The 142,328-nt window shown below is 41.6% G+C and overlaps 7 protein-coding genes across 9 annotated transcripts; 3 read left to right on the top strand and 4 right to left on the bottom strand.

Moving 5' to 3' along the window:
* Positions 1–6,577: 6,577 nt before the first annotated feature.
* On the top strand, positions 6,578–23,379 carry DIS3L (DIS3 like exosome 3'-5' exoribonuclease). 3 transcript variants are annotated; one of them, XM_080626411.1, is made up of 17 exons: positions 6,578–6,743; positions 9,536–9,689; positions 10,494–10,622; positions 11,236–11,371; positions 12,356–12,532; positions 12,862–12,940; positions 13,857–14,036; positions 14,984–15,153; positions 15,949–16,110; positions 16,790–17,037; positions 17,875–17,967; positions 18,996–19,529; positions 19,788–19,942; positions 20,053–20,231; positions 20,556–20,701; positions 22,122–22,296; positions 22,871–23,379. In XM_080626411.1, exons 1-17 carry the CDS (start codon positions 6,614–6,616, stop codon positions 23,180–23,182), a joined length of 3,159 nt encoding a protein of 1,052 aa, XP_080482537.1. In that variant the 5' UTR covers positions 6,578–6,613; the 3' UTR covers positions 23,183–23,379. The 3 variants fall into 3 exon arrangements, with proteins under 3 accessions (XP_080482537.1, XP_080482538.1, XP_080482539.1); XM_080626412.1 differs by lacking the exon at positions 6,578–6,743 and adding an exon at positions 6,799–6,827; XM_080626413.1 differs by lacking the exons at positions 6,578–6,743; positions 9,536–9,689; positions 10,494–10,622; positions 11,236–11,371 and adding an exon at positions 11,444–11,810.
* Positions 23,380–24,329: 950 nt separating this feature from the next.
* TIPIN (TIMELESS interacting protein) lies at positions 24,330–30,643 on the bottom strand (the record flags this gene model as incomplete). The annotated part of the gene is made up of 7 exons (XM_080626761.1): positions 30,496–30,643; positions 29,620–29,713; positions 28,593–28,668; positions 27,401–27,523; positions 26,797–26,860; positions 24,873–25,070; positions 24,330–24,496 (listed from the first exon to the last, which is right to left on the bottom strand). The coding sequence occupies exons 1-7, from the start codon at positions 30,626–30,628 to the stop codon at positions 24,330–24,332; spliced, it is 855 nt and encodes a 284-aa protein (XP_080482887.1). The 5' UTR covers positions 30,629–30,643.
* A 5,710-nt stretch (positions 30,644–36,353) lies between these two features.
* On the top strand, positions 36,354–69,844 carry MAP2K1 (mitogen-activated protein kinase kinase 1). The gene is made up of 11 exons (XM_080626462.1): positions 36,354–36,694; positions 51,876–52,086; positions 54,112–54,258; positions 57,077–57,154; positions 57,666–57,717; positions 63,722–63,846; positions 65,780–65,987; positions 66,121–66,185; positions 66,321–66,382; positions 67,903–67,948; positions 68,941–69,844. Exons 1-11 carry the CDS (start codon positions 36,615–36,617, stop codon positions 69,052–69,054), a joined length of 1,188 nt encoding a protein of 395 aa, XP_080482588.1. The 5' UTR covers positions 36,354–36,614; the 3' UTR covers positions 69,055–69,844.
* Positions 69,845–71,422: 1,578 nt separating this feature from the next.
* On the bottom strand, positions 71,423–72,785 carry SNAPC5 (small nuclear RNA activating complex polypeptide 5; the record flags this gene model as incomplete). Its single annotated transcript, XM_080626529.1, has 3 exons — positions 71,423–72,010; positions 72,188–72,277; positions 72,696–72,785. The coding sequence occupies 3 exons, from the start codon at positions 72,783–72,785 to the stop codon at positions 71,906–71,908; spliced, it is 285 nt and encodes a 94-aa protein (XP_080482655.1). The 3' UTR covers positions 71,423–71,905.
* A 252-nt stretch (positions 72,786–73,037) lies between these two features.
* RPL4 (ribosomal protein L4) lies at positions 73,038–77,847 on the bottom strand. The gene is made up of 10 exons (XM_080626567.1): positions 77,690–77,847; positions 76,650–76,821; positions 75,936–76,042; positions 75,402–75,540; positions 74,744–74,868; positions 74,402–74,531; positions 74,014–74,170; positions 73,644–73,727; positions 73,332–73,452; positions 73,038–73,250 (listed from the first exon to the last, which is right to left on the bottom strand). The coding sequence occupies exons 1-10, from the start codon at positions 77,690–77,692 to the stop codon at positions 73,110–73,112; spliced, it is 1,179 nt and encodes a 392-aa protein (XP_080482693.1). The 5' UTR covers positions 77,693–77,847; the 3' UTR covers positions 73,038–73,109.
* Positions 77,848–78,051: 204 nt separating this feature from the next.
* Positions 78,052–88,074, top strand: ZWILCH (zwilch kinetochore protein). The gene is made up of 18 exons (XM_080626103.1): positions 78,052–78,111; positions 78,339–78,390; positions 79,666–79,761; positions 79,863–79,969; positions 80,365–80,561; positions 80,774–80,853; positions 81,140–81,295; positions 81,529–81,600; positions 81,915–82,008; positions 82,690–82,745; positions 83,617–83,719; positions 84,502–84,581; positions 84,822–84,978; positions 85,748–85,776; positions 86,161–86,297; positions 86,575–86,670; positions 86,759–86,877; positions 87,360–88,074. Exons 1-18 carry the CDS (start codon positions 78,056–78,058, stop codon positions 87,449–87,451), a joined length of 1,779 nt encoding a protein of 592 aa, XP_080482229.1. The 5' UTR covers positions 78,052–78,055; the 3' UTR covers positions 87,452–88,074.
* Positions 88,075–88,442: 368 nt separating this feature from the next.
* LCTL (lactase like) lies at positions 88,443–97,700 on the bottom strand (the record flags this gene model as incomplete). Its single annotated transcript, XM_080626762.1, has 14 exons — positions 88,443–88,558; positions 89,865–89,900; positions 90,531–90,594; positions 91,114–91,313; positions 91,725–91,851; positions 92,193–92,467; positions 93,173–93,334; positions 93,428–93,482; positions 94,501–94,596; positions 94,999–95,127; positions 95,381–95,490; positions 95,731–95,818; positions 96,353–96,513; positions 97,577–97,700. The coding sequence occupies 14 exons, from the start codon at positions 97,698–97,700 to the stop codon at positions 88,443–88,445; spliced, it is 1,743 nt and encodes a 580-aa protein (XP_080482888.1).
* Between the last annotated feature and the right edge of the window lie 44,628 nt (positions 97,701–142,328).

Genomic DNA, 142,328 nt, shown 5'->3' on the forward strand with positions numbered 1-142,328 from the left:
CCCTTGGAAATATTCAAAACCCAACTCAACATGGTCCTAGTCAACCTGCTTAATGAGGAGGGTTGAGACACCTCCTGAGGTCCCTCCTAGCCTGAACTAGTCCATGATTCAACACATGGAGTGCCAAGTAACATTGTGAAGGCAACACCGGTACACATTACCCTGCAGAGTCTGACACCTTAGCTACAACTATTACCCCATCACACTGCTAAGATTCAAATGTGATTAGAGAAGATGTTGTAGTGTTTTCTGAAGTATTAACAAGAAGCAGTTTGGCAACTATATGAAATGTGTGGCACTCAAAGGACAGTTACTGGTTTATTTTACTTTGATAAGACCTTGTGGATGAAAGCAGTGGAGAAAAGAACCTTAAATATATATCCTGCTCCCATGAAAGCAAGCAAAGAAAAAAGTTCAACTTAGCACGCAGAAGCTCAGTCTAAGTGCTAATAAACAGCAGCTACAGAGTTTTGCTCTCATGGTTGATAATCCAGATTCTTCCTATCATTAGGTAAGCATTTTTTCCTACATAGGCAGTTACAGAAGGCTAACCAGGGTCTCTGACACTAGCATAAGCAAGGCCATTGGAAGTAATGTCTCAGCTTTTAGCATGGGGTGATGTCCTGAATTTCTTCAACTCTACCACACTCAAACTCAGTAGTTAGTATCACAACAACAAAGTTTTTAACTCATTTGAAAAAGGAGCAGACAGATGGTGAGCACACTCTCACCTAGATCACTCTAACAGAAGCATTTGAGCAATATCAAGAAGAAATTTTGCATAATGACTGCAATATGAAGTCGTAACAAAACTATTTAGCATTTGTGATGAAAGCCTTAAGGACAATGACAAAGGCACCGATTAATAAGACATTCAGCAGCAGAGGATCCCCAGTAGAGCTGGGCAAACACTGCAATCCGTGTCCCTTGAATATTCATTTGAATTTTTAAATGGATTTCTTTTGACTGTTCACATCCCTTTTGTGCTCAGTTTCCAAGAAGAGCAAATGAGCTTTAATAAGAGCAATAATCATGAAAAACACATTTTAAGCTGGAATATTTGCCAACTGAAAACCTCAAATAGTATGATCAGTGGTTAGCAGCACATATGCCATTTTATGACTTTCAAACTAAAATCAAAATGTCCATTGTTGGTCAGTTTTCACACACAGTAAGAACTGGGCAGCATAAGTTAAAGTATTACAATATACGATTAGGGGTATATTTCACTATTTGCTGGCTAGCACTTGGTACTTGACAATAGTTATGACAATTATTTTTACTTTATTTTTTTCCTTTGTAAAGAATTAAAACCAAATAGAGTAAACTGTTATTTACATAGCCCAGCCAAGGAGTGTGATTTGCTGGAGGACAGAGCAATTATGGGCATAAAATCTTTACTCATAGCTTTTAGTGAGGAAAAAGATAAAGCCCCTAAGGTACACAGCTGCAGGCCAAAAATATTCTGCAATATATTTTCCTTTAGGTTCAATATACATCTCTGAGCTCTCAAGGAAAACCTTTTGTACCTCATTTGTAGAGCAAATCACAACATCAGAGCTCCCCACAAGTCAACCCCATTTAATTTCTTATGGAAGGAGGCAAAGAGGAAATTAATCAGTTTCACACAGAAACTTCTTGTTATTTTGAAAGCAAGGGTAAAAAAAGTCACCCGTGCAATTCTGTTTCCTATTTACTGTGGCATATAAATAAATAAACCTTAGAGCATTATATCGTACAGCACTGACCCCAGACTTGAGCTAGATATACTACAGGGAGCAACACCAATTTGGTAGTGGCTGGAAAAGGTGACCTGTTAGGTCTTTCCATCTCTAACAGCCATTATCCTTTGAATCATGCAAGAGCTACTCCAGTGGCCGAGGCACCACATAGCATCATTTCAAGGGGAAGGCTCCAACCAAACCAAACGCATTTTGATGACAAGAAAAGTGACATGGTGAATTCCTCCTCTGATCTATCTAAATTGCTTTCATAATTTCTAACATAACAAATATATTTCTATTTTATGAAAGCAGAAATACTGGAATCCACCAAAATACTATCATCTACAAATAATCTAAATGTCCTTAATCAGCTAAACTTAATATAATAATGTTGCTGTAAAAGCTCTTTTCCTTTAAATAATATCTGAAATATTTCATCAGTAAACACAGTAAAACCCCATGAATAAGCGAAGTAAAGGTACAGGAGCAAGTGAAACAAAATAGTACATGACTTTGCAATTCAGTGATGTAGTAGCTTTTGAACTGCAGCCAAGGAGGAAAGGATAGTGGGAAGAAAATCAAATGCATTCTACAGTAAAATATCAGGTATTGTGATGAATTGCTTTTATGCCTCCAATAATTGTAAGCATCATGCAGCTTCATATTCCTGATATGCTTGAAGAGATCTGCAAGACTTTTTCTTGTATTACAGAACAGCATCAATTTCTAGTCTATTTTGAGAAGAGATTCGTCTAGTTGTGTTACAAGCAACTTAAAGCAGTTTGTTCACAGGAGCTGAAAGGCTTTTAGCCTCTTAGACACGGTAATAGAAGCAAATGTAAGCGTTTCATCCCAACCTTAATTAAATAGTGTCTCCCAGTGGTAGCAACCAGTATTGCAAACTTAAAAGTAAGTTTAGGACTAACTGAAATCCAAGGAGGAAAAAAAAGCCGAACAGTTTAGCTACCAAATGCAGGGAGTTTTTCGTGCTTTCTCGCAAATTAAGGCAACAAATTGTACTTCAGAAACGAAGCTACATAAAACAAAGCAGTGAATACTGACCTTGATTTTATGTTCTTTCGCTCAGAAAATAGAGGCAGCTCCTCTTCTCAGCTGCTTATTCCTACTGCGTAATAGGAAAGAGGCTAAATCCCTAACGGACACCAAGTATCAGCATCCAGAGTGCAACTGGGCATTATATTTTTCCTTATGACTGCAAGTAATGGCGTATTAAGCTCAAGACCATTCTAGATGTAGGTGCCATTTTTACAATATTTGACTTTTAGTGAGGCAGCAACCCAGGAGAAACAATCTCCAAGAGAAAAGACAACATTTATTCAGTTTTATATGAGTTAGAAGCAGATGCTGAATTGCCAGTTGCTTCAAAATTGCTTTAAGAATGGAAGAACCAACTTCGAAGATATGCTGTAAGATAATCAAATCTTGCCATCTTCTGCCTCAGCAATGGAGTTCTTGGAGAAATAAAGAAAAGAAAAAGGCCTTTTTCAAATGGAAACATATGATTTCTATTGATTCCACAACTGTATGGATCCCAGACTTTAATAATCTGTCTCTTGTTTGTGCTACTCCATCTTTTTTTCTTTAAACAGCCTGTATTAGACCTCACAACTTACATAACCTCATCTTCAGGCTGTCAACTGCAGAGGTTTTTTATAAGCACAGTAGCCAGCCAGAATATAATTTGCTATATACATTCCTATTTATTCTTCTGTCACCATCTTAAACTTGGCTGATAAAGCCCAATTTAGCCATCCAGCCCATCTCACAACAGGAGAGGGGGGAAGGAGGAAAGAAAGTATAGCAACAGGTTTACAAATCTGTGGCAGAAGTCCCTTCGCAAGAAGAAAACCCAATAGTTGCTTTGCCAGGGCAGAAGTGGGGTGTATCAGAGAGTGACAGCGGGCAAATACTGGCAAGCAGGTGAACATTGAATGGTCAACAATATGTCATGCCTGTACTAGAATACCTGCTCTTGCCTTGTGCACGTGTCATTTCCACATGTAGAAGACTAATAACCTACATAATAAACTTCTACTTCTGCATTTGAAATGAGTCTTCAGCCATATTGGTTTTAGGTATTTGTCAGATGAGTCAGTCTTCAAGATAGGAAACTGGAGTCAAAAGCTGATATTCTCCAGTGCCCTGAAATGGTTCTTTGTCAAAATATTGAGCAACTTCCCTCAAAAGGTACTACATTGGAATTCTGTACTGCATCAGCCAATGTGCTTTTCCAAGCAGGGAGACCTCCTTGGGGGCTCACACTTCCCAACACGGGCAAGAACATGCCACTGAACTTTAAAGACACTTCTCCCATTCACTTAAAAGCTTCTCTAGCACTCACCAGTGTTATCCAAGCAGCACTGTACAAAGCAAGGAATACTCTATGAAAATAATATGTGTACTGCTTGCTTTCTGTTCTACCATGCTTTGTTTCTCAAGCACTTAATTAAGGAAAATTTCACGAAGAAACACATAGCACATTATTGCACAGCTGCGCTGCCCTCCACCTTCATTCCTCAGCATTTAATGATTGTCCAAAAGCATTACTCACTTTTGCAGCTTTTATTTAAAAGAAAATTAAAGATGCTATTGTTATCCTCTCGGTTTTTGCTGTCGCTGCACAAACTTCTCACCATGTATGAAGACAATTGCTACACAAGCATTAGTTTGTCTCTGATATCAATGGACAAACTCAGTTATTAGATAAAGCATAAACAGTTCTCTTGACTTTCATGTCTCAACCTTTGCCTTTTACTCACATGAGATTGCTCTCCAAAAGAGGAAGAAAAAAGAATTTTAAACATTTTCTGACTAGAATACTAGCAATAAGCACACGGCTACTCAACATCAGCAGTGCATGACCTTAGCCCAAATGTCTTCTATTTTCCTCTGTGAAAGAGGAAACAAATGAGAGCAGTGATCTCAATTTTATTTAATTAACCTTTTATTTAATTAACCTTCATTTTACTGCAGCCACTGAATGACACGGAGCAAGCACACTGATCTGTGTTCTTTGCTGTATCAGCAATCAGCATCAGTCACATTTCAAACTGAATTAAATGGCTTTCCTCCCAAACGTCATGTTTTTTTTCCCCTTTCTCTCACCACTGGTTATTTCATCTTTGTTCGTACTGAACAACAGCTCCAGTATTTTGGTCTCCATTTCCCCTCTCCTCTCACATCCTGCTTACATAATAAGCCTAAAATCATCCTGACTGCCAAAACCAGGTCTACACTTTGGTCATCTCTCACTAAGTTCTAACACCTCCTCCTCCTCATATGCTTGAGAACTTGGCTTCTGAAAATGAGTTTCTTACAGATGGTACTTCCATTTACTGGCACCAATTGGTTACTTGGAAGTATTAGTCATTGGAGATACACATTTGATAAAACATGTGAAAAAATAAGAAGAATAAACAGGAACATACAGTGACACTCTGCCTTGGCTCTTTCCCAGGCTTCTTTTCCTCATAAGGACAAATGCTAGATAGTTTGCACTATGTATTTATGTTCAAGTGAATCTATGATGTAGGCAACTTTTATTAGTAAAGTGTGAATGCTTTTCTAGTAGTCAAAATAACAATCCCCAAAATGCCATACTTACAGAGCACTGACTCAGACACAGAGACAGCGCATCATGCTTGTGACCCTCCACTACTTTTATTCCATCTTGAGATAGACTTAATCTTTCAGTGCTTTTATCTTTGTCTCCATAAATGCAAAGAACAGATGAGGTAAGGAACAGACCTGGGACTTCTCTTTCAGAACGCAGAGATCCACACAAGTGCATTTATGTGGGACTACAGCTTCGGCACAATGAGACACCCTTGTTCTATGCTTGTTCTTCCTAGACTCTTTTCAATCCTCCAGCACGAAAAAACCCACATCGCTGCCCTTGTAATAAGCAAACTAGGATCAAACAGAAAACCCCTGCATGTATCTTCACCACAGCCACCCCTCCCTCACACCTCTGCAGCCTAACAGAGCTTAACACCCTGTTTTCACTTGCCTTCTGTAGACACTTCAGCATCCTCTCCACTGTCCCCCAGATCTCTCGGGTTTTCCCTCACTGAAAGGGAATCTGTGGGTTCTGCTCACACAACCACAGAAACTAGAGGTATCCTAGGACTCAGCACCTGCTAATAGCCGGTCTCATACTCAACCCAGCACAGCCCCTCAGAGTTTCCTCTCAGCTGCCACCCTGCCCCTTCCCCTCACTTCTGCTTTTCAGCTGTGGTCCCGCTTTCCTCAGGTGCTGCCCCTCACCTCACGCCTACGCTCATTACTGCACCTGAAACTATTGCCTCAGTTTCCTCAGGCACTATCTCTCAGCTGCTGCCCCTTAGCTCGCGTCCGCCTTCATGTACCGCTCCTGAGGTACCGCTCCTGAGGTGCCGCCCCTCAGGTACCGCCCCTCAGGTGCCGCCCCTCAGGTGCCGCCCCTCAGGTGCCGCCCCTCAGGTGCCGCCCCTCAGCTCGCCCCCGCCTTCTGGTACTGCCCCTCGCACTACCCCTGAGGCACCGCCCCTCAGGTTGCGTCCCTCACGTACCGCCCCTCAAGCACCGCCCCTTAGGTCACGTCCCTCACGTACCGCCCCTCAGGCACCGCCCCTTAGGTCACGTCCCTCACGTACCGCCCCTCAGGCACCGCCCCTCAGGTCACGTCCCTCACGTACCGCCCCTTAGGTCCCGCCAATCAGATGCCGCTCCGCCTCCCTCGTCCCGCCCCTCCTCTCTCTTGCCTCGCCCACTCTTTCCCGCCCCTCCACCGACGCCCCGCCTCCTATGGTTGCACCGCCTCCTCACCTTGCGCATGCGCCCCGTGAGCGGCAGGCCTGGTTGAGGGCGTCGCGCTGTTCTTTGCGGCGATGCTGCGCACGGAGAAGGTGTTGCAGCTGCGGGGCCAGCAGGGCCGCTCGGTGCGCGTTGTGCGGGAGCACTACCTTCGCCCCGACGTGCCGTGCCGCAGCGCCCTGTGCCGCGCCGGCTGCCCGCGCGGTGAGGGGGCTGGCGGTGGGAGGCTGCGGGTGCTGGTTGGGGTTGGAGGGGAGGCAGCGGGGTACGGACTGGAGAACATGCAGGGTGAGCAGCGGACAGTTTGTCGCAGGGCTGTTGTGCCTCAGCTCATGCAGGCCGGAGCTGGGGCGGTGGGGTCCGTGCGGCCTTGCCAAGCCAGGTGTCGGGCGCGGAGGCCTGATGAGAACCAGCGGGACTGGGCGCAGGGGGGTAGCGAGCGGTGCGGCGGTGGAGAAAAGAGAAATAAGGCCGGGTGGGAGCGGGGAGCCGGCACCGTGGCCGCTGGTGGCTGGTCCTGAGCTGGGTCCGGACGGAAGCGAATAACGTATGAAGTAGTGGAAAAGCCGAACGGTGTCACATGGAGGGTACAGCAACAGACACTCCTGCAGAGCAGCGTCTGTCAGAGATAAGCGGCGTGTTTAGAAAAGGGAATTGAGAAGTTGTTTGCTGTAGGATTTAGCTGTGCACTGATTTACAGACAGTGATAAGGGGCTGGAGGGTTGTTCGAGGTTTTTTTTTTAAAGCTCCTTTAGAAGTTTATTTAAAAGGTAGCTTCAAAGTGCATTAATTTGCACAGGGTGGTGGGTTATAGGGGTTCACAGTCATAAAAGGCTACAGGATTATTCACATTTCACAGTTTGCTTTCTATAAAACACCTTTTAAAAGTCTTTTTTTAAAAGGGTCTTTTAAAAGTGCATTGATTTCTGCAAGGTTGGTGGTTTATAGCATGAATTAAGTTCTACACGTATGTGTTAAGTAATTACGATGGGGTCAAGCCATTAACTGGGGGTGATTGTAATTCCAGCAGTTATTTCTGTTAAGTAATTAACTAATTGCCTGTGTTGTATCTGCTCATCTCAGACAGGGAAATACTGGCAGCCCCGATGGTGTCTAGATTTGTTGTTGTTGTTACACACTGTGGGGTATTAAGTGCACCGTAGATCATCATATGACCTTTGGTTGATGTTTCAGGGTGTTTTGCTGTAGTTCAATAGCACAATTTAGGGAAATAACTAACACAGTATCCAACCTATTTAAATAAAGGACATTATTTCCTTACCTGAAAGAAAAGGTTGACAATTTTAACTCTCCTTTTTTCTGAGCTGTAATTGGCATAGATGTTGTTACTTTTGGTTTAGGTGCCTTTTGCAGTTGAGGGTGGAAGGCAGTGTAGTATATCACTGCTGTCTAGGATGTCAGAATTAGTGATAGTTACTGCTCCCTAATGTACTGCATTTGGTTATGAATTCCTTAAGGATAAGTAACAGGCAAATACCAGGAAAAAAAGTCTTCTCTCCCTTGCCATGCCTAACTTCCCCTCTTCTGGACTTCAGTGTAAATTGTGCTGTGAATGAGTGTCGGAATATGTCTCTTTGTAATAATTCCAGGTAATTTAATTCTAGGTAACTCTGAGGTGAGGTAAACATTTGTTTTCATTGGAAGTGTTCAAGGACAGGTTGGACAGGGCTTGGAATGACCTGGTCTAGTGGAAGGTCCCCCTGCTCCTGGCAAGGAGTTGGAACTGGATGAGCTTTAAGGTCCGTTCCAACCCAGACTATCCCATGACTCTGATTCATTCCTGGCTCTACACAGTGAGCTGAGCAAACTTATTTCATGCACTGGGAGAGACTGCCTACATAAATCACATCTACAGACACCTGTAATGGTATGCTGTGCCTACTTAGAAGTTATTCTGATCTAGATATATAGGTTAGGCAAGGATAGCTTAATGTGGGTAGATTACATAAATCTTTAAGAGACATTTCACTTTTAATGCTTTTCTGAATTATTAATAAATATTAGCTTTCTTCTGTGCATTCTGCTGTCATCCATTGTATGCCCTCAGGGTGAGATGGGGCCATGTTACTGTGTGCAGAATTGTGCCTGCTGCATTCACACTTCTAGTGATCACAGTTAATAGATTATCCTGTGTCAGCTTCTAAGACATACATGAAAGTAACCTGACTCATCAAGATCTATATATTGTTGTTATATATATAACTTGCCTGCACTAGGGTAGTTCAGTATTTATAATACCATAAGGGATAAATAGACACTGAGAGAAAATTCGGTGGAGGTCCTCCCCTGCCCTGGAGTTTATTTGGTAATCTTTGAAGTATCTAAAGCAATTAAATTCATTAATTTCGAAGTGTATTTCAAGATGACACCTGTGATGGCTTGATTGTGGTATTTTGATGGTGTATTCCTAAGGGATGGAGTCTCTTTAGAGAAAATTAGCATTGATGGTTAATCATTTAGGTTCAAGAACATCATCATCTTGTAGTAGCATTGCTTTTCTCCATGTGTAGCCTTATCTGTATTCTTTTATGTAAAGATGTAGAAAAGCAGCCTGCTCTAAATGAATTGTGTTGAGTAGAGAGGGCTATGGAAGCAGCGTAACAGGTTAATTCTACACCCTTTGAAAATTCTATGCAAAGATTTTCTGTGGCAGATGCTTAGTTTCTTTTTCCATATGAAAGTAGAAAAAAAAAAGGGGGACTGTTACATGCGTTCTTTAAGTGGATATTTTTCACTCATTTGGATAAACTTGCATGAAATTTTTGCATCACTGGATGCAAAAGGGTTCTGTCACAAATTCCAGAGATTGCACTACAGAATTATGCTGTAGTAGTCATAATTTTGTTCATCAGAAACAGATGTGTGTATACCCTTGAGGATGTGTAACTCCTAATTTCCAGACATCTGAAAGTATTTTTAAGAACCCCACATTGCAACTGAAAGTTTAAACCTTTAAACTCCAAATTCTGTTTTAGATGGCAAGTTGTTATCAGATGATGTTACACATTATGTCGTCCCTGACTGCAAGGTGGTTCAGGATTACCTTGAGATTCTTGAGTTTCCGGAACTGAAGGGTATCATCTTCATGCAGACAGCATGTCAAGCTTTGCAACATCAAAAAGGACGCAGGTACTTACCCTATAATAACTTATTTTTAAGTTAGATTGAAGAAACTAATATAGTAAAGTGTGTATGTAAGCACAGTAACCCGAAGTCAGCAAATATACAGCAAATATACTTAGAACCAGATTAATTTGGTTTTAAGTCTTTCAAAGGTCTTCATATAATTTCACAGAAGGGAAAGAGCTCTAATCCTGTGTGATCCATGGACATAAATGCCTGTTGCAGTTTTTACCTGATAGGAGCAATATTAAACCTGTAGCTTTATTAACTGATCAGTTGGCTTGTGACAAGTATTAAGGAGACTTTGCATTAATGATCAAATATCATGTGCCACAACTAGATTAAGGACATGGTTTTGATTTGCTGTATTAAAGACTGAGCACTTGTCTTTGAGGAGCAATTAATATCATTATGTGGTACTTACCTTACCAGACATTAACCTATGTGTTGCTGCAGCATGTAAGAGTACAATTTGCCATCAAGGCTTTCCTGTATTCTAAAGCACAAACACATCTGAAGGAAGAGCTTTTGTCCCAGAAGTGGCAAAATAAGTTCCTGAATACTTGTGATGTTTTGTGGGGCTCACTGGAAAACAAGTATGTTTAAAAATAACTATAATAGAAGTAGGAAAAGCTTGCTTACAAATTATGCTTTAGGTTTTGTCAGCAATGATGTAATCTAATGAATGCATTTCTTGGTGCATGAGAGTACTTTTCCTTGAGCTTTTCAGCTGTATTTTCCTCTGGAGTTAAAGTAGCATTATCAAAAGGAAGCGCAATATTGTATTTATTCATCTTTTTCTTATTCCAGACAGTACAACAAGCTACGAAATCTAGCAAAGGATGCTCGTCATGACTGTGCTGTGTTTGCTAATGAATTCCATCAGCATTGTTATTTGCCAAGGGAGAAGGGGGAATCCATGGAGAAATGGCAGACCAGGTTTGGTTTATGCGGTGCTATACTGAACAACATCCTGGCGTTGTGTTTAGGAATGCTAGCATGCATTTGGTGTATAAGAGTTCATACTCTTCCTCTGCTTGGCTCTGGAACAGTGGAAGTCTAGATAGTGATTAAGGAAGTGTCAATATTATTTTATAAGGAAAACAGACACAAGTGTACTTAATTAAATGGAGTAGTGCTAAAAAAGCTGAATCATTTTCAAGTTCCACAGCCGTTTTAAAGAATGCTTTAACACAATGAGTAGGACACATATCTTGTTGGGCTGCTAGATGTATTATTGTTTGAGAGCCTGCGAGCATCATAACAGTCTTGACAGCTACAACTTGCTTTTTCCAAACTTCTACTCAGAGGAACAATATGTCACGTTGCAGCAAGGGCAGAAGTGAATTTATTTGGGAGGAAATATTCCTCTGTTCTCTTAGTGCTTTATGTATGGCACATAGTTTTTGCGAATAGAAAATTCATATAGCTTGGTGTGTCTCTAAGAAGTGTGCATCTTAACCCAAAATCTCCTTTATACAAAGCTGACAAATGTCTTGCAAGTAACAAATGGGATATGGCAGAAATCTTATTTCAAACTTTGCTTTTCTAGGAGTATTTACAATGCAGCGGTCTGGTACTATAATCACTGCTTGGGTCAGATGCCAATTGTTATGGTAACAGAAGATGAAGATGCTATGAGGCAGTATGGAAATGAAACAGAAGGAGTGTTTGTGATTTCCTTCAAGGTAACATGCTAGAAATAAAGAGGAAGGTTTCTTTTATGTTGCATCAAAATGATGAATCGAGTACATTAAAGCCCAACATATAGTGCAAATCGCTTCAGAGTTTACATTTAAGAAAACTATGATGCTAACCCATGTCTTCGTTTATCAAAAAAGGCTAAGATGTCGGTCATGGGAGCATCATTGCAGTGAGCAAACTAGGGAACTGAAGAACAAAACAGCAGCTCCAAAGACAGAGGCGGTCTTTCTTAGTAACTCTGCTTGTGGTTTTCTTTATTTTTAAAGAATTTGACATAGATGAACAATGATCAGTGACATCAGCCAGCTGCCTAAACCTGAAGGGCAAGCAGTACATGTACAGTCATAGCCTTAATATCCATCAGCATTATTCTGCCAGTTTCCTTTAGCCTTGACTACTGAGGATACAGTGATGCATGAGAAGGTAATTCATTTTCCAGTTAGTTGTTGATCTCTGATACTGCATTATTCAGTGGGATACGTGGATGAAATGTTCATGTGTAGCTGTGAAAGTATGTTGAGTAAAACCAGGACCAAACAGGTTTACCTTAAAGCTATGTAAAAATGATGATGCTGAGATTTTAATTGCTACAAGGCAATAGGAAGTGGCCCAAATGTAGCATTGTACAAGAAGTGTAAAAATAATGAGTTGCCAGTTTAATTCTTCTGCTGTGGCACTTGATGAGAAGCACATAGCTTGGATGGGGTATGTTGGTAGTAAAATTTTGTGAATCTCTGGTCTAGGTTGCCAACTTAACAGTCGCACCTCCTTTCTTGTATTTAATAAATGAGTTAAGCTGAATCTGGAGTAAATCTGGGGTGTTTAGAGCAGACATTTCGTTACCACTTGGAAGTGGTATTTCAGTGTAGCATGAGACAGCTCTTATCTATTATGGGCTTTCCAGATGTGTGATTAAAAGAGCAGAGACTTCTAAATACTTTGATGTTTGTTCATATATGTGCATACAGAATTACTTGGATAACTTTTGGCCTGACTTAAAGGCTGCCCGTGAACTCTTTGACTCTATACTTCAAGCTCGGCGTGAACGGGAGATTGAAAGCCAAGAAAACAATGGAAAAGAATATCCTGAGCACTTACCTCTGGAAGTATTGGAGGCTGGGATCAAATCTGGAAGATATATACAGGTAATTTGCTATCTAGAGAGCATACACAGCAGTCTTGTGCTTGGTCCCTTTAGTTGCCTAAATTAGACTGATTAGATAAAGAAATGTTGCTATAGTGGGAAGGGGGAGAGAAAACAAGAAGAACTTCCCACTCTTTTCCAGAAGTGAGGACTTAGTTCTGTGTCATTTATTCTCCCCTATAGAGAGAACAGTTGTGTTCAGAATAGCCTACATACCAATAAAGCCTACCAGTTTATGTAAAAACAATTGTAACACTAAAGATTTTATACTTTAAAGTTGGCTATTTACAGGTGTGACTGTTTCACTCTTTATCTGTTATTTTCTTTCAGGGTGCACTGAATGTCAATAAGCACAGAGCTCAGCTGGAAGCTTTTGTTCGACTTCAGGGATTTAGCAGCAAAGAAACAGGTGAAAAGACAACAAGGGGGTTTACTCAGTGCCTTTTTGACACTGTGCTGCTTGCATGATGCCATGGAGCCATCTGTATGTAGCTGATCACTTACTGAGCAAGATGAAAGCTAAGATACTGCAATGCTTGGGTTATTCATGGGCCAGAAAGGGGGGGGGGGAAGATGAACACAGAGGGTGGACCTCAGGGGAAAACAATACCCTTTATGTCCTCTTTCCTCCATGTTTTGGACTCTTGTCCTACTGACAGGTTTCCTAGACTTCTTCTGAAATTGAATACTGCTGCAAATTGTTAATCTGTGTGCTTTGCTCCTGCTTCAGATGACCACTCGTTTGACTGAAATAAGTGTTTGTATAGATGGTGGCACGATTAGAAGCTGGTTATTGTGAGCATAATAGGAACAATACCTTTTGGATTGGATTGGAACACCAGTAGTGTCTTTCTGGTATGAGCTAGTAATAAATACTTTGGAGGAACAGCCCATTATCCTTGCACAAATCTCTTGTCCCACTTTCAAATGTTCCTGTGACAGACCCTGCAGGCAAACAAGTGTTCAATATACTAATCACTTTTTTAAATCCTGTTTTATTCTGGACCCTGCCCAGAATCCTGTGGCAGGGATTTCCACAGGGTAACTGTGGGGTGTTTCTAAACTGTTGTCTAAGAACAGTGAACTCATCCCAACCGATGCATCTTTTTAGCCAAAAGTGCACTTACAGAATTGCTTAATATTGCCTTATTAAAGAGGAAAATGTTTTAGTTTTAATTGCAATATTAACTGCTTGCCAGTAGTCCTTTATGGAAGAAATCATATTGCAAATGTCATTTTCTCTTCTTTCAGCAGAATTCTGCCAAGAGTGAAGGGATTTGATTTTTTTTTTTAGAAATTTATAGTTCTTTTTATTTTAAATTTAGAAATTCAGAGTGACATCCTTATTTATGGGGCCAAAGCTCGAAATCGTGCAATCCATGGTGACGTGGTGGCTGTTGAGTTGCTGCCTTTGCATGAGTGGAAAGGAAGGACTGTTGCCCTCTGTGAAAATGAGACTGAGGATAAAGCACTGTTAGACACCACTGGTGACCCTATGCCCACAGGTAAAGGTTTTGTTAAGATTACCTCACTTCTTTGCTCCAAGCTGTGCTGTGCTCTTCATTAGAGTCCCTTCCCTCCATTTCTGTCACTGTCACATTTTTTGAACCATAGTAAATATGAAGTGATTATCCTAAATTAAAGCATTCTAATGTATCCCAACAAGAAGGCCATGAGATTGTTTCCATGTGTGAACCCCTTTCATTTCATTCTCAGAAATAGCTCAGTTACTGCAGTTACCTTCCTAAAATACTGAGTTAGGAGCACTTTGCTACCCAAGCCCACGCAGTCACTCTTCACAGCTCTGAGATGAACTGCAATTCTAATAGAGACCAATTCACCAGACTGTGCAGTCAAATTCTCCACTATCATTGTTGATTAGACACAAAGATAAGTGCATCCTTTTAATTCCTTGATGATAAATAACATTTAAGATTTTTGTAAGGTAAGAAATATCCAGCTCCCATTGCAATGTGACCTGCCTGTGTACCATGGAAACTCAGAGTCTTACTTGAAAATAGTACTCTGCATGTATAGCTACAGCTTAAAAGTTTGCTAAGGTCAGAGTTAAGAGTTTTAAGAGGTTAAATCTCTTCCTGCAAGAGCATGCTTGATTTTGATCCTTTCAATTTCCTTTTTTACTGGAATTTGCCACATCTCAGTAGGAGTGGGAATCTCTCTGAATAATTGATGTGCTGTGTCAATTGCAATCTATACAGTGAGTTAGTCTCTACATAAACAAAAAAGCTCATTAAAATCTGGCTGCGCCAGTGATAATTTATAACAAGCTTGTATTATCTGCATGCCAAATGTTGTTAGCAATTGTAATACAGATTTGTGGACACATTAGTTTGTACTGCAAAGCATTGACTCTTCTATACCTCCCACATATTTGCTCTCATGTTCCTCTCTAAATCATTAATGTACAGCCAAAAATGTTCCTTCTTAAAAGGTAAAGTTGTTGGAATCATCCAAAAGAACTGGAGGGATTATGTGGTCACTTTCCCCTCTAGAGAAGAGAGCCAGCCCCAGGGCAGAAATGCTCAGAAGGTCCTTGTTACACCTTGGGACTACAGAATTCCCAAAATCCGGATCAGTACCCAGCAAGCTGAAGCACTACAGGTAATTTGACAGAAGTGTTTTGTTATTCCATGTTCCTACAGAATTGTGTGGGTGTTACACGCTGTAATGATGTTTCCCTTGGCAAAAACATGGGTACAAATATGAATAAAATGAAGCCTGGGAGAGCGGTTCAACTCCTGCCTCAAAGCAATGTGTTCAATTCCTGTCAAAACCACATCAGCTTCAGGTAACAAAGCTTATTTGAGCTCTGAATTTGAGCCATAGCTGAGCTACCTGAGCATTTATATACTATTTGCTTTGAGGTTTTTCTGATAAATGAAAGGTGGTATAAATTGCAGTAGCCCTTGTGGCCTTATTGCATCTATGACATGTATATAACTTTGGTGAAAGCAAGAAGAGCTTTTCAGCAAATTGATAATGGATTAGGAGCACTCGCCTGCCATTGCTGTAGAGAGGAGAAATGTGGGCTTATTAATTCCTGGCTGCTTTTACCCTGTAACATTAAGTACTTCTTCACAGGCAAGAAGTAATTTCGCCCAGAATCACAGAATGTGTCTCTTCTGGTATAAGAGTATTTGTTAATTTTTATAATTCAAGATAGAGATTCTCCATGTAATGACCCCAGGTGTGGGTCTTTATACTCTTCAAAGTGGGATCAGGAAAGAAATGTAATTCTCAGTATACGTTTGCCTCTCACTGTGGGTTTCTTTTTCCTTCCTATCAAGCTGTCAGAGTTGCTGGTCTTGGATAGCTTCGTGTGCCCCTGGAGGGGTGTTCATATTGGTTGCTTGTCAGGAGCAGGTTGCTGCTCTAACAGTAATTGTCTTGTGGCAGGACTATAGAGTCGTCGTGCGTATTGATTCTTGGGAGTCAACATCTGTGTATCCAAATGGACACTTTGTGAGAGTTCTAGGAAGAATTGGAGATCTGGAGGGGGAAATTGCAGCTATTCTGGTGGAGAACAGCATCTGTGTTGCTCCTTTCTCAGAAATCCAGGTTGGTTTTGGGATTAGATACGTTCTTTTTCTGTTGATTCTCGAGGACCCTCTTACAGCTGGGTGTCTTGGTTTGCCAAAAGGTTTCTGAAAGCTGAAAAGCAATTGGAGATGTTTTTTCTGGAATTACTTTTGGCTCAGTGGTTCTATAGATACTACAAATTTTCAAGTCAGCAAACAGATTATCTTAAAATCCCTCTCTTATGAGAAGATTACAAACTCTTAATTCAATTTTGAAGAAGACTTTTGGGTTATTACTGTCTTTAGTATGTGTTCATGGTATTGATCCTAAAGACTTGGTCCTACTAAAATCATTGTTTTAAATCCTTTTGTCTTCAACCAGGAGAGGAAGCAGCTCTCATAGGTAACTGCTTTGATACCTACAATTATTTGAAAGAAAGAGAATGTAAAAACCAATATGCAGTGGTTATGTTTGCCAGAGCTGCAATATCACCACAGTAATATGGGTTGTTAATAAAACGTGTACATTCTTTTCAATTCTGTTTCATACTTTCCATGTAATAGGCTTACCTGGAAAATGCAAAAGAAGAAGAATTTGTTTAGGGTGAAGTAGTACACAAAACAACTCCTGGTGTAGAAAAGGGAAGGCTAATTAAATCTTGGCTTCCTTTTGTAGGAAAGGATATAAATGTATGTTCATCAATAATGTTTTTGTACAGATGAGTGAAATGCCCGTGAGTTCCTCAAAGAATCCATGGAAAGTGAGTCCAGAGGAGGAAGAACAACGTCTTGACTTGAGAGCTACACACTTGATATTCAGCATTGACCCAAAAGGCTGTGAGGATGTGGATGATGCTCTCTCCGTTAGAACTCTGCCTAATGGGAATCTGGAATTAGGTGTCCACATTGCAGATGTGACCCACTTCGTGGCAGCAAACTCTTACACTGATGTTGAGGCCAGAGCAAGGTAACTTACTTTCTAAAACTGAGACAATTTATGGAGCTTAGAACATTGTAACACAGCCTGAAGTGAACACTGAGAAACAGTGGGAGGAAGGAAACATTCTTTCTTCTTTGTGTCAGGGAAACAGCTTATGAAAACTACTGTGTAACTAATGGTGTTCTGCTTTTATTTGGATGAAATAGGCCTGCTGGGGAAAAAGCTGCTTCTGACCTACTGCTTCACCCTTTTAGGATGAAATTGCTCTTTTCCACAAAGCTAGGATTTATCTTTCCCTACTCACTGCTGTTTCCTTTACAGTGTCCTTTAATATTTGTGATTTGAAGGATTTACAAACCACTTGTTTGCATTCCAAAAGGGGACAAATCTTCACATAGAACACCCACAAAATGGAACTATTACATGAATTTAATTCCAGAGTTATTTGGCAGGTTTATATTTTAATATCCAAACTTGTGCTTTAAAATGCCAAATATTCCATTCTTTCTGGTTTCTTTTATTGCCACTGTTTGGAACTTAAGCTGCTGAATTACTTCATGAAATATACATACTCTTTGTAGCTGCAAAGTGATGTAAACTAACATCTTCTTAGTTAGCCTATTTTGTCCAGCCCTACTTCTGCCCTTAATGGCAGCTGAAAATACTGAGGAAGGCAAAATGGGGCTTATACTATAGAAATAGTTATTTAAATACTTTGATAGTGCATGTCTGTGTGTTCAGTAATACCTTTTAAAATCATGCTGTGTGTCTTGTTTTGCTGAAGCTATGCTTGTACCAAAAAGTGCTTGAGAGATACACACCATTGAGTCCTTGTGAGAACAGTAAATGTGTTTTATTCCTCAGGGCAACAACTTACTATTTAGCAGATCGTCGTTATGACATGCTGCCCTCTGTCTTGAGTGCTGACATCTGCTCTCTGCTCAGTGGAGTTGACAGGTAAGATTTTGTAATGTTTCTGAGGAAGGAGGTCTTTACAAGTAATTTAATTGCTGCTGCCAGTCTGTTCATCAGCTGGTTGGATGTTTTTGCATTGCTATTAAATCGTCAACTGAAAGAACAATGTACATTTCAAACTACCTTTCAATTCTACCACAGTTAAGTAGGGTCAGTGCTTTGTAATACTTTGCCCCGCCAAAAGGCACACTGACAGAATTTTGAAGCAAAAGCAAGGTTTCCTACCTCTGTCAGCCCTGTGGAGGCTTCCAGAGAGCACCAGGAATGTATGCTTTTTTTCATGTATACTTTTGTTTTCAGTGGGAGTTAACACTAAATGTTAGATGTCCAACTCTGTAATTCCAGGATCACTTTTATAGGGCCTAACTCAGTACTGCTGATAACACAGGGAGAGTGAGGACGGTTCTTCCCCAGGTACAGAAGCCCATGCCTTTAGCAATTTGCTTTGTATTTAATGAGCAACGTAGAAGTGAAGGCATCTCTGTTCTTGTTATTTTCACATGCGTTTCAGCCTGGTGTGTGCACCTATGTGTATGATCATGTTTGTTACTCTTGTCCTGCACCTCAAACATCCCATTTTCCCCTTTTATTACAATTTAGAGAGTTAGCTGGCATGAGGATATGTAGAGTGCAGATATATTCATTGTGGGTGCATCTGATTAATAAAATACAAATTAATAAAAATAACTAGTGTAGCGTAGCTGTGCTTTAGAACAGATGTGTCCTCTTATCTTAGGGATACTCTGCCTCAACAATGGGATGAAAATACTGCTACAGTCTATAGTTGGTCCTCACTTACTGTGATACATGAGACTGACAGGCAAGTGCATTAATTGGCGGCATTGCTGAGCACTGCTTTATTTTGTGAAGAGACAGATGTTTCCAGTAAAAAAACAATCAAACGAAACCCAACCAGAATGAAATTTGTAAATGTGTAACAGTTGGATGTGCTTGAAATGCCGGTTTAAGTGAACAAGCACTACTTACAGCATTGTGGTCTCTTTTCTAAGGTACGCTGTGAGCGTCTTGTGGGAACTAGAGAAAGAATCATACGAAATGCTGAGTGTCTGCTACAACAAAACCATCATCCGATCTGCATACAAGCTCACTTATGAAACAGCACAGGGGTTATTGGGTGGAGACACAAGTGTGGTTGGTGATATCCTGGAACTAAAAGACTTGGATGAAAGAACGAGGCAGAAGAAGCTGGCTGAGCTGGTTTGGGCAGTATCAAAACTCACGGACATAGCACGGCATGTTAGAGCCAAGCGGGACAGCTGCGGTGCTCTGGAGCTGGAAGGGGTGGAAATCCGAGTGCAGCTGGATGATAAACACAACATCCACGATCTGATCCCGAAGCAGCCCCTGGAGGTGCACGAGACTGTAGCTGAATGTATGATTCTTGCCAACCACTGGGTGGCAAAAAAGATTTCTGAGCATTTTCCTCACCAAGCTTTGCTGCGGCAGCACCCTCCACCACGGCAGGAATTCTTCACTGAGCTCCGAGAATGTGCCAGTGCCAAAGGCTTCACAATGGACACACGGTATCTTTTATTACTTAAGTGCTTTAATTAAAGTTAGGCAATTGAGTATTTGGCTGTTATTGTCACAAACCACTGCAGTTCTGAGTACCAATGTTATAGACTCTGTGTAGCAATTCTTAACCCAGTTTTCCCAATACCGTTCTGTGAGTGGGAGATGATGTTCTAAACAAGGGCTGATTTTTAACAGCTGTTTTTAATTTTAAGCCATTATGAGCAGGGACAGCATAATTTTCTCCAGAATCAACACTTTTTTGACAGGTCTAACAAAGCTTTGGCCGAGTCTCTAGATAAAGCAAATGACCCATTGGATCCCATTGTAAATCAACTGCTGCGCTCTATGGCCACTCATGCCATGTCCAATGCATTGTACTTCTCAACTGGCTCATGCTCTGAGGAGGAATTTCATCATTATGGTATCTTGTCACCTTATATTTGACGCTACTCCTGTTCTGATTTCTGAACTGTTGCGGGGAGGCAGAGGATTGCTTTGCTTGCTTATCACTGCTCCCTCTTTTATTCATAGGACTTGCCCTAGAGAAGTACACTCATTTTACTTCTCCAATTAGAAGATATGCTGATATTATTGTCCACAGACTCCTGATGGCAGCGACTTTGAAGGAAAAGAAAGGTGATGTTAAGGATAACTTACTCAGTAATAAGGATCTCGAGGAATTGTGCAAACACATTAACAACAGAAACAGGGTAAGGTGGTCACTGTATGTGTCTCCGTGTGTGTTCCCACACTACCCAAAGGAATGGGATACCGATCCTGACCACAACGTTTGGGTACCACAACAGAGTATCACTTCATTGCTGTGGGGCTTTCTTACTTAAATACTGGGTTTCTCGTGAGAGTGGTTGTAAAAATGACTTCACCTGTACTACATGTAGGATTGTCTTTTAGATGTAATTTTTGTAAGGGTGGGTAAGGGAGAAAGTAATGGGAAAAAGAAACTACGGAAATGAAAGCCAGTTGAAACACTTAAGTAGGTTGTTTTGTCTTCTCTCTTTGGGGGGTGCTTGCAGGCAGCCCAGCGTGCTCAGAAGCAGTCTACTGAACTCTTCCAGTGCATGTACTTCAAAGACAAAACCCCAGAAACAGATGAGCGCTGCTTAGCAGATGGTGTTATTTACTCCATACGAACAAATGGAGTGCTTGTTTTTGTGCCAAGGTGAGTTTAAAAACAAGACATAAGTGTTACTGGAATGCTGAGAGGACACCTCTGGCCCTTGAGAAAGGAGGTGTTCATAGCCTGGCTTGGTGGTGACTGATGTCTGTGTTTTAGATTTCTGTTTTAAAGCATTAGCAGTGCTTTGCTGTGCTTTGACTCTGGGAAGGAGTTCCTATGAGGAAACGATAAGACTATGCTTTGTGAGGCTGAAACCATGAGAAGGGCATTTTTTGCCCGAGCACAATGACTGGAGCATTTCCCCCCCCCCTTTTTTTTTTTAACAATAGGAAGTGATTTCCTAAACCACAAAGCTGTGCATTCCTCTGTGCTCTTTCCCTTCACAACAGACTATATTCTGTGCAGGCTGAGGGCACCTTTCAAGCAGCTACTCATAGGAGGCAGCACAAAGCATAGAAGTGTTTAAAAGAAGCTGTTTATGGTAGTTAGGCTTTATAAGCGCCTGTATCATGCTGCTGATTTATGCTGGTAGAATACAGCTCTTTGCAGGAAGCTAACATTACAGTTCATTTTCTGAGCTTTTAAATCTGTATTTTAAAGTACAGTAAATGTGTTCTGCATATGTTACAAATTGACTAGTGAATGGTGTAAGAAGGCAAGTCACAACAGAACTAGAGAGTGCTGCCTTCTATAGGACACAGATCTCCAAGCTGTGGGGGAAGAGAAAGCCCCTTCCTTTCCCTTACTGGCTCTGGACATTTTGGGTTACTTAATGATCTTTGTGCGGTTCTGGTAGCAACACTGTCTGCCTGGCTAGCTCACAAGTATGTCAAATGTAGGCATAAGAATGCTACTTAATAAGAAACAAAACCCAAACAGCATTCTACAGGGATGATAAAGCAAACTGCTACAGGAATACCTTGAACTTGCATAAATACAGCTAGGGGCTGGCTTGATCATGGCCACAGACTGAGCTTGGATATAAACCAGCTCAATGTAGGCATCTGGTCTCCAGATGGCTTGATGTGGATGCAAGGCTGGAGAGCCAGAACCTACCCAAGTAAGGCAGGCTTCCTTACAGAGAACCCACTGCAAGTATCTGCTGTTTTTCAAGTAACTTGTTTGAAATAGAGAACTGTTACCTCACTGTGTTGTCTGGAATAACCTGTAATGCTGCTGCCCTTCCATCATTTGGTCTCCACTCAACACATAAGATACAGGGTGATACATTCTCTTACTTTTTGTTTCTTTCAGATCACATCAGTCACCACCTTTGGGCTGTTCTCATATACTCTAGAGGTTTATTTGACAATGCACAGCAGTGTCTCTGAAGCAGGGTTATCAGACTACAGTGACTGCCCCTTTATGTGGCTTCTACATAATCTTTGCTAGCTTCAAAATTAAGAGAACTGATGTGAAAATGGTTAGCACAGCCTCTGTCTGCTCATCTGCTCTTTTATAGATACGGAATCAAAGCTGCAGCATATATGAAAAACAAAGAAGGTTTAGTCATCTCTTGTCAAGGTGAGGGGAACTGTGAGTGGAAGCCTGGATCACTGCAGCGCTTTCAGAACAAAATTACTTCCACCACAACTACTGGAGAATCAGTTACATTAAGCCTTTTTGATCATATTACGGTGAGTATTTAGAATCACAGAACAGTTTGTGCTGGAAAGGACCTTAAAACTCACCCAGTTCCAACCCCTGCCATAGGCAGGGACACCTTTCACTAGAGCAGGTTGCTGCAAGCCCGTGTCCAACCTGGTCGTGAACACTGCCAGGGATGGGGCAGCCACAGCTTTTCTGGGCACCCTGTGCCAACTCCTCAGCACCCTCACAGGGAAGAGCTTCTGCCTAAGAGCTCATCTCAGTCTCCCCTCTGGCAGGTTAAAGCCATTCCCCTTGGCCTGTCCCTACAGGCCCTTGTCCAAAGCCCCTCTCCAGGTTTCCTGGAGCCCCTTTAGGCACTGGAGCTGCTCTAAGGTCTCCCCTTCAGGAGCCTTCTCTTCCCCAGGCTGCCCCAGCCCAGCTCTCTCAGCCTGGCTCCAGAACAAAGCTGTTCCAGCCCCCACAGCATCTCCGTGGCCTCCTCTGGCCTCACTCCAACAGCTCCATGTCCCTCTTGTTTTTGGGGGCCAACACAATTTAATCAGAAGGAAGCAAAAAGAAAGAGCACTAGCAGAAACAAAGTATTTTTCTCTTGTTTTTAAGGTGAAGATGCTGGTGCAGACCTCCCGCTGCCACGCCGACACCATCAAGCTTGAAATAATCAAGAATGCACCGCACGAGACTGCGGACATGGAGGTTTCCCAGAGGAATTGTCAGAGGGTGAAATGTGACTTGGTGAAAGCAGTCAGTCAGTCAGCAGAAGCTGCCCAGCGTGCCCAGGAGAAAACAAGAGTTGAAGTAATTGATGAAGACTTTGAGAAGTACTGCCAGACCAAGGGAGCCAGCTTATACCAACTGCTGGAGGAGATAAGGGATTTGGCACTACTGGATGTCTCAGCTGATGTCAGAACTTGAACTATAACCCAGCATGGTGATGTTCTGCTCCTGTCCACTCTGTATCGCTGCTGGGATTTTTAAAAGCACTCTATTTAAGTATTAAAGAATCCTTTAATAAGAAACTAAATATCTATTTTAAAGAAGAATTATTTTTGTGTTTATGACCATGTATGAGTTTGTAAAAGATTTTATATATGATAAAACTCATCTTCCAGCCTAAAGTTAGTGTGGTGAGTTCTTTTAGCTATCATCCTAAAAGTTACTTTCCCATATTCTTCCTCCTATTGGCTCTATTCCAGCGAGTTTAACTCATAGCTACAAGAATATAAAGGCAAGCTCCTTCACATTAACCTAGAATTATTGAAATCCCCCATATGCACATCTGGCATAAAGTAACACCTGATGACATGAACTTATTTCATCTATTCTTGTCCTAAGTCAGCTTCCATAAACTCTACTCCTTATGAACAACAGTCTCTCCTGTCCTGCTGGTGAGGGAAGGATCAGGGATTTACCTGCTCCTCTCATTTCACAGAAGGGAGAGGCTGTTGTGCAGGGAAAGAAACAAGACTGTAAGAGGGGGGATGAAACAGCCTCAAGGCAGAGAACATAATCAGCTGAACATAAATAACTAATAAGGTCAAAATCAAAGCATGTTCCCCTGAGGGATGGACCTGTCTGTAAAGAGACATCATGAGCACAAAGGATGGGGAAATGTGGAGGGCCTGTACTTGTGACAGCCTCATACAACAACAACTGAAATGTAATAGCTTCCATTTTATAAGATAAAGATGCACATACTTGAAGAGTAAGTTAAAGAAATCCAGGACCCCTGGCCAACACCGCACTACCTCCTACTGTGGCCACACTGTGTTAAAATAACCACAACTTTAATATAAACGTCACCTCTCAATATTCCCAGTTAATTCAGTTTGACATCAAGTGTTAACAAAATGCAAAATAGGTCAAAGCCCCTCATTAATGTTCCCTAAACACTCCTGCAGGAGGTGGGAAAGATGTCCCAAAGGCAAATGAATCTGTTGTTTTCTGTGCTCATTTCCAGCTACAAAAGTCCAACTTCACAAAAGTCATAGTAAAAAGAGCCAGCAACTATAATGACAGTACTTAAAATACTGGGGTTTTTCCATCAAGTGAAGGAGACTGGTTACTGCTTTTCACTGGCATATTCCAAATCTGTGTCTCCGTCTTCAGCTTCTGTATCTACATCCACAGCAACCTTGAGTGCAGTGACTGGGGTGTCTTCAATATGGTCAGCAGGATCCTGAGCAACAGGGGTGTTAAACTCCTCTTCCGAGTAACTAGCGGAGAGCTCTGTCGGGAAAAATAAAAGTCAACGAACCAAAACCAATTCCCTACCATGGAAGCCACCACTGCTCTGTTTAACTGCAGCTTTTAGCACCAAAATCTGTCTGCAGGAAAGCCAACTCCAAGGATGACCAGCAAGTTGAGTTTCACTTCATCAAAGACAAGCCATCACAACTGGGCATGGCAACTACAGAAAATAGTTCTGAACTAGCTTTGGAGGAGCATAACTGCAGGAACACAGTTCAAATTTGAGAGTTCCACATTTCACTATTGACTAGAAAAGCAACCCACACCCTCTCCTTTAAACTCACTCAGCAATCAGCTACATGAGCTTCTAAGGCTATAGACCTTAGCATTAACACTTGAGTTCCAAGCTGTTTACCATTGTGTTGTGACTGGCTGTGGCACTGCATCTTGGCCTGCCTGCGCTCCAAGGCCAGCTGCCTGTTCTTCTTGATTCGCTCCTGCTGCTCCTCTGTGAGAGTCGTAGCAGACACAGAATTGAGCTGTTCTGCACTTCCAGCGCTGGAAACTACATCTGCTGCTGCTGTATCTGGTCCATTGCTTTCCCCTTCACCATCTGGTTAAAAATGAGGGTAAAGTAGCAGAATTAAAACTTTGACCCTAGAGAGCTCTACTGCTCTATATCTGTCAAGAGAACTTATTTAAAGCATTTTTATGCTCTACACTTAAGGTTGCATTGGCAACTGAAGATCATTTTGTAATTTACTTTTAATGGACAATTTTCTGCCCAGGTCCACATACCTGATATTCAAACTACAGGACAAATGCTTATCAGATATCCTGAATACACAACAATAAATGTCTGAGTTTAGAGAGGCAGAGCTCTGAGTCAGCAGTCATGAGTTGTGTCTGAAGGTTAAAGAGACAGTAAATGCAAGCAATCCCTATGGAAAGGCCACATGATTTTCCTCCTATCCCTGCTACTAATAGGACACTATCCTTTAGGAAGTTGCAGGACCAGTTATGGGAATCACACAGAGGTTCAAACACAGACATGGAACAATCAGTTTTGAATTTAGTGTGCCATTATTATGGAATATTTACTCATTTGCCAACATTAAAACATGCAAAATGGAGGCAGTCCAACTCCTTCAGACAAACTTCACCAACAACATGAAGCAGAGCATTCTCAAGAGCACCTAAGGCCCAGAATGCCTGTGCCTCTGCACCACTTTAACCTGTGAATAGATAAGTTAGCCAACAACAAGCTGTTGGTTATTAATACTGTAGCTTGAATTTTTATTTCAAAACTGGAAGATACCTACTCAAGCTTTTCAACTGGACTGAGCAGTTGTAGCAGTACGCTCACTGACACAGTTAAGAACAGATCAGCACCATATTTAAGTACAAATGTATGGAACCATCGCACAGAAAATCTGATGACTCTACAGACTCTGTCGGCAGGAACCATTGGCTTTACTGTCTGTGGCTGCTCACGGCTGCATTCATTCCTAGTGAATGCAGCCAGCAGTGAAACGAGCCACAGGTCCCCAGCTCCCCAGAGGTTGTCCCTGCAGGTGAGAACACCTTTCCCAAGGATTGGCTGGTCTGGGAGCTGAGGTTCACCTGAAGTTATACTGGACAATGGCAGGTAATTGTTTCAGCATCAAAGTGTGAACTCCTCCAAAGGACCTTAGGAACAACTACTGAACTCTCTCATTTCTGCCAATTAAGTTACTTTCAAGCTACCAGATTAACTCTGCTCCCTCTACTCATTAAAAAAAAAAATAAATAATTGTTTATTTCTACTCTTAAACCATCATTTGATTGGAAGAGACTGTGGCATTATCTACTTGCTAAGTGGGCTTCGATACTGGAAGAAGACAGACATCACACTGCCCACAACTGTAAGTACTTTCCCTATAGAGGACACTACACTCACTGCAACAGTGTGTAGTATAAACAGTATAATAGCTTTGATTTCTGCATTAATAAGACACAAGAGCTCTTCAGACTGCACACTCCTAAGAGTACAATACAAGCCAGTGTGTTTACTTAGTAATTTCAGTTTGAGGATTTTTTTGGAAGAGTATTTCTAACAACGCTGGTAATAATACCCATTTTCCATTTCCTTTCAGTAGATCACGCTATTTATTGTCATATATATATACACGTAGCTTTTAGTCCAAGCACCAGTTCAGGTTTGCAATTTTAAGTCTCACAGAAGCTTGGTTACAAAATAGGGAACTCCTCAATCATTTCTTCTACATTAAAAACTTAATCATGATCATTAATTTCTTGTCAATAGGAGGGGAAGTAAATTTTAAGCACAATAGGCATACCTTTGTTATCTGCAAAGTCTTCATGTACAATAGGAAGATCAAGTCTAATCCGCTTTAGGCAGGTCTGCAAATGAGAGATTAAAATAGTGATATTTCACCTGTAACAAGATCTTTTATGCAATATGGCTTTGGTTTTAACACTGCTCCAAATTTCTTATAAACTCTGCAAAAAAAATTCTCCTTTCATTACATCTCTGTTTGACCCACAACTTTTAATGCTGTGGTTCATTCTCTTAGTCCTTCATTTCCCACCAGCCAGATGAAGCAGCCTTCAGAAACCTTCTTTTGCAGGTTCAAACATTAACAAACAAAATCCCCAAACCAATCAGTTCCAGCACTCTTAAGCAAATTATTTGGCTAAAGGTGTCCTGAAAAAGTCAAAGCCAATTCTCCAGAATTCAACTAAAGAACATTTATCTCTAAATGTAAATTTAAACACTGGGAAGAGCTATTTTTACAAAGAGAGACATTAATTTCAATAACATTATACTCCTTAGCACTATGTACAACTTAAGTTTTCCTGTATTGCCTAACTGCTCTCCTAAACCTGCTTCTTAGACTATGCAGTACTGCATGAAGAGAAAATAACAGGAGCAACACATACCTGAACTTCCTTTTTGTTTCCCAAAGACTCAACTCTGTCAATAAAATCCTCAAACTGCAGTTTTGGATATAGCCTATGAGCCCAGTGCTCCATGTGTCGCATGAGAGTCTTCAGGTCCTCTGCCTAGAGCATAGGAGATGACATCCAGCTAGTAAAAGCTAATTCAGGAGACTGCAGAGGGAGATGGGACAGTAATGTTTCTGAAAGTATTAAGCATCTGCAGCTTGAAAGTCTCTTGAAAACTGAAGTGATACGAACGCGGGGGTAACCCTTTCTCCCACAGCCAAGTCTGAAAGTGCAATTTCAAGCTATGAGAAGAACAGCAGCAATCCAACTTCAGGAAGAGCATTTACATATCGCAAAACATCTGATAGCTTCTAAGAAGCTGGCCTTAAGACAACCTAGATCTGAACCCAGACAAAAAAGAATCCACACAGACACAGCTGGTATTTATTCTGATGCTCAAAACACACAGGAAATGTACATCTAAATCACTTCATCTGGTAAAGATTTCTGCTCAGAACACTGGTATCACCTTGTTTCTTTCTGTCTTTCATTGATACCATGAATATTGCCTGTAAAGCAGAGCTGCACAGGCAATATTCATATTATATTCAATATGCAAGTCTGCTGATCATCTAATAATACTTAGAAGAAAAATCAGCTTTTAAGTTTAAGTGTATCCAAGCCAATGAGACAGTCTGTAGAGAAGGTAATGCTTTCTCTTTGCTTAAGTGGTATGTCACAATTTTTCAATATTAAAACCTTTGTGATAGAGGTGTCACAGCAGCACCAGAATATTTTCACTAACAAAGGAAACTGGTCATGAAATGTGTCCTGGTTTTGCCTGAGATAGAGTTAATTTTCTTCCTAGTTGTAAAGGCATTCCAGACATAGTAGGCAGTCTTGTTAGCCTGCTGCAATTTCAAAACCCTTCTGTGGACAACAGAGTCACAGACATGATATTCTGGTTTTGCAGTAGAGGAAAACAGTTTTATGATCAAAATATGGATTTTATTAAAATATTAATGTATGTTTGTGTTTCATTAAATTTGCAATTACAAACCCCGTCAGGGTACATTTAAATACTGCTAAAAGCTGGCTAACCAGAGTGTAATATCAATTTTCTCCTGTCAGTTGGGCAGCAATCTATCAAATCCCAGGAACAAAACAAAAGCTCCCTATGTCTTACCTCGTGCCCTTTACCCTTGAACTTTACATTGTCAAACATGTGTCTTAGGGCTGGAAGTCCTCTTTCTGAGATTAGCCTGGTGATAGCAAATGGGTGAAGTTATTTGAAACCCATACTACTTCTAATTAACAAAAACAATAACAAAGAAACAAACAAAAAAACCCTTCAAGGAAACAAAACCCCCTCAAATTCCTTTAAATAGCCTGAAGCTGCAGAGCTCTATTTGAAAGATACACAGAATATTTAATAGATAAATAGATAATGGAATTAGAAGTCATGAAGAAAACACATAGAATAGGATAAAGACTACTGCAAGACCCAAGACTATAATTATTATTATTTAATTCACCATACATACTTCGACTTCACAGTCCAAGCAGCTTTTTGCTTTTGATGACATGGAAACAAAATTGAATGGTCAGGTCTAACAACTACACTGGCCAAGTGAAACTTCTTAGATGAGTGACCATCACCTTGCGGTATCACTGACTTCATCAGTGTATTTAAAATAGAAGAAATGGGAAGTTCAGATTCTTTCCATTGCTTATGAAGAACTTAAACCAGTTTTAGTGGTAATAGCAAAGAAAATATTAAAATCCTTTATACAGAGTTTATCCAGCCTCTATGTAAGTCAGGTGTAAGTGTACTTTAGGTACTGTCTTACAGTCATCATTATATTGAGGCTTATTTTGATGCAGACTTTAGTTAAATAAAGAAATCTATAATACTATGTCTGAAAGAAAATAAAGAAGATCCAGCTGGAAGAGTCTTATGTATAAATAATAAATTATCTTTTAGAGTATTAGTCACGTACTAAGTCCCAAGAAAACTTCAAGAAAGACTATTAACAGCATTACACAGGTAGGCAAGAAATACAAAGGTTGAGATACAGTGTACAAGAGGCATTTCCATCTCTATAACTCTTTTTTTGGCTATAACCAAGCAGGGAACACAGTAACCTTAATCATTTCCCCACAGCCATATACCAAATTCATCCCAGAAAGGAGTATTCTGTAAAAACTATTACCTCTGGGCATCTAGTTTAGGCATTGGCCTTTTAACTGCTTTCCGTACAGCTGCAGCAGACTCCTTTGCTTGTGATTGCTGGTTCTCATCTGGTTCTAACAAAGAAAACAACAAACTTTAAGTATATAATGCAGTTGGCATCAACTAGAATTCCATCATGTACATTTTAAGTTTCTACCCTATCAAAAAGGCAGGTCACAAGTATTGCACTGCAGGTACAGGACTCGAAAAGGACATCTCCATATTTCACATTGCTTCTCCCACAAAACAGACTGGAAATAAATCAGTCTCTTAAAATATACTGAGGAATCCCCTTTCCTAACAAAGTAAGCTCCTTAAAAGGGAAATTTCCTAATTTTAGAACTTTTAGACTGTATTTCTGACAAGAATGTACTAACAGTAAACGTTGTTTCCAAGTGTTAAGAAACAGTATCAATAAACATAATTTGATAGGTGTTTCTCAAGATTTCCACAGATAATTCTGAAAGCCAGACCTAAACTACCAGCAACACAGACAGAGCAGCGATTAAGGCAAACATGTGTATCACTACTTCTTCTTAAATCCAAGTAATAAAAAAGAGGAGCAACAGGTCACACCTGTAAAATTATCTACAAACATTTTGTCAGAAGAGCTTGAATTTCATAAAGATTCAATTGTGAACATATTTTCATGGAATCTATGGAAACAAACTTTCCCCACAAGTTTGACAGCATAGAGTCAATAACAATATAAAGTTGTGAACTGCTCTCTTATCTGCACAAGACTATTCTTATGCAGTAAACTCAAGACGGTGAAGGACACCATCAGTAATACTGATTTCACAGCATTTCATTACCTATACCACAAAAAAGATCTTTAGGGGTCAGGTGTGTTCACCTCCATTAGCTTGAGCCCATTCAGCATCATCTCTTCCTGGAGAGGCAGGAGGTGGAAGAGGTGGGAACCTTTCATCTTCTGTGTTTTCATAATCAGGAAGATCAAACAAGTTGTTCTCCAAAGGCTCCATCATTGTCACAGGTAAGCTTTTCTAACCTCCTACAGGAAATACCAAAAGCATTTAAACAGAGAAGGTTGCCACAGAAGCAGATAAACATCAGTTACATACAGTTTTTACAGAAAAGAAACGCCAGCTAATAAAAAGTGTCATATAAATTAAGCAGCAGATACCATGCAGATGGGTGATACAATCCAGCCTCACTGGGCTGAATAAAATAAGGATTTATGTATCAAATCCTCAAAGTGACTTGGGAGTGGTAGGTACAGGCCACAGGAATAGAATAAAATGCATGGATTTCCAACCAAAGCACTTCTCAAGACAGCTTTTTACCACTCATATCCCTGATAATCAAAGGTTACCAGAGGTGTGCAAGGGGATAATTCCTCTAATTTACAGTTCACCCACTCAGAAATGCCCTCTAGAGGCAGATTCCCCTTTCAGGGCTCCTCCAGCGAAGCTAATTCCAAAAACTTTTATCACATCAGGCTTAGCATGACCCGGACTCACCACGGCTGCAGGAATGGCCCTGCAGGGCCCTTCCCTGGGGAAGTTGTTTCTGAGGCAGCTTAATAACGAGGGAACACCCCAAGCAGCTCCGACTGCGCTGACCCTTGACTGTGAGCTCCCTCCCTCCGGGCTGCGAGGCTCTCACGGAGGCTGAGAGACCAAAGAGGACAGCAGAGAAGGTTGCAGGGGCCTGCAGGACCAGACTTCCACAGCTATAGCCAACCGGGCGCCAAGGAGGCCACGCTCCCCTCACACCGCTACAGCCATTCTGAGGCGCGCAGGATTTGAGGTGAGGGCTCTCCTGTTCCCACCGGTGGGAAGGGAGATGAAGAGGGAAGACAAGTCCGTACACACCGAGGCGAGCGGTTCTCAAAGGTGCTCCGCGCCTCTCCTACCCCGCTGAACGCCGGCTCCAGCCGGGCAGCGCGCCCGGGACTTGCCGCGATAACCGCGGCTCTCGCGAGTGCCAGAACGGCCCGGCTGAGGGGAGCGGTCACCCGACGGCGGCTGCGTGACAGGGCGCATGCGCGGCAGGGAGGCGATGGCCGTTTTGGCGCCAAAAGCCAACGGGTGGGCAGGGTGAAGGTTCGGCTGAGGCGATCTGTGAGGCGATTTTATGGTGGTGTTTCCTTAGGCGAGAGTTACAGGAGATGGGAGGTTGAGTCCAAGGTTGCGAAGCCCTGCGAGCGATCAGGTCCAGGAATGTTGCTTAAAATAGTGCATGTTGAGCGCTTCCTTGCTTCCGTACCTCTGAGAGAAGGTCTGCCAGGACAAGCAGCAATCCCAAGCTCTTCTCCGTATAGATACTAGCTAAAGCCTTCTGGTGGCCTGAAACTAAGCAGTTTGCAATTGTGTGTAATTAATATACCAAGTCCTTTTCATATTTGGCACCTGTGCGCATAGAATGCCATTTAAAGGAGTTGAACTGCAGAAATGAGAGGGTCCAAGTTCCATCTCCAGTGCTGATGCACCTGGAAAGTTGTGTAGTTTTACAGGTCCGTCCATAGAAGTATATCTGACTTAAGTAATAGGTTCTTCCTTTAAGCAAAGTGAGAGAAAGTAATACCATATTAATACATTGAAGGAATTGGCTTTCCCTTATTTCTCTGTAAATTCATATTTGACATATGTTGTTTCTGGTAATTTAATGTATTCTTTTCAATATGACAAAGAAAATCAATTGTTGTTACCTTCCAGTTAAAAATAACATCTTTTAGTCGGAATTATAGTAACACTTCATATTTAAAATGTGCATTCCCAAATGCAGCAACATGTTTTTTAGCCAAGGATACATTAAATATAGGGAGAGCATGGTAATGGATTTGTTAGTACTGAATCCATTTATCTTTTTAGATATGGCCAATTTCTTCAAATGACTGAGGCACCTGAAGTATTAAAGAAATACAAAGATTAATAATAATAGATGTAATACTGCTGATTTCCATCTTAAAACACTAAAGATTTGTCATGTAAAATTACTGAAAATCAAATGTCTATATGATGAGCTCTTTGCTTTGGAAATAACTTACTTTTTATATGAAATAAACCCCTTACAAATAAATTCATTAGGTGTTTGGTGTAGCCTAAATATCTGATTCATATCTATTAGTGTGATACATCTTTTCATGGCAATGTTTTCCTTAATATTTAATGCGGGGGAGGTTATATGTGAAGTAATTGGATTTTAGATACTTGGCTAATGTCAACTGAACTGATTAGAGGCTCAAGACTTCCAAATTCCCCTAAGTCCCTGCATATTTTCTGCAAAATCAGCTGTTAAATGAACAGAAGTAGCATAGCAGGGATCTGTGAGAGCAAAGGCAGGGAGAAGGGAGTATGACTTTGTATGGCTGGACAGTCCCCGTATACCCAGGTCTGCATAAGTAGACTTCTGTTCTGTTGTGTTTTGCCTTTGCCGGAACCAGGAGATAACAGACAGGAAAAAAGTGCTGGAAAGGTATAAAACCTCCTATACAAGTGTTAAAACAGGCCACTTGCAACCTCTGCAGAGGAGTACGGTGTTATAAAACCTCCCATATTTATGCAGCTTTGATTAATCAATATTTTTGCAGAGTGTTTAATTAGAATCCAGACTTGATGACCTGGGTGGTTCTTTCCAGCCCTCTATTCCTAATTAAATGAAAAGCATAATGCTGGCAGGCATTGATTATTGGTTTTTTCCTCAGGAAATGAATAACCAGCCACATGCTGATAAAATAATAAGTCAGGGGAAAATAAAAACCAAACCTAGCTTGCCTCTATTCTAGAAAATGCTTCTGGCTTCTAGTTGCGATGAAATGGAAATATTACTTGTTTCTCTGTTCAATAGTGTCACTTCATTAGAAAAAAATGCAGAAAATTAGCACCTTATTTTATATTTCAGTCTCGTTTCCTGTCTCGTGTTAAATATATAGCAAAGAAAACCTGTTACGTGAATAATTGGCTACTTCTACATTTGAAGGGTTTTATTCCTATGGGAGAAGCACTTGTCTTCAGAAACTCTCTCAATATTGTGCTGGCAGATCTGTTCTTGCAACGAACCCTCTGCAAAACCAGTACCATGGTAGCTGTGTTAGTGGGAAATCACATCTCATGGCTTAAGCAAACTTCAGCTATTTGTGATTTATACCTTGCTAACCTAATCTAAGTTTTATATTTTTACAGTCATCTTCAACATTAATTTCTAAGCTTTTAGTATATTACTAAACATTTAAGATTGTGTTCTTATCCGCAGTGTTCTTTTCAACCCCAGCTTCTTGAGGAAAACAAGGTGTGCAAGACAGGTTGTGATCTTTGGCTGTTTGAAAGTCAGTTTGTCAGCCGTCTTCTAATAATTTTTGATCCTGTTGGCCAATTTCAATCAAATTCGAATCAGGCTCCTTAAACTCCATTGCTTATGAGACTAATTATTTCCTTCAATTGCTTTGTTAACCACTAAATGGATTATGAAACATTAAATCTCACAACCAAAGCATATGTTTTGGCAGTAAATAAGCAGCTTTATGTGGCAATCAAGTTTTAAAAGTTGGGTTGATTAAGTGGTGCATCAATCTATACAATAATCAGATTGTAATTATGTTTCTTATATATGTATCCTGTTTCTTGCATGGTTTTTTTTTCATGCAAGAAACTAGACAAAATTCAGTTTCCATGAGGGAAAAAAGTGGTAATGACAACAAGCTTCTTTCCTGCATTTCTATTTACAGAGACATTAGTTGTATTTTTCCAAGCAGTGGTGGAATCAATAAGTCAGAAAGTCTCCCTGCTCACAAGTCTTTCACAGGTATTACATTGCCTTCTATTTTTTACCTTCACCTTTTTCTCTGTAATCCACCCTCAGAAACACCCGTTTGTAAAGCAAAACGCAGCTCCTTCCACAGAGAATATCCAAATTCCCAAAACATATTTTATATTTTTGTGGGTTCCAAAAGTCAAGTAATGTTTTAGATCAAAGTAGTCATTAATCAGAATCACAGACTGCTTTGGGTTGGAAGGGACCTTAAAGATCATCCAGTTCCAACCCCCTGCCGTGACCTTATTTCTATATTCAGCCAACTCAAACTATCTTTGATTTCGTGCTGCACAAAAAAGGCACTCTGAAAGCGATGGGTGAATTCAGCAATTGACCAAGATTCTTCAGTAGAGTTTGCAGTGCAAGCATGAAGTGCTCCAGAGGAGGGAGCTCTCTCTTAATCCTGGAAGTGGAAGGAGGGAGCGTGCTTTTGACGGGGAAATCGGGAAAATAGTAATTCAATCTTTTCCGCTTTAGAACTAGGTAAATGTTAGGAACGATACAGCGTTTTCGTGTAAAATAAAGGGGACTTTGTTCATAATTTCAGTTGCTATAAAAGCATTAATTAAATTAAAAAGAGTAGATTTAGATTAGATATTAGGAAGAAGTTGTTACCTGGAAGCATGGTGATAATAACACATCTATTGGAAATACTTTGTATAAAAACCCACTCTGAATTCCATGGTGAGGTTCTTCTGTGGTTTGCAAAAGTGATGTAATATTTTTAATCAAAGTAGTTATTAATCATAGAATCCCAGACTGGTTTGTGTTGGAAGGGACCTTAAAGCTCATGCACTTCCAAACAGCTTGCTCCAAACCTCGTTCAACTTGGCCTTGAACACTGCCAGGGATGGGGCAGTGTTCTCTGGGCACCCTGTGCCAGCACCCCAGCACCCTCACAGGGAAGAACTTCTTCCTCAGATCTCATCTCTTCTCTGTCAGTTAATTAATGCACTATGCAGCAGATTTCCTGTCTGAAAAATGAATACTTTATAGCTGGGTGGGAGCAAGTTGGTGTTTAAGCCTCAGCATGGAAGCTTTTATCAGCAGCAAGAGGTGCCTTTTGTTGTCTGAAAGCTTAACCTCATGTTTATGTCGGTGGTTTTCTCCCCAGAATTGACCTGTTTAAACAAGGCACTGTTCTTCCTGTCGTGTGGGCTCACAGCTTCATTCTCTAATTGTTCAGGTCTTCTATGCCCAACCTTAAAACTGTTAAAGAAGCATGAAGAACAAATCCCCACAGACAGCACGACAGCACTTATTCTTTGTTTTATAAATCATACTTCCTCACTCATACCGTCCTCCTTTAGTATTCCAGGAAAATAAAATCTTCCTGGTTATGTTTTCAGGTTCACTACAATTACAAAAGCCTAGAAAGCTCTCCAAACCGTGGTGACTGAAGACAGAACTTCTCAGAAATGTACCTACAGAAAACCATCATTGCGTTAACGTATTGACGTGACACAAACTGGCCCTTCCCAGTAGTGTTTTATCACCAGCAGCTGCTTTAATTTTCATACTTATTTTTACTGCTTATTCTATAACTGTAATCGTCAGGTTTCCGTTTTTAAATCAGTCATTTACTTCGGGAAGGATTTAGCAGCCGTCAGTCCCCCGGCTGAGGCTGATGTTTTAATTACAACCACAGCACTTCCCACACCGGCTGCATGGATGGTGGCACACGGGGTAGATCAACAAACGCTCCACAAACTCCCGGTGTCACGCCCAAACAACTTTAAGATGAAGCCATGAACCGGAGGGCGCCGTTACCGACCTCCGCCGTTGCGGGCACCACACAACACGGGCACGGTTTCAGCGCGGCTTCCTCCTCCTCAGGGCGCATGCGCCTGCTCCCCACGGCTGCGCGCCGGGCGGGCTGAGTGGTGCGCGCAGGCGCAGTGCCGCAGAAGGGCGCATCTTGAGCCCGGGCAGCGCTCCCGTCGGGAGGTGCTGGAGGGAGCTGGGTGTTGCTCGACTCTGTGGGGAGAGGCCGGCGTTGGGCGGGCGGAGAGCCGGGGGCTGACGGCGGCACCACCACCACCACAGGCACCTGCCTGCTGAGGAGGTTGCCCGTCCGCGGTGGCACCGGCGGCTAGGGGACTCCTCAACTTTGCTCCGCCGCAGGAAGTCCCTCGGACCTGGCCGAAGTGGGGCCAGGGCTGCTCCGTCCGTTACCCTCCGCGCCGTCTGGGGGCGAAAATGCCGAAGAAGAAGCCCGGCCCGATTCAGCTCAATCCCGCTCCGGATGGATCTGCCGTCAACGGGACCAGCTCTGCAGAGTGAGTGAAGAGGGTGGCCGGGGCTCCGGCGGGGCTGAGGTGACGGGCGCGGCCGGGTCGGCGGCTCCCATCCCATTGCCCGTAGTGGAGCAGTTGTCTCCGCAGGAGCGGCACCGGCCCGGTTGGGTCGGCTTTTTCTTCAGCCTCGGTGCTTTAAGTCGGCACGGCCTTGGCTGCTAGGAGAATCAGAGCTATCGATGCCGGGGGGTGCGTGGTCCCTGCCGTGGTAGCTACTGGGGGTCTCCTCACCGTAATCGGTGAGTGGTGTCTTCGGCAATAGACAGGTTTCTGTTAGTTGTGCAAGATAAATAACCTGGATTAAAAATAGGAGAAAACTTGTTTAACTCTCTTCTCGTAGTCCGTAATGGTATCTGCTGATTTCTCAGGTTATATAATTATCTACTAAGTGCCAAATTATACATTTCCAATAGCATGTTTCATAAATGTGTGTGTGGGAGAAGTTCTGTTGAAAAGCGCAGGTCTGTAGGAAAGGTGTTCTGCTTTTGTTTAGGTTTTTTCTGCTTGTTTGTTTTCTTCCTCTCGTCCCTGGCTTCAAACCAAGCTGCTGCTAGTTTCAGTAAATCTGTTTTTCAGTAATTAGCAATGTTATGGCAGGTACCTCAGTGCGCGTGTTTGCAGAAGATGCTTCTGAGCTTTCCTGCCTGTGGTACAAACATTACACCGTGTACGTGTGTGGAAGGCTAATTGTGGGTGCACTTACGGAAGAAAAAAAAGACTGAACACTGAGTAGTTATGTGTTGTTACGAAGCCTGTGTTGAGCTTGTGGATGTGGGTGAGCATCGTGGCTTCAGTTACACAGATGTAGCGCCAGCACCCTGAAGTAATGAAGTGTTCTAAAAGATTTCTCTTTGAGGTTAACAGGTCTGTGTTCACCACTTAATATTTAGATTAAGGTGATGGGCTAGCTCTTAACTGAGCCCTGAAATAAAGCTGCGTCTTGGAAGAACGGATTCCTGTCCCTGTATGGTCAGTCCAGTCTTCTCTTGAATATGTGAACTGAACTCTGATATGCTTGTGTGCCACCCTGACAGAGTACGTCAAACACTTGCAGGGAGACATGTGAGTTTTGGGCTTTAAAGTGCTCTGCATGGATCATTGTTGCCACGTTTTCAGACAGGCTCAGATCTCATTTAACCACCCCAGCATCTTATAAAAGAAATCAGCATCTAGCAGCTCCAGCTGTGACACTTCTAGCAAAGTCTTTTGATGATTAACTGAGAGATGAGCTGTTTGAAAACTGTTTTTTGGCAGGAGTTACGGATTGTATCTAAGCATTGTGATCTGACTATTATGCAGTTTTTGTTCTGGATTGGAAGGGGGGAAATATTATTTCTGTGTTTGCCTGTGTAGCACTTTTCAGTTAATTGTCTTCATGAGAGCTGGTGATACATTGAGTTACTCCTTGGGGATCCCTATTGCATGTTAGTCTTGTTTTTTAGAATAAATCTGATACTTGCTGGTTTTAGTACCTAAAGTTAATCACCGAACATGTAATATATTAAATATTGCACTACCCCACTCAACAAATGTCATTAATTTTGCATTACTTTTGCATGTCTGGTACTCATTTACTTGTTGGAAACCTTTGAAGGCTCATGGGAGTGTTGAATCTTGGTTACACTGGGGAGCTATCTTGCTTAGTTTTCTGGTTTGTATGTTGATTTATTTGGTATGCGACTTCTGCTCTTTGTCATATATAGAATCATAGAATAGTTAGGGTTGGAAAAGACCTTAAAATCATCTAGTTCCAACCCCCATATATATAGAAGACCTTACAACCAGCTTTTGCCAGGCTTAGAGATGTGCCAAGTATTTTTAAAAGCAGTAGCTTAGTGAAAGTAAATCCAGCAACCTGTTGTCCTATAAACAGCCAGAATTAATTAATCATGGAAATATCCCCTCATCCTGCTAATATTAAATCCTCTTTGTGAAAGATTTCAAACAGCGAAGAATAGTTGCATCAGAATTTGGAAATGTTTTTGGAATTAAATTGAAAACTTTTGGTTTTTTCCTTCATCTGTAAGATGGTTTCTTTTTTTCCCTCTCCTGTTCTGTGCTTCCCCCCTGCCTTTGGTTACTGCTTGAGATCAACAGTAGAGGTGTTTGTCAGCCTGTATGCATTGTCAGGCATTTCAAGTATGCTGTGCATCTGTGAGCTACCATATTTTAGCACTTTCTGAAGCTCTGCTCCCGGTATAATGGAATTTTGGCCATGTGAGTCTCCAGTTACTTATTCGCTTCCACCATATACAAATCTGTCACTTTGCAAATAATCTCAGATGCTTCCCTGTTCTTTTTTAGAGAAGAGAACCTCTTGATAGAGAATGAAAAGAGCTCAGATTACTCAGCTAAAGTGAAATGAAGATTCAGAGCGAGGTGATATGATTGCTGTCTGTAAATGCATGGAGGACCTAAATATCCAGAAGGAAGGAAGCTATTTAGGCCTAAAGGCAACGCTGGCACAAAATCAAACAGATATATATTGGCCATCAGTAATTTGATGTTGGAGTCTAGAAAATGTCAGAGGTGGAAGGTTCTGCAACATATTATGATGGGTATTTGACTCCCAGGATGTCCTGCTGGTTTTAAAATATTGAAGCTTAATACTTCTAGGAATGAGTACATGTGATACTTGGACTTCCTGGCAGAAAGGAAGGGGAAGGAAAGGAAATGAAAGAAGGGGCTGGATGATTCAGGATGTCCTGGTTTCCGTTTTATCTTGTCCTCTGTCTTCATCCTTATTTGGTGATGGGAACTCATTGACTAGAGTAAGAAAAAGCTTATAGCATGAGGTGTAGGGCTTGAAGTATGCAGATGAGGCCTGGTTCTCACTTGCATGACTTTCCTTTTTTTACTTTTGTTTTTTATCTTCCTGCTCTTTTCCTTTCCCCTGGCCAGGTAGTGTGAAGGAGAGTTAGGGTACTTGCAATTTAACTGTATTTATCCTGGCTATTTTAATGACAATTTCACAATATTTTTCTCTGATAGCAGTTTTTATTTGTAGTGATTAATTACTTGCACAGGATGCTGTGGTTCTCTCTAGGGCCTTCCAAATTCCCAGCTACCCTGCTGGACAATAGACACAACTTACTAAAAGATTTTTCCTGAGCTTCACTTCTGCTTTTGACACTTCCTGCTGAGAAGCAGTTGTGCAGGGCGAGTGGAACCTGTGCTGCTGTTCTTGAGCTTTGTGTTGCTTCCGATCACCAGAATGAAACCAAGATGACACTGGCCAGTTGCAGGTTTAATTTTATTATTGCACTTTTGGAGCTGCACAGTTACACTTGTTCAAAGATTTTGCAGAGAAAACAGGGTGAAAAACAAACCTGTAAGAATATGTTAAAGCTATACTTCTCTTCTGACTGACCATGCTGGGGTAGTTACTGTCTTAGGACCTAAAAGAAACAAGAACAAAACTTCCACTTTCTGTTCCTTTCAGACTTTTAACTCCCTATCCCTTTGAATGTCTTATGGTCATTACTCTCTAAATCCAAACTAGACCTAGAACATGAAGTAGAAGCTCTGCAAAGAAGCAGGAGGGTGGGTTTCAAAATAATGCCCCTTTCTGTGTTACAGTAAGGGGTTTGTTCACATGGAAAGAAGGTTGCTTCATATAATTTTCGAATTGCATCTTTACAGAAAAGCAGAGGGAAGGATCATATTTATGAGAAAGTTACTTTGATATAAAATGCTGGTGAAGATAAAGGATAGCTAGTTTTATAGCTTGCTGTACATAGCAATTACATATACTTAGATATTGAATGAGATCACAATGCTTGATTGTTAGTTTAAATTCAAAACAAATACTAAATGTAATTGTTACATAAAGTTCTTTTGAGATGGCACAAAATGCACCTATAGTTGCATATTTCTATATTACAGCCCCATAATATATTTCAAGGAAAAATCAGTATTGCATTCCTCAAAGCCTATTATGTATAGGTGACATTACATAGTGAGCTTTGAAGTGTACTGGTCTCAGGGAAGTGCATTAAAATGTTGTAGTTAAAATGTCCATGTCCAAAAGTATATGCACAGGAAAAATTGATTAAACCTGTGCCTTGAGATCCTACATTATGTTTAATGAAATAGAATGTCTTGGCATATAATGTAGCCTGTATTCACAGCCTATTTTAAAAGTGCTTACTAGAAAAAATGAAATAACTAGTCAATACGTTTTGTCCCAGAGCACAACAATCCAGTGAGCCACCAATGAGCATTACAATTAGTTTTTTAGTTAACTTGTCTCTTGTGGAAGGATTACTGCTGCAGTTACCAATATGTGTTAATGGTTGTCACTGCTTCAAACTTCTGATTGCCTTTTCTGTACATCAGTTACATTTGGGTATGTCTACAAACAAACTTCTCTAAAGGCTTACTCTTTACTTTCACTGAGTAAAGGCAACTTCCCTGTCTCTGATATTGGAACTTGAACTTCCAGAAGAACTTGGGACCTTAATTAAATACAAAAATGGAAACAATGTTTTTAAATTAAGTGCCACTGACTATGTGTTGTGGAAGTGTTGACATTGCCGAGGTGGTTGGGACTCAAATGTCTTACAGTCATCTGTTTAAGGAATTCCAAAATACACAAACTGTGTATGTGTTTTAGCAACAACTAGTATCTCTCAAATCAGGCCTAAACTGTGATCTCTGTACTGGGAAGACAGGGACAAGCACATCTCAGATGTGATATAGCTGTAATACAATGTAAAATGAGTGAAGTAGGATTATATTCTTGGTCGGGAGGACTAAGGACAGTATGACAGATGAGTTCTGGCTTTTGTTAAATTAGATGGAAATGTAAACACAAAAGTAGACAATGGAATTTGCATCTTCCTTTAATATGCTGTAAACAGGCAGGTATTGGAGAGGAATTTAAGGTGGTAAAGACCCATGGCCATGATCTTCTTAGGAAGTGTATTGTTTTCTTAAGGGCATGGTATGAAGGGAAGTCCAGAGATGATGGTGAGTGGAAACAGGTCATCAGGCACGATGCTGCTGCCACTGGTGGTGCTTAGCCCATCCAGAGCAGTTCTGGATTTTTCTTTCTTTAAGCTTTCTTAATTATAGTACATGTGTGCCTTAGAACTGTTCAGACCAGAGAGTAATATTGCAGAAATGAGTGACTGGCAAGTTCCAGTCACAGTTTAAGAGCTGCAGTTGTAATTTGTCAGCTTTTTCTTATTGTTTCTGCTTGGACTGGTTTTTATTCTGTTTAAATTGCATTTAAAGAAGCCCCTGAAGAGCTGGATGACCTCTGAGCACAACTGCCTGTATTTGATAGTCAAAGAAGGACTTGGAAATGATGCAAAACTGGTTTGAACTCCACCTTATGTTACAATTTGGAAAATAAATAGTTGTGTATTTGCTCTGCATCTTGCAATTTTAATGTTTTCAGTATCTTTCTCAAGGAAACTTCACTTCAGGGCTTGTAGGAGTAAAAAGGCAGATTATCTCCCATCATCTGTAGTGTGGGTTGTGTTTTGGGTTTGTTATTTTCTTGTTTTTAAGGTCGTACTGTAAAATGGAGTGGGGGGAACAGCATAACCAGTGGGCTGTTTCCCAGTAGACCTTCCAAGAGGATTTGTCCTTCGTGGAACAATTTCTTTTGGTCAGTTTTCTTGGATGTGAGTTTAGGAGAAATAGAAGGAAGATTTTCAGAGTCACTCACTTTAATGCATGCTGGGTCACTTCTGAATTTGTTCTGGAGGGTTTTTTCCATTGTTTTTAAAACCACAAAGCCTCTGAGGAGGGCCAAGCCCCTCTGTGGAATTCGTTTGACTTCAGGGGAGCTTTGCACCCTTGTGTAGTGTTCTGGAAGATTAGGTCCTGGAATTTTATGACTGACCTGGCCAGGTTGCAGTTGCATTGAATACGAATGTGGAATTACTGCAAGCTTGTAAATAGTTTTAAGAAAAGAGATTCAGAAACAAAATTTTCTAGTTTTGGTTTAAAACATATTCAGAGTATTCTCTTTAAATGTGCATGGGTCTGACATAGTCTTCCATTGAATTACAAATAGCATTTTAATAATTCTTAGAAGCTAATAGAACATGTGATCCATTATAATGGTGGAACATAACTTCTTACTTAGTACTTACATTGTTTCTGGATGTTTGTGTTGAAAAGATTTACAATTAGGTGTACATAAGTAGTACAGAAATTAACACAAGTGGCAAAGTGACCTGTGTGTTTTTTTTCTTGATAGGCAGCTTTTACTTTACAGTTATGAGTGTAGGAGAGATTTTAAGACACTTAATACCAAGATGACAGTAAATACCAAGTCTTGTGATTTTCTTATGCGTGTGTTTAAGTGTAATGACAGCAATGTAGGCATATGTATTGCAAAAAGCCTTAATCAGTTTTGGAGAGTTAAATAAAAACTGGCTGTAAAAAATAAATTGTATTTGTGTCCCAGTGAGATGAAAGCTGAGGGAAGTGCAGGCTGTCATATGGATACAGCCACTTCTCCTTTTCTGTCCTTTACTGCAGGTAGAGTTACAAAGGTGTGTTTTCACAACTGAGCATGTGCAAGATCCTGGTTCTTCTGAAGTCCTCTCCTTTTCTTCCTGTGCCCATGTCTCCCTGATGCTTTTCTTGTATCTATGCTTTCAGAGGGTCAGATGTGTGTGCTGATTGGACTGAGAATTTACCCACCAAAGAAGTCCAGATTCTGTCCTCTTGCACTCACAGCAGCATTGATGAAGCCACATGATGAGCTAAATCAAAGAAATAATCTGGCTGAAAACTTGCAGTATTTAGGTTAATTTTAAATGAATCTGTTACCTGAATTGGTTACTTAGGAATGAATAGGGACAGAATGTGGCAGAGCCACCTGCTTTGGCAGGAACCCAATGACAGCACACTCAGAGTCCAAGAGATACCACTGAGATGTTGAAATTCGGTAATTATTACAATTTGAGCAGCACATCTCTTAATCGAGTGGTCTCAGGTCTCTCTCTCAAGAGGAACGCATTACAGTGTTACCTAGAATACCTTCCAGTGTTACCTAGACCAAATAAGGCTTAAAAAAAAAGACTGAAAGGAACCAGGTAAACCACATATGTAGTGTAATTATTTATTTGGTATAACGATGCTACTGGGTCTTTGCTTTAGCAGTAGCTTAAAAACACCCAACATGAAAGTTGTGGTGAATTTACATGAGACAGCAAATACCTCAGCCCATCATTTGAGTGGATACTGAGGAAATATTTTAATGTATACAGGAAAAATGTTCTGAAATGAACTGAGGAAGGCATTTTGGTTTATGTATGGAACCTAGATGTTCCCTTTAAATGATTCAGTTTGAAATGTTCCAGTAAGAAGGCTTTTCCCGCACATTGCCTGTGTTACTCTTTTTACAGCTGCATTTGTTCTCCCATCATTGCCCTGGGGATTGACTGGGCTTTATGAAGTGTATAGATTCTACTGCCAGAACACACAAATGTCTCTTTGAGGAAGCAACATCAGTTTCCAGCTTGCTGAATTTTTGGGGAGCAGGTTCTTTCTTCCAAAGACTTTTAAACTTATGTTTTTTAAAGGAAGCAATGATTTTTTTTTTTTTTTTATGAAGACTTTGAATGTGATGCTATTAATTAGGAATTGGCTGGTTTCTGGTTTGCTCTATGTTCAATGTTACTTGAGCAAAATCTTGGTTATGCTTTGGAAGGAATGAGCACAGCATAGTGCCAGTTAGTGCCCAGAGGAATTGAATAGCTAGGAAAAGACTAATTTACTACTTGGTGGCTCTTAGCAAACATCTGTTGAGAAGCTGTTGTCATCCTGAGTCTTGTCTGAAGAAGAGGAGAGTGAATTCCAGCGCAACTTCTGCTTACTGACAGCTGGGGATGTGGTTTTCATCAGGGTTCAGTCACCCCAGCAGAAGGAAGTAGTAAGTGGTGTCTGTTCTGGGGTGGCATGGGCTAAAGGAGCAAGAAGAGAAGTTGCCCAGAGAAGCTGTGGCTGCCCCATCCCTGGCAGCTTTCAACGCCAGGTTGGATGGGGCTTGGGGCAACCTGCTGTAGTAGAAGGTGTCCCTGCCCGTGGCAGGGCAGATGAGCTTTAAGGTCCCTTCCAACCCAAACCATTCTGTGATTGTCTGATACAAATTGGAAGCAGATGATTTTATAGCCTGTGAACTAAGACAGAGATACTCCAGTAGTGTGTGTGTGTGTGATTCTTTGGATGAGCAAGTATCTTCTTAAAAACCTACTTACGGGGTTTTAAAGCAAACTGTTGGAACTTCCTGGCAGCTCTTCTTTCTTGGGGTGTTTTGTACAACTCAGCATTGTCCTGTGCTTTTCTAGAACCTTTTATCCGATGTGGTGGGAAGATGAGTCAGCAGTTTTAATGTAGCAAATAGAACAGTCACAGAATGCATGTTTAACATTCAGTCTGGATGTAGATGTATGTAGACGTGTGAATATTTCTATATGTATTGGTACAGCCTATACATATATTAAGTAAAAATTACTAATTTATTCCACTAAGTGGCTCTGCTGACAAGTGCTGTGTTACGCAGTCCATCCATTTAAGATGCAGGCAAGGAGCTAAACCTTCCATCCACTGAATCCCGGTTATGTTTGGTGATTCTGGTAATTTTTGTTATTGGTTTTCGTCTCCACATTCTGGCATTTTTTTGTGCTTCTGTGCTGCTTGCTCAGCTCCTGCACAGAGTTGTTTCAATTCTAATCCTGGCTTTTCCATAAGCCTTGTAAACTGATACTGTAACTTCATCTTTTGTATTATTGTAGTGTCTCACAGTGGCTGTGTTGCTACCACGTAATGGAGTTGTGAGGATAGTGTTACCATTACTACTGCACATCTTTATCTCTTGTTTTTGTCATTGCGTTTAACTCTTAGTTGAGAGACAAAACAATGGAAAAGCAGGACTTGTGTAAATACACGTGTCAGTTCCTGATCAGAATTTTATAACTTCTATCTATCCTCTGGGCTTGTGTTTTAAATATCCACTAAGTTATTTTTTCTGTCCATAAGGAAGTGTTAATTGCCCTATGGTTCATTTGTTCCGGTTGTGTGTAGTGCTGGCTGGGAAAAATCAGTGATAGGTGTGCAGATATGAAAGGGACTTCTAGTTCTGGAGGTTTAGCTCTTGAATTTCTTAATTTGAAACAGCCAAGTTTGTGGAAGACTTTGACTTCAGTGCTGCAGTTGGTCCTGAGGAAGGCTTTTAACTGAGCACAAAAACCCCAAACCACCAGTTGCATTGTTCAGCCACAGAGCTAACCATGCGAAATGGTGGCTGAGCCTTGCTGGCAGCTCCTGCCACCATCCAGGATAAAGGGCTGTGAGGCTGAGTGCTGGCTGGGAACAGCTGCAAAACATCTGGCAGGAAGAGGCATCCAGGGCAGGAATCCAGCATCTGTCCAGTTGTGCTGCTGCTCGCTTCTGTGGTTTTGCTCTCTTCAGTGAACTTGGTCTTCAATTCAGATGATATTGGGCATGCTTTGGGTTATTTAACAAAAAATTTGTCAAGATGATTAGTGGGATTTTGAATGCTTTTTTGCTAAAGCGAGAGGGGGGGAAGCTTTAAGCAGAGATTCCTGCCCAGCAGCTCAGTTGATGAGGAATTGTTCATATTAAGTTGTCCTGTTGGTTGGAGACTCAGCAGGAGACTTGAAGTCCTAGCTCAGATTTTCTTCTTTCAAATGCATGACTCTGAGCTTTAGACAAATGAGAATTCTTACATTGAATAAGTTTAGCAGGCTACTTCCTTTGACAGAACAATACCCTTTTAATAGTTTTGGTTTACCTGCCTTTTACTAAGAAATAGATTTTAATCAAATTGCCTCTTACTGGGTAATTTTTTTCCTTGGCTGTATTAAACCTCACTATACCCTCTGCTATGTCTGTTGTGTTGTGAAAGTGGAACTTTCATTTTCAGATATTAAAATTCATGCTAGAAGTGGGCAAGTGTATTAGGCAATTGTATACCCGCCTAAAGGTAGAGACAGCTTATGAAGGACCTCTGACATGTTGCAGGGATTGAAAATAAGCAGGAACTGGGGGATAGTGTATTTTTCCAAAGCAAGACTCCTTTGCACTTAATAATGAGTTTGGATTTTGTTGCATGGTTGGTTTAACTGCAGGTTTTATGAGTCTACTGGAGTTAGCCCAGACATAGACACCTGTGCAGTGAGCTATGAGCCTACTGTAATCGCTTCTATCTTCCATGTTACTCTGTGAACTCTTTTTTGCTAAAGGAAAAGCTAAATAGAAAATAGCCTTATTGGGTTTGGCACAGTCACATGAAATAGTAGTCTGTCTTTTCAAAACCACAGAATGTCTTCATGTTCCTAATGCTTTATTTCAGCTCCCTGATTGAGGTTGTTCATGGAAATTATGTAGTGAACTGCCTACTTTTTTCTCTAAACTGACAGCTGTGTAGGCTTGGGGAAAGCATTACTGTCACTGTTCTGGAAAACAACCCCCAAGCCTGTATCCTCATGTGACAGGAGATCTGAAACTGAACGTACTTCTTGATGCTTTCACTCATGCTAATTGTTCAGCTTGCAAAACTGATAGTAATAACTTTTATCAACTATTTGACAAATTACTGCTAAAGACTGTCAGACTTTCTTCCTTTACCACCTTTTTTTCTTCCCTTTAAAGTAGACTTCAGGGTTGAGTACAGCTTTAATGTAGCTTTTAGGGTTGAGTATATGATTAACTTATCACTCGTGTGAATTAAATTCTCAAGCATTTGGAGTATTATTAATATGAGTTAAGAATAAGGATTTATTTTTCTGGTTTTGCTTTAACATTAAGTACTAGCAGGCTAACGGAGGCATTTCATTCCTCGTTACTGGTTCAAAGAGAGCAAGTATCCTCTGAGAAGTTAATGTATCTCTTCCAGGAGTGCTTTTTTCAAGTGCTGGGGTGGCTGCCCCCAAAATCATGAGCTGAGAGATCTCTTCTTGCCTTCTGCCCATCTTTGTGTGCAGGGTGAGAGTCCTCTGCAGACTCTGTTACTCTTCCCTGCCCAAACTGTGTGTAGGAAAACCAGGTTTGCTCAGTACCTAACACATGCGTATCTCCCTGTGATTCTCACCTGTGTATAATATGCATGTTTACAGTGGATATAAGTCATGGGGGGGGTTAGTCTTGAAAAGGAAAGTCTGAAAATACCTTCAACCATCCATTAAGGGAACAGTATGACAGGCTCAAAAAGTGATCTGGTAACCTGGTGAAGTGATGGCATTTGTGACACATCTTGGTCTCATCCACAGACTTCTGAATGGACGTGTGCATCTCTGGGAAGCAGAGGACAGAACATTTCATCTAGCAGCAGCTAGAGGTGTTGCTGTGCTTTTTCTTTGGTTGTTATCACCCAGTTTTCTTTTTTTTCTAAGCATCTGCTTTTTGCCATTCTCAAGAGGTGAGATACTGGGGTGGGTGAGCCCTTTCGGAAGGACTTAGGTGAGCTTCGGTACAGGTGAGGTGGCACTGAGTCTGAAAAGCTCCCAGTATCCCATGCTGTGTTTCTCTTCAGAAAACCTTTCTCACCTCTGGGATATAACACAAGGTGGCTGTGGAAGGGGTGGATGTGGGTCCCCTCAGGATGTCAGGTTGCAGTTGTCTTCTGGCCTCTAAAATGGGGGTTTTTGTAAAGCCTAAATTGATATTAATAGAGGTGAAATTTCTTCACACACAGCGGAGGGTGGCTGTTGTGTGGGGAGGTGGGGTGTGCTTGTGTGCGTCTTGTAGGAGGCTGCTCTCTTAATTCTGTTCAGCATTTGTTTTAAACTTCTGAGGTTATGGAAGTGTCACATAACTGGGAGGAGGGCACTGCACTGTCAGCAAAACTTTGAGTACAAAAAGGAAGAAGTAATGTTGGCTCAACGGGAAGGATTGTACCTGATCAAGAGTGGGTGGAGAACCTCTGGAGCACCTGGGGCTGCTCTTGGAATCAAACAACCAACTTCCCCAAAATCTTGCCCTGGGTGTATATTCTAATTTCCAATCTAGTCTAGAAGAGAGAGATCTTGGTATCTGAAGTCCAACACCTAAGACACTACACTTTGTGCAGTGATGTTGTCTTCTGGCTCTAGAGCATATTTACCCATTTCTGCTACCTGAATAAGAACATATTTATAGATAGTGCTCTGTGAAATTACACTGTGTCCTTAATGAATGGAGAAACCAGCACTGGCCTCCTTGTGGCTTCATTCAGATGGTCACATTATGAAAGCTGAATTCTTTCCCTAGTGCCATATGTTTAGTATGTGCTTGGCTTTAAAACAGATCGCAATAAATTAAATGATAACCTATTGCTTTAGAGTAGCGCTTGGAGCAGTGAAGCACTGAGGTGATTTGATGGAACTCTGGCAGAGGCAGAGTGCTCTGACAGTGAGAAAAAACAACTCCAAGACTGCAGCAGGTGATGGTGATGAATTTTAATAGGAATCTTTTTGTCTCTGAATAAAAGTTTTATATAAGATTAAGTCAATACTAGTGCTCCTTCTGGAGGCAGATACTAGCACACCAGCGTGCTGCTACTTTTAGCTAGCAAAGCTTCCTTAATGTTTTCATCGTGTCCTAGTGATCATAAAATCGTAAATGGTTTGGGTTGGAAGAGACCATAAAGATCAGTGATGAACTGACTTGAGCATTCCCTCTTCATTTTGTATGTGTCAGTTTAGTTTCATTTATAATACTTCATATGCAATGATTTTAAATATCCACCTGTTCCTGTGTGTGCTTTGCACTGCACCTGTGATGCTTTTATATGGTGGGGGTCCTCATAGTTACCTGCCAGGGGACAGTATTCTTAGAGTAGTTCAAGTTAAAAACTGAAACTGCTGGAGTCCTGCATTATAAAACATAGAGTGTAGATTGCCACCACGTGTTCTGATGACATACATACTCTTTAATTATTTATCTGTTTTAATTTTAAATTGATTAATATTTAGTGCTTCAAGCAAAGGACCAGAATGAAAAAGACATCAATTCTGTCCTGAAGTGTCATTCAATTATCATAAAACTAACTGGAGATGTTACTTCTAGTTACATTCTGATTAGTAGTTCTTACAATGCATTTGTTGGGTTAATATCTTCAGATTAATTTGCTTTACAGTTAGAGGATTGGTCCTGAAAAATCCAAGTGACATCCTAAAGCTTAATTGCTCTCATTGTCTTACTCATCACTGCATGTAATGAAGGTTTTGCTGTTAGAGCTTGGAATTCTGGTGATTTTGCTTTCTGGTTTGCATTTTAGAAACTGGTTTTGAAAAACTTCTCTTTCTTAATGGTTAATCTTTAAGCAGAGTTTGTAAGTCAGAGTGATTTTAATGTTCCTATAAGCCAGGCTTATCTACGTAGGGAGATCTCTGTTGGTGAATACTCTAGGATATTAGTTGTATGATTATATTCCAGTATGATTATACTGGTGTAAAGCGTGGTATGAGGACAGAAACAAGAGTGTGTTTCTCTTTGTAGTATAGCCTGAAAATGAAGTATCTGCACCAGAATGAAATTATTTTTTACACCAAGATAGAGACAGTTAATCTAGTGTGACTACAGTAGAATAGATACATCCACATTTACTATGTGAGACTGTTTCATGGCCTTGAGCAGCAGTGCCCAGGGTGAGTGTTTTGTGAAACCTGCTTCAAGTGTTGCCTGATAATCTTATGCTTGGACAGTTAGAATGTCAAACAGAATTCCCCTTAACATCAAAGGTCTTTTTCCATTTCCTCTACTTAACTCTTCTAAGCGTTATCACCCTAAGTTAGGTTGACAATTGCATCCTGTCTGACATACTTAAACTGATAAATGGAAGTAGGAGTGCGTCACCACTTAGGCTTTCAGAGTGATTGTGTAGTAAGGAAGAGCTGTGAATATTTGTATCATTTTTATTTGCCTTGATTAAACCTTCCTACAGTCAAACCAAGATTGTTATCCTGCCTGGAAGTGCAGGCTCTCCAATGAATGAGTTGAGGGTTTCATCCTATAATTCCCTTTTTCTGTTGAGTCTCAGGCTTATTTGTCCTTCTTGGAGAATCAGTCTTATCTCCTCAAGTGACCAGCACCTTACTGGGCATGCAGAGAATGTCTCTTTGTACAGCATGATTTGAAAATGGACATTTTATAAAGTGATGAATAGAAATAGTTTTCTTGATTATTAGTGGATTTTGTATCTTTAATGGAGAATAATTTAGGCTCTGAAGAAGTAGATTCTGTTCAAGTCTTTCATCCTAGCAACACTGTTATTTTCTGGGAACCTTGCATAAAGTTTAGCTAAGCAAAACAGATATTTGCTGGTAAATACTTATTCTTGCAGCACATTATTATTGCAATTGGGAGCAGGGAGCTTTTAAGTGAGCTTTGAAGGTGCTGTGTTATTGGAATGAAGGGTGTCCATAAGATCTGAAGTGAAGCTATTAAACAAAGAATCTTCCTGAGAAACCGAACTTGTTTCTGTAGTCCCAAATTTAGCTACTGTTTAAAGTTGTGTTTTACTATTCTGTATTGCCTAATGATGTTAAACCTAGATTTCTAGTAGATGTGCCCCTCAATGAAAGAAAAAGTGAGCTTAAAACCTTTGGGCTATTTCTTTTCCCCAGTTAAGCCAACTTCTGTTTCCAGTGGCTGTGGTTTTAATGCACGTTTGTCTGGTTCTGCTTAATAACTGATACCTAAATAAGAAGCTTCAGAATGGATTATTAGTTACATAGTTGTGTGAAAATCAGTAGATAAAACATGTAGACAAACTGTGTAGGAAATTACAACACAATCCTTGAAAATATGAAACCAAAAATAGTGTGGAGTGATGTGCTGTGATTCATGAGAGCTCAGGTCATCAATGCTGAGTCATGAAGCCACTCCTGTAGGTAGTGAAACTTGAGGTGCATGAATCTGAACAGAACCTCAAAGATGGGGAAACTGGATGTTATCCATTCATGCTTATGTCATTGTTTTATCTGGAATGAAATACTGTTTACTTAAATCAGAGTTCCAATAATGTATGTCTGATGTGGATGACTGTACGAGTCAGGTCTTTTGAGATAATATATATAGGTGCAAAACTGTACTGGATTTAATCTGACCTCAGTGCTCTATTGCTCTTCCTCTTGCAACATTGCTGGGTAAGCTCAAACAGCTTTATAATGGAGCTGCTCTTTTTCTGTTGATACAGGACAAATTTGGAAGCACTTCAGAAGAAGCTGGAAGAACTAGAGTTGGATGAGCAGCAACGAAAGCGCCTTGAAGCTTTCCTTACCCAGAAACAAAAGGTCGGTGAGCTGAAAGATGATGACTTTGAGAAGATCAGTGAACTGGGAGCAGGAAATGGTGGTGTGGTCTTCAAAGTATCTCACAAACCTTCTGGTCTCATAATGGCAAGAAAGGTGAGTGTCTCAAAAATAGGAACTGGGGGATGATTTTTATGAATGAGATTATCTCTGATCAAACATGGTGACTCGACTTAGAGAAATAAGTGGTGTTGATACTTAAAAATAATGTCAACTTCATGAAGTACATCAGCTTCTCTGAAAGTAGGGTAAGTTGCACTTGCTTATCCTAAACTTCCCAGGTTTTCATGAATAGCGTCACATGTGTCCATAACGAGAGGCTAGGTATTCATTCTGTCTCTTTTATTTCCCCATTTTGACAAATACACTCTTTTCAGATGCGTATGTACTTTCAGATAAAATGTGGTAAAAACGGTAATGAGTAGAAGTTACTGAAGTTACTGAAAGGTATGAATGAGGGAAAAGTGACAATATCCTTATATAGATAGATAGATAGATATCTCCTGCCATGAGTTTAGAGGAAGGGCAAGGATATTGCCTGTCTAAGGTGTTCCTTCACAGCTGCAGACCAGAAATGGGCTCTGAATAATACAGGAAGAAATGAACTCAGAAAACAAGAGTGAGGGAATGTGTTGGGTACAGTGATATCTCCTGGTTTATAGTTTCGTCATGGGGTGCAGGTGGCATCTGTGCAGAACGGTACTTGTCCCTTGTCCTTCTGGCAAGAGTATTGTTCCAGGGTTCAGCTTTATGCTTTACAGGCAGTAGCAGTTGCGACCTAGTTTGTGAGAGAACAGATTATTTTTCTAGCTGCAATAGCTTGATGTTTTAATCCTCACTTTGTTTATGTGGGGAGCTTTCACTTTCTCTCAGTATCCCTGGGAACCAAATGCAGTAAGGGAAAAACATCTCAGATAATTGCTTTGGGTACCTTGTGCCTTGTCCTTCCAGGGGTAAAGTTCCTTGCACAGGTAGCACTTGTTGGGAGGCAGCCTGTTGGGACATAGGCTGTTGTACTGCAGTGGGTGAGGTGGCAGGCAGGCTGCTGTGCTTTATCAGAAACATGACCTTGCCTTTGAGAAGGGTAAAACACAGGTCATGCTCGCATCCCAGATCCCATTGTTATATTACTGAAAACTTCAGGGTTTTTTTCTTTTTTAACTGAGAAGTCAAAGACTTGAGGTATTTATTTTTTTAAGAGCAGTACACTGTCACCTTCAGCAAAACTCAAGGAAAATGTGCATGTACTGACTTGAAAAATAAAAATTTTACAGTTTGGAGAGAAGCGAATAAAAATGCCCACTTTTAAGGTGTGAAAATTGCAAAATACACAAATCGTTGAGGTTTTCTTGAACTAAATCCATTGAATTGATTTCCCCCCTCCCACATACTGTGGGTTTAACAGGAAATTCAGTAATATTCAATGCAACTGAGATGTTTGCTGAACTGCGGTCTTTGTTTCATATATTGTCTAAAATTTGACTTCCATGATGTCTCTTAATCTTCCCCTTCACAAAAGAAATACACCTCTCGGACTGAAGGAGAGAAACCATCTAGTGAAACAAAGTATTGTTTGTAATCTTCTCTTCAGATTAGATTCTGTTTGGGGAGCCTTTAATTTGAGGTTCAGCTCATTCCTTTCACTAATGCTTTACAAACACCTGTGCAGATATTTTTCAGCAGCTGCTTCTGAGTCAGTATGTCTTTGACACGTTTCCTTTAGACATTTGTTCATGCCTTTTCCATAGAACAAAACCCAAGTGAAGAAAATGTGCTGGAACAAAAAGTATGTGGTAGAGAAGTCTTTTGTGAAAAGAAGAGATGGAAATCCCACCTTTTCATGGGTGCTGATGTTTCACCTTTCTCATGCTGTATTGTAGTATTTTCTTTTCCCTTTGCCACTAGAAGAATGAGTTATTTTAAAGTTAAGTCATAGATTAGTTCTTGTTGGAAGTTGCCTCAGAAGGTCCGGTCTCCTGCTTAAAGTAGTCACCTGTTGGATCAGAGCAGGCTGCTCAGGCCCTTATCCAGCTAAGTATTGAAAACTGTCTCTGAACAACCTGGTCTTTCTGAATGGCACTGTACCACTAAGAAAATAATACAGAGTGAATTGTTTTACAGCTAATTCATCTAGAGATCAAGCCAGCTATTCGAAACCAGATCATCCGGGAGCTGCAAGTCCTCCACGAGTGCAACTCTCCATACATAGTGGGCTTTTATGGAGCTTTCTACAGTGATGGAGAAATCAGCATTTGCATGGAACACATGGTAAGTACATATGAATCTGTCTTAGTTTAAAGCTGTTAGCAGACCATTAGTGCAAAACCTGCATGTCAAAAGGATTTAAGCTAACAGAGTATATGATCCATCCCTGGTAGTGTTGGATGGGGCTTGGTTGGAGCAACCTGATCTAGTTTAATCTTATTTAGATGAACTGATATTTTGTCTCCTTTTTCTCAAATTTTACAGAAAATACAAACAAAGATTAGTGCCTAGGAAGTGAACAAGCCCAGAAGGATCTTACACAACTGTTTTTAATGCCAAAAATACTTTTGACTGTGTTTAATTTTAATAGAAAAGTACAGCTTCTTCTCAACAGCTGTTTGCCTTTCTCCAACCATATGGAGCCAAACACTAAAAGGGAATTTTCTGTAATTAAAGGTCAGGCAAATTTTGTGCCTCATTTGCTCAGTAGAGGATTGTTTTTAACAATATGAAATACAATAAATCTGAAGGCTTTTTTAAATGTATTTTCCTGGAAAAAAACTCTGCTGCTTTGGAGACAAGCCTTCTTTTTTTCTGGAAAGTGCATGTGGTTGTTTTAATGCTTCTCTGGCCTTCCCTGACTGAAATGTTTAGAAGGAATCGATGGTTGCTTAGGAACAAGTGCTCATAATCCAATTTTTAAGCATGTGCTCACCCAATAGAAGGTGTGCATACCCCAAAATGCAAGTGACTGTTGGGAATTACAAAGAAGTTAATTTCTCAGAATGGAGAAGAATAATGAAAACCAGAAAAATAGATGTTAAAAATGACTGACTGGGCATTGTTTCAGAATGCATGTAATGCATGTCACAAATGCGCGCATCTGCAATAGCTAGAAGAGCGATATGTATGTTAATATGTGCCAAGAGAGATGGTGGTGGTATGTGATTACATGTAGAAATAAAAGGCATAAAAAATCTCAATTAATTTGTCAATGAGAAAATTAACAGGAGCAATGAGGGTTTGCAAGTTCCTAAGCAGGGTATGATGTATCTGACATAAGGCTCTTCAGTTGAGGGGAAGGCAGGATGAGATCTGGTCAAAGTTAGACTGCATACAAGATTTTACACATAGGCCAACAGATCAATAAGCTCTGCAATAGAATGAAAAGGTGCATTATTTAAATTGGAGTCCTAAGCCATTAAACTGATGGCTTAGTGGGGATCATTAGGTGGAAGTTTTTGATCTCCTTTTGGATGAACAATGAGCTGAGAATCTCCATGGCCTTTTTTGTATATACCTTTCAATTACTGCCAGTCAAAATCCTTATTTTTAGCAGTGAGTTACAAAACAGAAGTATGAATATGAACAAGAAGTTGGAGGCGGGAAAGGCATGGAACTTGAAGATTTGAGTGTTTGATATTTTTAGGTACATAAATTCAAAATCAATGCATAACTTTCCTTAGCAGCAGGTATTTAACAGGCTAAAGTGTTGGAGTCTGCTCCTGGAAGACACTGAAGGCTGCAGCCAACACTAGACAATTGAATTGGGTTCAGCCTCTTCCAGGAGCCGAGCTAGTCCTTGGAGAGGGGAAGAAAGAAATGGGGTTTTACCTGTATGAAATACAGCTGTCCAGAAATGCAGGTTGGTTATACAAGAACTGTGTACAGATCTTTTTCCTGTTGACACATTTTTACCAAGTGTAGCATATGTGGGTGTGTTTTTTTTTTTACAAAAATACATGCTCAAGTAAGCTCTCTACGCTCCTTCTCATAAGAGTTTTGGATTTTAGTCCTCAATTAACAAAACTTTGCATTTTAGCTTTTCTCTTTACATGTGTAAATGGATAGGTTAAGGCACAAGGCAATTGCTTTCTCAAGGTGGATTTTTGCCTTGAGTAGTGGGAGATACCAAATGCTGATCTGGACAACAGGATGATGTTTTGCAATTAGAGAAATAGCTTTCTATTTTCTTCTTTGATTACATATTCTCTATTCTAGAGAATCCAAAACTTATGCACAAGCCTATTGTTGGATCAGTTGCTAAAAATAGATAGCTTTTTTCTTTTACATTTTTCTTTCTCCAAAGCTCTTAGCAACAGTGGAATATATTTGACTTTGCTGGGGGTGTGTGTGCATGCAGTCAGTTTATTTAACCTAATATGATTACTGAGACTGTTACTTACCATGAAACTTCAAAATCATCTCTTCCTATTTTGGTTCTTTGAGAGCCAAATCAGCTCCCCATCCTTGGAAGTTGACAGGGTCATCCTGGATATGCAGAACTAAGAGGCCAACCTTCTCTATGTAGGATCTCCTCTGGGAGATGAGGAGAACAGAGATCTGGGCTTAATTATGATCATAGGGTGCCACTAGCACACATTCAGGAAGAGAACAGTCTTTTCCAGTGTGACTCCTTTTTATCCCTGTAATCAGGATCATAAGATCTCCTGTGGTGTTTCAATCCTCATTCAATCCTCCATCTTTGGACGGGGGTAGAGTATCAGGGAGTGACTGTGACAAGAAAAAAATGCATGTTACTGATTTGGACTGAAAGTGGACAGAATCTGTAAGACTCCAAACACTTGGTTGACAGCTGTTTGTGGACTGTACTTCCTTAACAAGATCCAAACCATGGAAATGCTGGTATGGAAGATCATTGTGTGGAGTGTTTATTTGAGTGGATATTGTTACTGGTTGAATGTTTGTTTAAAATAAACATGAGGCCATGGAGTAATTTATGATTTTCAGATATGCACCATAACAATGTTAAGTCAAACATGAAAAGCAACACTTCCTTACTTCCCACACTTAGGTTTCAGTTCGGCTTTAGAGTAATTTGATTAAATTGTGACTATTTGAACATTTATTTATTTATTAGGATGGTGGCTCCTTGGATCAAGTACTGAAAAAGGCTGGAAGAATTCCCGAGCAGATACTGGGAAAAGTTAGCATTGCGGTGAGTGTGTTCATTGCTCTCAAAGGCTGGAAGTAAGTACATGCTTGTCTCAGCAGCTTCCTGGATTTGGCATTCCCACACCACTTCAAGGCTGGGCTATGGGGGAAGGATAAATACTACCAGATTTTCACCTGTTTCTTTTAAAACACAGTTTTTGTACATGTCATCATTTGGTATCTCGGGGTGTCGGAATGAGTAACACATTGTATTTGCTTTGATTTTCTGCTTTTATGTCGGTTGATGCTTCTGGATAAGAACAGAATCAATGCTTGATTAGAAAATTTAGAACTTTACCTTCTCGTATCTATTGTGCAACAAGCTCTGTATGCAGAACTAACAGTGAGGGCTGGTTGACTGTTTCTCTAGTCTGAGCTGGAGGTACAAATTAAATCAGAGTATTGATTTGCAGTGATTACATGTTGGGATTTCTGTTACATTGCATTCAGCTGGAGTTCTTGTACAAAGCATGCACTCTTCTGCTTTGTAAATTAATTTTTTTCTTTGTCTTTAGGTAATAAAAGGACTCACATACCTGAGAGAAAAGCATAAAATAATGCACAGAGGTGAGAATTTTACATTGTAACTTTGCTTGAATATAACTTTTCAGGTTAATATGTGCTTCTTGTATGACTGGTTCTTTATAGTTTAATGTGATTTTGGTTCAGAGGGTTATTCTTGGGAGGCATATCCAGGTATCTTACTATCATGTACTTTCAACTTCTGATGTCTTATTGCAATTTGTCTGCATTTATAAGAGGATTTGTCAGTGTGTGAAACTGCTTGCTGCCAGTGATTTGGCCGGTGGGAGTATGTGCTAGAGCTGGGAATCTTAACTTGAGACCAGAAGTACTCCCTTTGCAGCAAAGATAAGAATGTTTTGAAGGACCTGAGTGATTGTATTTCCCTTAAATACCAGATAAGTCTTCCTTCACCTCCTTGGAATAGACTTTTTCAACACAAAGTACATTGTAAACTTCTAGGTAAGCACAGACAGGTACAGAAGCGAAGAATGCAGTCTTAGTGCTGTGAACTGAGGAAGCTCTCAAACATTTCTTCCTCCAGCAGTGGCACTTGGGCCAAGTTGCCTGTTGCACAGTGTAGTTGCAGTGAAGAAATACTCTGGCTAGTGTAGCTGTGGGCAGTAGCTTTCTTAGCAATGTCAGCACTTGAAATGAGGCAGCATGTATGGAGGTCATTTCTTCATGTAGTTTCCATTCCTGTGCTCAGTTAAAGAGAAGCAGAAGACAGTTAAGATACCTATGAATGGGGTTTCTAATGGCATAACTAACTCTTTATGAAGAAAACTATTATTAAAAAGCATTGTTCCACTGTATCCATTTCCTCATTGCAACTTCTAGTCTTTTGATAGCAACGGATCTATTAACCACCATGACAACATCTGTGGAGAGATTGAGGATGAAAACTCCTGACCTAAATGAATTTGACAGTTCAATACTCATTATTGCCATTCAAAGTTTTAAAGGAAAGTCCCCATTCCCAGCAGATGCCTTATACTCACATGCTGTTTACAGACATCTGTCATGCAGAATTGCGTATCTTTTATACTTAAAAGAGTTTAAAGCTGCAGTGAAGCTATGTAAAGTGCGTGTTGCTTCTACACTCCTGGGGTCCTTAGTTACTTTACTGAAAAATAAACGCACTGCCTTATTTTCACCTTATAGTTGCCCTTTTTAAAATCCAGCTCTTCAAGCTGCTGTGCTTTTCTATTAAACAAAACCAACACTTGAAATGGTAAAGTACCAAGTTCCATTATTCCTAATGTGAGTGTAAAGTGACGACTGGATATGGAGCATTTCATGTTTCTGTTTGATTGGCACTACTCACTGCAGTGATAAGGCAATGTGTCTAAACCATGCCAACTGCTCGGGGAGTCTTGTACCAGATGAGATCAATCTTCAGATTATAAAAATATCTTTATCAGACACTAATATGTGTCTGATTTTACATTTGTTGGCCAGGCAGAGAAGAGTAATTAGCAATCCCATCTTATACAGTCTGTTGTAGGATCACCTTACACATGATTAGATGGTGTTTCTTTTAGCAATCAAGTATAGCTCTTCTGGAGAAAGGAGCTGGAGGTAGACTCTGTAGAGATTTCTGATGACAGTTACAAAGTCATTTGTCTCTGTTTAAAGCATAAGGGAGACTCGTGGAAAAGAGATCATATTTTAGGGAATACTGGAACAACTTTGTAGCTCTCAGTTGAGCCACAACAGTGGTTTCTTATGTTGGTTGGGGTGTGTGCGTGTGTTGCTCTTGCTCACCTGGGTGCTGACACAGCAATTGTTCTAACTTAATTTCCAGTTTTACAATCTGATAAATCCAAAATAACCTCCTCCTGAGCGTGTTTAAGTGCAGTTTAACCTCACAGTACTGGCTACATCAGAATACATTAAATGCACAGACCAGCAAAAGTTCCTCGTCTCCGTTGGTTCCAATGGACTGAATGTGCCCTGCAGTGTAAAATTCCATGTGCAGATTGCAGTTGTTACTTTCTCAGCTCAGTTTCCATGCTGAGTGCTCTGACAGCATCAGGAATATGTGACCTTGTACACTTTGTGCAGGAGCTCTCATTGAAATGTGTGATGTCTGATAAAGTGGGAGCTAAAATGGCTTTTTGGAAGTTGGTTGTGGCTAGTGCTAGCAGAGAAAAGGAAAACCAGCCAGAAGTGTTTCTGTCTCCTGACATGTGGAGCCAGACTTGCTCATCTCTTGACATATGGACCTAAATCTGCTGGTGTTTGTCTTTGATACTGTCCACCAATCGCCCCCCATATGTAAGTTGAGCCTTATGTGTAAGCTGGCACGCTCAACTGAGCTGTTAGAACTTGTCCTCCTTGAGGAGGGCCCTGGTTCAGCTTCCTGCTGTCAGGTTTCTGAGCAAGATGCTGTCCTGCAGCGTGAAGGTATCTTCTGCAGGTTGACTGATGCTCAGCTGTGTACTGGCTGTACTGTTGTGTGGTCCTCTGGGATTAAGGAGTTATAGGAACTGGAGAAAACATAATCCATGCAAAGTGTGTAGAGTGAACTGGTGTCAGTAGGGTTTAATGTTGTCAGAACTTGCTTAAGTAATGCATCTCAATGTTAAATGTGGCTTCAAAATGCAAGAATACCATTGTAAATAAATAAAACCTCAACAACCAAAGCTTCTTACGTTACACTTTTGCATTCTTAGACTTTTAAAGTTTCTTCTGGGTCAAGAACAGGAAATGCTAATTTTGTGGGCCCATTTATCTTTGTGGTTAATTACAAAAGGCACTAAATGACAAGGAAAGGAATGTTCTGTAAAGACAAAGTATATTGCTGCAGGTTAAGACACTAATGTGTTTTTTCTGTGTTTTGTCCCTGTGTGAATAAGAATCCTGTAAGTTAATAAGAGCATCATTTTGGTTTCAGAGCCCAGTTTGGAGTGTGGTTCTCTCTGGAAACCCTCCTCTTGCATAGAAAATGCTTTGTGAGACTTCTGAACTCAGTTGCAGCCAGCAGCTCCAGGGCAGGAGGCAGCACACAGCAGGGATGCTGTCAGTGGTCCCTTCTAGTGTGTTAGCTTTTGAGTGTTCTCCTGAGATCCTGCCTTGGGAAATAAGAATGATTGGAAGATACCAATAATGTGCTGCAAAGCAAATCCATGGTCAGCTGTCTGGCTGCTGGGTAGCTTCTGTGCAAAAGAAATGCTTGCCTGATGGTGTTATGATAATGCCCAGGGCCACCTTTCTTTCAGAGCTAGGTTTGTACCTGAGGGGGAAAGCTGGGCTCAGGCAGAGGAGGCAGACACACCTCTTACAGAGATTACAAGATGTTCTGTGAATCCTGGAAGCTTCTTTGTATTAACTAGCTTCCTTTTCAGTGTCATGTATCCATCCCTCTGGACTGGCTAAGGACGTCTCTAGAATTGCACAGCTGTCTGGGATGCTCTATGAAATGTCTTTTCATTTTCTTCCTTTCTAGATCTATCCACATCTTGCCAGTTGCAGCAGACATTTTTGAAGGATGCTTTGGCATTCCTGTTGCATTTGGCAATACGAATCTCTGGTTTCCAGAGAAACTGCTGAAGTGCTCAGGCACTCTGGAGTTAAAATAGCATAGTGTGCTGCAGTGAGAGGGATGGGAAGACAGCAGCCTTGCAGACACATCACACTGATTGCACTGGGTGCCTTGTGAGGAAAATGAAAAAGGTCAGAGAAAGACAAGCTTTGTGCAAAACTCCAGTGAGGATTCAGGGTTCGCTGTGCTATTGTAAGGAAGGAACAGTGCGGGCTTATCAGCTAGGAGAACACTGAAGGTAAAAGTTAAGTCTTCAAAAGCCCAGGTGGATTCTATGGCATGTAAGATGAATATAAAGAGAGAGTTGTTTGGTTCACTGACAGAGGAATGCTAATGTTATTTTTTGCCATTTAATTATAAACATGAAGTATTCATGAGCTGTAGAAATAAGTGAGGATTTAAGTCTTTATTCGCAAATGAACAAGTAGATGTGCACAGATAAGCAGTACAAATCTAGAGGCCATGTCTCTCACTTTGTTCAGGCTCTGCAGTGCTTCCAGTGTTTCACAAACGTTGGTTTTCCCCTTTGCTTTTACTCAGAGCTCTAGGTGCAGATTCCTGTGAAGCCGGAATCTCTGCTGCCTGCTTCACTCCACCATCTGCTTGGGTTTTGTGGGTTTGTTTGTGTTTTATTCCTGCTGGAATTTCAAACTTATAGGTCAAGCTGCTGGACTGGATTCTTCCTTTTCACTGTGCAATGTGCTGAGGTCTCTGCAAGCAGTCAAAACTTGCAGAAGGTTCAGCTCTTTGCTCAGGTGGCCTGTACCGTTCTGTTTTCTGCCTGGTCAATAGCTCCACAAACTGCCCAGTACCTCTGTTCCTCGGACAGGAGGAAAATCTATTGAGGAGAGCAATGTTTATAAGCCAGTTGCTTTCCTAGGGATAGGGAATTAAAAGTACACATGAAATATGTGCCTATTTTCTTTTCCTCCATAAGGAGGAAGGTGGTACCTGGCAAAAGCAGTTGGGATTTACTTTCTGGTAGGAAGAAGTGCACAGGCATGACTTCGTGTTAAGAGCAGGGAATAGTTTGTGTTAGATCACTCTGGATTTTCTACAGGCTGATGCTTACTCCAAGCAAAGTGGACAAGCTGCAGGCTTACTGTCCTGTAGCTGAGCATAGAAGAATTTGTATACACAGAAATAATCCTAAAACACTTTCCAGCATGCCTGGACAGTTTCAGTGAGCTGGAAGGGTGATGTTATGAACCAGAAGATATGGCACGATTTCCATATGTAGGTAACTTTATTTAAGCTTGGATTTGGTTCTTTGCAAGGGGACTGAGATGGCAAACAGCTAAGACATAGCTTTGTCTTCATCTGCAGTCTCTGTGGGTGTTGTTCAGTGAGGCATAACCTTCTACATGGGGATATTTTTCCAGTGATGAGGAGTAATGTTAGTATCATCTTTCCAGTGCCATCCTGTTATCACCAGCTAAGGTCAGTTCTGCAGTCGCTGAAATAAAACCAACTTGAAATATTTGTGTTCAAAAGGGAAAAGCAAATGAAAATATGCTACAGATTATCTAGACCTCTGGGTCTGCTCTTGAATAGCAGGGTCTAAAGTAAAATTCTAATAGGCTGAGCTGATCTTTCTTCAAACCCCATTTATAGTACCCTTATTTATGTAGCACTGCTTGCAAATGTGAACTGTTGCTTACTTATCTCGATAATGCATTGGTAAGGATCAGCTAAGCAATAAAAAAACCTTACAGCTCCAAAAGAAGCAGTAAATAATTGTTCTCTGTACCTTTGCGTTCAAATAGCTGTTATTAGTTGCTTGGTTACCAGTGACCCTTATTACATTTCTATTTAGAAACATTGATGGAGTCAAAATCCTGCCTGGTTCTGTCACAGGTAAACACAGTCTCAGAGCATTTCAAATGCAGAGTTTCAATAATAGGATAATGATTTTTTCAGAGCTTTTTAAACAACTTCAACACAACAAACAGACAAAACCAACAGCATCCACCCTCAAAGACCCCCCAAACAAACCCCGGAACAGCAAGAGCACACTCCAAGAACTGTTTTGCTAAAGGATGGTTTATGCTATGTAGATACGAATGCTAACTTAAGGATGATGAAGTGGCTGCTGTAGCTCTTTTACCTTTGTAAAATAAATAGAGGGCCTCTTTAGTGATTCTTTCTGGCCAAAAGTGGCTGTGCTGGCGTACACTTTAATGTTTATCTTGCATCTGAGTCATTGCAAGGAGGATGTAGATGTCCAAACTTAGTATTTGAAGGACAAGGAACAGGGTGAAATAAAAAGTGCAAACTAACAGCCTTTCTGCAACTGTCTGTAGATAAATAGCCAGTGAAATGATCCTAGGGAACCAAATCTCTTCCCTGAGTATTCCCAGAGAAGGGGTAGAATTGTGTCATAGTTAGAAGGGAAACAAAAGGAGACACATGGTAACTCTCACCTTTCATGTTACTTTCATTACCTAATTTCCTGTTTTATCTGTTAAATATAATTCATCCATTCATAATGGTTTTTTGCAGATGTTAAACCTTCAAACATCCTGGTGAACTCTAGAGGGGAAATCAAGCTTTGTGATTTTGGTGTCAGTGGACAACTGATAGATTCTATGGCAAACTCGTTTGTTGGCACACGCTCCTACATGTCTGTAAGTACAGATTTTGTAGCTTTGAGTTTATGTTCTGGTAGAGATACCATGATTCCAGTAATCGAACAAGAAACCAACTATTGCTATTACTACTGCTGGTCATAGTTCAGCACTTCCTGCATTCCAGGAACATTCCAGTATCAGATTGTATGTGGAGAGAAGGAACTGTTGCAAGCAAAACCAAGCAACTTGGTATGGTTTGTAACACTGTAACAGATGTAGCTGTGTCCATGTTGCAGAATCCAGTCCGTTAATGCATTTGGGATTTGGATACATGTCTCCAAAAAAGCCCACTATTTGTAGTCTGCTTTCCTGAAGTGTTCTTTTCTTCCCACTCCATCATTTTGCTGTGGTCATTTATGCAGGCAAGTATACACTGCTGCCTCACTAGTGATCCTGTTGTGCGTGCTCTTGGGAGCCCAATGCACTGCAGCAACAAGAGAAAGCATGGGAGTGGCTGCTGTGGACAAGGCCATGGCAGCAATCTGAGGCTGTTTACAGGGTTTTCTTTGTTCCTCTGTATGAGGAATACCTTGAAACTTGCTCTTCCTGTGAACTTTTTGCATTATTGAAAGTCACAGTTAATGGAAATAACAAGTCTCATTCTAATGTACACACCTGGTGCAGCAGACAACCAATTAGCTCCTGCAATAGCATGTTCAGAGGTTCTGCTCTAAGATTGAAACTGTGTGGGCTTAAACTATTTTTTTCTGCTTAAAGCACAATAGCTTTGTATGGGTCCTGCACTTCAACAGCAAAGACAGTGTTCTCTTTTTTTGTCATATAATATTGGTAATATACTTGAAATAAAACTGGCTTATGTTCCCACATACAGTCAGGGACTGCTGCTAATTAACAAAAGAAATTCACAGCCCCACCTCTTCTGGGCCCTTGACATACTGCTGGCTCTCTCTTTTTCTTTCAGTAGGAGTGAGAGCAAAGTGCTGTCTGCTTGTGGTCTTCTTTACTTTGTTGTTTTTACAGACTGAGATTTAGCTTTGCTCTCTTGTCATATGTCACAGACCAAGCCATGATGATGATTCTGTTATTTTTGATAGCGTCTGACGTATCTTTTCTGGCAGCAGCTTCCTTAGCATGTTTATAGCTGAGTCTGTTGTCTTACCTGCATACACCTGTATAATACAAATAATTAAATATAAGCCTATTTCACTTCATTTTCTCAGACCTTAGTGTGCGGGTGGCTCAGCCTGCACAACACATGCCCATTGTCCTATCCTGTATATATTTTTCAAGCATTATACCTCCAGGAAAGGTCTGTGCCCTGTATAATACTGTATCATTCAATTTGTATGTTTTATTTTATTAGCATATTGATGGATTATAAAGCTCACCAGCTTCTTTAGAAGTTATTTGAATATGGATCTGAAACTGCAGCATGCATGTATAGAATAGCTCTCGCATAAATGCATTTCTGCTGTAGGGACCTATCAGATTGACACTTCTCAGCTGATGCCACAAACCACAGGACTATTGCTAGAGCACCAGGTCACTTTTGGACACAATTAATAAAGTTACCTTCCCTCTCCTTCCCAAAGCAGAAGGCCAAGAGCAGCTTCTCAGGGAAACCAGATGAATCTTCAGTTGCCTGTGCTAGTTCTGCTTTCTTGCTCTTTAGTTATCCCATCATTAATATCGGCAACATCTAGATATAAAGCTAAAGAAATAAATCAGTGACATAATAGCATCATTTTAGAGTGTTCTCAGAGCTATTTGCAGTGGTGTATGCAATGTCTGTGAGACTTCTGGAACCCCAGATGAGAGAATGAAAGAAAAAGATCAGTAAGTTGCTCTCTGGAACATGTCATTCTAATAGGTTGAGATTTCATCTTTCGTTTTATTCAGGTTATTGCAGAATGCAGGGGGTTTTTTTCTCTTCTTGTTATACTCTCTCCTCTCTTTTCGTCTGTTGTAGCCGGAAAGACTACAGGGAACTCACTACTCTGTGCAGTCGGATATCTGGAGCATGGGGCTGTCACTGGTGGAAATGGCTATAGGCAGATACCCGATTCCTCCTCCTGACTCTAAGGAGCTTGAATTAATGTTTGGCTGCCCCGTAGAGGGAGATTCACCAGTCACAGAGACCTCACCCAGGCAAAGAACACCTGGTCGACCAGTGAGCTGTAAGTTACAACAGCGTGTACATTCTTTTCTGATACCCTTTTCTGTCAGCTTCAAGGCCTTAGTGTCTTCAAACACCCCTACCACAGGAGGAGAGTAACAATGTGCTTTTCTACTTCTACAATTTCTCCTTAGCCTATGGACCAGACAGCAGACCCCCAATGGCAATCTTTGAGCTTCTTGATTACATTGTCAACGAGGTAATGAACTGTTTGCACTTGTACTAATACAGTTGTAAACTTACCCAGATACAGGGCATGTAATTGGTAGATCTCTAGGTAGGTTGTGCATCACTGTGTATTAGTATGCTGAATGACTGATTTATTTCTTTTTAGCCACCTCCAAAACTGCCCAATGGTGTTTTCGGTTCTGAGTTTCAAGATTTTGTTAACAAATGGTGAGTACTTTCTCTGTGGCTAAGTTGGGAAGGTACACACTTGGGATCAGCCCTGCTGCCTAAATGTATCAATAACTTGACAGAATCCTGTGGTAGTTTAAGCCCAGCTGGTAACCTGGTACCCCTGCAGTGTACCTTGCTAAGTACCTTACAGTGGAAGGGGGAGGAGAATTAGAAAAAGGGTAAAAACCCATGTGTTAAGAACATTTTAATAATGGAAATAAAATATAATAATAACAGGAAATAAAGGAAGGAATAAACACTGTCTGACCAAACAAGTGATGCACAGTACAATTGCTCACTACCCTGCCTGTCCCTGAGCAGTAAGCAGCCCCTTCTGGCCAACTTCTCCCAGTTCATATACTGGGATGATGGTCTGTGGTATGGAATAAGGCTTTAGCTAGTTCAGGGCAGCTTTCCTGGTTTTGCTCCCTCCTGGCTTCTTGTGCCCCTCCTCACTGGCAGAACATGAGACTGAGAAGTCCTTGATCAGGGTAAGTGCTACTTAGCGAAAACTAAAACATGGTGTGTTATCACCATTGTTCTCAGACTAAAGCCAGCACTGCACCAGATACGGGGAAGAAAATTAACTCTATCCCAGCCAAAACCAGTACAGTTCCTACTTGTGGCTATGGTAAATGTAATTTCAGTTAGTGTAATCCTCTTTCTCTGACTGCTGATGTGCCTAAAGCTCATCCTGCAGGCACTAGCTTAACAGCATATGTATCCAAAGAGAACCCCAAAGCTGAGAGATGTTCCCCTCCTTAAGATACGATTTCTGCTGCTGTATGCAGCTTAGATTTCTCAGCATCAAAAACACCATAGCACTTATGACTGATCATATGCCACAGTTCTAAAGGAGGATCTTTACTTTTAAGAGTAACCTCACAGTGTTCTGCAATGACTGTTCCATGTGATGCACAAGTCTTGCAGGCTCCAGATATTTGTCTTTTGCTTTCCCAGTGTTTCACTGAACCAACAACTTTATCACAGCAGCTGTTTACCCACTGATTTACTTGTCCAGTTGCACTTAAGTGATACCAGCACTGAACCAGTATATTCAGTGCTGAGAGAGGCAGTTTGTTACAGTTTGAGAAGTTAATTTATTAAAAGCTACATATACATATTTACTGCTACCAAATGGAAGAAAAGTAATGCAACAGCCATACTTGATACAGAGCTTGAAAAGACTTGGGTAAAAGAAACTTGTGGGATAAAGCAGTTCCTAGTGTTGAGGCTTTGTTTAAATGGGAATTTGATCTCTCCAGCTTGGTTATAGACACTCACTGCTGCCCCCATGGAGAGTTATCAGGCAATTCAGGACTTCATACCTAAAACTGTACTTGTGACAACTACAGAAGGGACTCGTGTACAGACCCTGATTTGTTTGAGGCACTGCATTACCTAATGCTTGTATCTAGAGTGGGATCTTCTTAGACCGAAGCAGCACACCAGCATGATGTAACCTGATCTTTACAAGATAATACATGTAATTTGTGCAACACTTTCTGTTTTCCTAGTTTAATTAAAAATCCTGCTGAGAGAGCTGACTTGAAGCAGCTGATGGTAAGTGAACGCTCTGAACTTGAACTAAGAGCTCTTGTCCATGCAGGTTGGATTCCTCAGTTGGTCAGGATCAGAGCATGAGGCCTAGAGTGTAGTTTGTGTCCCTTGACATAAACAGCTCAAACAATTTTAACAGCGGCTGCTTTTCTGGGGCTTCTTTTCAAGGAGTTACAGGTTTCACAAGCTCTCAGGACAGGGACTGTCAAGGAAACCAAAATGAGTGGGTTTGGGAGTCTGATAATGACAAGAAGTAGATGACCTAATGCTATGAATGAGCAAAAGAATTCTCTTTCTTGGGTTTATCAGTCAATAATGAAGTGTATAGATTATTACTTTCAGGAGGACAAGAGAACAAAATACCACTTGCTTATGGAGTCGCTAAATGCATTTTAATCATCTGTTGAAAGAGAGGCATATTTTATCCTTTGTGTCAGCTTTGCTTAGCAAAAACTATGAACTACTACACATAAACATGCTGCAATTTTTCTGCATTAAGTGACTTTACCAGTTTCATTGGATCTTTTCATGGTCTTTACTGTGACTCTAGCACTTAAGTTCTGCTGCAGAAAATCAAGTTTTCCCTGCTGTGATCCTGTTGTACAATAAGGGTACAAAATGCAGTCAGACTCTTTTGATTACAAAAAGCCTCTCTATGCACAAGCAGACATTTTCCAGAGTATTATCTCAAGTGGCTGAGTCACGTCCTTATTGCATAGTTTGGTATTGTGCTTATGTATTGTGCTTACGTATTGTGCACTAGGCACCATGTAGGCAGCATTCCTCTGGAATACTGTGCCACGTGTACACTTCATATGCTGGCTATTTCCAGAATCCTGCAGAAAAGCTCTCCTGGTTGCTTTGTGTGGCTTGCCAGATCTTATAGCTAGCTTGAAAACTGAAAGTAAATTGGATTTATGCTATTGCAGGCTATTCAAAACTATTACTTAACAGATTTGGGTGCTTGAATACTGATGATGTTCTCCTCTGCTCAGATTCATGCTTTCATTAAGAGATCTGAAGCGGAGGAGGTGGATTTTGCAGGGTGGCTCTGTTCAACCATAGGCCTTAACCAACCAAGCACCCCCACACATGCTGCTGGAGTCTGAGTGCGGAAGAGCTGCTCCTGTACTGTACATCTGTTAACAACGATGCTATTTTGGTCCTCTTTCCTCAGCTTCTACCTGTTCAAACATGTATTTCACCTCTTAAGGAAGAATGTCTTTATAGCATGTGCCAAATGGTTTTAAACTTTGTCATAAACTAATTGGTATTGTATTGGATGACATTCGTTCACTGACCAAACTATAAAGATGTCTAAGTTCCAGTGCTTGCTGATTTTAAGTGATTATGGATATTCTTTCTTAATGAAGATATCACTGAGGGTGTTTCCTCCCAGCCTGTTTGAACTTTATCAAGATCCTTTGTAAATTGTTGGTACTTCAATCATGCTTACCTAATCTCCCACACAGAAAGGGTTAGGGATGCCCTGAACCTGTATCTGTCGAGCATGCTTCTGCTGCTGTCAAACTGTACCTGAAAGTTAGGCCTGATGGTTCCAATATTTGTTCTGAGATCTCTCTTCACAGGTCTAGATGGGAAGAGCTCTGCACTTCTTGGAACGTCCAGGGCACTATTCTAATTGTAGACTTGTTCATATTTCTATATTTATTTTTAAAACATATCATCCTACTTGGGTTTAGTGATGTCTTTCTAACTGAGTTTTAAAAGTTAGTTCTTGGCCGTGTCCTATAGAATCAAGACAAAGATCCAGGCAGTTTTGCTTTCTTTTAACCTGAAGTTTCATGACAACTGTGTTTAGTGTCTGAAGTGTATGAAGATCCTCTATTGTTTTATTCTCTCAGATGTTTAGCAATGGGTTCTCTTAATAAATATATTATCAAATAACTTCTTGAAGCTTTTATAGAGACTTAAGACCTTAACCAAAGCCTTAATCTGAAGGTGTGTGTGCATTACTCGCTCTTTTTCTGTATATACCCTGTTCCCTGTGTTTCTGAGGGCTGTTGGAGAGCAGCCTGACTCCAGAGCTTGTGTTTGTGTCACTCGCACAACTTTGTACAGCCTTCAGTGCTCCGTGCTGTGGCCCCCCTGGGCAGGGTGTGACAGGCTGTGGCATGGGAATATTGTGATCCACCCAGCCAAGGGCAGTCCTACCTGTCTGCATCTGCCACTGCACTCATGGCTCCAGGTACTACACTGTATAATGCTCATTTCTGCAGGTTATTTTCCTTCACAAGCCCAGCTTCCATCAGCTGCTGCTGTTCCTGTACACCAGAACCAGGAGTGTCCCCTCTGCACAGAGATGTAACAGCTGTGGTGAGCAGCACTATCTAGAGTTCAGCTCCTTGACATTTCAGAGAAGGAAATGTCTGAAGTTCTTTCCCAAAAGGAATCCCCATCTGTCTGGATGTAAACTTCCACTTGGCCAACAGTATCGGGTATCAGAGAGGGATAGAATAGCCCTTCAGCCACTGACAGTAGGAAGTGACTCACTGACACATCTGAGGCTTCTTTCAGCTGCTCCTCCCTTGAATGTGATTTTTTTAGTAGTGCCAAGGCTGGGTAGTGTTTAATTAAATATGTCCTGAGCTTTACATGTGAATTACACACACAAACACACAGGAACCCTGCACTAGTACTCTTTACTGTTGGTAATAGAAATGTGCAGTATGTGAACAGCCAGCTTGAGACTCAACTCCCATTTTACATGTTTGCTCCCCAGACAGCAATAAGGAACACTGCAAGCCCAGGTATAGGACACCCCAAGAAGCTACAAACCAATTAAGAGCCAGATACCCCATCTCTCCTCAGGGGCAACAGCTCACTGGAGGGGGAATCCTGGGTTCTGACCACACCTGGGATACTTGACCAATTCCCAAATCCTTTCCTGCGCTTAAAAGCAAACTTCACAAAGGTGTTGATTCTGTGTTCTCTGAGTGATACCAGAGCCAGCAACAGCACCTACTGTTGTGCAGTCACAACCAGGGTGTAAGTGACAATGACAGCTGACAGAGTGGCTGAGTTAGTGTATTACTTTTATTGTTTGTTTTTAACCAGTTTAATGGAGTTTGGATTTCTGTGTTCTAAATGAGAATAGATAACACGAGGAGGAAAAGCATCTTGTTTGACAAAGAGCAGCAGTTACAGTGCTTTTTGTGCCATTCAAGAAATGAGAGGGCATTCACTTTCCATTTTATAACTAAGTTCTTAAACTGCTCCTTGAAGATCACCTGAAAGCAGAAGGTAGAACTGCATTATTTATGAATTAGTAAGGGAATAAGGAAGTGACAGTGCTTGAAAAGCACTAGTTTCTTCTTACAAGTAGCACCTACAATTTGTGGATGAATACAAGGCTCTTGGCTGCTACTTTGAAAGAGCACAAAGTAGGAAACACTTCACTGTGTTGGTCCAACTTGACAAAACGTTAGAGCACCAGGAGGTACAGAAGGAGGAAGGAATAAACCTTGTGCTCAGCATGTGGCTGACAGTGAGAACATGGAAGCCAAGAGCCCAGAGCTAGGCCTGGACATGGCTTTTCCCACCTCCCAATTACCAGTTGAGGCAGATGAGGTCACAACACAATCACGGGGTCAGCACCAGCCTCCATGGCCTGGTTTCATTTCTCAGCATCAGAAAATAAGAACAAACTATTGCTGGTCGCAATATGTGTTAAATTAGTCTGACTTCATGGCTTTTCCAAGCCCCAGCTAGGGATGCAGTAAGCTACATTAGGTTTTAAATATGGAAGGGGTTATGCTACATGTTTGTACAGCAAATGTTCATTCTTTTAAGGTCTAAGACATGACACTCACATGTTCAAGTGTAACTTCCCCAGGCCCCATGTCCTGCAGTTCATACCCATGCACGGGACAAAATGGTGAGTTTGAATGAGGAAGAAACTCCTGAGTCTATATTCAAACCATCTCAGGTTTTCCTCTCTCAAGAATCAGATTCCTCCTCCTCTTCCTCCTCTCTGTGATCTTGAAGACTTAAGTGTAACTTGGTTTGGTTGATGGCAGCCTCGTTGTCCATCTGCCGAAGAGTCTGTCATGGTAAGAGTGTCACAATCAGTTCTATAATTACTAAGCAATGTGAACGAGGTCAACAGGAAGAACTTGAACCGCAACCCCCCCAACTACTCACACAAGCACTGCTATCACCTCGGTGCCACCCCTGGAGCTCCCCCTCCCCCTGTTCTCCCCCTGCGAAGCCTTCCCTCACCTTCTGAACCTCCTCTGCTGCTGTTGAGGAAGGGACGGTTGCATTCTCCTCTCTGGACCTGATCATGGACTGCAGGGCCAGCTCCTCCACCTGCAGCACGGGAACACAGACACCCCTGCAGCAATTACTCAGTAACACCACAGAATGGTTTGAGTTGGAAGGGACCTTAAATCCAGTTCCAGACCAGGCTGCTCCAAGCCCTTGCCCCCCACCAAGGGATGGGGCAGCCACAGCTTCTCTGGGCACCCTGTGCCAGCGCCTCAGCACCCTCACAGGGAAGAGCTTCTGCTTGCCATGCAGCCTCAGCCTCCCCTCTGCCCGCTCTCGGTGTCTGTAATTACACACCATCAGTCACATGATCTCCAGCACCAACAGCCACGTGCCAGGCCGCGGCACCACCGGCAGCTCGGACACGCCTCGGGCCCGGCCCGGCCGCTCTCAGCGCCGGGGCCGCGGGGTCCGCCCCGTCCTCCCCGCGCTCCCGGTCCCGTTCCCTCCGCCCGCGCACCCTGAGCCGCGTGAGCTGCTCGCGCAGCGCCGCCTTCACGCGCAGCAGCGTCTCCTCCTCCCTGCGCAGCTCCTGCAGCCGGCTCAGCATCTTCCGCCGCGCGCCACCCCGCCCCGCCCGCGTCACGCCGCAGCGCCCCCTAGCGCGCCGGAGGAGGCGCAGCCACATACTCCACCGCCCTTGGCACGTGTTCGGGCAGCGGCTGCCACCGTGCGGCCGGCTCCAGTCACAGCCCCATGGTTAAAACGGGAAACGGACAAACCCCGGCTCCAGCGGGGTTGGGGAAAGCGCTCCCCCTGTCTCCCTTCCCCGCCGAACACACAACAAACACGACACCAGCGCTCTGCTCCAAGAGGATTTATTGCCGGTGATCCCGGACACAGCCGGGCACCCTCCCACGGGAAGCCGCCCACCTCACGCTTCAGCCTTGGCCTTCGCGGGGGCCTTGGCTGAGGGGGTCTTGGGGGTCTTGGCTGTGGGGGTCTTGGCTGTGGGTGCTGCCGGGACCTTGGCTGCCAGCTTGGCCTTGGCTTTCTTCTCCTCTTTAAGTTTATGCTGCAAAAAGAAAGACAAAACAAGATGATGAGGGCATCCCCAAGGTACCGACCCCACCATGTCCAGCCCTGGCGCACTCACGTTCTGTGCATGGCGCAGGATGGTGTTGCGCCGCATTGTCTTGGCATACGGGTTCAACTTGATCATGATTCTCAAATTCTTCAATGGGTTCTTCTTCAGGACCCTGCGGCGAATCTTCTTCCTGCGGAGAACAGATCCATGGTGTAGCACCAGCTCAGGCCACAATCCACATTCCACTCAGTTTTCACTGAGGTTTGAGAATTGTAATGCCTTGTATTTGTACCCAAAGTGTAACATAAGCCCAGCCCCACCCTCTGTCCTGAGGGATTCAGGCAACTGGGGAAATTCCCCATTCATAGATAAACCCCTTACTTTGGAGCACGCAGGGCCTTCTGGATTTCCTGGCTTCTCATGATTCTTCCAATGTCCGTGTTGGTCATCTTGTGCATTGGCAGGCTGTGAAACACACATTCATCCTGTCAGTCACAGAATCCCAGACTGGTTTGTGTTGTTTAAAGTTCATCCAGTTCCACCTCCCTGACACAGGCAGGGACACCTTCCACTAGAGCAGGTTCCTCCAAGCCCCTGTGTCCAACCTGGCCTTGAACACTGCCAGGGATGGGGCAGCCACAGCTTCTCTGGGCACCCTGTCCCAGTGCCTCAGCACCCTCACAAGGAAGAGCTTCTGCCTAAGGTCTAATCCAGATCTGGAACTCTCCCATCTCACCCTGTCCACACTCACTTGTAGTCACTCTTGAGCGTGGCAGCTTTGCGCCAGGTGCCATACAGATCATCCAGCTTGCGGAAGGCACTTTCTGTCCAAATGCAGAAACGCCCAACGTGGCCCCCGGGAGCGAGTCTGAGCAGGTTCAGCTTGTTCACATCGAGGAGAGTAATTCCTACAGGAAAATAGGCAAATCGATCCTGTCAGCTTGTGATTAAAATCAAGGAATGGAGGACTACACTCTAAACAGACACACGGAAGTCCACAGAAACAGAGAGAGGCTTCTTCAGCAAGTCAGAACTTCCACAAAATCATGTGTTTCAGAAACACGGACCAGTGAAGTGGAATTTCATCATCCCAGGCAGTCTCCCAACAAAGAGTTGGCACATCTGAAGTTAAAAGTTACCTGGGATATTCCGGAAGGCTCTGATGATCCCATTGTCCTCGTTGTAGATGATGCAGGGTCCCCTGCGCTGGATGCGGCGGCGGTTCCTCATCTTACCCTTCCCGGCCCTCATCCGCTGGGAGGCATAAACCTATGGAAAAGCGACATGGTGAATACTCAAGGAGTCTCAACCCCACCAGTCACGCACAATCAAACGGCTTCAGTCAGAACTTCACAATCATCACTGTGGCTCTGCAACACGGACCAGTGAGGAGTTCATCATTCTTCAGAGATGAGAATGGATTCCTACTGCAGGGTGTAATCACCTAGGTCTCCCTCCAAAACAACACCTGATAAACTCACCTTTTTGATGTCATTCCAAGCTTTAAGCTTTTTAAGAAGGAGAACAGCTTCCTTGGTTTTCTTGTAACTCTCAACTTTATCTTCAACAACCAGAGGAAGTTCTGGAATCTCCTCAATCCGGTGGCCTAGTGAGGGTTTTACAAGACAGGGAGTAGTTACCCACTGACCCCGGCCACAAGCATTTCTCAATGTTATTGTCTTTGTGCGCAGAAATGGTACAGAATGATCACAAGTGGAAATTAAATTCATGATCTGATATTCAGGCAAAGTAACTACAGCAGTGAAGTCTCAGTGGAGTCTCACATGCCTGCCTTGTGCAGTACTTGCTGTACCTGAGAACTGCTAAGCAAATCTTTGGCTTCCATGAGCAGTAATCCAACTGAACTGCCATCTGAGTCCCAATTCAGTTTTTATAAATACAAGATTTGTGTCAGCAACACAAAGAAAAGCACCTCCCCATCCTCTGACTTCCAACACTGCACAACTGCAAAGTGCCTTCCCACGTTGTATATAACTAAACCACTCCGCACGGAAGAGCGAGCCGTCTCTCAACTCTTTAGAAGAGAATTTAGTTACCCAGGAGAAACATTCTGAGTCATCACATAGTAACTGATGTTGCTCAGGCAAGGTAAAGCGTTTCCAGAGACAGTATTCCCACCTTTGGACATGACGAGAGCTGGAAGAGCAGATGCTGCCAGGGCAGAGCAGATGGCATAACGCTTTTGAGTTGTGTTCACTCTCCGGTGCCAGCGCCGCCAAGTCTTGGTGGGGGCAAACATGCGGCCTCCACGACACATCTAGGTATGGACTGTTAAGAACCACCTTGTTGAAGCTTCTCTCTCTAGTGTGGCACTTGAATCCTTGCTCAGCGTTAAGTGCTCGTCACCCATCTGCACCAGGACACCTGACAGCAGGCAACTGTCACCCAGCACAGAGTAGGACGCAAATTACGACATCACGGCAGGATAGGGCATCATGCGATGCATGACATCCCCTTCTGCAGTGGGGATCAATGGGGGTTGCTGCTCATTAAAGCCAGTCTGGATTTGCATACAGAAGGTTCTAATCACATCACAAATTTCCTAAACCTGGTCATCCACTGTAGATTACCACTGCCTCAAGCAGAAGGTTCTGTTTTTAACATTTAGATACTTAATTGTCCTGCTTGATGGATGCAGCTATGAAAGGATACATTTCCAAAGGCACCCTGGCCAGAGCGGTGAGTTCCACCCCCTCGTACTCGAGGAATACGAGCAACAGCTCTCCCAGTGCCCCAAGATTCGGCACTGGTCTGATGACCTGGAACAGAAAGATTTTCACTCAAACAGTGAGAGCAGAGGAATTTTCCCAAACACGGATAGGCTGAATCCAGGAGCAGCCATCAGAACTTCCACTGTTATCATGTGTTTCAGAAACACGGACCAATGAAGTGGAATCTCATCATTTCAGCAAAACAAATCCCAATCAGAGCAGGGTAATTAATTCTTACCATATTAAAGATCTGCTTATTACAATCAAGTACATTAACATCCTAATCTCTAAGCCTGGCCCTCAGTTTGGAGAGCTGAATGGGCACTGCTGCTCCCAGCGGGCTGAAATGTTTATGTGAAATACTGTCATCAATAAGTGCATGTTCCTAGTACAGATTTCTTGGAAAGCAGAGGGTGTCGGCACCTACAAGCTGCTGAAGCAACTCTAACAAATGCCATCTGCACAGGTTTCTTCTTGGCAAATGCCTCAGGCAAATCTCAACACAGAGCAGGGATTATTAAATGTGGGTTTTCATCACACCTTCTATACAGAATCTTACTGAGAGCACTTCTCATTTCCATTCTAGATCTGTTTCAGTTTTAGCCCACCTGCACCACAGGCAAGGCCTACCACCAGTGTTTCCATCCATACATACCTGCAAGCTCACTGACAGCGTAGGGCTGCCGGTTGTTCTTGCGCAGGTTGGTGTGAACGAAGTTCACAACGTCCGGGCGGATGGGAGCCTTGAACACAGCGGGCAGGGTGACATTTTTGCCCAATGCTTCCCCCTTCTCAGAGTACACAGAGATCAGTGGCCGAGCGCAAGCCTGGGAAAGGAAAAGGAGAAACAATTAAGCACAAGTAAAGTAAGTTTCTTGCATTCGCTATTCACATCCACCCACTATTGCTCAGAATGAAGGGGTCTTCAGCTCAGCAGTGCCAGCACACTGACAGCAGGCAACTGTCGCTGAGCACTGGATAAGACGCAAATTACATCATCATAGCAATAACTTTCATGTAACATAGTGCTCCTCAGCACAATCCACGGCCAGAAAACTGTACCTGAGGTTTTAAGCTCAATAGATCTCCAAGTCATTTGGGTGAAATTAATCCAGAATTGAATCTCTGGATAACAATTTAGTAATCTTCGGTAATCCCTGCCTGTGGCAGGGGGTTGGAACTAGATGATCTTTAAGGTATCTTCCAACCCAAACCGTTCTGTTTTGGAATAACCAAAAAGGTAGAAACAAGGGCTATTTATAAAAACCATTCTGTTGACTCCATGTGGGTGCCAAGGCTTCCGTGTGGCTTCGTTCTCCTTTAGAGAGATAAGTGAGGAAACCAGAAAAGCCCTGCTAGGCGGCGATGCAGGCCTCATCTCCCACACGGACCGTGAAAGAGTGACTTTTAGCGGACCAAGCCAAACCCTCGGCCGCGATCCCCTCTGCCGCCCGCCCCGGGCCGCCTTCACCCGGCCGGGCCTCCCCACACGGGCTCCACGCGGCAGGCGGAGCGCTGACGGCTCCAAAATGGCGGCCGGCAGGCCGGCCCACGCCTCCAGCCCTAGGGCTGCCCGCGGCACAGCATGGCCCGGCACAGCTCTGCTAGCCGGGCCTGGCTCCCACCAGCCTGAACCCACCGCCCGCTCCAGCGACAGCCCCGACCACGCTCGACCACCGCGGCCTAGCACCTCACCATGGTGGCGGCGCGGAGCGGACCGTGCTCCCGCCCGTCTCCGCCGCAGCTCCAACCGGAAAAGGAAGTACAGCGGCCCTTCCCCTCAGTATGAGAGATGTTCTTCCGCACCTTACCCCCACTGCCATCCGCCGTTCCGCCAGTCCGTTCCCTACCCTAACCTTGGCCTGAGCCCCTTCGGCTATGTCACGACATGCGATGCCGAGCTCTGTCCCTTCGGAGGCCTCTGTCACTCTCAGCCTCCTCCCAAACAGAGGGACTCTTTTCTGTCGGAAGGATCCGACGTGACGAGTCATCCTGCCTCAAAGAAATGTAGTACCGGGGGGACGGGTGAGGCGCGCAGTTCGGTTGTGGCGGGTGACGGTCATGATAGCAGAGCAGAGGCGACGGGAAGCGGTCGGGCTGTACCACAGCCTTCTCCGGTGAGGCTCTACCAAAAGCAGCGGTTGCTGCCTGCACGGGCCTCTGCGTAGGGAAGGGTGTGGCTGAGGTGGGGGGGTCGAGTGGCTCTTGTGTGAGAGACTGCAGGGGCTCTCTTTGTAAGACCGAATTGGTTTTATGCAGTTAAGTTTATTGTTTAATGAGGAACGCTGAGGAAAAAAGTTGTATGTACGTTAAATGTTAACGTACTTTTAACGTTTTCTTTCAGAATATATGAAGAAGGAAGGGAAAGCGTCCCTGAATATCCATATCTCTTTGAGGTAAACATATATATGAAAATAAAGTCACATAACCTGAGTGTGTCTGTTTAAAATGTGCAGCCATTGATCAGCGGCTGAGGTATGTGTGAGAATATCGCGTAAAAAGGAAAATTTACCTCAGCGATCCCTCTTAAGTCTATCTCTATCTTAAGGCTAAATCCGGCTGTCTCAGGGCGGAGACGCGGGTCTCGGTGCCGCCCTCCTGGGTCACTCTGCCAGCCCTCTCTGCCCTTCTCATTTCTGCGCTCCACCTGCTGCTTGGTACTTGATAGGAGTTAAGTTGTTAAAAATCGCTGTATGGGTCAAGTACACGTGAAAGTGTTACTGGGTGGCGGCCCAGTGGAGCGCAGAAGGTGCACAGTGGAGCTGTGTGGGGAGGAAACAGCTGCTGCTGCAGTGGCTGTCCTCAGGTAGTGTTTTCATGCCTCAGACATGCAGCTTCTGATGGCATGCTTTTTATTTAAGTACTTTTATGAGGAATGGGCTATCTGTACGAAAATGGCAATTGCTTCTAATAGTTTTTGGAACGTAGGAACAGCTGGAGAGCATCAGTGCTATTTAGTTGTATTAATCTTGGAATTTAAATGAGTTTTGGTAATGGTTTGAAAATAAAATCAGGTAATATGATTTAGTAATGTGTAAACCAAACTAGTTGCAAAGAATCAAACAATATTTATCTGTACATGGAAAAGCCCAAAGACAGATTGGTATTCCTTCATTCTTGAATCATAGAATCATAGAACAGTTAGGGTTGGAAAGGACCTTAAGGTCATCTAGTTCCAACCCCCTTGCCATGGGCAGGGACACCCCACAACAGCTTTGAGTTGTTTAATGTTTCCAGACATTGTTTAGAGTTCTCACAAGACATTAAGAGAAGTGATTGGTGTTTAATGTCACTTTAAATGAGTGTTCTCCAACTCAAGGTGTCTGGTGACTGCAGTTGTGACAACAAGGATCCTCATGTCTCAAGGTATCTAAAGTTTTGTTCATCAAATCAAACTTCAGCTTCTCGTAGAATCAACCTGTTAGAGATGAAATTTTCCATGTTGGTGAACAAAAAGTTGTTGCATTTCCACAGCTGATTTGATTCCACCTACAGCAGGCAGTAACTGTGTTTTCTTGAAGTCAGACAGCCTTAGATATGTGAATGGTTGTAATAGGGTTGGGAAACAGTATGTCAAATTAGTTAACTTTGCCATTTCTGGTATGAAAAATGTGCTGGAATGCAGCATTTACATGTAGTGTATTAAAAAGTTTAACTGTTTTCTTTTTCAGAGTGATGTAGAGATCTGTTTGATTGGTGATAGCTGCAAAAGTCCCATTGAAAGATTTTGGAATGGAAACACTATGATTTATATTCTGCAGAAAGCAGTAAGTGTATGTGCTAGTTGTTTAATCCACACTTTTGAATTCCCATCAAATATTTTCACACACCTTCCATTTTTTGACATATCTATGTATTTCTCTTAAAGAGACCCAATGAAGAAAGTGACTCAATGGAAGAATCAAAAGCGAATGCCTCTGAGCTTTTACCAAAGGAGAATCCTGGACTAGTGCCTCTTTCTGTCAGAAGAGCAAAGTAAGTGTCATTGGATGTCACTTTTTTTTGTCTCTCTTCCCAATATTCAGAACCTGTATTATTTTGAATCCCCCCGAGTTAAATTACGCATTAGTTGAGTGAGGAGATATGACCATTTTTCATCTTGTGAAATGGCATCTCCTGGCTAATAGTATTCTCACAAAGTAAGCTGAAGTCCAGGTATTGGGAAAGCACTTGCGAGCTGTCCTGTGAGGTTAGTGGGACTGACTGGGGGTAGGAGAGCAAAGAAAGCTGTAGCAAGAGGATTATGAGACTGCATTGTTTTTGCAGAATGTCTGTTAACAAAGCATGATAGACATGAGTTTGATTTTACATAGGGCTGCATTTAGCTGTATTTGCTGGCATGTTATTTTTTTCCCCATTTTTCTTTTCAGACAGTTGATTTCCTTGTTTACCATGGTTCAAAATCCAAACGTGGCCCACTTGAAGCTAGGAGAAGTAGTTGTGCTTCCTCCCCTCTGGATAAGGTGTGACGGTTCTGATCCTGAACATACGTGTTGGCTTGGAGCTGAGCCTCTCAAAGCTGGAAACAAAATCATGGGGATCAATTTGTATATGGTTACATGTGATGGTAAGGTTATAATGACACATAATGAAATATAGAAGGCTTAAAAATGTGGGAATATCGATGTAGCAATGCCAAAGTTGTCCGTTGTGAGGTGTTGGCTTGGTACTGCCTTGCTTTAAAAATAAGGGAGGTGCAGCGGGGGAAGGAAAAAGAAGTTCTAAATTTGAATTGTGCCAAACGTTTGGGTTTTTTTTATTCTTATTTTCCTTTTCTAGGTCCTACAGCTGATAAAACCTGTTTTGCAAACCTGGAAGAGCTCAAAATGCAACATAAAATAATGCATCATTCATCTGTTGTAAGTTTTTTGCAGTCTGTCATGTCTCCAGTCCAAGCTTTAAAACTCTGGTTTTGGGTTTGTGATACTGGTTTTGGGAAGCTTTATAGATTCTATTTAGAAACTCACCTTAGTATGAGTCCATAATATGTCTCTCCTGAAGTACCATTTGAGCTCCCTATGTTGTAATGAATTTGTCTGATATTAGCCCTTTCTATGTGTGTCTGAAATGCTTTTAAAGTGATTTTGCATGCATACAAAACAACCAGTGTTGTGGTTTTTTGATTTTTAAACCTGTTCATCCTAGGTGACAACAAAAGGATTTGCTCAATATGAACTTATCAGAGCTGCTGCAATAGAGGACACAATTGTAGAATCTGAAAGCAATATCTGTGTTGATATTACATGGAATACTGTTGATAAGATTCTGGAGACACCCCCACTAATTTCAGCTGCCACACTGGTAAGTCAAGAAGGAAGAAGCAAAAAAACCCAAGCTCTTTATGCTACTTGTGACATAAACCATGTAAAGGATAGAAAATAAGCTTAACTCTTGACATTTGTGTGACTATCTAAGCAACACAAGTGTTTAAAGTCTAAATTACCAATTATGCTGAAATGCATTTCACTAATGACGGTTTTAGGACAGTTGATTTCTAAAGCTTGACACTGACATAAACTTCCTGGAACTTTCAGAATATTGCCCTGGAGCCCGGGGACCCCAGAAGTCCTGTGTATCAGCTATACAGAGAACTGCAGTTTCTCCTTGTAAGTATAAGTGAGAAGTTTGAGTTTCAGATTTACATGGAACGGTGATTTTCTGTGTTAATAATTTATTTAAAACTTCACCGGATGTTTCAAAGGTAACTTTTATTTTCGAATAAACTTTGAGTTCAGTTTGGGGAACCTTGAATACAAAGAGGACTCATGAACACCCAAGCCAGGAAATTCAAGTTCATGGTTGGCTGTACGGAGAGAAATGTGTGATTCTTGGGGAAGATAACTACTTTTTGAAATATGACGTGTGCAGAACCTCACACAAGAACTGATTTGTGTTGTTTCAATGTTCATACTGGCTTTAGGCTTTGGCTGAAGGTTTGAAGACAGGTGTGACCAAGTGGCCTGAGCCGTTAGAGCCTGAATCTGCTGTTGAACTAGTCCAGGAATTTCTGGCTGGTAATTGCTGCTTGTTACATGGGGAGATGGGGAGGGGAGGGATGGCACATTTCACAGAAATAAAAGGAAATTCCCCATGAGCTTCTAAATGTGCCAAATGTCCCTTTGGTGGTGGACAACTATTTTGATGATGTCTTAAAGCATCCAAAATGACTGATTCCTTCTGAAAACTGTGGTGAATGTCTTGTCAGAAGTTTAAGATAGTAGAAACCAGATCTAACAAGGCAATTAGATGTAGGGATGCAAAAGCTTTTCAAATGCAACCGTTAGGTTTTTGGTATGTAGATTAAGCTTGGACAAGACATAAACCAGACAAAACATAAACCACACAAAAGATAAACCAGACAAAAACTCTGAGAAATCATGTAGAAGAAAGCCAGACATTTACCAGACCACCTGCTGCCCCTTTCTGCTTCCACACTGGCACGTCAGAAGGTAATACTCAGATAATAGTATGTAGTAAAGGTATATGGAGCAATGCAGAGCTTATAATTAACACTAAGAAATTTTATCTTCAGACTATATCCTTGCCGAGTAAAACCAGTTTCTAAATGAATGCATTTGGTCTGTTAGCCATCTGGTCAGGGTATTTGTTTGTGATGATGTCTCTGGGGATTTAGATAATTGGTTTGATACTTTTTTTATTTCATAGTGATGAAATTTATTTTTCTCCTCTACTAGATTTAAAGAGGAAGCTGGATGGATATTGTGTGTCTGGAAACAAGAATGGAATGGAGGTATATCTGATTTCCTACCGATTACCTTGTCAGCTTGTTATCCTTATAACAACTGCAGTTATTGCAAATTTTGACTTACATAACATCTTCTATGATATATAGTATTTATGTTCTATCATTAATTTGCTTTTCTTGACTAATGTAATGCTTTTGGGCCAATTTAATGGTATCAGTTGGGTGTCTGTCCTATTTACCTAGAGTTTTATGATATTCTAAAGCAATGGAGAAATTTCTTTTCAGTCTACAGGAAAAAATTTGAGCCTTTTCCCTATTGAGAAGAAACTTAGGTTTTACTGATAAGCTGAAAATGGAATGTGTTTTGTATCAGCTAAACCAGAAATAATTGGGATGGGGATGACAGGAAGAATTTTTTGTTCTGAGAACCTATTTATGTATTCGTTTTGGTCTCCAAGGGTACTGCTGGGTGTACATACAGTTATTTAACCATCTAAATTTGGTGTAGCATAGGTTGTTCTGAGCTAGTACTTGCTAGGCTCTATTCTTGCTATTTACCAATGCTCTATGCATCGTGTCATTGTAAGGAGAAAAGGATCATCTTGAGATGTTTTTATTAGACAGTTTGATTGAGCTTTACTTGGCTGTGATCAATAGCCTTTCTGATGGTAGGCTTCACTTCCTGGCCCAAAAGTAGCAATTATCAAATGTGATAATTCTGAGTGGAATTAGTCTCAATTTTAAATAAATATATGCTTCCAAACCATTATGCAGAGTAGTTTCTAGGTGGTAGTTTCTCTGGAAAAGGAGAAAAATTACTGATGCTTCCAATTTTGATCTCTGGAGGAAAGTTAAATTCTGAAGGCCTTTGGACCTTAGGCATCCTGTCTTACTTAAGACAAACTAACTCTTTCAGAAAATCAAATGTGACACAGAGGCAGTGGACAGTTCAATAAAATCAATCTTCAGTGAACGAGGAGACCTGGATTTTGCTGAACAATTATGGTGCAAAATGAAATGTAAGTGTATTGTGGGCTTTTGCCTCATCTTGTTTCCATTAATTCTTCTGTTCTCTGTTTCTACTCTTCTGTGTTGCTTTCTCAGTGAAATGAATATGAATTTCTCTCAGTTTTAAGGACTAAGCTTTTCAGAAAATTATCAACAGTTTTGTTTTTTCCTCAAAGAGTCAATTTTAGGTATGCGAGTTGATTTACTTTCTTGCAACATAAAAAGGTAGAGCAACATCTAGCAGCAGATATTATATTTCATTTCATTTGTTTGTAAAAGTTACAAAGAAATTACTAATACTCAAGTGCTCTAAAGCAGAAAGCTTTAGAAATTGTCTTTCTAGATCTGAAGGACATCTTTTAAGTTGATAAAGCTGCTTATAAATATCATAATTCTTTTAATACCACTCGTGGTCCTTCAGTAAAATGTATTTTTATTTATTTATTACCATTTTTTCAGATCACTAAACAAAAATAACTTTTGTTAAGCTGTTCCAGAGATTATAATAATTCCTTTCTGTTTGAGGGATTGACTTACTCATCTTTTAAATTGCATTCATTCCTACTGAGTGCAACAACTGTTCAGATAAGTTTATAAAAGTATGTTGATCTTCAATGTCTATAGCGAGAATGTAGCTAAAATGTGTTCTATGACAATCTGCTGCTGCTGTGTGCTGTTCTCCAGCAGTCATATGCAGTTCAGTGGTCTCTTTTGGTCATTGTTTCTTTAGAGTAACCCTTTTTAAAGTCATGATATGGATTGGTAAAATATTGCACCTTTTTTTTTCCTTAAGATGTCAGTTCCTATCAGGAGTTGATAGCATGTTTCACACTGATCCTGGAATCCCTGGAACGTGGTGAGATACAGCCCTGGGTATGTATTTGTATTTCACAATAAGTTTGAACTTGTATTTTACAGTAAATGTTAACATTTTGAGTTGTTTGAAGTACAATATAGTTCTTGTCACTTAACTGCCCCTCATTTGTGTTGTATTGTTTTCAAATGACTTTGAGGTGTCACAGGTTGCCTGTGTCCAGTGGTGGTGTACTTCTGACTGATGATGGTGTTGTTTTGTACACAATTACATCACAAGAAAACCTTTCTAATTTTCAGATTCATCATGGGAGTAGCAGTTTGCTGAGCAAATTGATTCAACAGTCTTACCATGGAAAGATGGAGGCTGTTTCTCTCACTGGCATCGCTCCAATTCAAATGCTCCTGGAGATTGGTTTGGATAAGATGAAGAAGGATTATGTCAATTTTTTCATAGGTAAGCCTGCTAGCTGTTAACATGGTTAGAAATTCAAGAGGAGAGGTATTCCATACAGGAAATAATGATGGTTTGAGTAACCTTGATCTCGCTTCTGCTCCCGTCTGCTGAAGAGCTGTTTCCAGTCTCCTTTAGTCATTGTACTTTGCAGTTGTATATGGCTGCAAAATTAAACTAATTTGTTTTAAAGTAACTAGAACTTGTGTAATTGTGTGCTGCTCTCTCAAATTGAAATCTGAGTATTTCAGTATTGTAGTTTGGGTTGGGGTTGTCCTGGGTTCAACTGTAAGTTATGTTTCTTCTTCCTAGCAGCTGTTGCAGTTGCTGAACCCAGAACAGGAGTGCTTTTCTGAATCTGTAGGAGGAGTTTGTGTTTTAACATTGTTGTTACTAACTTTTCCTTTATCGCTTCATTTCTTTTTTGCTTTGTCATCCTGTTTTCATTCTTTGTTTCACTTGCTTTTGCATTTTCACTATTTGTAAGCCTGTATGTCCCAAGAAGAGGGTTTGTCTTGAAATATGAGGTTTCTTCACTGTGCAGGATTGGTTTTAAGTAAAAGAACGCCCCTACCATGCTGCTTTACAGGCTTTTTCCTTGTCTTTAATGAGTAATCATGTCAATAAATAATGTTGCAGTCCTAGTGACTCTTCTTTGGTAAAATTCCCTGTTTGATTACCTGAATGGTATTTCTATTTCATGAGGCACTATTTAGTAAGTTTTAATTCTAGTTTGTTTTTTTTTTTTTCCTTTCCCCTGCTTATTTCACAGGCCAGGAACTTGCAACATTGACGTACTTGGTAAGATTTTTTTTTTTTTTTTTTTTAAGCTCTGAAAGCAGTGTAGAGTACCCTTAGCTGATGGGGGCATGCAATCATTCCTGTAAGCTGAGAAACTGAATTGCAAATCATGAGGATGGAACCATGTACTGCAGAAATGTCCATGTTGTTTCATTATTCATATATGATTTCCTAGGTACCTGATATAGGTTGCTGTCAGGCAGGACAGAGAACTTCTGCTCATACTTGAATAGCATGGAACATAGTTCTGAGTCTGCTGAGCTGTTCTTAAAATTTTGCCATCTCAAAAGAAGGAGGAAAATGATTTTAGTATCCTGAGGCTATGTTGTGTGATTGTAGACACTGAGTGTCCAGTTAAGAGCAGAAGCTCTTTTGCTGTTCCAGGATTACTTCATTTCCACATCAGTAGATTTACAAGAACAAGTTCATCGTGTTCAAAAGCTTCACCATATGTTGGAAATAATGGTCAGCTGTACAGTCCTACTTCAGTTCAAACACGAGAACCTCTTCCCTTTGACACAGTAATTATTTCGTTTTACTTCTTGCTCTTGAAATGACAATAAGGAATAGATTATTTTCAACAGTTGTAAAGACACTCTCTTTAAAAAGCAGCCCTCAATATTGATGATAATGAGACTGCCGAAGGAGCAGCTGCATCTTCCTGCTAAATTTTGCTTTGTGACTAAAATTGAAAATGAAAGGAAGTAATAAAATCTGAGAGTATAGTTCATGTTACACAAGGTTTATGCAGTGTTGCACAAGCATTTCTCCAAAGTAACTAGTTGTTGTCTATTGTAGAATCTGCATGAAATATTATAGAGAGAACCCTCTAGATGAGAAGCATGTGTTTCAACTGTCCATCAGCTCAGCTTTTGTCAAGAAGTTTTATCAAGAGTAAGAGAACATTCAATGTTTGCAGCATTAAAATTGAGATGTGACTGAATACCTGACTGAATTTGGACTGGTTTTGGTATTCTCTCAGCAGTCACCCAGAAGTATGGAAGGTGGACATAAGTAGCGGGCATGGACCAAAGGAGGTTAAAACAACGTGGCAAGTTAGTACTAATCCTCCAGTTGAACATATGACGTCAAACAATACAGGTAAGGAGTCTTTGTGGCAAAATGAAATAATAAAAGTAGACACTTGAATCAAATTTGGGTTTTATACTGGGTTCAGTGGGTCTGAACTTTTTCTTACTTAAGCTTTTCAGCAAAAGCAAAATGATATTTTTTCTTTTATTGAAAGGGTGAAATGGTATTTATAGAATTAAGAGTTTCAGAAAGCGGTGACTTTTCTGCCTCTCAACTTTGCTGTGTAAGTTTTTAGAATTAACGTGACAGAAGTGTGAGAATGGGGAAGAATTAAGCATGTAGACGGGTACAGAAATAATTTGCCTTTTGGGGTGAGGTTTGCTTACAGGGTAATGCTTTGGCAAAGCTTTCCTGTCAGTTTTTGTCAGAAAGTGATTCTTTCAGTAAAAAGTTTTGAAACCAGTTCTTGAAGCTGCTGCATGACCTGGTCTCTACAATTTCTCTTTCCAAGGACAGTGGCTAATCACATTTTTATTCTTTCATTTATGCAGGTCTCTTATCTGATTCCACAGTTAATGCAAGCACCGAAGAAAGAATGTATTTTATTACATTGGTCAAGTGCAGTCAGGTGCATTTCAGATAAATGCATGTTTCTCTGCAGGCAGGCTCTTGAAAGGTACAGTAGAGAGGAAAGCTCAGTATTATCTGTGTCCCAACAGTATATTTAGAAACACTCTGTAATTTGAAGAACAATGTATCTTCCTGAGTTATTTGCTTTAGTGTGCTCCAAGTGTGACTGACATACATGGCCATAATTCCTCTGTCTGCATGCAGTTTGTTATAAATGTTGTGCAATAATGACTGTACAGTATAATTATTTTGAAAATATAGTAGATATTTTTGTTCATATATTTACAAATATTCAATAAAGTGTTGCACTTTGGGGGTTTAAATCTTTTTTTTTTTTTTTAAGAATGCAGTTAGATACTGTTCAAAGGGTGAATTAATCCAACAGAACAAGCAATACTGTTACGTTTTCCTGGTGTCAAGAGACATTTCATCCTCCAGGTATATCTGGAAAGCTGTTCATCCAGGACAGTGTGGACTTCTGACAGTTAGGTTTCCTTTGTCCCTGTATTTATTCATCGGAGTATTCTTGGGTTTACTTCTCTCTCCTCTTCAGATTACTTTTTTCCCCTCAATACAAACTGAATTATTTTAACTGCTTTCTTGCATGCTTTTGCATATTTTCTTGAGTATAATTGGCTGGGCATAAGCATTGAAATATGTTGGGATCACAGTTGCATGTGTTATGTTGATAGTTGGTGATGTTTTGGTAGTGTAACTTTAAACAATTACATAGTGTAGCATATATTGATTAATAAGAGACAAATGTTTTTTCACAAAAGTATTGATAAGAGTAAGGAAACCCCAATATTTATGATTCTTAAAAATTATAAATCTCTAGAATTTCTGGTTTCTTCTCAGTACATCTTATTTCTTATCCCTTTCCTAATATTCCGTTCTGCAGTGTTAGAAAAGAGGTACCTGTGGTAAACTTTAACCAATATAATAGCCCGGTTACACTTTATTTATTAGGCAAAATGAAGGTGTGTGTGTGTAAGCATGCAACTTTAACTGTGATTTCGAAGATAGAATATTAGTAGGACAATACTGATGAGTATGCAGAGTGTGAAAACTGTGGGAAGAACAATCTCTGTCGCCATTTCCATGTGAGCAATCAGGGAATCTAAAATTTGAAGAATATATAAGACATTTAATCTACTGGAGTATACTAATTCTTAACTTCAGAGTTATCAGAATAAGGATTTTTTTTTTTAACATTTATGGCTAAAATTACTTTGTTAAATGTTGATGTTGACAAAAACAGAAAACAAAGCAGAAAAATCCATAAGTCTGCAAAACCTGAAGTGAATCCATGACAGCTTTCCATCTCTTTTTTTTATTTCTAAGATCATTTCTGAAGATATGGCAGTACTCAGAGGGCTGTAAATACTGTGCTTACCATGAGTTAGCTTCAGTGCATTAGCAGTATTCTACTGTTACTTTGATTTTTGGTCTCCCTACCCAGAGGGAAAGGTAGAAAAAAAAGTTGTCAAAGAGAAAGCCTCAGGAAGTACTTCAGCCTTTTCATGGTTTTTCTTAGAAAAAATCAAATGGGTTTTATTTTGTAGTAGTTTACTCCACACATAAGCCTCAAGGAGTTCAGTAAGCAGTTAATTCACACAGAATGTGTAACTCAGCAACTAAGGCCAAGTAGGATACATTCAGGATGACTGCTTTGACCTTTTCTAGCATGTGGAATTTATCTCATCCTCCTTCTGAGACTTTATAATACTTATTTAGTCTTTCCTGAAAGTTTCAGAAACCCACTGTGCTAGACTAATTCTAGTTCAGGAGTTGTGAAAGGTCCTGAATTACGCTGAAGGCCTTGAGTGAGATGCATTAGCGCTGTGGGAACTGCAGGTGAAGTCTGCTGCATTAGGTATTCTTAAGCAGCTGCTGGAAGTTGTGGTGTTGTCAGCTTTGTTACCAGGAGTATGAAAGAGGAGAGATGTGGCTTGACACTACCTTAGGCAAGTCCTGAGCCCATTTTTTTATAGTTCCATTTTATGTGGTAGTCAAATGTGGCAAGTTTCTGTAGTGTAGTGGTTATCACGTTCGCCTCACACGCGAAAGGTCCCCGGTTCGAAACCGGGCAGAAACAGCCCTTCAATACTCTTATTTTGCCCATGCAATGCTTCAGGCTTGGGGAAGAGTGGCTGGAGAAGCTGCTCGGTGGAAAGTGACCTGGGGGTGCTGATTGATGGAGCTGAACATGAGCCACCATGTGCCCAGGCAGCCAAGAAGACAACAGCACCCGGGCCTGTATCAGAAATAGTGTGGCAGCGGGATTAGAGAAGTAAGGGCAGCAGAGCTGGTGAAAGGTCTGGAGCACAAGTCTGATGAAGAATGGCTGAAGGAACTGGAGGGAGTTAGTCCGGAGAAGAGAAGACTCAGAGTGGGCCTTACCACTCTTTTATCACTACAACTACCTGAAAGGAGGATGTAGTGGGAGTCAGTCTTTTCTCCTAAGGAACAAGCAATAGGGTTAGAGGAAACAGCCTCAAGCTGCACCAGGGGAGGTTTAGAGTGGATATTAGGAAGAATTGCTTTGTTCAGGAGGGGGATCAGGTATTAGAACAGGCTGCCCAATCACCATACCTGGAAGTGTTCAAAAAACATGTAGATGAGGCCCTTAGTGAATGGTTTAGTGGTGATCTTGGCAGTCCTGGGGTAATGGTTGGACTTGATGATCTTAAAGGTCTTTTCCAAACTGGGTGATTCTATGATTTAGAGATTTTTCTGTCTGCAAGGTTGTCTTGATTTGTCTGAATTTAGTTTGTTTGAAAGAGCATTTAGCACTTTTAGTATCTTAAGGAGAATACTGTCATCCCCAGCCTTAATTTTAAGTAGTAACTCCTTCATTTCATGTATTCCATTAACAACCAAGTTGATCCATTTAGTCATGATGACTTTAGTGGGAGAGAGTAAAGACATTTTTTTGAGAGGCTTATTGTATTTGAAAGCTGTTGTGCTTTCAGGGAGAAAATACCCTTTAGGATCTGATAATGGAAGCATTTCTATTACTCTACTGAGAAATTTTATATTAGAAAATCATATGATATGCTTTTCTAAAAGAGAACAGAAGGCACAATTACCTGTATTGAGGAGCTGGTGTGTGGCGGAGCAAGAGTCCATGGCTTCCCCATACCAGTTGTCCACCTGAGAAGGTTGACATGTAGCAGTTTGATTAGACTGTAATATTCTGTCTCATTCTCAGCAGCTTTTTCTCTGTCCCTGAGCGTTTGCCCACTACAGCTGCCTTGAAACTATTCTGTCAACACATTTTCTGAAGCTTCATGTTTATCTTTGTGATTTTTATTGCAATGTTTTTTATAGTTAATTGTTAATAAAATTTTTAGAAGCACATGATATATTCCATATTCTGATAAGGCAGCACATATGTAATTTTCTGCCTAGAAATCTGATAGTAACATGATTCCAAATCTCAAAGCATGTCAGTAAGTCCAATTAGAGTTTGTGAAATGCTTTAGGAAACAGTATTTGAGGCTGTTTCCACTTTGTCTCTGCAGTCTGTGTATTTAACACATCCCTAATTTACAGAACCAAAGTGGTGTTTCATGCAGCGTATTCGTGCAAGTTGTTTCCCAAAATTCAAGGTGATATTTGCCCATATATCAAAGAAAAAGAGAAAAGAATAAAACTAGCAATTGACATCACCTCTCTTGGGTTTGGGAATCCATTTGCACTGATAATCTTTTTATAATAGTCAGCGGATGCTTTTGGGTATCGTGGTTTGTTCTTGTTTTTGAAATCAATGTGATAAAATCCAAATCGCTCAGAGAAGCCTTTGTTCCATTCAAACTTATCCAGCAGTGACCAGGCAGTGTAACCTTTGACATTAACACCATCATTCAGAGCTGTAAACAGAAATGATTCTGTTAAACTTGTTGCCTATATTTGTCATCTTTAAAATCTGTTTCTGTAGGTGATTTGTTTTATACTGGAAAGAGATGGGGAGGAGGACAGGAAAATGGTTAATGTGAAGTAATTTAGGTTGTTTGAAAATGCTTCCTTTAGCTCAGAGGTACTAGAGTTTGTAGATGCAATTTCTCTTTTCTAAAAGTGGAACCTGATGATCTGTTACAGTATTAAATCTCATGTAGGTTATTATGTTTGTCAGCATCACTACATTTGGCTGGGTTCTCATTTCTGTGGAAATTTATTAGTCTACTTTTTCCACTTAGATCTGTATTTATTTCTCTATGATGTAAAAAATAATCAGAAGGTGAAAACACTCAAAAAGCTCACGCACTAAAAGATGTTTTTACCTTTGAGTACTTCATTAATATATCCTTTCAGATACTCTATCCTCCATTCATCACACAGCTGAGTACACTGTACCTTTTCAGAAACTCCATTCTCTGTCACATAAATGAGAGGGTTCCCGTACTGTGTCTGCAAACAAAGATGGTTTTAGACTGGTTCATATAAACAAAATCATCCTATACAGAACACAAGACTTAGAAAATTGCTTTTTATGCATTTTACCAGATTTTTCATCCTAAAGGTAATAGTAAGTAAATGTGTAAGTAGGAATTTAAGTTAACTGTGGTTTTATTTTGAAGTTACTCAATTCTATAGTTTTCTGAACTGAAATCAAGGTGGCAAAGAAACTTCCCAATATGACCAGACATATGTAGGTGAAAAAGTTGACAATCTAAAATGGTGTAAGTGTAGTTCCTGCATGTAACCAGGCATTTTGTTCATCTCCTTTTAAAGATTTACTCTATAATCACCTTAATGAAGTTGAGTAATCTTCTGAATCCCCAGGGCACAGAATATAACCATTTAGGTCCTGGAGCTGGCCATTTTGGGTCCACCAGTTCAGCCAGATCATAATCAGTGTGGTAACTGGGTACTTGTAGAAAAGGAAAGCTCTTCTGTAGAACATAACGAGTAGTAAAATGGCCTATTCCCAGGAAATCTGATGTGCCTTTAATGTAGGTTTTCTCTTGTGCTGAGAAGGTTGGTAATCTCGAGGTCCCCAGGCCCTGCTGGGCACTCTTCTTACCTGTTAAAGTAATTACAGGAAACACCTGAGAAGCACAGAGATTTGGTTTCTTTACCTCACCAACAAGAAATGCTGCTTTCCTGAACTTGGTGTTAGTAGAGGGCGGTTTAGTTTGATTGCTTTTTTAAGCTGAAATAATCTTTCACACTCTTGGTTTGGAGAAGTAAGTTGGGTCCCATACATGAAGAAGAAAGTGAACTAAAGTGATTAGCATTTTTTTTCCAAAGAGCATTGGTGAATGTCAACAGAATGCTTAGAAAGGAAACATGAAAAGAAGTGCTTTGCTGCTGGGTACATTGCCTATTTTATTCATCCTGTGTAACAAAGATAGTGGAATCCTGTGGAAATGCAAGCTATAGTGATAGAAAACTGCTGGTTTTTTGTTTTTAGGTTAAAGAAAGATATTTAACAACTCCCTATATCAGCCAGGGTACTGAAATGGACTGTGACTTGAAAAGTGAAGTATTTGCTTCCTTTCCAGTTTGGAGCACTGAGATAAGCAACTGCTGGGCTCAAGAGCAGCTCAACTTCTTAGTTCTAGTGTGTCCCCCAGACTGCTGAGGAGCTGTGTTTGGCCTGTGGGCTGGTTGTTGCTTAGCCTTGCCTCTCCTGTGTCCTCATACTGGACTAAAGTATACGTTGGTCATTGTAATATGCTGTTAAGTGTAGAATTTCTTCATGTTGCAGTTGGTTACTGGGACTTACCTATGTAATTCTTCATAACTTCTGGATAGTCTCCTTTGTAAATTGGATTTGCGAACCATCCTAAATGGAACTGTATGTATCTTTCAGCAGCAACTTTGTCTGTTTGGCTGTGTGGATCAATAGGCTCACCCCAGCCACTCGTTAGGGAAATTCCAACCATACCTTAAACCACAAAGCAACAATTCTGCACTTTATGCACCATCTGTAATCCACTAAGATAAATAGAAGCATAATCACAGAATGACTCCTTATTACCTTGCTGCTCACTATGCCATGTGTCATTGTAGGAGTGCCATACCTTTGCATGAGCCTGGAAGTTAAAAAAATAGATCATGTGCACATTTTAATCTTATGCCATAGTCAGTATTGAAAGATCAAGAGCAGTTTTTGCACTGTTTAAAACACCACATAATTTTTAATGTATATAGTGGGAGCTTTCATTTCATATAAAATGTCAAAAAAGCATTTGTGCCTGATTTTTTCCCTAAATTCCAGGAGGTCCCTATGAAGGTGATAAAAATGCACTGTAGTGTATGTCCAGTGTCCCCTCTTTGGATGTCTTTGCCTAATTTATTCAGGCAAGTCAAAGTTTATTTTCAGGAGAGCTAACCTTACTCAAGTTGCTTGCAAAAGTCAAGTTCATTTCAGAATTGAAGTTCAAAGCTCTTGGTCAGGATTTTTACTCCTTGGTTCTGGAGTAACCTGGGTCCTTTGTTACTCACCCAGTTTGAAACATACTGTAAAAGAGATACTTAAATTATAAAGAAAATAGAAGTTGTTGCAAGTGTCACATCAAGCACCTAGTATGTCATGCTACACCTCAGTGCTGGTGGTTTAAATCAGGCGCCAATTTCAATGGACTAGTTGGAAATTGTGGTGTCTGCAAAGAAAGAGGCTAAACACGCACACACACACACACACTGCTTCCACAACTAGTTCCAGTCCGGTTCTTCTTTATTCGCTATAGCATGCAGATACGGATCTGAGCTATGAAGCCAAACAGAACCACATCAGTCACAGTTACTGTCTTCAGTCACTGTAAATTCCATTCTATAAACAATCACTCTCCCCGGGCTGTTTCCCAGCCCGACCTTGCACCCATGCACACAAACACTCCCTGGCTTGCTCAAGACCCAGGTGCACTACCAGCAATTCTTCTTTAATTATCCACGTAGCGGGAACAGGATGGCTTATGGTTCCCACAAATGTACTAGTTGGAAATTACATCAGTGCAAAAGCGTATTTCCATTTAAGGAACAGAATAAAAAAACATAACCTGTTAAAACCTCTTAATTCACACATAATTTAAAGCATGATTTTAATTTTACTTTAATTAGATGATCTGCTGCTTTGTATGCGCCGCATCCACCAAGCTTCAGGCCTGGTGCCTGTTCTCCTGTGTCATAACCCTTTACAGCAACTGCCTGCAAATACATAGAGTATGTAGAGTGAGTTAGTCTCTGAGCAGCAGAGCTAAAGATTTTGCTGCTGTGCTATGTACTCGGATCCTCTGCCCTCCTGTATGGCCTGTTTCTCTGTCCTTTCCACTCCCCTTTTTCTTTCACCTCCCCTCGACTTCAGTGTACAACCTCACTGCTTGGTGGATAATATACTGTGGCTTATTGGAAATTATGTGTTTGGTGACTGTAATTTCATATCTTAAAACTCTGTGCAGAATCTGGCCACTGAGATTTTGGGGCAAAGTGGCTCCCTTTCCCTTTCCTTCTCCCATTTTTAACCTACTTTACTGTAGTGTCATTTCCACAGAATTTTGGGAACAGGACTGTGTCATGGGAGTGATTGGAAGCAAAGCATTGATAACTTACCCAGGGGTCACTAAAAGTAATCCAGTGTTTCACACGATCACCAAACTTCTCAAAACATAGATTTGCATAATCATTGAAATAATTTATCATGCTTATATTTTGCCAGCCACCGTACTTTTCTTGGAGAACCTTTGTAAGTAAGAATGTCAAGAATCAATAATGCTATTTAGAGTTTCACCTGCCTGTTACCAAAGACTTCTTTATATTTCAGTAGCTCAGAAGATTTTTTGATCTTCAGTGTATATAAAATGCAGATTAATAGAAAATAATTCTAAGCATATGTAAGAGCATGCAGCCATCTTTAGATATTTTTCTAACTACATATGAATTTCCTATCAGAAGCATTTATATTAACATTTCACTTACTTAAACATTGTCTAACCTGTGGAAGATCCCAGTGGTAGAGGCTCACAATAGGGATAATATTGTTTTCCAGAAGACTATTAATTGTATCATTGTAAAACTGTATTCCCTTCTCATTCACTTGCTCTGCTGATGAAACACACAGACAAGAAATTACCTGGATTAGTTTTCAAATAGCTGGAAGAATGGAAACCTGAACATTTTTACTGAGGCATTTTACATTACAGTGATGGGTGTGCTTTAACAGATGGGTAATGGTTAAATTTTGTTCTGCAGACAAAGAAACAGAAATCTGCTTAAAGGCAATGTTAAACAACTAGGGAATGTCCACTAATGCTGGTAAGAATGTGGTGGAAATGTTTTGCTTACTTTTAATTCCAGTGGGCATAATCCGAGGCCATGAGATAGAGAAGAGATAGTGATTCACTTTCAGCTCCTTTAGTAACTGAATGTCATCCTGTGAAAAGAAAACCCAATTAAGATATCTCATGTCTGAGGAGAGTGACCCTACATTTACTCATTTCTCTTAAATAGTACCAAATGCAGAAAATCTGGAGAAGAGTTGCCCCCCAAAAGAGGATTCTATCAGTTATTTTCTGCATTTGCTTTGAGACGATGGCTCTTTCTACTTGTGTACTTCCTTTTTAACTATTCTTTCCTTGACTCTTCTTTCCTTGACTTCTGAAGAAGTCCTGTAATGTTTTGTGTTAATAACTGTGGAAGCTTGTTTTCACCATCAAATAGGGGCAGAAAAATGAGTTGAGGTATTCTGCAACACGATTATGTTTGTCAGAATTTGCAATGAGAATGTTTTAACGAATATAAACCTGTAAATCTTGACTTCAGACATTTCAGCTTAGGCACAAGACCACAAATCCAGGCTTTCATTTAATGTCTCGTCCTGGAGTCAGCACAAAGAATAAATTCAGTAATAAATATCATTACAAGGCTCCAGAACGTTTCTGGAGGTGCAGTTCCTCTTTAGCAATACCTTAACTTTGTAGTAGCCATCACATGCTGAATCTCCTGTCTCATTTCTGAACACTTTCCCTTTCTTGTGAGTAAAAGCATCCCAGATACTTGGTCCTTTCCCATCCTTGTCCCAGGCCCCTTCAGTCTGGTACGCAGAACTTCCAATACCCCATAAAAACCCTGAAAGTAAAAAGAAGTGAGTCAGGATCACAACGTTTCCCTGCAAAACTGGTCTTCATACTGAATTTTCATACGAGAAAGTAATTGATACACCTTCAGAGCTGTGTGAACTGAACATGACTCTGTGCCTAGTGAAGAGGCCAATGTTTTCTCTGTGAAACTTTAACAGTGCATAAAAAATGATTGAAAATGTGACATAGACCAAAGGTGTCCTTTTCTCATGCACTGAAAAGGGAATCTAATTCTTTCACATATTTAAATCTTGTTTCTGTTATTTTGCAGTATTGAGGAAGTGCATTGATAGTGTGGCAGAAATGCCCTGCTGTCACAAAAAATCAGTTTCCCACATTTCTACTAGTTTTCATGGAGTTTTATAGTGATTACAAGTGTAGCTGTTGTTATATAAAACATGCAAAGATTCTGGATTATTTTCCTAGTATCATACAAAAGGACATGATTAATCCATTTTATAAGCCACTTAAAAACATGAAAACAAATCAGTGCTTATATCTTTTTAGGTTTGGTTTTGGTTGAATGAAATGTGTGTGTATAAATGCATGTTGAAGAAAGAACGAGGTTTCATAAAGCAGTACTCAAGGGTGGATTAGATAATACTAAACAGGTTGGAACAAATGCAGTACAACTAGTTCACTCATGTTAGTTTCTTAAGTTAGCTGCCTAACAGAGGGTGTGTTTAGTTGATAGTTCTTCATTGTTTGTAGATAATTAGTGAAAAAAGAGAAGAGTTCTCAGGTGTGATTTGTCACTCTGTGCATCTTGATCACAGAGAGGAAAGGGAGATCTGGATATAAAATATTACTCTAGTAGCATTTACTCAGTTTACTGGTTTAAGTGACTGTATGAAGAGCAGAGTTAGGTAAATCCCTGTATCCCCAGAGCTAGATGCACATGGTGTTAAGTATGCATTCTGCAAGAGCCTGAATGTTTGTTTCTGCCGTTTCCCTGGAAGGACAAGGAAACCCTTTTGGTAGTTTCCTTGTGCAAACGCACAAGTCAATCTAGAGCATTATAAACCCCACAACCAACCGTAGTTCAAAAGTACCATTTGGAAAAGTGCCATAATAGAAGGAGCCTGAGTTATTCTTTGTCCACTGGAAATTCTCAGCTGTATCCAGCTGTGTTATCGGCACAAGCATATACCATAGTCTCAGAATGTAAGTCTTCATCACTCTTAATTTCCTCACTGCCAAGTATCCTCTGCCAGTTCCCACCTGGTAAAATAGAAGAGCATTGTCAAGTGTTGCCTCCCTACAAAGTAGGCTTAGGGTGATCTAAAGGGAAGAGCTTATTTGTTCTGCTGAATGGTGAGTACAAAAGCAGTGCTTGGGTGAAGTGGAAGATGCAGTTAAGCTTCTGGCAGGGTGATGAAATGAGGGAAGAATGAAGTGCAAAATTAGAACTGTTAGAAGCATTCCCTGCATGTTTGCTATAACATTACTCATCTCTGCTATATTCTAAAGTCTCCTTGTTGGAAGCTGTTTTGTTCTGGATGCCACTGTCCCACTATTGTCAGTAAAACCCTGCAAACAGTGATTGTGAGAAGCAAGAAATAAAAGTGATTATGCCTCTAGCATCTTCCCAGCTACATATGTAATGGAAACAAACCTTGTGGAAGTTGAAAAGGAAAATTAACAGTTGTAGGTGTTGCAGTTTTAATAATTGCAGCTTTTATCTTGATGATGTCCCTTTTATGCAGCTCCAGCATCAACTTACAATTTTAACTGATGGGATGACCAATTCTATCCATTATAAATAAAGTTGCAGAAGGGCTTTGTAGGACAATATCACTTTCCCCAGGTGTATACAGTTCCCGAAAGATGTGTTTTACTTTCCTGAGCCTCTGTTTGTGGATTTGAAGATGGGGTTAGAAAGTGAGGAAAAGTAGAAAAAATATTAAAAATAATCATATTTTGCATTGCAGTGTTGTATAAAAAATAAATACATCTGGAGCTTTGGAAAGCAAACTGGGATTACAGGATTGGACATGTACACTGAGACAAGCAGTTGGGCTGCTTATGAGCAGTTAACAGCCTTGGGCATCCCAAGAGCAAGTAAATAGTCTGAAATACCACATCCTATAATTCAGACAGATAGAAATAATTTCAGTACTTTAACAATTGCCAAGCTCAAGAAACACATTTTTAAGCAAGCAAATAAATACTTGCTTTTTGGAACTCTTCATTGCTCTGGTTTTCTGCAAAATACAAATACAGTAGAAGAAGCAGCTACCTGAATAGTGCAGAAAGGTTCATCAACAGTGCAAAGGTTCAAATAGCGCAGAAGTTTAAGCTTAAGGCTGGTGTTGTAAAACATCCTTTTGACTCTTGTTCTATAGTAACTGTATTACCTCCTACCTTGATTGTAGGTTATTTGAATTTACCCCCAATTTCTGGCTTACCTGGTGGTCTTCCCAGCAGATGTGTCCCAGCCAGGAGATTCATCTGAACTGCCAGAAATTTACCAGGGAATTCAGAATAAATTTACTTTCACAGGATAATTGCATGGAATTAATCCAACTGTCACAAAAACTCGGGAGAAACATCTAGTTGAAAACAGCATTTTGTCCACTTACAGCTAAAACAAAAAGGAACAATCCTTTTGTATTCACAGTGAACGCTGCAGGAAAAGGTTTAGCTTAACCATACGAACCTTTAGCAAGATTTTCCTTTGTAAGCAAAATTAGCTTTGCGAGTGATCTATACATTCACACATAATTGCACTTGCTCTTGAATGAGGTGTTTGTAGACATTTTTCTCTTGTCTGATGTCTGATTCCTGGATGGGATTTGGCAGAGAGATGTCACTGGGAGATTTTGTGAGATCAAGGGTTTATTTTTTATATGGCATAATATGGAATCAGATATTCAGAATCCAGGCTTGAAAATTAATATGCTTTTTATTTTCTCTTGTTTCTAGAAGATGTCCTTATGGTGATATCTTTGTGGAAAAAACAACTCTTCATGTCTTAGAGGTCAGCTGTTCAGCTTGAGCTATGGCTGTTCGTTCTAGTCCTGTGAGTTATCATTCAGTCCTCCTGTATAGGTACTATTCATTGAAAGGACTATGAAACAAGCAAACCCATTGCTAGGGCTTGCTGGGCTGAAAACTTGTGGGTTTGGACATTGCTCACCTGGCTTCCAGAAATGAAAAGCCTTTCTCTGCTGAGAGAGAAGAGGCTGAGCCTCCCAAGAGATAAGTACTGCTTCTGTGCAGGAGGGCTGACGTAGGACAGAGATGCTGCAGAGGGAGGCTCTGAACAACGCTCATGCAAAAAGATGTGTGAACCTGTCACCAACCCACCCTGAGCAAAAGGGTCTGTAAGCAAAGGGAGGGTTGTGGGGGAAGCAGGGAAAGCACCAGTTCTGTTGGCTCTAGTGAGCTGGGAATTCTCTTTCTCCCAGCTGCAGTGCACCCATGTAGCTGCCTGACACTTGGGCTTTCTGTGGGTGAGTGACTCCTGACTGTGGAACCTGCTATCTCAGGCCTTTGTTGCTGTACAGTTTATGAACAAACTCCCATTTATTTATTCAGCTACTCAGGTTTGTCTTTTTTTTTTTTTTTTTTTTTTTTTTTTTTGGAGCAATACTGGTGCCCTCTCGTGGTCAATGTCATGAAAGAGCATTAACATTAAAAGTGTTCTTTGGTAGTGTAAGATAGGTAATGGCACTGCAGTTCATACACTGCCTCTGATCTCAGAAGTGAAAAAGTGCATTGAAACTCTAGAGGGAATATCCTCAGGAGCTCCTTGCTCATCCATGCAGGTCTCTTGGTACACTTGCTTGACTTCCTGCTCATTAGGAGGGACCTTTTTCAAGCATGGAGGTGATCCTTGAAAATCAAGCAGCTCATTGAGCAGCAACTTTGTGGTTTGTGATGCACACAAAGGGCAGTATTTATACACAGGCGAGCCTACTGCAGGTGAGTGGTGCTTACAGCACATTTTAAAGTACTTGCTGTACATTTGGCATGCTTCATCTCCCACAGAACTGGGTAGGGCAGGGTGCAGGAGTCACAGCAGTGCTGTATGATGCTAGAGTTGTTGGGATAATTAAGGGTGTGCATTAGTCATTCAGTGTTAAATCACAACTACATCTCAAAAACAAAGGCTTTGGCGTGTAGGAGAGAGACTGACTGTTCAGAGAGCTGACAATAGAAGCAGACACAGATCACCCCTCTTTATGGATGAAGAGCACAGGGAGCTTGTGTCAAGCCAGGATCTGCACTCAGATCTCTTGGCTGTCTGCCCCGTGCCATAGGTACAAGCCAGTCTGCTGCTTTAGGGACTAGGTTATGCATCACTGAAGTCCTTTGATGAATTGTCACTGACTTCAGTGATCAGCAGGAGCAAGCCCTTGGTGTGCATGAAAACAGGATTCTTTCAAACTCCATTTAACAGGGACTACTAGAAATGTGATACTATTCCACTCTAAGCTGTGCTTACATGGGTTTTCTTCTCTTAACACAATCTTGTTCTGTGATGTTGGTTCCCAGTTTCCTGCAGAAAAGCTCAACTTTACAAAGGAAAAAAAAAAGAGATATTTACATTGCTACAACTTGGTCATTTTTTCCTCTTGTTTCGTCTTGGAAGAGTTTTATTAGCAGCAGCTTTTAAAATGTGCCAGAAACACATCAAGGCTATGCAATCTCTTACTTTGTTTTATTGGTAAAAAGAATGTTAAAAAAATGTACTCAGTGGAGCCCATCCAGAATTGCCAAATGACTGCAGTAAAGTAATCTGGAAAGTGGGTTGTACAACTGGCTTCCTACAGCAAGTTGTGAAGTCAGGGCAAAGTCACAACTGACTTGGGTCACAGTTTATCTGCTGTTCACTTGTCTGCAGCCTGGGGTGGATCTTCATCCATAAACGGTGTAGATATTTCTGTATTGTCTTGCTGTGGGATACTGTGTGATGGTATCACAAAGACTGCACAAACCCCACTATATTAAAGGAACTGATACTTCTCCTCCCACTTTATTTTCTCTTTATCCTACACTTCATGTTGCAAAACCTCTTATCTGCAGATAGACAACCAGAGATGGAGTTATCCCAGTAGCAGATACCATAAAACTGGTATTGATTTGAGTTTTGCTTTTAGCCCTTATGTTTTGCCTAGGCTGATGGAAAAGTAGAAGCTGTCGTTCCTAATTCCCTGGCAGCAGTTCAGACAACTAGACCTAATTATCCTCATACAATTATGACCTATCTCCCCAGCTTCCTGATTCCAGCACTCCCTTTCCAACCTTGAATAGGCCTTTTCTGTCTCAGAGAGAAAAATCCTTTCTTATTATACGGTGACCAGAAAACCATGTAATTTTCCAGTGTGTGGTCTACTGCAGCTACCCTGAGATATTGGAGATTTTTCAAAATCAAAACAAAACCCGCTTACAATTGTTCTTGGAACAAGAACACTTGTGTAACTGTACTTGTGTTTTTCTGTGTTACAAAATGACTTTCGTGGCATTATGTTAGCTGGTTTTGGAAACTTTTTGTCTAATGTTCAGCTGTACTAATGGCCTGGCCTTGCTTTTCAGAGAAAAATAACAAATTGGAAGTGATTGAAATGAGGTCACAGTCATGCTTTACAATCAGTCATGTTGCTTTGACTTGAAGCAGTTAGGGGAATATGGTTGTTAATAGAGATGTTCAGAACTGTTTCTTCTGATCCAGTGAATTTGAAAGGCAAAAGGGAGTGTTGGAAATGTGGGAGATACATTTCATTGCCTTTCAAAAGAGATCAAGGACACTGACGACTCATTCTGCTCTAAAAAGCCTGGGTTTGAAGTTGCATAGATACACCAGGGTTGCCCAGTAAATTTAGAATAAAAATTGGCAACATCTCCATGCTTAAAGCCATTTTATTTCTTACATCAGTGCTGTTCTCCAAACTGTGCGGTCATGTGTGCATAGCTCTGCCCTGCACCAAATAAACTCTGGGAGACCTGACCTTGTAATATACCTTTTCCCCAGCTTTTTATGCCATGGACTGACCTGGCCTGCTGACAAGACAAGCCTGCTTTCCTCTGGATTACCAAGAGGCTCAAACCCCTTCCAGGATGCAATGCACCAAAACATTGGCTGGCACCTTCAGCAGGATGTTACCGTGTTTGGTGCTCAGTCTGACAGAGGTACCTCTGCTGGCCTCCCATTGATGGCAATACCAGTCTTCTTGTAGCCTGGGAAATCTGTGGGCAGCTTCTGAAGACAGTCTCCATCTTAAGAACCCCCCCAGAAGTCTGGAAGATCTTGTGTTTGAACTGTGATCCCTGAGATGAGAGCAAGGTAGGTAACTCTGAAACTTACACCATATTTACTTAGCAGCCCCTACGCTGTTATGAAAGCTAGTGCTGTCATAGTTTATGCTTACTGAGAGCACTGAGTAGCTGTTACCACTAACAACTGGTTGTAGTGATAATTTTTGTAAAAGCTAAACTATTTGAGAATCTGCCATCTCTGCTTTGCAAAGAAGGATTGTAAAGATTGGCGAAGATGGGGTAAACCTGCACAACCTATTCTACTGGTACTAAAAGCTCAAGTTTTAAAGATGTCATTTTCAAACAAGTTCCTAAATTGTATATTAATACTGTTTCATGGTGCAGACAAGTGTAACACTGTTCTCCTAAATGGCCCAAACTAGTGAGACTGCACTCATATAGTCAAAGATACATATTGGGTTTTTGAATGCCCAAACTGAGTGGATGGTTGAAAATCCCAACCCACCATATCTAACCTCCTGGGTGCAATGAAGAAGGTCACAGAAGTTTGCTTCTAAAAATCACTTTTAATTTATCTTTTCCTGCTGACAGCTTCATGCTAAGAGTTGGACTCCATTTGATGTGAACACTGAGAAGCTGCTGCAGGCTACCGCTGATTGGAATTTACTTGTATTAGTCTAATTGCATGCTCTGCCATCATCTGTTTGCAATCACAAAGAGGAAGCTTCTGAAGCTTGGGAATGAGGGAAAATGAAGTGTCTTGACAACTACAAAACATTGAGAATGCTTTTGGAGGCTTTCCCATCAGTTTGTGAGTATGAACAAAAAGGCAGAGTTTTATTTTTATTGAATGTTCATCTTTACACTGCAGCATAACAAAAATGCATATAACAACTAGGAATAGTTGTAATTAATAAAAGTCCCCAAGCACTTTAATTGATCATAGTAAGAGTTCACAAATTGATTTGGAAGGGGTTGAATTAGTTCATTATTTAATTAATTGAATTAGCTCATTACTAAAGTCACACAATTGCTCTTTCTATGGATCTTTAACCTACCTTATTAAACATTCAAACTCAGTGCTTCTGGCTGCCCAGTTTAACTGCCAGTTTTAAAACACACCCCTTGGGCATTTTATCTTTAATGCTACCCTAAAAGGTATGACCTTAGACCTTTCTCATGCAGCAGGAGACAGAAGCTGTAAGGAAGTGGACAGATAAAGCACCTTAATAACTCAAGATTAGTTTTGCTTCTACCAGGTCTAGAGGTTTAGGCTGGGAAAGGAAAGCTGAGAGCTACTCTGCGGAGTATTTAGCCGAGCTCCACCAAGGGGCAGCATTACACAGCTCTGGAGGAGCTGGGGGCAAGCCTGGGGAGTGCCGGGCTGACTCTGTGATTGCTTCCTCAGTCCCTTCACCTGTGAGGTGTTTGCAGTGCTGATCACCTCCATCACCTGCAGATCAGTTTGAGAAGTCCTGTTGAAAAGTGCTGCACAAGGTGCTAGTGAGTTGGAAATCTGTTATTTATGAGCTACTAATGCTAGTTTGGTGGTGGGGATTTGTTCCTTTTTGTCTGGTCAGTATGTGGAGAAGAGCAGCAAAGGAATACAAAAGTACTCTATGACCTTAGGATTGATGGGACTGGACTGTCAGGTCTGCAAGGGAAAGTAAGTGCTTACTCATATGAGCACAACCTGAGAGAGCTGTTTTCTAAACTGCTAGGTCCTCATTTCTTAGGAAAACTTTTATGCTTGATAGGGAAAGTATGAGGATGAACCAGGATAATCCCAATTCTTGTACAGCTGGGGTGAGCTCTTACAGTGACAGTTGTTTGGTGGCAGGGCCTGGTTGTTCTTGTAGCTTGTTTATTAAAACAAACAAACCAGCAAGAAAAAAAGCAATGGCTTTTACTTTTAATTTGTCAGGGGTAAATGTCAGAGATGAGGCCTTATTAAGACCCATTAGCAATCTTCAGCGGAGTTTTGCTGTATTATTCAAGTGAAATATCTCCTTCAATGCTTTGCTGTAGCACAGCCCCCTTGTTTTGGGGACTGCCTAAGCAGTGGAAAGTGTGGCTAATTACCACGTGGCTTAGATGAGGTTCTGACAGTCTTTGTCACTTTGTGATGTGAAGGGTTAAAATTTCAGGAGCCTTTTTTTTTTCAATTTAGGCAGTAAAGAAGTGAATAATGGGAATAATTTGTTGAAATATTGCAATGAATCAGAGAATGCATTTATTAAAGTTAAAAAAACTCTGAGCTGAGATTGAATCCAAGCTCAGAAAAGCACGAGGAGATGTAAGTAGAAGCTTTATAAGATTCTCATCTTAAACTTGACCAGATGTTGGCAATAAGATAATTATAATCTGTACCTTGTATAGGATCTGTGGCAACTGTTACATCACCATAGCTTCCTCAGGCATGTGGATGAAGCAACATTGCTTGTGTTTCCCAGTGGATTAGTGAGCTTGTGTGCATTCTTTTGACAGGCATTTTGGACTGAGAGTGATTCAGTGAGGTCACTTGAGAGCATCAGGTGGAGGGTGGGTAGTCTCAATCAGGCTGAGGAGGTGGATGCTTCTAAACCAGGTTAAATACCAGGATCAAGTCTGTGAGTTCAATGGATTCTGAGCTTTAGTGCCAATTTCTGCAGAAATGAACCAGTGAACTTCCAGTCCTGCACTCTGAGTGCGTCCCCTTTCAGAGAGAAAGCACAGCTCATTGTGTCTTGCTACTGAACTTATTCCTCCTTGAGTTCTCCATATGTAAAAGAGGTCTGAAATACAGCCTTCCTTCCAGAGAGACTGAGCTGGGCAATGCTTTGTGATCCTCCTGCTAGAACAGAATAATTGCATCAGTGTCTTTGAGGAAGAGACCGTTTCTATTCCCTGCTGTGTTTATACAGCTCTTAGTTAATTAAGTGAAGTCCATGTCTGCAGTGGAAGATCCCTAGTGCTGTTACAACTGATTTGTATTGAGCTGTGGTGCTAATACTACTAAAGAATAATGGTGGTTTGGAGGATGGACTTACAACCTAGACAGCAGCATCAACTTCTGTCTGCGTAAATTAAAGGTCTTGCCTTAAACTATGAGGGGTAACTTACGTTGTGAATTAAGTATGTCTTTGTAAATCCAGAGCACAAGATAGTGACTGACAGTGGTAGTTCCAGTTAGGGATGATTGGTTTGGTTTTCTTAAAGTTTTTAAACTTTAAAATAGCTTTGCATGAAAGAAAAAAAACATTCTAACAAACAAAACTGTCTTGATCCAGTGAGGTTGCAGCAACACCAGTGTATCAGGCAGCTGCATCCTAGGGTAGTAATGGTGCTAAGTAGTACTTGGGATTGTGTTTGTTAACTTTCTTCTTGCTACCTCAAATCAAACAGGAGTGTTAGTTACAGTCATTGCTGGAGTACTTGAATTTGAAATAATCCCAGCTGATTTAACACATTTTTAAAAAGAAGAGCTACATTCTTTACAGTGAATCTTCCAGTTATGCCAAAAATACAAATTCCAAAATATAGTTGTAATAATAATAATGCCAAAGCCTCCAGACATGCCAAATTCCCAGTGTTGTGGATAGAAACTGTAGCATTGTGCATTTTCCTTTCAGCTGTCGGATCCTCTGCTCTGAAGAGAATATCATTGAGGAGCAGTTTGAGATAAGCATGGGGACCAGGAGAGTATAAAGAGCTCCTGATGGCTGTCAGAACAGTAAGTAATTGCTATGTTTTCATATTTCGAACATAAGCATTTTTCTCGAAGGCTGTAATGTAAAACAAGCAGCATGACATAGGGAATCGTGAATTGATTTCTTGGAGAGCTTGTGCAAATAAACTTGAAAATTGTATTTCTCAGATAGGTTTCGTACTGGTGGACGAACTCGAGGTAATGGTTTTTTTCCCCACAGAGATGATGTCTTAAAAGAAGAGTTACTTGATTTGTGGCTTAGATCCAACTCAAAAGGGTGGATGTCAGTTGTCTTGTGGCAGAATGATCGTGTAGTCCCTGAATTCAAGTTTATTTAAAACATTGCCTGTGGTTGATAACTGCTGAAAAAGGACATTGACACTGTTGCGTTCCAACAAAAATCCTACAGACATACAGATGTCTCAGGTTTTTTGCAGTCAGAAATGACTGCTTTTTTGGGTTTAGGTGTATATACATAGATGCATGTGCACTTCTAAATGAGGGGAAACAGAGATAGGGAGTCATTTTTATTCTTTTTTCTTTTAAATTACAAATTTCAGTGGGAATATTCCCAGTTCACTTGATTTGGGAAGGATTACATCCTAGCCTTACTCTGCTCCATTGCTTAGCTCCAGATGAGGCCTTGCTTTTCATTTGCCCAGTGGTCATAGAAGGAGGTGCTTTAAACCACAGAAACCAAGGTTTGCAAATGCTGTGGATGATCCTGAAAGGAAACAGTTGGCTCCTTAAATACAGTTCTCATGACAGTGGAAGTTTTGGAGCTCTCTCTCGGAGAAATGGGGTTTTCTTACCATTGGGTTGCTAAAGACAAGAATATATTATACGCTGTATTACATTCAGATGATCTCATACTAATCAAAACAATCTTGTGGGACCTCTGATTCTGATTAAGCATTTGGGCTGAAGGGACCATGCTACCATCCTACCTCATTGGCAGGGGTTTTGTCAGGAGACATTTGTTATGTTTTTGAAGCAAATATTTCTGTGATAAGTGTTATATTATAACCCACAAGGATATGAATAATCCTGTTTTCAGTGAAGAGTTTAAACTGCATGCTATAAATAAAACCAAGGCCACACATTGACTCAAAAAGAAATACTGAATAGCTCTGTTCATCCTGCCCACTAACTGGGGTGAGGCCATGGGGAAAAATAGCTTTTAATTGTATCTCACAGGAGAAGTGAATTAGGACTACACAAAGCAACCTTGATTCTGGTGTTGCCAGCTCTTGAATACTTGACTTTTCCACCTTAACGTAGGTGGGTGGAGAGGTTGTCATTATTGTTTTGTTTGTCATTGTGCAGCTATATTCCACTTGAAAGTACTTTGTGTTTTAAAATCTCTTCTGCTGGTACATTCCATTTCCTTAGTCTCAACTGCTGGTTTTTAAACTGAGCTAGGAATGATGAATTCCCCTTTAAAAGGATGATTTTACTCATTGTGAAGTGAAGCTCTTAGCTGCCATCTTCATTTCTTTCTGGTCTTAAAACTCCAGCCATCAGGCAAAGATCAGCATGTCTCTGAAAATAAATAGGCGCCCCAAGGACAACTGAGTAACCTCCACGGGAATTGTGTTGAGGTGACATCAGCACTCAGATATTTTTATCTTGGCTCTTCCAGCAATATCCAGTCAATAATGGGCAGTAGAGCCAGCACCCACTGACTGGCTTTATTGCTCACCCACTGGGAACTTGTCTCTTTGTAAGAGACCCGCAGAAAGTGGTAGGTCCAAAAACTAAACAACTGTGTTCCATTTTTGAAGGGCTTGCCTTCGAAATCCATGCAGTGCACTGCTGTCCTTCAGCAGAGGTTGCTTAGTGAGCAGTGCCAGGCTGGAAGTCAGCCTTGTGATCCCACAAGTTCTTTCAGCATTAAGTTCTTTGACTCCTGGGAGTCAGCATGGACATCAGTCTTCATGGATCTCAGGTAGCCTTTAAGTGTTGTAAGGCCAACTACCCCCTGAAAATCACTCCTGACGTTGCTACTGACCCATTCTGAGAAGCCAGAATTTCATTATATCTGTTGTATTCATTTTCCCAGTGTGGGATATCATGGTGATAATGCCGATCTCCGCTTTAAAGTGCTGTATTTTAGCTTGTAAGTTCTACTGATAATTCTCTAAGACCACTCGTTCTTTTAACACCACCTGAAGGAATTCTAGCTCTATAATCCCTACTTTACAAATGGGAAGGGGACGTACTGGGGCAGGATAAAAACTTGTTTTGTGCTTTCTTATTGTAGCAGAGCTGGGACAGGAACAGAGGAATACATTGATGTTCTTGACCTGGGATGTTGTAGCTCTCCTCTCCTGGATTGCACCTTTTGGGGGGAAGGTATTTTTCCCCAGCTTCCCCCCCCATCACCTTACTAATGTCTTTCCATGTAGAAATAATATTTGGAATCTGAGATTGTGCCTTCTGAAGTGGTTTCCATCTTGCTGTCCTCCTAAGAGAACTTTAACCTTTTCTGAATGATCATGTTCAGCTACATATAATTTCAATTCCATAAAACCCCAAGTCCCAGTGTATTTATATACGCTGCAGCAAAATGTACCTTTAAGGAGAAAACATTGCTTCACTGTGACTATCTGAATTTATTGGCTATTAGAAGCCTTATAGTGTGTGGCTCACATTTTAGAACTCTGATTTCAAGCTTAATGTGGTCAGGAAATATAAAAATACGTTTATTTATGTCATTTACTAAAAATCTCAACCTATGTTGCTGCTAGTCTAACCAGATCTGTGTTTATGTTGGAGATGAATGATGGGTTTGTAGCTGCCTGTGTTTCTAGCCAGGCTGAATGGAATGATTCTGCAGCAGAACTGCGTGTGTATTTCTTGGTTTTAACTTCTTTTTATTTACTGCATGTGGCAGCTATTTCCTTCCTCCCAGAAGCCACTGCCCAGCTCTCAAGGGCAGCGCAGTATGCTGACTCCTATCAAGCTGTGTACGTGGAGTGATGTGATTTATTGAGTTGTTCAAGGTCATCAAAATTCAGGCAAATAGTTCGTTCCTAGCTGTTCACTGGTGCAAGCTTGGGCTGGATTTGCTTTTCCAAGTCTTTGGAGACTGCACATCAGTAACTACTTTGGCTGATACTCGCACAAGCTTTCTTTGGTATTAATCTTTAGGAAAAGATCTTTGAGTATAATTTCTCCTCAGACTATCTCCAGAGGTCCCTTCTAAACTTCACTATTCTCTAAGCTCCCAGTTTTACTGGTCATGCTTAACAGATTTACATGCAAGGATAAGAAGGTGCTGTTCATTGTTGCAGATCCATCCAAAGAAAGAAAGGGCTGGAAACAGATGAGCTTTGCACATTCAGGTTCTGCTCTAAATGGAAAGATGAAGGGAAAAATGATTTAGTGAATATAAATGAAGTAGTAAAAAGACAGCAGGGCAGGACTCAGAGGAGCTCTGGAAGCCTCTTGGAAAGAAAATTAAGGGTTTGAGTCTTTATCACTAGAGCTAATATCTAATATCAAAGAAGTCATCTTGTATACAATCCCTAAACAAGTGACTTGTGATCTTTTTTTGAACTGCAGGTGCCTAAAACTCTTCCAGTGGAGAGGGCTGCATCTCTGTAGCGAACTGCAGCCTTCTGACAAGAGGCTTTTCTGTCTCAGCCTTGTTTCACAGTCTTCAGAAGTAGCCCCCGCCTCCAGCTGACTGTGAACCACAGGCTGGGGAGAACTGTCCTGCATGGTGAAGACCACATATGCTTTTTAGCAACAGGCACAAAGAACTCTTGTATCATTTTTCCAGTCAAGGGTCCCTTGATAAACACTTTGCAGGAGGACATTTCTCTGTTGATCTAAAGTGACATATTGGAGTAAACCACGTCAGATGGGCTGCAGCAGCTTCCCTTCTGTTACCTTCTTTCACTTAAGCTTTTATTTTTGTTTTTGGTACACTTGGCCTGTTCCTGAGATGAAATAATACACACAGTGATCACAGCTGACCTTTTATGTACCATTAGAAACAGGTCTGACTCCCTTGAGACACGAATGCAGAGGGTTTGGGATGTAATTTCCTGGAACAGGTACAACTGAGATGCTTTCATTGCTGAGATCCGCTCTGCAATGGGCAAGCCCTCTTGGCATCAGCACACTTAACCTTTTTGTTCAACATATTTCCCATCCTGTGTAGGTGGACAATGAATACTAATATGATGCAAATGATTTCCTTTTTAAATGTGAAGGCTCCCTGATTAAAAACACACTGTCCAGGAACTCTGGGTCTGTCCTATTCCCATTGAACAGAACTGCCCTTGTTGCCTTTGACTTTAGTTATTGCGGGATCAAACCCTTAGTTTCAAATAGGTTGCAAGTAAGAGGTTTTTAACTCAAGCTGAGGGCGAGTTACCAGATCAGTACAGAAGATGTAAAGAATGCAGAGGAAAAGCCAGGAGGATCTGAGGAAAAAAATCAGAGAAGGAAAAAAAAGTGTTTAAAGTCTTGCTTGAGAGTCCAGAAGCCGTCAGAAAATCAGGAGCTGAGGTTGGTGGAAGATGTCATGGGATTTCTTTTGGTATAAGCAGGAGGAGAGGTGATGAAAGCTAAATTACTGTCCCTGGGAAAGTGCTGGAACTTCCATGATGTCTTGGGTTTGATATACTCTGAAATGTGGTGTGGATCATGCAGCTACCTTCCTGGCTACTGGGGAAATTATACCTTGGGGTTATTCACCCAGTAAGGAAATCATGTTTGAAGTCTTGTATATTCTCTGCTCCTCGTGCCAGCCCCTAAATGCATATAGTGGAAAAAAAAAAAACCCAACCAAAATCAATTTGGATAGGCCTTATTCATGGGTGTGCTTGAAAGAAAACCAGCCAGCAGTAATGCCCACCAAGCAATCCCATGTAGAGAAACATGACAAGACTTTCACACCAACAGAAATGGAGAGTCTGTTGTTCTGAATGGGCTGTCTCTGGAGTATTCACTTTATGAAAGTTCTTTGACTTCTATGAGGATTTCTATAGAGGTTAGTTATAAAGTAGCCCAGGTCTCCTGGGTTCCTTTGGCTTGTCCTGCCACAGAGATCTCATCTAACAGCACCGGTTTGGGAAAGGAGGCATAAAGGGAAAAAAGAACAGGCTCCTTTTGTAGCTAATAACTTCCTTTAATTGGTAATGAAGCTGCTGCTACTTAGAAATGTCAATAAAGGTCAAAATATTTAGCAGCAGAATCATTTTAGTGGCTTCCCATTTCTCATTGCATGAGCTGCCTGCTCAGACCACACACATGCACATTTGAAGATGGTTAAGAATTCAGACCTACTTTTCCCACCAAATTCTTATATAAAGCGGCCCAGAAGGGGCCAGAGCAGCTTTAGTCAATAGGAGGGAGGATGTGAACCGAGTCTACTGGGTGAGCATTCCTCACATTTTGGAATACCACCGCAGGCGCTGGGGCTGAATCAGACAAGGGGCTGGCCAGATGGTGCACTCATTTACTCTTAAATTCAGGGAAAGAGGGTTGCATCTGATCCCTGTGCAAAATGACTCAAGAAAAAGCTGCCTGGTAACAGATTAAATACCAATTGCAGCTTGAAAATGAGAATCGGTATAAATCCTGTTGTTCCTATTGAGCAGAGAAAAACACAGAGGGTTCTCTTGCAGTCCCTGAGTTAATATATACAAGTACTTGCTTTCACTGCATGAATTTGCTGATTTTGTGAGCAGACTGTTCTCACTGAAATTAATCAGTTTACAAGGGGGCAAGTGAGGGGACACTTGGCTTTGAAGAGTGCAGAGAATGTATTCCCAGAGGGATCTTTGATCTTTTTATGGTGTTTTGTTTTTCAAAGTGTGTGTGTGTCTTTGCAGGGGCTTGGCAATTTGGACATCAGAGCAATAGAGACTAGGCTTTGACATTACACTTTTAGAATACAGCCTCCTTTTAATGCTTTCCCAAAACACCTTCAGGAAACTCCGAGTCTGATTTGCCATTCCATGAGCTTGCCACATAGGGTGGGTGAGTTTATGTCTGCAAGTATGAATACATGTATGTGTGAAACAAACCTTATATTGCTGTGAGGCACATCTAATTCTTGCCTCTCACTATGATGCATTTAGGAGCATAGGTAAGTGCCTCCCCTCCTCCATGATCTTGAGTTCTGGTTGACAAGAGACCTGTGTTCAGACAGCCCCTATCAGAAAAAACATTCCTGAGCAGTTCTAACTTTTGTTGTCCCTTTCATGACTGATATCCCAGTCTGGTCCCTTGCCCTCTTCTATGATTCTGTGTGCCAAATGTGTTGCATGTGGCATGATCATCACCAGAGAGGAAGTGGCACTATGAGTGACTTGGTGAAAGAGTTGTCACGCCCCTACAAAGATGACGGCTGATTACAGATCTTTCAGAAGAAAGCAAGAGATTTGAATTTCTCTTCCATATTTCATAGAATCCCAGATTGGTTTGGGTTAGAAGGGACCTTAAAGCTCATCCAGTTCCAATCCCCTGCCATGGGCAGGGTCGCCTTCCACTAGAGCAGCTTGCTCCAAGCCCTGTCCAACCTGGCCTTTTCTATTTCAGTCCTTAGTGGCCAAGGACTCCATAAGGATTATCTTTTTGACTTCCTCTGGCTAGCAAGAAGACAGTGCAGTGGTGCTTTGTTGAATCTGGAGGTGGAGATGAGGTGACCACATAGTTTGTCAGGCAGAGCTGGGGATAGGAAAGCAGTGATCCTCTGGTCTTTCCTTTTTGCCAGACTGAATTGGGGATATTGGTGAGAGTGCAACATGCACCCATCTCAAGTTTACTCTTGGTAGCATCAGAGCAGTGCTGGTTTTACATGTAAATATGCTTATGCCATGAAAACATCAAAGCAGGGGAGCACGAGGCAGTCATGCTGGACGTGATCCTTGTTTCTTTGCTTCCCTGTCTGCTCTGTGTCAAACGCAGATGTTGTCTGCAAAGATTTTAAGGAAATGGCTGTGAAGAGCAGTATCACATCTCTAAGTGGTAGCTTTCGGAAGTCAAAAAGCTCTCTGAAGTCATGAAATTTTCTTAAAGACCATGAACCTAAAGCTTCAAAACTTGTTTCTCTCATTGGTTTGAGCCATTAGACAGTTTTAAACTTTCCAAACTTTTCTTCGGTAATTGTGATAATGAGAAGCTTCTTATTAAAATAGCCCGAGAACAGAGTACTCTCAAAATCAATTTCCTGACTTCAGAAGCTGCTCGTTTGCTAATAGTAATGTATAATTATCCCAGAAGATCAATGTAACTGACCGTCATACCAGGAAAATAATATATATTTTGATATTAAAGTCACAAACATGAACTAAATAGTATTTTGAGACTTTCATTTGACTGATGCTTCATGTGTCATGTATATGGCTGTTCTGCAGCAGGTCTACATCCCAGGATCTCATGATGCAGCATAGAGAGTCCTCCAAATATATTTTTTCTTGAACACCCTTCCACCCTTTTCCAGAGTTCTGGTCCCACAGACTGTTGCATCAGCACAGATGAAGGGGTGCTGAGCTTCAGCAGTGGAATTAATGGTGTTTCCATCACCCCCCAAAATGCCTTCTGTAACTGCTGACAGGACTCGGAGGTCTCAACTGGCTGTTCTTCAGTTTCAGCTCATATTGCTTCATCTGCCACGGGAGTGGTTTTGTGTATGCATCCATGTCATTAACAGCCAAATAGATACAAATGAAGATAAACACCCAAGTAATTTAAACTTTGATTTTCATCTTGCAATTTCTGTAACACAATTAGAGTTTGTACTGAGCCTTCTGATGAACCTCTCCCACAGTGACAGTACCGGCAGCGGGGCAGTGCTGGGCTGCCAGACGCTGCCCGGCAGCATTTCTGTCTGCGCCTCTCTGTCTGCCCCCATCCATCCCAGTGTCCCACATCGTTTCAGCTAATAGGATTTGCAGATTATTGGAGGAGGAATAGAGGAATGGGAAGGGTGACTTATTTCCTTACATCATGATTCTGTGTATCTTCAGTGGGACTGAAGGAAAAAGGCAAAAAGAGGGAAAGAAAAGGAAGGCAGGCAAGATTAAAAAACAAAATAGAAAGAGGACATGGAGGATTGCTGCCTAGTGAAATGCAGAGATCACAGCTGCTGTTGTAGTGCTCACAACTGTGCATTCAAAGTAACTCTTTTTTCCCACTCAGTGCCTGTGCATCCTCTACCTATAACAGGAGAGTGAAGGACAACAAAAAGGAAGTTAGAAGAGGTGGAGGTGGGAATTTTCCTTCAGATCTCATCAGTGCTACTTAGCATTGTACTTGTTATGTGTCTTTATTATATGGTTTAGATGGACACTCCCAAAAGAGCAGAGCTCCTTCAGGCTGCCCCCCTGGGAACCTCAGTCCTGGTAGCCTGAGTTATCCTCTCCTTTTTCCTGAGCCCATCTCCCTGTCTTGCTCCAAGTTTTGTCCGGCCTAGGCTGTGGCGGGCGGTGTGGAAACACTTGTGATCACTCATTAGGAATTCTTTCCACAGTTCCTTTCTCTTCTAATTCACATGAATAGTAAATCACTGCTGTCAATTGTGTAACCCTGCACATCAGCAGTGCGGCTCAGCCCTCTCCTAACACTGAGCAGTGACAGCTACAGTCAACCAACAAATGGTGCCGCACATTTTCCTATACGGTTTCCCAGCACTGAGTGTATGATTTAGATTCCTCAGCCTCTAAAGTACTCCACTGGGTGTCCTTTAATATTGCATTGTATTACTCATGATGCATAGTCGATTCCATGGCTTCCATTTACTTTAGCAATGATAAATGTCAGAAACTGTATGAGAAGTTTATGAATTGTAAGTGCTTTGCAGGCAACTGTTACCCAGTGAAATTTTCAAACTGTTTGTTACTGGTGGAGTGTAAGGGTCATGGAAAAATTGCTTCCAGAAGCTTGGATAATGAGTTTCAAAATAGGGTAAGATGCATGAATTCTTTATGACTAAGAAGTATATTAGTGTCGGGGTTTTCTCTTCTATGGCAATAATCAATTCTGCACAGTTAATATTTAAAAAGGGTTATAAGAACTTCACAAAAAAACCTGAATCCAAGAAGCTTGCAACTGAGCTTTTCTCTCTGTAATGTTCTCATGATGAAGTGTAAAGTGCCTGACAGCTTTGGTCAGGCTGGTGTTAATACAAGCCTGCCTCATCCTTGTTACTTGTATTCAGCATCACAGCGTGGACTGAGTTGGAGGCCACACGCTGTGGTCTGGCAGCACCTTCTTCACCGGCAATGATCTGGCCAGCCTGTAGATTACTGGTCCCCCTGGCTATGTGTTGGCTATGGATTAGCCACACTGCAGGATGTAAATAGGTCTCCTGGCCTGCTGACTCTGCTGCTGAAAGTGGTAAACAACAGATAGTGAAGCAGGAGGACAAAGAAAACTGGGAAGTTGCTAAGGAAGCTTTATAGGACACTGTTCTCTCCATTTCCCACAAACAGTGAACTAAAGCGTTCAGTGAGAGGAATACGAGATGTTGGCTTTACAACACAGAAGTGCTAAGCCTTTGGGGGTGGAATATACTCTGCCCAGAGATGTTCATTCTTATTTAATCATCAAGGAGGGCCCACTCATGTCCTGCTTGCCTCAGACAGCTTGCAGTCTGTGCTGAGGAAGTAGGGTTTGCCCAAAGCCACGCAGTGCTTGTCGGAGGGGTTCAACATCTACACTTTGTCATGAAATTTGGGCAGTTGTGTTCATCTTTCACAGTGGCTTTGTTGCCTTTGAACTGAACCACCAGTGTGGGGTTAATTAATTTATCAGTTGCTCTGAAGTGCCTGAAGCAATTCCAGCTTCTCTGGAAACTGTGGAGAGCTTCTGCATATTGCTTTTGGAAGATCTGATAGCTCCATCTTCTTTGCAGAGATAATTTAGGCTGTGTACCCCTCTGTTCAGGTAGCCTGGCTTGAAGCTGAAGCAGCACAGGCTGAGTGAAGTCGTGATTGAGGAGCTTTGTGAGCCAGTTCTCCTGACCCTTCCTGTTCCCATGAACCAGCCACTTTAAGGTACCAGAGCCCCTGTAAAGGACCCCCGAGGTGCAGAAACTGGCAGCATGGATTACAGCCCAGTTACAGCTGGAGTGACAATGATTTCTGTGAGGTCCAAAAGTTGATCTCCAGAAACACTAACACGTAAATGGATGATGAGCGGCTCAGAGGAGCAAGGCAGGCAACGGGGTCTCTCCAGCCTTCCTCTGGAGAAAAGTCCTTCCCTTAGCCAAGGCTGCGGGCTAGCACATGCCATTGCCTGTGGTCACTGTGTGGCTGGGATCTGCTGCCCAGCTTCCTGGGAAGGGCCCCAGCACTGCTGGATGCTCTTGGTACAAGGATTCTCCCTAGGCTGCTGGGGAAGGGATGGCAGCCACAGCAGAACACAGAACACCACTCTCTCAGATAATCTTTAGCCTTGTGTTCCTCTGCTGCAAGCAGTCACTGCAATGGGTCAGGGTTATGTGAAATTAGACTTGGACATTTTACTTTCCTGTGTTTTGTGGTTTCCTGTTTCCCTTCTCTTATAGCCTTTGTGGAGGTGGTGGAAGAGGTGGAAGCCCAACTGGTAAAATACAACCTAACAAGAAAATAACAGTTGGCAGAGACCCATTTACTGCAGTGACCTCAGTTAGTGCAAGATGCCTCATTTACTGCAATGTCCCATCCCTGGCAGTGTTCAAGGCCAGGTTGGATGGGGCTTGGAGCAACCTGCTCTAGTGGAAGGTGTCCCTGCCCGTGGCAGGGGGTTGGAACTGAATGGGCTTTAAAGGGACCTTAAGGTCCCTTTCAACCCAAACCAGTCTGGGATTTTAAGATAAATTCAGACCGATTGCAGGCTGGTAGGAATCCACACAGAGACTCAAAAGCAAATATGCAATGAGATGAAGGGCTGCGTTTCTCCCAGCTGTCAAATCTGTGTCAGTGAAGTGTGTGAATAATAGGCAGCAGGGAAGATCTTCGAAAGTCCAGAGCAAAAATAATGCGTAACTGCTAATATCAGATTCCTATCGCATCTGGTATAGCTGCACAAAAATATTCATTCTATTCTATTCCTTGCAAACTATGCTGAGATTACATACATTGTCCCTATTGTCCATTGTAGGGGATGGTCTCTTTCATATGCCAGCATCTTATGGCTTTCATTTGTTCCCAGACCTCCCACTAAGTGAGTGCTGGTTGAAAACCTTTTTACTTTCTTGCCAGGTTTTGCAGAAAGGGCTTGGTGTACTTAGTGCCTTTGATCTATCTAGGATGAACATTTTCATTGAAAGAGGTGGATGAGTCATTCTGTATTTGACATGGAGTTATCCTGGAATACCTCTGGCTTTGCCTTTTCAAGCTCTTTTATATTTTTTTGCATGTGGCTATAAATATTTTGCTCAGCGAGAAGCATGAACCTCTTTTTTGGAAATGAAAGAGCCCTATTCCAAATAGGAAAAACACACTTAGCTAAGGTTTGTGCAGTGCATATTTAGTGGTAGAAGGTACTGTGTTGGCCCTGCCTTGCTTTTCAATACAATATCCTGCAGTGTGAAATGAATGGCTGTATTTAGAGGTATCTGGAAGTGATGACTGATGTTTGGAGAAGTTACAAGGCTTTTCCTTTTCCACATGAACTTTCTAACCTGGCATTTCCACAGCACTGAAATACTTCTGGGGCTGAGATCATCTGATTATTATTTCCTGTGTCATGTGCTGAATTTATTATTTTGTTGAATATTGCAAATATATTCTTCAGTTTGCCTAAGTTTTGGATTCTTCGGCAAAGTCCACTGCCATAATGAGGATCTTGGACTTGCAAAAATAACTTCTACTCCTTGGGGATTATTTAGTTGGGATTAGTGAATGAAAGTCCCAAATGAAGGGGAAGAAAAAGGAAAGGAGGGGGAAATCCAGTTAGAAACAGTATTCCAATGCTCTGCCAGCATATTATAGAGTTAGTTCCGGAAAAGTTGAACTTTGTATTTTTGTACTGAAGAGTGTTAAAAAGCAGGAATGTGGACATTTGATTTGCTTCAGTGTCCAGTTATTTTTCTCTTCTGCTCTTCGGAAAAAGTGAACACGTTTCTGCTAATCTGGGATTCTTTCTGGTCACAGCAGAATCAGTGTTGTTCCTGGGAATTGCACTGGCCAATAATGGGTTTGTTGCCTCAGAAATATTTTTATGGAGATTTTTTATACCTCTAAAAACCAAAATAGAACAGAGCCTAAAACCCAGTCAAAGCTTTTCATCTAAGCATCTGTGTCCCTGCAAGAGCAGTAGGGATAGAATAAGGATATCGAAAATAGTGGGAGTCTTTCCATCTCTAAATGACATTGTTTAAAACTGGGTTTAACACTCTACAGAAGTGACTTGGGTTCCTTGTAGGGGACCCACCTTGTGGGTCCTTTGAACTCTTGGGCTGTTCTGGATGTTGCTCAGAGCAAGGCGTGTTTAGGGCTCTTCTTTAGCTTAGAAATGAGGGGTGGGAGAAAAATGTTTTTAAACAATCAAGTCTTGGCACCTGGATTCTTATGCTTTGTCTGTTTGTGACATTGACCATATTTCTTCCTCACTTACTTTGGACTATTGCATGGAATGCAGGTCTGCATTAAGGGATATTTTGTCCTCTGGCTTTTCCTACACATGATTACACAGTAGCCATCCGTTCCCAACATCTGTGTTTATTAAAACCCTTCCAATAAATGTGTGCAGAAAGCAACTGTGCACGTTTCCTCTGAGTTCTGCAGAAGACACTGTTTTTCTTTGTGGTGAATTGCTTAATGATTATCCAGCTGAGATGTTTGGGTTGTAGCTACATCTTCAACATTGCTACTCACTGCTCCAGAAGGTCACTAAAAATGGTGACTGAGTGGACAGGCAGTGCCTGTCTAGGGCAGAGACTGCAACCTTCTGACTGAAACCCCATTAACCAGGGAAGAGCTGTACTCAACCCTTATGTTGAGAGTGGTTTTAAGCACAGTTTCACCAACGGGCAATCAAATCCTCACAGGCGATGCTGATCTGGGCAGGATTATATTCTATACGTACATGCATGTATATAGGTACAACCTGAACATGTTAAAAGAGCTGATGAGCTTTTTTATCAAGGGGCTTCTGTAGGGCAGATGTATCTTGGAAACCCTTATGTGGATGATTTGAATTTTGGGTAGCTCACCCTATTCCGGATACTTGTAAGGTTCAGCTATTATAAAGACAACCTGAATAAGTACATAGATTTTGGAACACTTCAGAAGATCAGCTTTTGATCAGTAAGATAACACCATCTCTAACTCTTGTAGTCCTTCTGCAATATAGTCTGTGGCACATTTATTATAGGCTTAAATTCTCAACCTGATAGGTCACACCTATCTTCAAAACCAGATGTCTTCTCTGACAGATTTGCAGCAACAGAGGCTGGTGCCCTCCAGACTTCCAGATTTGGGACTTACCTACTATTTTATTCTGAAAAACTTCTGGTAACACTGGAAACAGGGCCATCATTAATTTGTGTGGGAGTGGGAAGTGCTGAATAGGTATAAAGACATGGGATTGCTGAAGTGGCTTTTCTTTTGCTTTCCTTGTCTGTGCAGTGTCTTGGTCAGATGCAAGGCTGTGACTCTCAGTACCAAGGAACTGGACTGGTTTGGGAAATGATAGTTACTTAACCTGGAAAGTTACCTAAAGACTTGTGAATCAGGAACTGGTCACCATGCAATTAAGCTTAGTCAGATGGTGTTAGATCGTAAGCCATGATTCTTTAGGGCTGAAAGCTCTGCACCTCCAGTTTTTCTGGCTCATGCTCACCAAGGAAAGATAGAGACAAAATCAAAACTGCAGCCCTAAACACGGTCATATGTATTGTCCATAAATCTGTTACATGGTATCATGACCTCAACAGGTCTGCCCCTGCATAGCCTTAAAAGATAGTCTCATTTGTATTCAGAAATATAGCAGTGACCACTGAAAAGTGGCAATGGACTGCCAGGCAGGGCAGCCAATGCTATTATTTGTGAGAGCAGCAGGCTGCACCGGTCAAGCACTACAACAGCAGTTGTATTTGTAACTTCTTATCATTCAAGCAGTGTGACGAAGACTCTGGTAAAACTTCGGTTCAGATGTTCAAAGGGCAAAAGGGCTGAGAGGCTTTTTAGTGGAATCAGTAGAGAGTGGACTTTGATACATGACTGTGAGTGAAAGAACAGTCTTGGGGTTAAGGCACTGACCTATACCTTGAGAGATCAAGATTCACTTTCTAGTTCTTGGCCAAAGGATTTATTCTCTCTGGCAATCACTTCCTCATCAATAAAACTGTCATGTTTTGTTTCTAATACCAGGAAGAGCCAGTTTTCATGAAAATAAGGAAATGTCTTGCTCTTCTCCAAGATGTGAAAGTCAGACTATTGGGAGCAGTAGATCATGATCTTCAAGTTTCTAAAGATCCCATTTTCTTAAAATAATTAGTATTGAATTGAACATTTCCTGGGTATTGACAAGCAAGTGTTTTGTTCAGTTTCCCTTCCAAAGTTGAAGGAAGTCAATGAAAAAAGGCTCAGGCCTGTTTCAAGGGGGCAGGCTAGAGATATTATCTTTCATCTCTCTTTAAGCGCCATTGCTGGGGTTTTATGATATTGTTTTTCCTTTCTTCTCGTTTGTGTTTTACATACAAGTCCTGGTATTTTGGTTTAGCCCACAAATAACATGAAGCTCCTTTGAATGCCTTAATTTTTCCTGCCTACTGCAAACCAGACTTTTCCCCAGCATCAATTATGCTGCAGGGAACTGCGTATGAAAAACCACACCAAAAACTTGGAAGCCCATATAAATGTATTTTCATTTCTTATAGAGGCCTGTGCTTTTCTCTGTGTGTTGTCTGTGGGTCACCTTGTTTTTCATCATTGCTAATGACTACACTGGGGCAGAGGTACTGTCCATTATACCATATTCTTCCTCTGGCAAACAGTAGGAAGTGAGTGGTGGCCACTGAGAAGAGCTGTCTAGAGCTTGTGTAGAGCTTCTCATTTCTCTTTGTGCATGGAAACCCAGTCTAGAACTGAGGTTATGACAAGCTGCTTGCATGCATCCCTCTCTTCCAGTGACCATTGCACTAATGCTGGGTTTCTAGGGATAAAATTTTTCCAAGAACAGGCTTGGTATAGAGTGATAATTGCGTTTATCTGATGTGCCTGGGTGGATTTAGCTGGGATGGCTGATGGTGACACTACCTGCTGTCCCAACAGCAGGGACACCTGTGGAAGACCACACTTCACAGCCCGGCGTTTGAACCCAAACTGTGGCTGATTTCAGGTTGTTATTACACAAGGTTGTAAAATGGGATGAGTACGACCCATCAGCTCTCTGCCAGCATCTGGCACCTCAGGTGATGGTATCTGTAGTGATGAGTTAGTGCTTTACAGGACAAACTTTCCCTGCTTTTTCAAAGGTCCTTCTGAAAGAAGCAACCACAACAGTGTGGCACCAGCAGCACTGGGGACTAAGACACTACATTAAGTGCCTCTGTTGTGCCATAATGCCAGTTTTTATTTCTTTTCTTTGTTTCTTACTAAGCTACCGGCTGCAGGAGGCAGGGAGAAATATAGTCAGGAAGAAGTTCAGTCCACACATGCTCTGATGTTTGAATTTTCTCCCCCAAAAGCATTTGCTACTGGGAGTCACTGGAGACAGGATGCTGTTCTATATGGACTTCTGAGCTGATGCAGGTTGACTGTTTTCCTGGTTTTAAATACCGTAGTGGTGGAATTTGGCCAGATCTCCTAGGGCCTATATGAAGATAACAAATCAAAATGTCTTCCCCAAAGAACAAACAATTTAAGTTTAAGACAAGAAAGACATGGGAACAGAGACAGTCTGGGGAGTATTAAGAACAAGTTTAAGATTTCCAGCTATTAATGAGAAAAGGTCTTTCATTTTTCATCCAGCTCTGGGGAGGACATCTGAAGAGTTTGGATTTCAGTTTCCCGGGCTGGGAAGCCATGCTGGCAGGGTTGTTGTTTATCTCTCCTGAGAAACAGCATGTTTCAAGTTGAGTCTCTATCAAATAAAGGTTTTAAAAAAACATTTAGTTTGCTGCTTTCTCAGCTGTGCACAGCATTTGTCTGCATCCTTTCTGCTGGAATATTATAATAGTTTCTTGTAAGTGCTGAGCCTTTACTGCTGACAGCTGCTGAGAAATGATGTTGTCATGAATCATGCTTGCAAACACAGTCCTGTGATGTGACCAGTTCTCAGCCCCCATAATTAACAGCCAATTACTTCCTCTCAGTGAAGCCAAAACTCAAGCAGATGAAAGAAATAGTGTTGTGGAAGCAGTGGGAGCAGATGTGTTGTATCAGTGCCTGTGTTCTTTACAAACATACACAACACTGCAGACCAAACTCAGCGTCCGTTTACATCCATACACAGCTCGGAAGAGTGGAAGTTCCTAATACCCAGCCTGGGTTTGGCCATCTGTGCTCCAAGTGCATGAGGAAAGTGGAAGGGAGGAAGGGTTTATTACAACTTCAAGCTGATATGGTTGCAATAACAGTAGGTCACCACTTTAGAGCTTTTTGGCTATTCCCTCTAGGTAACAGTCTGTCTTTATGGGTGTGTGTGCACATGCATAAGCTCATGTAGGAGAAAGCTGTATACTACAGATGCCAAAAACCCAAACCAGGATATTTACAGTCCCATGGCTGCAGCCCTGCCTGCTCTTTTGTTTAACCAGGAGACCTAAAGCTGAGCCTTTTCCATCTGGAGTTTGTGTGGCAGAAACCAATGTGGTTTAGGAGACAGAACTGGCTAATGGGAGCCAGGAACTCCTGACCAGAGCCTGCAGCTAGTAATTTACTGAGTTTTTCTCTTCTTTATGGATTGTTTTTTAACAGAATTTAATTTTCGTTGGTTCACTCGTATATATTATGCAGGAATCATTTCCTGGGAACAGATTACAGCCCATAAGATGTTCTTAAACTTTTTGCTTCCTATTTCTTTCATCATTTGGTATGTGCAGTATTTGACTGGGCAACTGAACTGCACAATGATGATCCTGTTTCCTGAATGACTGACTGGGAATTTTAAAGTAGGAAGAGTTAAATGAGGATTTCAAAAGGACTCTTTCATTTGGATGTTTCATTATCAATCCTACATAGTCCCCGAGTTTGTGAACATAACATTCCTTGTCAAAATTCATTAATATCAGAAGATATAAGTGGAAATCATAGAACCCCAGACTGGTTTGGGTTGAAAGGGACCTTAAAGCTCATCCAGTTCCAACCCCCTGCTATGGGCAGGGACACCTTCCACTAGAGCAGGTTGCTCCAAGCCCCTGTGTCCAACCTGGCCTTGAACACTGCCAGGGATGGGGCAGCCACAGCTTCTCTGGGCACCCTGTGCCAGCGCCTCAGCACCCTCACAGGGAAGAGCTTCTGCTTAAGAGCTCATCTCAGCCTCCCCTCTGGCAGGTTAAAGCCATTCCCCTTGTCCTGTCCCTACAGGCCCTTGTCCAAAGTCCCTCTCCAGCTTTCTTGTAGCCCCTTAGAAGCTGCTCTAAGGTCTCCCCTTAAGAAGCCTTCTCTTCTCCAGGCTGACCCAGCCCAGCTCTCTCAGCCTGGCTTCAGAGCAGAGCTGCTTCAGCCCTCGCAGCTTCTCCATGGCCGTGTCCCTCTTTGTGTTGGGTGCCCCAGAAATAATGACTATCTAAAAATAACTAAAGGTTTCTCTTCTATTTGCTTTATCATCACTGGTGTAAAGGTGGTGGTTGTGGCGCCGATGTCTTTTCCACAAATATGTGATAAATTTTAACTGAAACCCCATAATAATCCCCAAACCATAAGAATAAAGGTGGAGGTTTGATTCCACAACACGAGGTTTTAAAAGGATGTGTAAAAACATGTGAGTGTTTGAGACTTCTGCTTCTCTCTGTTGAACAAAGTAGTGTCTGGAATGGCAACCTGCTCACCTAGGTCAAAAAGCACAGTGAATGCTGTGGAAGTAAAGCTGAATGTGCCATGCAATGAGCATTCTTCATCTTCTGCAATATGCATAGAATCATAGAATAGTTAGGGTTGGAAAGGACCTTGAGATCATCTAGTTCCAACCCCCCTGTCATGGGCAGGGACACCCCACACTACACCATGTCATCCAAGGCCTCATCCAACCTGGCCTCTGGATCTCTTCAAACCTGCTACTGACTGTCTGGCTTTGGAACAAGCTACTTTGCTGCCTCTGCTGCTTCTATAAAATGTGTTGAGAACGTTTACAGAGAGGCTGCAGGAATTAGTGTTTCTATAATTCTCTAAACATTTGAAAATGTAAAATATTTGCAGATGTAGGGCCATATGGAACTACAGAGCACGTTTTTATCCCTCATATACTACATTTCTGACCAGTAAGAGTCTCTTGGCTGGCTGCTTCTCAGCTGTGAGCCTTTTGGAGATCTCTTTTTGGAGAATGAGTCACGCAGACTGTGCTCCCCAGTCACAGCATTTCCCACCTCCCGCCCTATTGTGTTGCTGCTTTCAGATCAATAGCGGTGCAAAGTGAGAGTCTGCTCCTGTCTACACAAGCAAGTATCCTGTGTTCAGCTGGGATTCATGCTCTGGGATCAACAGCAGTTCAAATCAGACCAAGGAACAGGCTCTCAACCTTTTGTAATGTTTTGCCAATGCTTTCCTCTGCAGTTGCACAATATCCGCATGTATCTGAAAGGCATGTGAAAGCATTGCCCACCTGCTAACCCTGCCAGCCCGACCAGAACTGAGTTTCATAATGTGTCATTTGTATTATTTTCCTCAATACTTTCCTAAGGCTGCTCCCTGCCCTCCTTCTCTCCCCACCACTCCTCCTCCACAGGACTCTAAAAGTTTTATGGAGTTTAACACGGCCTCTCACCCTTTGTAGTTGCATAATGCTAATGAAATAACTAACAGATCATCAAAATTATCAGCGTGGATTTATGGAGCATATGGCATTCAACTTCAGTCTTTCTGGTCAGCAGAAATCCCCCATGTCTAATGAAAAGCCAGACTGTTTTTCAAAGACAGAATGTGAGAGCTGGAGAAAACCCGAACATTCACTTCTGCTAATGTGCCTGTAAGGAGCCGAATTACCTTAACTTCCCATCCCTGTGGGGCTCTAGAGAAACACACCATCAGGCATATGCTCTGGGACACTTCCAAGTGCCATCCCAAACCACTTTCTCTTTAATATTTTGCTAGTGTGCTGCCTTCCCATTTATCTTCATCCTCTCTGCCACTGTCAGCCCAGACGAGAAAACAGTTTATCCTACCTACTCAGTGACTGGGATGTGACATTGGATGGCAGGGCTGTCTCTGATCTCCTGCAGGGGGATGTGATCAAGACTGGTCATTTCTCACCATCACTGGCAAGCCTGTTCCAGGGGAAGAGGAGAGGTTATCAGCCCTTGACGTTCCTGTCCATCTCCCACCCTTGAAGTCTGCCTCAATATCTCCCAGTGTTTCAGGAGGACAAACCTTGAAGTGCATTTCTGATTTTGGAGATGGCTTTGCTGTTGTGTTTCTATTGATTCTTGGTGTAACACCAACAGCTTTGTCAAGTCTTCAGTGAAAACTGGCTCTTTAAAGCCCATTTCTGGGAATCTTGTACCTGCCAAAATGCCAGTGATTGCCCTGGGGCTTCACTCACAGCACTGTTGGCAAAAGGGGCTCATAAAGCAGAATTGCTGCTTTAAACTTTTCTACAGCCTTGGCCTTCTGAATATGGTTGCAATGAGTCTATTTTAGGACAAACTGTCCAATGACATCCTGGTCATTTACAAAAATCCACAGGAAATTCTGAATGTGAGTCATGCCTTTGTCTTGGTGTTTTTCAAGGATTTTTGGAATTGATTAAAAAAAGAAAAGGCAGCGATCCATGATGTTGACAGAAACAACCACAGAAAGCCCATGTATTGAGAAGTCACTCAACAAAGAAAGAGCCTCTCTAAGCTCCAAATATTTACTTGATATTAAGTCTTTCTAATTACCAAATCCCCACAACTCCCCCAGAACCAAGGCTGGGAGTGACCTTGTGCTCTGCTATTTTCTCCTACCTGAGGGAGCTGAGTTTTACTGCTTGGTGGTACAAAAGGTCTGCACTGTGGGACACCACAAAGATCCCAGATGTTCCCGAGTATCAGATGCTTTAGGAACCACGTAGAGGGATTAATCCCGTGCTCCCATCTGGAGTTTACAGATTCCTGATGAATACATTAACAGGAGCTGCCAGCTCGCTGCGTTCCAAGCGCAGGAGTAAACTGCTGTAGAGCTGTATAGAAAACAGAAGCACTTCAAGAGGAACTGGGACTCTGCAGAGGCTGGAACCTTCAAGAAATATCCTTGTTATGTGAGTTCACAGTGTTTTCACCTTTAAACTGAACACTGTCTTTATTACAGATAAGTGAAACCTATATTGGAACTTGTGATCACAGGTCTTTTATCTTCATGACTTATCACAGAGAATCGTTCTGAATCGCACAAAAATGCCCATGGTCCTTAACAAAAAACACTTGTATCAAAGAGTATTTAAAATTTATTGTAGTAAAACTTATCATTTTCCTTGTCCTCTCATGTCTTTCGTCAATAAGCAACAGCAATTAGACACTAGGATGAAGATGAAATCTTACAACCTATAAGCAGTTTGTCCTGAAAGACTTGAAGTCCTTTCCCAGGACTTTTGGGTACAGTCCTTGTTCTCAGGAGGGGCACCATCTGTTTTCTGTGTGAGACTGGACTGCAAAATGTTCATCCTCAAGTTATGGCCTTTTAAATAACAATGAAGCTGGATTCAGACTGTGTTGAACGATGCAGAAGCACTGTTAGTGACAGCACCAGCCCTCAAATCTAAGTCAGACCCTGACATTGCAGTACTGGTTTATGAATAATATAGACTTGAAAGAGAAATAACCCTGCGTTTGTCAGTTTTTGGTTTCTGCATCCTGGTCAAACTTGTACTTTTTTCTTTCTGACTTTGAGAACTTGATTTTTTTTCTCATCTCCTCTCTTCTCATGAGCTCTTAGGCAGAAGCTCTTCCCTGTGAGGGTGCTGAGGTGCTGGCACAGGGTGCCCAGAGAAGCTGTGGCTGCCCCATCCCTGGCAGTGTTCAAGGCCAGGTTGGACACAGGGGCTTGGAGCAAGCTGCTCTAGTGGAAGGTGTCCCTGTCTGTGGCAGGGGTTGGAACTGGGTGAGCTTTAAGGTCCCTTCCAACCCAAACCATTCTAGGATTCTATGATTTCATGACTGCAGTTCAAGACTTTCAAAGAGCAGTAGAACGCAGTGAGTGGGGGGGACTGGTCAATTCACTTCACAGAAACCACTCCTCTAATCTGAATTATCTGAATTAAAATGCTGTTACAGATACACTTAGTTACCTTATTATGGATGCTACCCCTGAGGAAAAGATCTGGCTGCCTCAGTTTGCTGTTTTCGTTTATTAAATGCTACCTGATTGCTGTTAAGAGGTATTACCTATCAGTTAATAGTTCAGCAGTTCTTGGATAGAAGGTAGCCCTTGTCCTCTCTGACAGAGAAGCCAAGACGTGCAAGTGAAGGTGGCTGCGCATGTGTCAGTGGACAAGGTACCAGCAGATGGTGCTCAAGAACATGAAATGTTCTCCCAAGGTTTTGAGGGCTCTCGAGTTTCTGAGGGTTTGCACTCCAAATGGCTGCTGTCACTCATCAGTTTTGTCATCCTCCCTCCGCAGGCGTGCAGATGCAGGCCTGGCTATTCGGGAAGCATTCTGTGTTATTTTGCATAAGGAAAAATCCCCATGTGGCTTGGGCAAAGGTCCAAGTCGGAGTGCTGAGGCGGGACAGCAGCCCGCAGCCAGTGCTTGCACGGAATATGAGAAACTGGCTGTTCAGGGATCACTTTCCTGGTTGCCACCATAAGTGGCCATAGACATGCAGAGCAGTGGGGAATGCAGCAGAGCCTTTGTGCTGTGCTGCTGGCACATTGCTTCCATAACTCATGTATTACATTCACTTTTGCATCATTCCTACCACTTCATTTGAAGTACAAATCACTCTGATGTGCAGTGAGGGACTCTGTTCCGTGTAATAGTGGGAAAATAAGTTTGATCAGGTCTTGCTGCAGAGGCTTTACAAATGGGCGTGTTTTTTTCTTTAAGCCCTACTGTATAAGTGAAAAAGGAATCCTATGCCCCAAGTCAAATGAATTAATGTTTTGTAAAAGGAGGGTGTAATCATCGTGCTGGACAAAGTTCTTTGTCTTTAGAGATTTGGCCCAGGGCCTAGATTCAGGCAGCCTCTGACTTTTGCTTTAGTCTCCGAGATAAACTCTCAATGAAACAACGCTGGAGTTGCACCAACTGACATGGATCCAGGGAGCAAACCTTGTCAGGAGGAACAGCTAGGAGCAATGCCAAGCCCAGGAGAGGTGGCAGAACCTTTCATAGATGTTTGGGGTGTTTGTGGGATGAGGGATCTATGTGCAAGGCATGTCCAGGTTCAGGTTTTACTTAACTGAAGCTGATTTGCTCATCCCTATGTCCAGATCTTACTAGAAGAAGGGCCAGTTTCACTCTTGTCTTTTTCCTATGGAGCATTGAATTTACTACTGTCTAAATATCAGAACATTCCTGGCTTGTTTTCAGCTTTTGGTTGTGTTTTCAGTTTCCTGTGGACACACACTTAGGGGCTGAGTTGGGCTTTGTTTGAAAAACACCTCCAACATCAAGGGTAAACCCTTTCCAGTATGAATGCACTTAATATACTATGAACGTCACTTGGAGCTTTTTCCCAACATCATCTCTTTAAAGGTTAATCATAAAGTGAAAGAATGTGCTCTGGATTCTGACACAATGCCTGACAAATATCTTCAGCAGGCCACCGCTAAAGAAACACAGGTGTGGTCTCGCTCTTAATGTCTCTGAACTGGTGGTGTATCTTTGGAGAAACAAAGATAAATTGAGAGCTTAACCCATTGGCTTCTTGGCATTTAAAGGGGAAAAAAAATGAAACTTCCACTTGTTCTGGTTTTGCTCATCCATAATTCCCGGGGGGAGATCGTGTTTCAGAGGGATGAAGTCCTCTTGATGTCTTTATGAAAAATGCAAACAATGTGTTATTTTTAATGATGCCTCTTGAATTCAGCAGGATGCTCAGCAGCCCCAGGATTTACAGAGTGAGCTTCAGACTGTTTTGGACTTGAATGCAAACAGTTTAAAAGAGATTCAGTAATCTCGTTGAGATATATTAATAATTTCTGGGATTAATCCTGATTGCTTTCTCAAACAAATCTATCATGCACTGTTCTTGTGTAAGCTGAAGAAAAAGGAGTAGTTTTAGGCTTCTTTCAGTTTTGCTTCAGCGCCAAAGGGAACACATGTATCTGTTCCTAGTAACTGGGAATATCTTGGCTTTTTCTCTTGTAAAGTGCCACCCTCTTTTTCCTAATATAACTTGTCATTTCCTTCTTTAGTCTTAGACCCCTGAATTAATAGAATTGGTTTGTTTTGCTTTGTTTGTTTCCTGAGATAGGATTGTATAGAGGGAAATGGGATGTTTGATGGAAACATAGGCAATCTTTCCAGCTCTTGTCCTGGTCATGAGCACAGCTTCTACTAAACTATGTAATGTTACTGTCTACGTTAGTGGTTTCTGAGAGTAACTGTATTTCAAGAGTTGACATTCTAGTGTGGCAGAGGTGCCAGGGGAAGGAGTCTGCCTGGCTCTGCTAATACTTCTTGCATTATCATTAAAGATAAAAGAAAGTTTGGTGCAAGGTATAAATAGGTCTCTCATACAGCAGCTGCTTTATTTGTGCCAGTTTTGGTTTCTCCTTTTAATACCACTTTGGGATGTTCTTAACCCAAGCATGTTCTCACCCTTCCCCTGAATCCTCCAGTGAGGAGAGGGAAGGAGGAGCAGAAGGCATCAGAGTCCACTCCCTCTGATAGCCAACTGCATTTCTGAAAGCAAGTGTGTCAGACAGCACTGCCTGCACACGGGTAGGGACATCTAACCCTTTGGTCAATCCCTCTTCTATTACAGGCCTCATTTTCCTTAGCTCTTCAGTTTTTATCCTTCCCTGAGAATCCTGTTACTCCCATTTCCCAGGTATGACAGAAAGCCACAAAAAGATGGAGACTTGCCCTGTATCTTCCAGAAAGTTTGTGGCAGGGCAAGAAATGCAATTCATGTTGCTACCATCCTAGATTACAGCACTGAACTCTAGCCCTCCTTCACCTGATTGCACTGGGAGGTCTGTGGCTCATGGAACCTGCACACAAACCTCACATGGGAATGCAGGTTTAATGCCATCCGTTAGTCCATTGACTTTCACCAAGGAATTCCTTCACTGAGGCACACAGTCCGGGCTTGACATGAAGAACTGATTAAAGTGTTTGAAAAAACAGAGCAGTACTTTCCAGTTCCCTCACATATCATTTCCATTTTCCAATGTTTGAAATCTGGTCAAATTAGAATTTAGCCTTTTGGAAGTCTGAGGAGGGGGAAAAAACCCTCCTACTAATAGATATTCATTCAAGTCGTGCTGTAAACTGACCATTATGATATTTCATTTGTCAGCATGTGCTACAATCACTTGTTCTGGATCCCTTGGGCAGACTGCCTTTCAAATCAATATTAATTATGTACCACTAGACAGTAGCTAATCTGAAAGAAAGAGTAGGTTTCATTTAACAGATGACTGATGCTTCCCCAGGAGCGTTTTGGGTTTGTTTTTCCCTTTTGAGAAATCTCACTACTTGTTCTATACCATAATCACATGTCATGGAGCACTGATTGTGTTTTGCTTTGTCTAATAAAACAACAAGAAATATATCACCTTGTTTTCCATAAACTTAGCATCGAACTCCCAATTACTGGCATCTCACAGCTGAGATCCTGTAAGCTCCATCAACGCAGAAGTTCAGCTCCAGCACCTAATGCCTTCAGAGAGCTCACCCCTGGGTAACATTTTTATTTTTCCTGGCAACTCTCCAGTGCACAACAGAGGAACCTGAGGAAAGTGGCTTTGAAATGTGTGTTTATTGCATTGTCATCATGCCAGGACTAGCCGCTCGTCTGGAATCTGTAAAACCTGCTCCTCATAAGGCTCTGAGTTTCTGGAGAGTCATCTGTAATAACCATGAGCTCAATGCTCTGCTGGGATGGCTGAGCCTGACAGGTAATTTCTGGTAGGGTTAGATGTGTGTTCGCTTTCTTTCTTCACTGGGAGTGTAAACTGAAAGATGTCTGTGTTATAGATGATGTATAATCTTGTATAGTAAGAAGGTTAGTAATTAGTAAAATTGAGGATGCTGGACATACATTTGTTATTGTAAAATTAGATAGATAGGAATAAGAATCAAATTAATATAGCTGTTAATTTGAAGGTGCTCATTGAACTGGGAGAGAGGGCTGGGAAGTTTCTCAGAAGATCTGAACTGACAGTGGGGAGATTAAGATTGAATAGGAGGAAGAAGTTCTTCCCTGTGAGGGTGCTGAGGCGCTGGCAGAGGGTGCCCAGAGAAGCTGTGGCTGCCCCATCCCTGGCAGTGTTCAAGGCCAGGTTGGACACAGGGGCTTGGAGCAACCTGCTCTAGTGGAAGGTGTCCCTGTCTGTGGCAGGGGGTTGGAACTGGATGAGCTTCAAGGTGCCTTCTGACCCAAACCATTCCATGATTCTATACTTTATTGCTCTTTATTTTTTTCTTGACCTCATTTGCAGATGCTTGCCAGTTTTTTGGTTCTACTGCGTCCCGTGGGTACCTCAAATCTATCACATGCCCTGCTGTGATGCCGTGTCCTCACAGTCTTATCTCCATGTAGTTGGAGGTGCTGGTGTTTAGCATTTTTCTAACATGAGTTGTTCATGGATTTGCAAAGAACAAAGCGTGACTTGACTCGGCAGAGTGTCACTGATACCTCACATTGCTGCATCTCTGGTTGCTGCTTCAGCCCTGCCCTCTTGCTGTTCCTAACGGCTGGAATGGATGTGAATTTAGGCCTCCTTTTTGTAGGTTACAATATCTGTTAATCAACATTCTTGGGTCTTCCTTCATCGCTGTAACTCACTTGAGCCCCGTAGCTAGAAGAAAACTCTGTCAACTCTCCATGTAAACTGAGACATCACTGCTGTGAATAGTGCTGGAATTTTATTTATTAAGTAAAGACTCTTGAATTTCTAGCTCTTGCTTTGGAATGGCAGCCGCGAAACACTACCCTCCCCTGCCTGTCCCTAGAGAAAGGAAGCCTGTAGTAGAGCAGGCAGTGCAGGGTCAGGGGTCAATCTCATGATATAGGTGGCCCAACCACAGCTGCATCTCGAAGGCATGCTTTGAAAAGGAAGGAGTATCTTCATGGGGCTTAGCACAAAGTCCTCCATGCCAGGGCAGAAACATCTGCTGAAGGAATCATTAGGGAGAGACAATCCCTGCTGCGCTCCTCCTGTCATCACTGTCCGATGTACCTTTATTCCATAGTTGTGGATTTGCATCTGTTACCTCTGAATCCTAAAGTAAAACCTTTAAACAATTATTTCGGTATTAGGTGAAGGCATGGCAGAAAACCTCTTTAATTTGGGGGGTCTTTTTAAGTAGCAAATACTTCAAAAATCATAGTTTTAGGACTGCAACGTGAACAACATGTAAGAGCACTGTGGTTGCGGTTTTTTGCCTCTCTTGTTTTGCCATGTCTACCGATGGGAACAAGTGTTCTCACTGAGAAAGTGGCCTTTTCATTATCTTATATATTTCTTTGAAAACTGGGGGAAAACCAAAACAATGCAGCCAACAGTGTGAACACCGTCAGGGAACTCTTATCTTTTCATTCTCAGTGCATTAGGAAATATCCCTGGGGAAGCTGTGGGAGGGGGACTTGAAAGTCTCCAAACATTTAGATTAGGGAATGTAAGAATTTAGGGAAGTCTGACATGAAAAATAAAGAAATGGAAATGGGCGTCATGTGCTGCTTGTAAGGAGGTGTATCTTAACAGAGGTGCGAGTTACTCATTGTATATACTCAGACTCATATCTAAATACCCCTTTAAAATTAACCATTTTTATCATTTTGTGGTCCACTTTCTCATGTCTTTGGTTGAAAACCACACAATTAGGAGCATGAGTGACTTCCTCTTTTGAAAGGGCTGTTGTACAAATACAGTTATGTGCTTCGTAAGTACAATTGAAACATAAAAGCAATACAAAGCTATTCTCAGTTTGGGCTTCTCCTGTTTGTTGTGGTTGTTAAAAAGAGTTTAAAACAAACCAGGCAACACTCCAGGAAATGGTTCTAAATGTTTTAAATATATTGTTTTAAATTTAGGTGAGCCTTTACTGTATTAAGCTGGTGGGGGGAATATGGAACATTGTTGTAGGTTCCCTGTTTACAAACTCTGCCTGCTGGTATTCCAGAAATAACCAAAGAGCACAATTCACATAAGCACTATCAGAAAGCAGATCATCTGAATCAAAGCTTCAAGCTGAAATTCGTGTTTACCAGTTTAACTTAACCTCATTTACTGGATTTCTATTCAGATAAAGATGTAAATAAGATACAAAAATGAAATTGTTAGAGGCCGGATGTGAACCAAGATGCACAGACTCTTTCCAATACAATCCCTTGTGTCCTGGCTTTGACCTTTGCTTGTGCAAATGACTGCCTGGCTTTGCAGGCCCAGTCACCTGGAACTCCCTTGGCATGTTGGGTGCCATTTAGACCTTGCTCTTGACAGTGGTTGAATCTCTATGCATGCAGTGTCTGAAGGTGAGCCACCTACGTGATGGAGGGTTGCTATATGGTAACCTTAGAACTGATGGCTTTGAGGTGCCTGGCTCAGCCTCCTGCTGAACTGTGGATTTGGTTGGCTTGGGTTAATGAAGTTGAGCTGCCAATATTTCCTGTCCTCCTGAGCTGGAAGCATTTCCTTGTGTTCTCCTGCCTGTTTATATCCATCTCTTTTCCTGTTCCAAACACAGGCTTGGTAGCCAGAACTGTCATTTTGTAAAGCACATTTTCAATGCCTGGTTTATGACCAGAGTATAGTAATAATGAGTCCCAGGCGTCACAGATTTGAATATGTCTGAGGATCTGAGTCTGTTAGAACCCAAACAGTGAGACATAATAGTCATTGAGGGTGTCAGTTAGTAACATACAAGTAAAAATGGTTCCTACACAGCCTTCTGCACACCCATTTGATTTGTCCACTTACTCATAGCCATGTATCTGCAGACTTTGCAGGGTATGTACATTTGTTGCATGTTAAAACTCTGGCTTTTCCCTTGAATTCTTCCATTAGAAAAGCACTTCACATTCCTCCAATGTCTGCAGTTTAATATATATAAATCTGGATTTATTGGAAATGTCTTTCCTTACTTTTCAACTTCTCTCAGAACATTTATTGGAGAAGATACATTTGGCGCGATAGGCTGTGAAGCAGCAGGACTGTGTTTCACCTTGCACTGACATTTCTCTAGAAAAGCACAGTTCTCCCCAGCTAAGATTTAATCTGGTTGGCAGAGCTCAGTACAAGCCTACAAACCCTCTGGGATGGAGGCACTGGGAGTCCATAACACACAAGGCCACAGTTTTCTTCCTCTCTGGGACAATTTTTAACCCAGGCCAGCACTTCATTGTGCGGGTTGGCTCAGTAGTGGAAGTGGAACTGCTCTTTAATTTCTCAATGTTAGATGGTGACCCAGTTATTGGGAGCCTGCTGTGTGGACATGTTGCTTTAGTTTAATAGCAGGACGTCAGGAGAAACAAGCAGCAAGAGAACAATGTCTCAGGGTGAACCACCCAAGCGCCTGGTGCTCACATGGGACAATGGCAGGACCAGTGGCTTGGAGGAGTCTGGCTCAACCTCATATTCAGTTTATAGAGCTGGTCTGGGTGAGCAGGAATTCCAAGAACAAAGGCAGGCTGCATAGATTAAAAGGGACTCCATTTCTCCAGGAACTGGGAACTCCTTTGAGAGAGCTACAGGTGTCAATTTGAATGTTCTGAAGAAACAAATACTGCTGAGTCTATGGTAAAGCTGTGGTAGGACACACAAGTAGACTGCTGTTTAATTTGTTTGGGGTTCTTTTCTCTTTAAAGCAAACCTTTCTCATCACCTTGTTATATCTGATTGAAATCCAAAGGCTATGTCTTAGAATGCAGGATTGTTCCTGTCACCCTGGGAAAACAGGAAAAAATTGTAGGTGTCCCTTTGGGGCAAATCAGGTTTACACGAAGAGTCCAGGACTTCAGAATAGGGTGTGATGCTAGGGAAAATCACATCATTTCCAAAGAAAAGATTCCAGGAAAACTTCTGAGAGGGAATATGAATGGAATAATTATGCAGCCAGTACAAAAGTGAACTGAAATCAATCAAAGAGTAACTGAGGCCTGGTAGAAGGAGGAATGATTTTTTCTGAAACTCACACTTCACTCTGTTACAAGCAACTTCCTGACTCCCAATACTGACTCTGTAATTTGGAGCTACTTTTAAACACTTTGGAAGTCCCACTGACTTCAATGGAATTTCTTCAGGTGTTTCTTAAGCATATACTTACATTTTCAGTTGTGGCCCATGATGCTCAGCTTTTGACTGTTCACCAGGTTAACTTAGAACCTCTAAATGAATTTTGTTTTAGTTGTGTCAAGGCTTTGTTGTAGCAAAGGATTTTAACACAATGAGACAGATTGGGAGCTATGTGTAAAGTCTCTCCAGACAGGCTCATGCTTCATCCTACAGCTTTACTACCCTGTTGTGGCATATGTTGCTGTGTGACAGGTCTTTATTGTAAGGAGGTTGTGTAAAGAGTTTGTTGTACAAACCAGCATCTTACTAATAAATCTTGTGTACCAGTTTCTTAAACCCTTAATTTAAGACAGCAAAGAACCCAAGCTCTGAGAGAAGCATGAAGATGCTTCTAGTATCTGAGGAGATCTTATTCAAGAAGCTCTTTCAAGACATTATTAGCTGCTTTCTTTGTCACCATGTGCTTCTGGAACCCTTTAACTTGTTCCAGAGAATGCAAATTAAATTCAATTCTTTATAGGCCATTGAATGCTGCTGGGTTTTTTTGTTTTACAAATTAATTCCTAACAGCTCCAAACTGCCTCCTCATACTGAGCCTGCAGGACGGAGATAGTTGATGTAACCTCATGTGAGAGAGGAAACATCTTGTTCATGTCCAGCCCACCTCCAGGTATCTTTTTCCTTCATGGATCACCACCATCTAAGCGTGTAAGTTAAAAGAGGTGCTGCAGAGCCAAAGAAGCCTTCTGCTATGAGTATATAGTATCTGAGTGCCATAGGAGCTCGAAAGACGTTGATGTATGGTTTTCCTAAAGCTGCCCAACAGAGCTGAAAAGGTTGGTACAACGCCCTTTGGCAACTCTTGAGGTGGGAGCATGATTTACCCCCTTGCAGTGATACTCAAACTGTAACCTATATCTACAAAACCTTTGGCAACTGTTTAGGTGGGAGCGTGATTTACCCCCTTGCAGTGATACTCAAACTGTAACCTATATCTACAAATTAAAGACAAGGATTTATGAACCTTGGAATATTTTACCCATGCCTCTGAACTGCCAAGTGTAACTATTCTGGGCTGGAACCCAAAACATAGTTTACTGAAATTCCACTGCTTTAATGATGACTTTTTTTTTCCCCTATAGAAAACAATATGAAACATTCTGCCATCCAAACATAATTACATTCTGCATCTGGAATTTGTTGATGTTTCTTTTTGCTGCTCAGATACATTCAATTCAATGAAATGGTTACTGAATGCCATCGTATCCTAAATCTTGGTTCCTGTCAGTTGTTGTATCTCTTCCCTGACAAAAGGGAACTGGTGGATGGTGAATTCTGGCAGTCACTGTCCTGTCCTTTCTCTCAAGAAGATTTGAAGAAGTAGATCACTGAGGCTGAATATATCTTGGAAATGAAGATTAAACTATTTGGGTGTGCACTGCTCAAGACAGTCCATGTCTTCTGTGCAGTGGCAGTGAGCTTCCTGTGGCTCTCAGTCAATAGGGATGCTAGAATCAGAATGGAAAAGGCACCTAGAGCTGCACTTGACAGAGGGAGGAATGTGGATCTCTTACGAGATGTTTGGTGGTGCTGTGGATACTGAAAGAGCAGGATGATGGTACAGACCCCTGCTTGCCAGTGCCTTAAGGAGAACCCCAGGCCTTCCCTGCTCCCTCTTCTGCCCACTACGAAAATGAGCTTTGACTCAGGCCTAGGAAAAGAGCTTGTTCTGCATAAGAATTAGTTGTCAGTCATCAGAGGTGAGCTGCTGCTTGTTCTTTTTTAATGATTTAAGCATACAATATGAGTTACTTCATCCCAGGATGATCTGCGTCAACTGGGAAGGATTAAAAGGAGCCATGGCTGTCAGGGACAGAGGCACCAAAGGTTTCAACACGTCAGGAGCGGTGTTGTGACAAGCTCTCAGGAGGCAATGGCAGGCTTTCAGGTAACCACAAAATGAGCTCTGAAGCCAGCCTTTGGAAGGAGGGCAGACGTAATCCACAAACGTGGCCCTGGCAGTACACAGACAATCTGATTTTCTCTGGTTCCTGCTCTGGTGGGCAGAGCAAGTGGATGTTTTCCAGATGTTTGCAGAGATGTATTTCTGAAATCGTTTTGTAGGAAAACAAACTACCACATGAAAGGATGCCACTGCCAGGGAAGTGAAGGAGAATGGCATGCATTAACAGTGTTTAATCCTTGTTCTGTTCTTGTATTCTGAGAAGCGGAAGCTTGAGCTGATCAAGAAAGCTCCTCTTTACCAAACCTTTACATGTCATCTTCCAGATGGAATATGGACTTAAGTAGGTTGTGCATAAGCAGTCTTAATACAGCCCTTAGGCGTCTCCAGTGTTGGGGATGCCACAGAAATAGCTGGATAGGGAATATGTATGTGTTCTAGTTCTCTTTTTGTTAGCCTCATCCTCAGAGTATCTCCAGCAAGTCTCCCATGATGAGGATGTATGAAGGAGTGTAGGAAATGGAAGATCGTTAGACAGGCAGAGTTACATCAATTCTGATGACTGAATCTTTGAGCAGTTGTATTTAGACAGGAGAGAAAATAGGAAGCAAAGTGGTTTCATGCAATTCCATGGAAACAGACATTTGCACTGCCTGTATAAATTTCAGCAGGCCTGAGCTTTCTTCAGCTCTAAAGGACTCTGCAGCCCATCCAGCCACAGTGGAAATGAGGCTGGCCTTTGGGTAGGGTTGTGTGTGCATCCTGTGTGAAGGGCATTTGCTCTGGAACACATTAAACTGATGTGGTCATCAGCTGAAAGTGAGCAGTTCTGTGACAGTCAGGCTGTTTCCTGCCTTTTGCCTGTGCCATTCCGTGGTTTCAGGGGTTTCTCTGTGTGTCTTTCAGCATTTTACAATGAAGATCCCTTTCAATCAGGGCTTTTCTGAAAGTAATTTGGCGAAGTTTAGCTATGTGCTTCTGGCCTGAGAGCTCAGGTTTTGAGTGCGCGTGCTTAGCCCTGTCTGTCATCAGCAACCACTTTAACCTGAGGTGAAGATACAGGCTCTGAAATCCCCCCAGGCTATATTTGTTAAAGCAAGATGGTGAAAGGTGAGGGAGGCAGATTACAATGCATGGAATGAAACCCAAAGAAATAAGTGCACCTTCAGCTTCTACTGTGCTTTTATGAAACCTGGAGAGTTGACTTTGTGATTACCTGCTTAGCAATACATGCTGATGTGCTGGCCTTTACTTCAGTCACTGGAAGGTTAACCAGAACTACCTAGGCAGGAGCAATCTCTTTAAGGGAGCACAGCAGGACTCAGAGAAGCAACCCTGGGAGTCGGACTGGACAATCTTTAGAGGTCCCTTCCAACCCAAACCATTCTGTGAACTCTCTATGCAATCATATCTTGCTCTCTGAGAATATTCCTACATCATCTGTTTGGTGATACCCTTGTAGTTCATGAGCATTAGCCATGCCAGAACACTGCACTGGCTGGAAAGGAAGGGTTTGGGGGATCATGGAGCACAAGCCTGGGGTACGAGCTGAGCTAGTCCAGTCCCTGCAGTAATAGGTCACTGCGTCCTCTCATCTTCTCTGTGATTTATAAACAACCCTTTTAAAGCACAGTAACATTGTTGTGTGGTTTCTACTTCTCCCATCCTGTTGGAAGGTTGTGCCAGAATCTTTCTGCACCTTTTTCTTATTTCTAGCAGAAGTTCATTAATGGCTGGCTTATATCCACTGCTTGTTGTGCAAATGTTTTCCTTCGGATTATATGGCTCTTCTTCCTGCTGTTTGCCCTTGGGATTTATCTACAGAAAGCTTTGTGTACCCCCTCTCAATCTCACTTCTGTTGCATCTTAAAAGGTATGTCTTCACTGTGCCTGAGGGAGCAGTGCAGGGACTTCCAAGCTACTGATTCCAGGTGATATGCAATGGGCTTTGTGTGGGCTTTGCATCCAGGTCCAAAAAGATGTTCATGCAACAGTGCTTCATAGCTTGGGTTTGCATCCAAGTGAATTACAAGTGTATTCCCATCCACTTCAGACACAGCCAGCTTGAGTGAATGAAAGATCATAGAATCATCATAGAATCCCAGACTGGTTTGGGTTGAAGTGACCTTAAAGCTCATCCAGCTCCACCCCCCTGCCACGGACAGGGACACCTTCCATTCAAGCAGGTTGCTCCAAGCCTCTGTGTCCAACCTGGCCTTGAACACTGCCAGAGATGGGGCAGCCACAGCTTCTGTGGGCACCCTGTGCCAGCGCCTCAGCACCCTCACAGGGAAGAGCTTCTGCCTAAGAGCTCATCTCAGTCTCCCCTCTGTCAGGTTAAAGCCATTCCTCTTGTCCTGTCCCTGCAGCTCCTCTTCAGGTTTCTTGTCAGCCCCTTTAGGCACTGGAAACTGCTCTAAAGTCTTCCTGGAGCCTTTTCTTCTCCAGGCTGACCCAGCCCAGCTCTCTCAGCCTGTCAGTGTTGAAGATGAACTGTTGAAGTTGTATCCTAAACCTCCTCCTGCCGTATTACCTGTTTGATTTGGCCAGGGTATCTCAAAGCTTTGAAGCAAACAATCCCTGACCCCCTGCTGCCTTTCTGAGACTTGTAGGCTGTTCAGTGACTTGAAGCAGTCGTATATGATCATATTGAAATTACTCATTCAGCTCTTAGACTGCAGCAAACTAGTTTCTACGTGGTGTGATGTAAAACATGGAAGTTATTAAAGTGAAATAACCTATCTTTCCCTTCTGAAATTTACTGACCATATGGGAAGTTTCCAGGAATAACTCCTACATATCAATTTAGGGCTTGCCAGGAAGACTGTGTCAGAAATGTATAGGACAATGCAGTGGTTACCCTGTCCTGTCTCACATGGAAAGATTTTCCTTGTGTCCTTTACGAGCACTTGACACTGAGAACAATGTGCTCACAGCAACAATTACATGTTAATGCAGGTTAATAGCAGTTCATGTGTCTGAGTCTTGAAATGCTTAGCTCTCCTTTTTTGGGTTGCTTGACAGCTTTATTACTCCAAATACTGGGAGAAGCCAGTTCAATATGCTGAGCACTATCAAAAGATTTCTCTTTATGGTCTTAAGAGGGCTTATCTGTAATTCCTGGCTGCACAATCTTTGAAAACTATAATGTTACAGACAGGGATTTTTTTTTCTTTCATAGTTTTTTAACACATGGTTTACTTTTAAATAAAGGCATTGTGAGACAGAGCAGGGTTACTGTTAACTCTTTTTTCCCCCTTTAGCTCTCTTAGGAAAACTGCAGATTTGGCACAGTTGCTTTGTTTTGTCAGTCTATGGCAATTCAGTTGAATTATTCAATTTGAAAAGGATCTACATCAGCTGTCAGCTTGGGAAGAGCTAAAGGCGTCACTGAGACTTCAGTGCTCCCTTTGGAGGGCTGAGGGAGAACTCAAGAAGTTCTAGTGTCAGTCTCTCTGCCAAGCTGCTTGGAGCAACCTGCTCTAGTGGAAGGTGTCCCTGCCCATGGCAGGGGGTTGGAACTGGATGAGCTTTAAGGTCCCTTCCAATGTGACCACACACCTCAGTGCTCCATGAGAATGCACATTTGAATTGCCATTTCAAGAGCAAACTGTCTGCGGCCCTGCTGACAATCAAAGGGATCCTGATGCAGCATCAAGCTGCAAATGATGAGTCAGGCTGCATCTGTGAGCAATAAAACACCCTCCCCTGGTCCACAGGAGTTGTCAAGAATTCCCAGTAGCAAAGAGGAGGAAAGTCTGGCATGCCATGTCTGGCTTTGATCCGGCCTGAGCTATAGGAAGGACTGAACATGGGTGTTATTTGTCTAATACTTTTGCCTTCATCTGCAAAGCTTGAAACCTGAGTTTGAAAATGATGCTGTCACTACAAAAAGTGATCACGTGTTGCAAAGGGGATTTTTGATCTCTGAATTTTTTTGTAACTTCCCCCTTATTTTTTTTCCTTTGAGAAATTCAAGTTCTCTGCTTTTTGCTTGAATCTCTCTTTTTTCCCATCCCTCTTTTTGTCCTCTGAAGTTTTACTCCTCGATCTCCAGCACGCACGAGTAGTGCACAGTGCAGCCCTGTGCCATGTGTTCCCCGCCACAGGGTCCTGCCACTGCTGCTCAGCAGGTCTTGATGAGGATCACTGAATTGAGTCACATCAACAGGTCATGCTGAGACCTTTCTCCACCCCAGCAATGTTTTCACTCACAAGACAACTCACAACTGCTAGAGGGATCAATCCATGTTAAATATGACAACTCACTGTATGCGCACAGGCTTTTTAAAATGTAAGGTTTATATTTGCCCTTGCTGCAAAATTAGGACTACTCATCCCTATTCTATGGCCACAGCTATATCCATATCGAAGCAAAGATACCTACTATATGTTATCAATTATTTGCTGCACTATTCTGCTCTTGAGCTGTATCACGA

Source organism: Psittacula echo (assembly GCF_963264785.1).
Source record: "Psittacula echo genome assembly, chromosome: 10".
Taxonomy (NCBI): Eukaryota; Metazoa; Chordata; class Aves; order Psittaciformes; family Psittacidae; genus Psittacula; species Psittacula echo.

Coding starts and splice junctions, on each gene's coding strand:
- MAP2K1 (XM_080626462.1), top strand. CDS start 36,615: ATGCCGAAGAAGAAGCCCGGCCCGATTCAGCTCAATCCCGCTCCGGAT. Junction 57,718..63,721: donor GCATAAAATAATGCACAGAG/GTGAGAATTTTA, acceptor GGTTTTTTGCAG/ATGTTAAACCTTCAAACATC. Junction 66,383..67,902: donor CAAGATTTTGTTAACAAATG/GTGAGTACTTTC, acceptor CTGTTTTCCTAG/TTTAATTAAAAATCCTGCTG.
- DIS3L (XM_080626411.1), top strand. CDS start 6,614: ATGCTGCGCACGGAGAAGGTGTTGCAGCTGCGGGGCCAGCAGGGCCGC. Junction 15,154..15,948: donor AGCAAGCTGAAGCACTACAG/GTAATTTGACAG, acceptor GTCTTGTGGCAG/GACTATAGAGTCGTCGTGCG. Junction 19,943..20,052: donor GGAGGAATTTCATCATTATG/GTATCTTGTCAC, acceptor TTTTATTCATAG/GACTTGCCCTAGAGAAGTAC.
- ZWILCH (XM_080626103.1), top strand. CDS start 78,056: ATGATAGCAGAGCAGAGGCGACGGGAAGCGGTCGGGCTGTACCACAGC. Junction 83,720..84,501: donor ATTATGGTGCAAAATGAAAT/GTAAGTGTATTG, acceptor TTTTTCCTTAAG/ATGTCAGTTCCTATCAGGAG. Junction 84,979..85,747: donor TTATGTCAATTTTTTCATAG/GTAAGCCTGCTA, acceptor CTTATTTCACAG/GCCAGGAACTTGCAACATTG.
- RPL4 (XM_080626567.1), bottom strand. Junction 74,869..75,401: donor AGCTCTCGTCATGTCCAAAG/GTGGGAATACTG, acceptor AACCCTCACTAG/GCCACCGGATTGAGGAGATT. Junction 74,532..74,743: donor CTTGGAATGACATCAAAAAG/GTGAGTTTATCA, acceptor GCTTTTCCATAG/GTTTATGCCTCCCAGCGGAT.